Source organism: Herpailurus yagouaroundi, unplaced genomic scaffold (assembly GCF_014898765.1).
Source record: "Herpailurus yagouaroundi ecotype Mexico unplaced genomic scaffold, PumYag 140, whole genome shotgun sequence".
NCBI classification, from domain to species: domain Eukaryota; kingdom Metazoa; phylum Chordata; class Mammalia; order Carnivora; family Felidae; genus Herpailurus; species Herpailurus yagouaroundi.
The window spans coordinates 43,775,810-43,919,988 of NW_024412395.1; the positions used below are offsets into that span (position 1 = coordinate 43,775,810).

The 144,179-nt window shown below is 37.4% G+C and overlaps 2 protein-coding genes across 5 annotated transcripts in view; both read right to left on the reverse strand.

Moving 5' to 3' along the window:
* Window positions 1–14,348: 14,348 nt before the first annotated feature.
* FAP (fibroblast activation protein alpha) lies at window positions 14,349–88,072 on the reverse strand. 2 transcript variants are annotated; one of them, XM_040475198.1, is made up of 26 exons: window positions 87,936–88,072; window positions 87,522–87,606; window positions 70,221–70,319; window positions 69,167–69,261; window positions 68,168–68,242; window positions 66,645–66,697; window positions 62,861–62,933; window positions 62,068–62,188; window positions 60,963–61,117; window positions 58,825–58,928; window positions 56,935–57,070; window positions 52,874–52,918; window positions 46,894–46,998; window positions 46,725–46,795; window positions 43,638–43,691; window positions 41,786–41,910; window positions 37,780–37,827; window positions 32,715–32,813; window positions 32,187–32,256; window positions 31,244–31,438; window positions 26,107–26,161; window positions 18,238–18,337; window positions 17,093–17,157; window positions 16,517–16,589; window positions 16,181–16,254; window positions 14,349–14,747 (listed from the first exon to the last, which is right to left on the reverse strand). In XM_040475198.1, exons 1-26 carry the CDS (start codon window positions 87,939–87,941, stop codon window positions 14,646–14,648), a joined length of 2,283 nt encoding a protein of 760 aa, XP_040331132.1. In that variant the 5' UTR covers window positions 87,942–88,072; the 3' UTR covers window positions 14,349–14,645. The 2 variants fall into 2 exon arrangements, with proteins under 2 accessions (XP_040331132.1, XP_040331133.1); XM_040475199.1 differs by lacking the exons at window positions 69,167–69,261; window positions 87,936–88,072.
* Window positions 88,073–114,103: 26,031 nt separating this feature from the next.
* IFIH1 (interferon induced with helicase C domain 1) overlaps window positions 114,104–144,179 on the reverse strand; it is a 56,727-nt gene continuing 26,651 nt past the window's right edge. Inside the window, exons 4-16 of one of the 3 annotated variants that reach the window (XM_040475200.1) lie at window positions 143,394–143,498; window positions 137,980–138,200; window positions 131,502–131,712; window positions 130,392–130,609; window positions 128,760–128,876; window positions 126,693–126,816; window positions 125,908–126,186; window positions 125,054–125,313; window positions 122,332–122,481; window positions 120,469–120,630; window positions 116,824–117,014; window positions 116,217–116,310; window positions 114,104–116,118 (exon numbers count right to left, since the gene is read on the reverse strand). In XM_040475200.1, the coding sequence (XP_040331134.1) occupies window positions 115,939–116,118; window positions 116,217–116,310; window positions 116,824–117,014; window positions 120,469–120,630; window positions 122,332–122,481; window positions 125,054–125,313; window positions 125,908–126,186; window positions 126,693–126,816; window positions 128,760–128,876; window positions 130,392–130,609; window positions 131,502–131,712; window positions 137,980–138,200; window positions 143,394–143,498 (2,312 nt within the window). In that variant the 3' untranslated portion in view covers window positions 114,104–115,938. The remainder of the gene's footprint in view (window positions 116,119–116,216; window positions 116,311–116,823; window positions 117,015–120,468; window positions 120,631–122,331; window positions 122,482–125,053; window positions 125,314–125,907; window positions 126,187–126,692; window positions 126,817–128,759; window positions 128,877–130,391; window positions 130,610–131,501; window positions 131,713–137,979; window positions 138,201–143,393; window positions 143,499–144,179) is intronic. The other 2 variants (XM_040475201.1, XM_040475202.1) reach the window with 2 other exon arrangements.

Genomic DNA, 144,179 nt, shown 5'->3' on the forward strand with positions numbered 1-144,179 from the left:
TCTAATGTTTATGAGCTATAAGTATAAAAACCTGTTTATGAGTGACCTGATGGGCTCAGGCATCCAGGGACAATAAAGGAAGAACTACCAGGGGATGTTCTGAGTTTGCCAGTGGATGTGAGAAGTACCCTTACTGAGAAACATTTAAGGAACAGTTTGTGACCCATCCATCTGGAATGATTCAGAGGAAGCCTGCTGGGTCAGGAAATATTCAGTAATAAGATCATCAGACATCTTCCTGCCCTGAGGCTCTGAGACCCTGTAGGGGTCTCACAAGCCTGAGGCTCACAAGCGTGAGCAGGGGACTGTGTGGCATCATGGCTTTGCATACATTGATTTTATCTTTTGCTAGATCCCTGGTATAATGAGATGTTAAAAATTGTTCTAAGTTTCAGTTGTTATTTTTATTCATAAAGGGAACAAGAAAGAGAAAGAAAACAAAATTGCATTTGTACAAAATAATCTTATCTCATAATTTATAAGCAGAATATATATTTATATGTATAAATACATATATATCATTGAATACATGTGTTATGCTTCTATTTTTCGCATATTGTAGCTATAAAAAACAAACCATATGTCATTACATTTATCCAACCTCTTGCTCATCTGGAAAGACTTTTTTCTTCAAGCTTCTAAGAGTTTTTAATGTGAACCAATTAAAACATTGCAATTTTTCAAAGGCTTCTGTAAAAGGAAGTAACTTCAGCCATTAGAAAATTAAAATTTGAAATCTGTATGCCAAAAAAAAAAAACCGCAGAAAATGTGAAATGGAGTTATAAACACTTCTTTTCTATACATTATGCCTTATAATCAGACTTGCCCCCTGCCTGAAACTTGCTCAATGCTGCCAATTCACAATTTATCTGATGTATTGTAAAGATATGCCTATTTTTGGTGATATTGAAATAATAAAATCATAGAGTAGAGGATAATTTATAAAGCTCTCCAGACTATTTCCTACTTTACAATAAAATTTTATTTACTTTGTTGTAATTCATTGTTTAGCTATTTTATTTTTCAAACACAGAGAATTAATATCCACAATTTCATTTTGTAAGAAATTACCAAAAATAATTTCTTTCTGCGCCTAGAAACAGTCCTATAGCCCACAAGGCATCAGTACTGTGTTCTAATTCTGACTCTTTTTTGCTAAAAGTCAATCATTTTTTTTGTTGGCTATTATCAGAGGAAGTAAAGACTGATATTTCACTTTTACTTTAATAAATTATTTTTTCTCTTCCTAGAGCCACCAGAGTATTAATAGTGAGCCCCTTATAATGCAGAAAGATGGATTCTCCTCATCTCATAGATCTGGCCCGTGATCACTAGTGTCCTCCATAAACACTGATCGGCTAAAGTCTGGAAGTCAAAGCCTGTGGCTCTTACACCTTTTTTTGACACTTCTTCCTCTCAATACTAGGCACAACGTGTAGCAAAAAAGGTGATTCAATGAATATCTTAACATTTGGTTTGATTTCTTAAGCACCAGTTTAAATCTAATGTTTTCTTGGGCACTTGTTCTACATAAATGTATCATTTAGGACAGTTGATGCTTATGAAAACAATCCAGTATAAATTAATTTCAGGGCTACATTTAACTGAGTGCTTGAACGAAAGTGCGGCAGCCATTCATTCCAGTGGTTAGCGCTTTATTAGGTGATTACTTTTTTATAAATTTTTTTTTCCCAACGTTAATTTATTTTTGGGACAGAGAGAGACAGAGCATGAACGGGGGAGGGGCAGAGAGAGAGGGAGGCACAGAATCGGAAACAGGCTCCAGGCTCTGAGCCATCAGCCCAGAGCCTGACGCGGGGCTCGAACTCACAGACCGCGAGATCGTGACCTGGCTGAAGTCGGACGCTTAACCGACTGCGCCACCCAGGCGCCCCTAGGTGATTACTTTTTTAAAAAACTTCACCTGGAACTCATCTAGAGACTTCATTACAGGCAATCAGTTTCAGAAATAACAATAGATTGAATGAAATAGAAAATATTTCTGTTGTTTCAGGCCAGTTTATTTTATACTTCAGAAATGAGGAGCAAGTCCCCTAAGATAATGGAACATTTACTGACTGCCTACTAAGGGCAAAGCTCTCTGAATATATTATTGTCCAATTTTTACAAGACACAGTAAGTTATTATTATTATTTTTTTGCCTCTGTTTTTACAAATGATGAGATGAGGGCTTAGAACAGTCAAGTTAATTAAAGCCACACTTCTGGGTCTGAATCCAGACCACGCAGCCTTTCTAGAGCAAGACTGCAAAAAAGTGGTGGGATTCCAGGCATAATCTTCTAACCTCCACAGAATCTGCCTTGACTGCTGTCTGAATCCATTCACAGCTGCCAGATGGCTATGATAGCAAGACATCTAAAGATTAAACGATTGGCAATTCCAGCTATCTTATAGTTTAGCTTTTAAAGTGTATGATTCAGTAGTTTTTAGTGAGTTCACGATGTTGTATAACTCTCATCACTGTCTACTTCCAGAACTTTTTCATCACCCCCAAAAGAAACCCTGTGCCCATTAGCAGTTGCTCCCCAGTGCCCCTTTCTCAAACCTCGATGACCACTAATCTGCTTTCTATTTAGATATTTGCATTTTGTGAACATTTTATATGAATAGAATCACTCAGTATGTGGCCTTTTGCATCTGGCTTCCTTAGCATAGTATTTTCACGGTTCATCAATGTTGTAGTATGTATCAATATTTCATTTCTTTTTTTTCCAATATTTTATTTCTTTATAGGACTGAGCGATATTCTATTATATGTATATACTACATTTTGTTTATTTGTCAGTTGATGGCCATTTGAGTTGTTTCCACTTTTGGCTGTTATATATAATGCTGTTGGAAACATTCAATATGAGATTTTGTCTGGACTATGTTTTTTTTTAAAAGTTTATTTATTTTGAGAGAGAGAGAGCATGCAAGTGGTGGAGGGGCAGAGAGACAGGGTGAGAGAGAATCCCAAGCAGGCTACATACTGTCAGTACAGAGACCTCCATGGGGCTCCCTCTCACCAATCACAGGATCCTGACCTGAGCCAAAATCAAGGGTAGGATGCTTAACTTACTGAGCCACCCAGGTGCCCCTGGACTATATTTTTAATTCTCTTAGGTGAAGTAGAATTCTAAAGAAGAATTCTAGAAATAAAATTTGAGTTATATGATAACTCTATGCTTAATATTTTGAGGGCCTTCCAAACTGCTTTCCAAAAAAACTGTGGAGATTTCATTTTTTAAGAATCAGATCCATAGTTTAGAATGTCACACAATAGGGTTTCACCCTTTTAAAGGGCTGCAGATTTCACTTTCTGATGAAAAATTTGGGGGTATTAAAAGAGCAAAGGATTTAGAGCAGAGCATAGATATGGGACAGGTCTTGATAGGGAGAAGAGCCCATTCTTCCTGTTTTCTTGAAAACTGATGAGGAGGCAGGGAGAAGCCAAGAAGGTGGCAGCCTGAGGTTGGGTATTTGAAAATGTTGCTTTGGAAGAGCCATTGTGCCTAACGCAGTTGATCAAGAAGCTGGAAGAACGGAATTTAAAAGTCAGACAAGGGAATTGCTGATATTTGAGAGGTCTGAATGTTTTGATTGCTCATGAGGTGTAAGGTTTGGATCTGTAATGACTGAAGGGGATGAATCCTATGGGTTTCCTCTCTTTTGTACACAGATGTCTGGTATTATGAATGTCAATCGGTTAAAAGAGTTTAACAAATTTTAATTTTCTTTAATTGAGAATGAAAATATTCCTTTCATTAGCAATGAGGATGGATCAAAATAAATATTTATAAAACACCCAAGAGCCTAGTTTCCTGGAATATACTCTTCTATGAAATGCCTGAGTCTACTGATTCTAGAAATGGTACCATAACTTTTATAGATTACTTATACTGAAAACCATTATAAATGAATTTAAAAGAGAGGAAATTCACATAACAAAAATCAAATCTTTTATAGTGAGTAATTTAGTGGCATTTTAGTACATTCACAGTGTGCATCCAACTACCTCCATCTAGTACCCAAACTTTTCCATCACTCCAAAATAAGACTCTCTATTGTTAAGCAGTGACTCCTCATTTCTCTCTTCCTCCAACCTCTGGCAACCACCCGTCTGCATTCTACCTCTGTGGACTTATCCATCGTGGATATTTCACATAAATAGAATCGTACAACAGCCTTTTGTGTCTGGCTTCTGTCATTTAACATGGTTTTGTGGTTCATTCATGCTGTAGCATGTGTTAGTACTTCACTCCTTTTTATAACCGAGTACTATTCCGTGGTATATATCTACCACAATCTGTTCTTGCATTCATTCACTGATGGACACTTGAGTTGTTTTCCCCTTTGACTATTGTGAATAGTGCTGCTGTGGGTATGCTTGTACATCTATTTGTTTGAGAACCTGTTTTCAGTTCTTTTGGGTATACACCTCGGAGTGGAATTGCTGGGTTGTATGGCAGTTCTGTGTTTAATATTTTGAAGAGCTGCTAAACCGTTTTCCACAGCAACTGAACCACCAGCAAAATACAACCTTGCCAATACTTCTTTTCTTTCTTTTTTTTTTTTTAATAGCCATCTTTGTTGGTGTAAAATGGTATTTCATTGTGGTTTTGATTTGCATTTCTCTAATGACTAGGGATATTGAGCATCTTTTCATGTGCTTGTTGGCTGCTTGTATATATTCTTTGGAGAAATGTCTGTTCAAGTCCTTTGCCCATTTTTAAATCGTTACTGAACTTTAAGAGTTCTCAGGGTGCCTGGAAGGCTCAGTCGGTGAAGCATCTGACTCTCGACTTCTGCTCTGCACTGTCAGTGTGGAGTCTGTTTGGGATTCTCTCTCTCTCCCTCTCTCTCTGCCCCTCCCCTGTTCACTCCAGCTCTCTCTCTCTCTCCCCTCTCAAAATAAATAACTAAACTTAAAAAAAAGAATCCTTTATATATTGTAGATACTGTGCCCTATAAATAGTTCTACATGTACACATTAGATATACATATGTAATATATACATATATATGTAAACATGTATAGTATACATATAAAACATATATATAGAAAATGTATAAAATATGCATAAAATTCTTTTTTAAAAATGAGTAAAATTTTAATGAAAAAATTAAACATTTAATAAATTACACATTTTAACAATTGCATCATGATTCCCATGACTTATTTTCTGGGAAATATGGCACGTGGATGACGTGAATATTATTCATAAGGTGTTCCACAATTTTTAAACACTTTGATAATGTTAAATTCCTAACATTTGTTAAGAGGAAATGCCATGCAAAAGAGTCTACGTCAAAGAACTGATAGTAGAGTTTCACTGGGCATGGCTTTTTCACCAAAGATTATGTAAACAATATTTTATGGTTCCTGATACTGTATCTTGAAAAAGCAAATAATAAAAGTACTCCAGATATCCTGACAGTGTTTGGCAACCTGGAGGCACACATGACTTTTTGAAAGCATACACTGATAGCTACTAGCTAAAAACAGGGGAGAGATACAAAATACCTATTTTACCTTGGCTCTTTTAAATTGTACTTTTTGATTTTCTAAAAACCTAATCTGGAGGAATAAAGCCTCAGGTTTACACTTTCATTGTTCTTTATTTCTGGAGCCTCTGCTTTGGCAGCCTCCTTACTGTTGGCAAGACACAACCGATGCCAACTTGGAGACCATTCTTGTGTGATATTTTAGAAGCTTCCCTACCATCCTGCCCCCTTCTGTAGCTCCATGGCCATGATGTAGGAGTTGGTAGGAGAACAGGTGTGGGAAGACACAGAGCAGGGGTAACATTAGAGAAAAGTCATCTAGAAGAAATACTGATGAGTGGAGACGAGGTGATGGGAAGATTGGAAAGCTAACATCATTCTGAGTCCAGACACGAATTAGATTTACATATTGGATGGTTTGCCTGTACATACACAAAACTTCACTAGGGCCAGAAGCAAGATGCGAACCCTGTAGAAGTTACCAAGTTATAGAGTGAGACACAAAACTCCATTTTCAAAGCCACCCTCGGGGCGCCTGGGTGGCGCAGTCGGTTAAGCGTCCGACTTCAGCCAGGTCACGATCTCGCGGTCCGTGAGTTCGAGCCCCGCGTCGGGCTCTGGGCTGATGGCTCAGAGCCTGGAGCCTGTTTCCGATTCTGTGTCTCCCTCTCTCTCTGCCCCTCCCCCGTTCATGCTCTCTCTCTCTGTCCCCAAAAAATAAATAAACGTTAAAAAAAATAAAAAAAAAAAAAAGCCACCCTGGAAATATTTATTTAAACAGTCACTTAATGGCTGCTTCATTAACTGTACCTAAATTCTAATAATGACTGATAAGAGCCTACTTACTACTGGGGTTGTGTTTATTTATACTCTATATTGAGCATTTGATTAATGACAGTAATATAACAAAAGAAAAGGCATTCCACACACTCCTTCTGGAATGGCATTGCCTGTGTTACATGGAGGTATGGTAGTGGTAGGAAGACCATGGTTGAACCCATGGAACCTTAGGCAAGTTCCACAGTTTTACCTCGTTTTCCTAACCAGATGGAGTTTGGAGATTTAAATGGAATAATGTGTATGGAGTACTGGGTGTATAATTTAAATTAAAAAAAAAAAAAAAGGCAATTAAATTATTACTTAAAATAGAAATTGATATCCATAGGCCAAACAGATAAGTTTTCTTTACTTAGAAATTAGTTGTCAAAGGTTCAAAATTGAGAGGGAGTTTCCATTTAAAAATCCGTTTTTCTACTTTCTTTCAATAAAAATCAAGCTAAGAAATAATACACCTGTATTTCCACATGGCAACAGCTTGTGCCAGTGGTTGTTATGCCTTCTAATATACTCACCAGCTCGCCAGAGTCCCACCCTTAGGTCACCGGAGACCTTGCTAACACCCTCCTTGGTTTGTTCCATTCATCTGATGACCTGGCTGGCCTCAAAAGTTGCTTGAGATGGGGAACTCTACTCCAAGCATCCCTTACATTTGTCTCATACAAGATCCTCAACTACTAATTTAATTCATATAACATCAGTCTCATCAAAAAAGATGATGGATAATGATGCTGATGACAATTCCCTTGAGAATGTTTTCATACCAGCATCAAGCAAGCTACCATGGTGGATCCCTGGCCTTGCTTTTACCTTCTGAGTCAGGGGGAATACTTCAGCCACTGTGTTTCTAGGGGGTCTAGCATTGTTGTTCCACCCCATCTCTATAAATAGTGCCTAAGAGACTCATGAGAGAGAGCTCTATATGAAGAGGAAAGAAATCTTCAGTGTATATAACCACTATAATCCCAGAAGATTATGAGATACAGAGGAGAGAAGAGTGAATCAAAACGTGGGATTAGCTCCTATAATCTGACCTATAGGTCTCAGTTTTTGGAAGATGATTTAGGGCTTAGGAATTACCTTGCATTATCACCTACTGGGGCACAGAGGAATTCGTAGGGCTTGCAAAGCCATGAATCTAGTCCAGTAAGTGTGGCACATGGAGGGAGTAATGGAATCTGAGGAACATACAGAGCTTTACAAAATCGCAAGAAATAGAATTCAATTTTCTTGAATTCTGTTTGGCAATCTTGCAGATACAAAGGGCTACACTTGGGTCCATCAGTGAGACCCTAGAAAGTTCAGTTCACCCATGTTGACTTGTCAGCTAGACAAATATCTAAAATGCTCAACTTTTGGAAGATATATTTCATTGCCTTATATTTGATGACTGCAGGTTTGTATTCTGCATTTAAAAGAATCAACCTGTTGGAGGGGAGATGGGTGAGGGATGGGCTAAATAAATGGTGATGGGCATTGAGGAGGACACTTGTTGGGATGAGCACCGAGTATTATGTGTAAGAGATGAATCACTGTGTTGTATTCCCGAAACCAATACTACACTGTATGTTAACTAACTTGAATTTAAATAAATAAATTAAAAAATAAAAGAATCAACCAACAAAGCTTCCAAGGTTTGAACTTAAGACCTATCTAACCAGGAGATAGAAACAGTATAAAGCACCGGGATACTTGTTTATCACATGAAAGAAATTATTAGTACTTGAAACATATTAGGTAAAAAATATTTTAAAAACTACTGTTTTTTTAAATAAAAGCTCCTAGAGTAATCAATAGCGTTCCAGAGAATTATTTGACTTTTTCTAGTCTGAAGATTTTGTGTCAAATTTCCTTAGTCTGCAGTGTCTTGGTGATTGATCTAGAAGCAGTGATATCAGGGGTAGGGCAGTCAGTGGACTGTGCTTCCATTTCCTGACCCACATTATTTTTGTTTCATAGACCACCCTCTTTCAGAATCTCTGGGTAAGGTTCATATTCTTCCTAATCTCATTCTTCTGGACCACTCGATGCTCAGGGATTTTACTTTCTCTTCACTTTGAGGGGGAAACAGCAAGTACCTATCACATGCTAAGTTCCTGAAAGGATGTGATCTGTTTCCACTGTGAGGTCACACAAAAGGATCCTAGTTTCATGGGCCCTCCCATCCACAGAATATGGGGATACGTTCAGCAAATATTTACGAAGCTCCTCCTACCTTATTCTAGGGCTGTCTAGGCCCTGGATACAGAGAGGTAAAAGGACAGGGTCACTGCTCAAAGGAAGCTTATATTCAAATGAGAAAAATACGTACCAGAGGAGAACTTACATAAATAAAATAATTTCTGATGCTAATAAGTGCTATCAAGAAAGCAAATTTAGATAATGTAGTTAGAAGTCTCTGGTTATGGGAGAAGCAACATTAAATCCAGTGATGAGAGAGATTCTCTCTAAGGTGACATTACCTGAGCTGAGACCTAGGTGACAAGGACACAGCCACGTGAAAATTTGAGAAAACCACATTCCAGTCCCTGAAACAGAAATGAGGTTGGATTTAAAAAAAAAAAAAAGGAAGAAAGAAAGAAAAGAAAAAGAAAAAGAAAAAGAAAAAAATAGAAAAGGAGACTCATGGGGCTGGAGTTTGGATGATGATGGGAGCATGGTAGAGATAGGACCAGAGTGGAAGATCTGTGTGGTGCTTTGGGGGCTGTGCCTGAAGCCTGGGTAAACAAACTGTTCATGTCTTTCAACTGCATTTTTCCCAGGCTGTAGGTCTTCTCCAACAGTGTTTCCATCACTGCTGGCAAATATTCAATAGTATTTGCCACTGCTTGCAAATACTCAGATAGGTATTGAGATATGGGGTTGAATGACTCATTCAAGAGAAAGTGCCAAAGTCGATGAACTTCCTTGGACATTCATGATTTCTATATTAGTTATTCCTCATGGGTCACATTGTTTCAGAAAATATAGAGATTCCTTTATCAGGAACTGATGATTCCCACACTTATAATAAATTCACTGATATGGAAAAGAAACTATTGGCTTCTTATTTAGACTATTAATTTAATTAGTTTCAGGCATACAACTGAGTGATTCAACAAATCCATACACTACTCCATGTTCATCATGATAAATGTACTCTTAATCCCCTTCACCTATTTCCTCCGTACCCCCAGCCACCTCCCCTCTGGTAACCATCAGTTTGTTCTCCATATTTAAGAGTCTGTTTTTTGGTTTGTCTCTTTTTCCTTTTTTCTTTTATTTTGTTTCTTAAATTCCACATATGAGTGAAATCATATGGTATTTGTCTATTCCTGACTGACTTACTTCACTTAGGATTATAGCCTCTAGATCCATCCATGGTGTTGCAAATGGCAAGATTTCATCCATTTTTATGGTTGAGTAATATTCCATTACACACACCACATCTTTATCCATTTATCAGTCAGTGAACATTTTGTGTGCTTCCATAATTTGGCTATTACAAATAATGCTGCAATAAAGATCAGACTATTAATTCCTTTAAAATTAATTTATTGAAAATGCCAACTAAAAAGTGGTTTACCTTATGTATCTAGCAAACTCTAACAGAACGCTTACTGTATGTCAAACACTGTTAGCTCTACGAATAACAGCTAAGTTAAACCTCCAAACAACCCTACGGGGTAGGAACTATTATTACCCTGGAACTTCATGTATAAGGATACCAAAGCAGAAAGAACTCGTGAAAACTGAGCAACGTTACACAGCGAATATGTTACTGAGTTGGGATGCAAACCAGGTAACCTACTTTTATATCTGTGCACTTACCTATTAAAGCCCACTATCTCTAAAATAAGTTATAATGAACATATTATATTTCAAAGAACTGACATGTGAGCTACCTTGTGTTTTATTTGATAGGAGGGAATTTGTAACACTGCGAAGTATTACTTTTATCTTCAGACAGCGGCATTACTTCCTTTCACCATATGAAGTGCTTACGTATATTAAAGCATCATTGCTTTTTGTCACCTCTCAAAACTGAAAATTTAGCTTAATGCTGATGTGATATAAGCAAATTCTATGACAGATCTAAAATTTCGATTGTGTTCATGAATATTGGAAAGGATGTTTCAATTAGCAAACTGAATATGTGTGAATCGATAGTAGATTTTAACATATGAATGATTTATATATCATCTTAAATGTTTCATTAAGACATTCATTTCAGAAATTCACCCTCTGTAGCAGTGAGAAAAATTCCTGCCCCCAATAATTAATGGCTAGCAACGATGCTCCTGTCTTTGCTTGCCAATGGACATTACTTATGAAAGAAGGAGGATGAGTTGTCAAACCATGGTGGCATGCCCTTTGGTAGATTGCTGCTCTTTCTTATTCACAGGTTACAGATTCTGTAGAACCATAGAACAAGGTATGTAAGGCTGTACCAACAAATATTTGTTAAAACACAGTCTGTCAAAGCAATTTTTTAAATAAGTAGAGTAAGTAACGGAGTATTAATTGGAGGCCAATAGGGTGAAATTATGCTGCTCTAGCTTGGCAAATATATTACCTGTGTGTCAAAAAGAAGAGTTTGTGACCAGCACGTTAGTATTGCATGCCAATAATCAGAGCAGGTGGCCATTAGAGACTTTTGCTAGGAGACAGAACGTTTTCCCCATGAATAGCTTGGGAAGGTCCAATCACTTACTTCTCCCTGAATTACACTTTCTACTTCAAATTGTCAAGGTGACTGTCCATAATGCCAAGGGGTGTTTTAGCAATTCTTTCACGGCTGAGAATGATTCACCATGATCAGAATTTTTTTAATCTGTTTGATTGGATAAACTCAAAATCTCCGCTTTATTGGATAAATTTAAAATATCTGTTAGGTGTCTTCTTTCTTCTTTACAAACAGCATAATTGAAAGCATTGTTTTGGTAAAATCTTCCCAGAAGACCACATAATCACCATTTAAATTAGTCCTAATTCATTTTACATTTGCTTATTTTATTGTTAACTTTCCCAGAACTGTAATTTTTTTTTTTTTTTACAATTAGAACATCTGAATTTTAATTACATTACCATCAAGAAGCTCATTAAAGTCACTTAATTGGCAACATTTCCAAAAAAACCTTAGCTGGGTTTAATATATTTTAAAGAGTTACTGTCAAAGTATAATTTCACCATTACAAACAGCTTGGCAACAACATTTGCATAAAGATCTGTCAGTTTCTGAAAAATGCTCAAATGTTGGGAAAATCAGATTCGTTAAGTCGCCTTTACTGAAACAGTCTAGAAATGGAGAAATTGTACATACATTCCTCTTTGTAAGCCCTACAGTACCTAGAGTGCTGCCATGCAAAGCATAAGTATTCAAAAAGTGTTTCTGGAAGGAAATAATTCATACATTTTATGCTTTTGGGTAGACTTAATATTTTTTTTTTCTAAACCTCAATGCAAGTTCCCTCATTTATGTTAAATTTAACAAAATACCCATTTTCTTACTAGTTCTTTCTCATTCACGTCAGGATATATGAGATAGTCACCTAGAATTTTGAAACCTTTTAAAATAGCTCTAAGGCTAGCATTGGAGGGCTAACATTTGAGGTCATTTTGAGATGATGAAATTTTTTACGGCTTCCTTCTTACCCATGTTAGAATCCCACCCCTATAGCACTGATATCATTTGAACTTGCATTGTAGTTACATTCATTTTTCACCTTTATAAGGCTTTAGGTTTTGCCCATAAGCCTGCATTTTGTTTAATATGCATGTATTTTGGGGAGGTGGAGGGTCAACTTTAGTACCTAAAACAGTGGCTTGCAATTATATGTGTCAAATGGATGAATGAAAATCTCAAGTTTGTGATCTATGAAGCATGATGATAGTTTGCAGCATTAGTTAGGGTGTCGGGACACCCTCCTCCCCAAATCTCATATATAGGAATAAAATGTGGTCAAAGGATAATTATTACTACAATTCGCTTCCTACAAATAGAAAAGGAAAGATGTTTTTAATTTTCCCTTTTGGTTTGGTATTTCCTATTAAATCTTTCCCTTTGGTAATTTATGTATCTTTTATCTTCTACCTCAAAAGAAGAATCTAGTAAAGCTGTATAAAATGTGAACATTAAAAACAAAACAAAAACAAAACACCTGCCTCGCAAATTACTGCCTTGCTCTTCACTGTATCCTTAAAGTCTTGCACAGTGACTGGTATACAGATAGACTCAACAAATACTTGTTGAATGAATGAATGAATGAATACATAAACATATGCTGAATGTCCTGAGGAGCACCTGGATGACCCTACCTGAGGAGGTCAGGGAAGGCTTTAGCAACAGTGATGGAGAAAAATGAATCTTCCGTGAACACAGAGGCATTCGCTCATTTATCAATCAGTGAGTTTCCACCATATGCTATGTTCCCAGATATGGTCTGTGAAGATTCCGAGGATAGCATCATCCAATAGCACTTTCTGTGATGAGGGAAATATTCTACATTTAATATCTACAATATTATTTTGTAGACCGTGGAGAATCCTGGAGGCTTCCACCTGGAATAATGACACAGTTCGGTTTGTCTTTTAGAAGTGGCCTCTGTGGCAGTGGGGACAAAGGCGTGAGGTGGGAGACCACTTACTGCATGTTGATATTAAATTACAGCTTTGCAAATTCCACAAAGGCAGAAAAGACATTGAAGGAACGAGATTTTCTTATTCTTTGCTCTTGCTCTGTTGTCTCCCTTGATAGGGTATCAGGAAAGAACCGTTGCTTATTCTTTTCTCCCAGTTGGGGAGAATGGATGATGAGAATATTACAAGGAAATCTTGGCTTGCTTCGGAGGCTGTTCCACGCAGAACAAAACGGGGAGGTAATACCTTCTCTCTGCCCCGTAGGGCATCAGCAGTTGCATAGATGTGGGGAGGAGGGGCGATGGCCCATTCTGAATCTGTGTGGGTGTTACCCAAGCCCCGTGACAAAGCACCCCTTCCTGAAAGGTGAGGTGGCTCTATGTGGCCTGCGTGGGAGACATGATTTCAGAAAGCAGTAGTGGAGAGAGAGCTGGACAAAGAAATATGTGACAATTCTAGAAGAGTCTGTGGTCTATGGTCTGAGGCCCCTTCCTGCTGTAATGCTCCATGCCTGGATTGGTTCTTCTGGTTCTAGAACATGAGAGAAGGGACAACGGTCTTCTGCCTGCAATGAGGAAGAATCAAGCTAGAGGTGGGGAGAAATCATCTAGAGCAATCTAGTGCCAGGGAACACATCAATGAAAAGTCCCCTAGGGAGTGGCTTCATGGCCACTTCCAACATTCATTTAAGAAATATCTTCGGTGACCTGGATCTTTTTAACTCTGTGGCAACCACAGTGATGGAAGCCTCCCATAAGTTTCTAATTGATGGGGACTGTTACTGGTGGAGTATCACCTTCGCGATTGCAAGCATTATGGCTTTTTTTTTTCTTTATTCAAAATGAGCTCGATAATGTGGAATTCAAACCCCAGAAAAATCTCATCGATACAACACTTTTCCTTTCTGGCTGTCAATCTCCATTTTATTTAATTTTTTTGCTGTTTTAGTTTTGTGTGGCTCAGTAATCTGCAGGCAGTTAGCATCACTAATTCTTAGAAGAGACACAAAATAGAAATGTTTCCAAATTTGAAGCATTTATTAAAAGGAGCTTGAATTTAAAATTCAGACTTTATCCTTGTCAAATGCTTTTGGCCACATTGAAGAAATTTGGGAGAAATGTAAGAAACATTTCTTGGAGGGACAGCATAGAGTGTAAACATCAGGATGACTCTGCAGAATGCATCGCAAACTTGATTTCTGAACAATGGTTTTGCATACCCTGAGCTACTCATTCCAGCATCTGGAATTCTAATCACAAAAATCCCAAACTCTTGGGTTCTTCTCCTCCATAACCACCTAATATTATTCATGTGCTTGCTTAGTGTAAGCATTTTTTTTCTGTAATAAAACCAGAGTCTGAAATTAATTCACACAGACAAAATAATAGCACTTTAACTTCTGACTTTATTATTTTCCGCAAATAAACAGGTGATGAAACATTGTCTGTGTCCAAAGCAAAAGGCATGGTTGCCTTTCCTCTTGTTTCACAGAGTGCCAGAAAATGTAAACAATCTTTAGGAGGTTGAACTTCTGAGTTTTAATTTTCTGCCAGCCTTTAGAACATCATTCATTTGTTTGGTTGTACCAGGATTTAACAGCAGAAAGAGTAAAACAAGCAAATGGTCAGAGGCTTTTATATGAAGGGTTCAGACTGCGATACAGGCTTGCGTCTGCATCATTTTTAGTCGGACAAAGAAAAACACTGCTTTAGGAAGTGGGTCATGTGGGTGTATAAGTGCTTCGTGGACAGGCCGGAAATGCCATGGTTCTGGTCAGAGTACCACTGAAACACAAAGGACAGAAGCCTCTGTTACAACCACAGGCACATGATGCATCTAGCTTTGACTTACTCATGCTCTCAGGTCCTGGTAATTTTTCTAATATTGTGGTTGAAATTCTACTTAAGCACGCTTAAATAACTAAACTAGCTTACACGTAAGCATTTAGAACAGGAAGGTATGAAAGCCTTCTATTAACCCTCACTATTCTCTCACATTCTTTAAGCTGAGATTTTAGATCTTGGTGGCTGAGCTTTAACAGTGGCCAGCATCCCGGGGGGGATCCGGAGGCAGGCATGGGTTCCAGAGCTGGTGTGTTGGGTCTATTACTTTGCTTCTCTGGAACTTGGTTTCTTCATTTGAAAAATGAGGAGGTTGGATTTGATTTCCTCTGAGGCTCCTTCTAGCTCAAAAATTCCACGAGGCTTTTAGCCTCTGAATCCAATTCCTGTCTGCTGCAGGAAATCCACAACACATATAACTGTAAACACCTTTTATAGGAGTTAAACATAGTATCATTAAAAACACCCAGGGAGACGGCATTATAAATTTAAACTTCATTGTTGGGGAGATGCTGGTAAGATGATTGTTTTCACTGAATAAAGGTAGATCGTGGTCGTGATGGAATGCTCCATATACTCATCAGGTGAATTTAAGGGGGGGGGGTCACAATAAAAAAGACCAGAAAAACCTCACGTCCGCTTTTGTAAATTATTTTTAAAAACCAAATTTCCAAAATGAGGGTTTCCTTTTCTAGGTTCTTATTCAGGAAAAGCAAGTGAGGGGGAACTTATGCTCACCGAAGGGGGGAAACAGCTGTCAGGGGTTGTCTCCCTTGCCGTGGCTTTCACCTTACTTTTCTCTCTGCTGTCATTTCCTATTCCTCATGCAACCTTGATTTTACAGCTAGCTCATTCATTCCTTCGCTCGGAGAAAACACCAGCTCGTGTGCTGGGCCAGGCATGTGTCAGGTGCTGAGAACACACAGACGAAAGGGCTCTCTGAGCGGAGCCGCCTGACTTCCGGGAGCCTTGGAGGCTTCTGGTAACATTCCATGATTGCTTCTTACTGAGTAAACAGAGACTTTTAGCTGCTTTGGGTCTCCCGGCCTTTGTGGGGACTCTAAGTATGTAGCTACACTTATGTAAGCAGGATCGCAGAACTATTGGATTTCGAGCTAGAAGATCAGCTCATCTCACGGATGCCTTTATTTCATATATGACTCAACTAGGATCCCCGGAGGTGACATGGCTTGCTTAGTGTCCTTCAGGGAGTTCATGAAAGATCTGAGACCCATCTGCTAATGTTCTGCCCACTCTACCCTACAGCCAGTTTGCCAGGTTTCAGTAAAAAGTAATAATTATAATAAAAAAATAAGATTCTTCCTTTTAGCTTACGGGTCTAAGGCCGTGAACATGAGTAAAACGAAATTATGTACCATTGCCTGGAAATCCACTTGTGCATTAACCAGAGCTTTAGCAATCTGTGCTGAGTTTTGAAAGTGCACATTATCTGCAACAAAGAGAGAGAGTTAAAGTGCTGTTAAATACCAGAAAGCACAGAGTGACAATGTACCGCCTGGAAATGAACACCGACAATTATCTAGTCATGCAGTTGACATTGTCAGCAGTGAGTAATCACACTCATTTATGGAAATGTCCCTGACTCTTAGGTACTGACCCTGAGCATAGGCATAGGAGGATGCTTAATGTTTCTTAAACAAAGTGATGTTGGCTCAGTATTTTTATGTGTAAGAGTCTTGCTTAAACCTCACCATCTGCTGTTCCGTGGATGAGAAGATAGTCTACATTTCTGAAATATTCTGCTCTTGCCATCACAGTTGAATTCTGGAAAAGAGGAAAAATTAACATTTTAGTTGCTGCAAGTTCTAATAGAAAACTAGCTAAATCATTGTGCGATGGACTTAGCACCAATACTGAAATTATGTATTGCTTTGGTTGATAAATATTTAAGAGTCAGAGCAACACATTTTCATCATCATTTGCATTACTTCCATCTGATTCCTAGTTTGAAAAACGGAAAGTTTATGTGTCATATGTTACATATGAGTGAGACCTTAGGCATAGATGATGCCCGCTCAAGCTGTGTGGGGGTTGGGGGTGGGCAGCACGATGGGGAAAAGGGAGGTGAGGGAAGGGAGGATGGGGAAAGAAAGAAGAGAATCCAAAGAGAGTAAATTTCTCTCTAGGGAGGTGTTTTGCAGCTAACAAAAGATCATCGCATTTGCCTGGGGCCCCAGCAAAAGTGTAAACTCTGAATGACTGCTTCAAAAGTATGTGGCACATACTGGAACTTAGTTAATGACCTAAATTAAACAGAACATGCTTACTTTATAGTGCTCGAGATTATCGTCCTTTGTTGGGAGGCCCATGAATCGCTCCGTGTAGATAGATGCTGTAAAACATGTAAGAACATGTTGTTTGCACGTGAAATGGTTCATTTCACTAACCAGCAAGACCCCTCAGTTTGAGAACTGCTCACCACTTTCCCCTGTGGAGCTGCTGAGGAAGGTTCTTGCTTTCCTTTACTGTAATGCTCCACCCAAGTCATTTGCTCTGCAATTTGCCTCAGTAGGGCTGGCGAAGCAAAGGAGGAAACAGGAACAGCTAACACGAGAAAGGATGCTCTTAAGTTTTTTCTCTTCTACCCAAAGCCCTTCAGTGGGGGCAGGGTGGGGGTGGAAATGTTGAGCTAGGGAGGACCTTATGGGATGACCTCATTATATTTTAAAAGAAATCACAAATGCAGCTGCCTCTAGTACTTTTATTGGTGTCTTAATGTGGGGGTGGAACTGTGTCCCCCAAATCCTCCTCTCCCAACACACACACACACACACACACACACACACACACACACTTTTTTTTTTTCTGAATGAAGATTCCCTCCAAGTTATAGTGGCTGCATTTCTATCCCAGCACAGGGACGAGGATCTGATGAAAGCTAATTTTTGTTCAATTATTAGAGTTAATTCCGACTGATCATCCTGCGTTAATGTTAATCATAAAAATAGGCACACACGGGAGGTGTACTTCTCAACAAATTTTGGTTTGTTTTGTTTTGATTTCTGGAGCAAAGGAACTGGCAGCTGCAAACTGTGGTGTGGAGGTGAATAGCGGTGCCTCTGCCTAACTTTGCATACAATGTGCTTAAAAGCCAGACCTGCTGCACCTGTGTGCCTGCGAAAACAAAGAGCTGGCTCTGGTTCTAAAGGTTTGGTTTAGCAGGAGGCACAAGGTGTTGGGGGAGAGACTAACATACTGGGTTTTAGAAGAGTCCTTCCTCATTCTTAAGATTTCTTTGATTGCTGCAACATGATTATAATGAATCATATAAACAACCTTGTTTATAGATTATATTTTCCCCAGTGAAGCTGGGGTGAATTTTACTGCATAATTTGTTTTCCTAGCAACCTCAAATATAGAGTAATTATGTGTTAAATGTTTTCGCAGCAACATTTATGAAATGTTTCCATACCGTAATATTCCCAGCTGGAGACAGGAGCCACTGCTATCCCACATTTGAAAAGACCGGTTCCTGAAGCAAGGGCCAGTGATGAAACATAGCCTCCGTAGGACTGTGGAGACATCATTGCAAGTCAGTCCCAGATTTGCTTTCAGAAACTCTCCAAGATAGTTTTATAGCAACTCCTCTCACAATAAGTACTCATGGGCGCCGGGGATGTGCATGGGGTAGATTAAATGTCTATCTTGCACTCTTGGCAGTGACTTCCACCTGACACAGCATAATTTCACCCCTAGTAAACTAAAAATACTTGGTGTGCTAATCAGAGCATGGCAGGGGCAGTTTAAGAGATATTTATAATTGTAATTTTTCTGCCAAAATTCTTTCCTCCATATTTTTCCAATGAAGACCTTGCCAGAGCAAAACCAGGATTTTACTTGAAAGAAATGCACAAAGAAAGCAGATTATTGCCCAAATGGAAAAGCGAGATACTTCTCACAGCTTGCAAAAGTCCCCGGAGGCAGAACTCACATCTGTGTATTAACTTATTTGTTTTCATAATAGAACAATAAGGGAAGGACATATGAATCTTCTGGATATTAGAGAAATGGCCAGAATTTGGGTATAATGTAGTGTTATATATTCTGCTCTGAAGATTTCTGGCAAAGCAGTTCAAAGGAGGAAAAGCCATTGTAAAGTCTTACATAGCCCCCCACAAATTTAATGGAAGAACAAAGACATGCAAAGGGGGATACAAATGGCACAGTCAGGAGTAGGGTTAACTCTCATCAAGTTTCTTCCCCAAGGAATCAAATAGATGGTTCACAAATGTGACCCTGACAACAGGAGATGTCTGCCTGTGTCACCTGGATATTGAACCTTTTCCTAAAACTGAAGAAAAGAACACAATAAGGTGGCATCTCTCCCTGGAAGTCAAAGGTAGAAACATGCCTGAGAGAGATGCTTCTCCTGGGAATGTGGACTAAACAGTGCCCTGGGTCCTGAGCCCTCCAAAATGTGTGTGCTAGATTAAGAAGTGATTCTCAGTGCATATTCTTGCCCCAACACAGGAAGGTTCCCACGAGTCACAAGAGAACAGTGGGACTTTCCAACTAGGAATGTAATGTGTCTTGTACTTAGGACCTTATAACCACAAGCCTCTGGGAGCTATTCCCTTAGATCAGCAGATCTTATCACCCTTTGCCACAGAAAAGTCAGTCTTTAGAAAGAGGGTGAAAGAGTGAGTGGGAGAGCTTTATAGAGTGAGAGACAACAGGCAGACAGACAGACCGACATGGTAGTGAGGGCAGGTCAGTAGCAAGGGTCTATTCTCTCTCTCTTTTTTTTTTTTTTAAAGCTTAGTTATTTATTTTGAGAGGGGGGATGGTAGAGAGAGAAGGAGAGAGAGAATCCCAAGCAGGATCCAGACTCTCAGCCCGGAGCCCGACATGGGACTCGAACTCACAAACTGTGAGATCATGACCTGAGTTGAAATCAATATTCAGTTGCTTAACTTGACTGAGCTACCCAGGCGCCCCAGCAAGGGTCTATTCTTAACCTGTGAAATACATGGTAGGGGGGGGGGGGGGGCGGTAAGCCTAACAATCTTGCTGAATTGATGAGTTCAAGGAAGAATTCTTTGACTAGTTTACAGTTGTAGGTTTCCAGTTCTGAAGAATTTTATGGAGGACCCTTGGCTACAAAACACAGAATAGAAGCATCTCCAATTATATCATGGCCTCTTTAAAGAAGACTAAAACATGTTTAATAGGGGAAATATATTTTAAAAATATAACATTGGGTTTAAAAATCTTTTGGGTAAGTGAAAATTTTCACTTATAAAAATGATTTGTTTTAATTAGTAGGTTAGCAATGACTATTACTGAAACGGGAGTTCTTTCCTTCTTTCTTTCAGTTTTAGGTTCAAAGACAGTAAAGTAAGCCTGAGTTAGAAATATTATCATTTGTGGTTTTATTGGAAAACTGTGTTCACTACAAGTAACAACAGTGGGTCCCGCTGAAATAGCATGAAACAAGATTTGAAATCAAAGGCGCTTCTATATAGTGAAAAGGGTTTTGAACATTTCTGTTTGAAATCTTACAAGTTATGAATCTGTATCTACCCAGTGATTAGATAATAATGCTGTATCTAAATAAAATTTCCATGTTTGCAGGATGAATACAAATTGTCTCTAGGAATTTGTAAGAGCAAAACTGGTGTAGCAGCAGCACAACAAAAGTAGGTGTTCTTTAAATTCTCAGGCAGCTTAGAAAAGCTATTCCTATTGTAGAAATGAAGAGGAAATAAAATAAACCCGAGTTGACTTTTTTCTGCTCTCCCATGGGTGGGGCTCCAAGGCAGAGTGGGTGGCTGTCGCAAGAAAGGAACCCACGGAGCAGATTGGCCATGAGAATTCTAGAATTTTGTCCTTTGCACTTAGATGCCTTGCCATTTTGTTTAAATGAAGGATATCTTTAAAAACATTCTTAGAAGGGCACAGAATTTTGAAGGGTTTATAGAACACTCTTATGTGAGCCATAACGTACATTGGAACATTTTACCTACAGGCGATAATAATAGATAGTTAATGTTTGTATGGCCAAGGCTGTTGTGACCTTCTTTGAGGACCCACAACTTTGCTTCCCTTCTCCCACCTCAGATGTCCCTCTGCTTGTTGGCTCTCCTAATGTTTTCTGGAGCCTCCAAGCATGATCTAGTCCCAGGACCTTCACAAATGCTGCTGCCCTCTGCCTAGAACACTCTAGAACTCTGCCTAGAACACTGCCTAGAACATATCTCCGGATATCCCACTTCAAGTCTTAACTCAAAGAGTCTCACCCGTCCTTCTCATCTATAATTGCACCAACCCTGCTTCATGCTCCTTTCTTGTTTTGGCTTGGTTTTCACCAGGGCATTTTATCATTTAACATTCTATTCATTTTACTTATTTATCTTGCTTGCTGTTTTTCTTCCCAACCATTCCTAACTCCACAAAGGTCGACATTTTCATGTGTCTTGTGACCAAAGGTATCCCCAGCCCTGAGAATAGGGCCTGGAACACAGAAGGGAATAGACTAAATATTTGACGAATATATGACTTTCCTATTAACTCAGCTAATCTTCACAGTGACTTGGTGAGGAAATCAGGGCTGCATTTCATGATGAGGAAATTGAGGTTCAGAGTGAACATAGAGTCATGAAACAGCAGAGCTGGGACTCAAAGCGAGGACACCTTCCTCTACAACCCATGACTTTCTGCTCTGTCCTTGCACTAGGGCAAACCTCTTTGGGGAACTTTAAGTTTGGAGTCTAATGTAGTCTCATTAGAGGTGCATTTGTCCTACTTTTACATCGCTGATCGCACATAGCAATTCAAATTGCTTATAATTAGTCACTGGAAGAGAAAGGAACTAAGATTAAATCATGAACTAATGCTTATTCAACACCACCTGGCTAGGCCTATATTAACAAAGCAAGGCCCATAAATGAGGTTGTTATTCTAATAATTTAGGCAAAACCCCTGCTGCTCTTCAATTGTCAGAATAATTACTTCAATTTTTCTTCAAATAAACCAGTGTTTTGCAACCTCAGCACTGCTGACATTTTAGGCTGGGTAATTCTTTTTTGTGGGGAGCTGTCCTGTGCATTGTGAGATATTTAACAGCATCTCTGGCCCCTACTCACTAGATGCCAGTAGCACTCTCCCAGTTGTGACAACCAAAAGTGACTCCAGACATTGCCAAATGTCCCCTGAGGGACAAAATTGCCTAGTTAAGAACCAGTTATAACAGACGCTCCCTAGGCATAGTGTTGGGTGCACAGTGGATATCTAATAAAACTAAAAACAGGGCTCCTGGACTTTGATTTGTGTGAGCCAGAAAAATAAAAGGGTAAGATAAAAATGCCTCTTCTCCCCTTCTTAATCAGGATAATGGAGGGAAATGCAGGATTTTCATCTTATTCACCCACCGACTACCAAAAATTTATGTGGTTAGCTGCAGTATGTTTCTCAGACCACACTGGCGCCTAACACTCCATGCAAACAGATATTTCCTTCCTTGATATGAAACACAATAATAGCTAAGCAATGCTCATGGTCATTCTCAATATCTTCCTCTTTCCAGTCTTCAGTGTCTTGCAGGCTCCTGCTCATTATACTAGAAAAGAGCACTTGAACCTCTTCCCACCTCATACTTCGCTGCCTAAATTCAGGCCGTGGGCATTGGTTGCCCATATTACTGCTCACCTAGCTCCTTGGCTCACTCCCTCTCCTACCTCGTATCTTCCTTCGCTCTGCAGCCAACAGGATCTTCCTAAGACACCAATTCTACTCCCTACTGACTTCAAGAGCGCATCTCAAAAAAGTATCCGTGGAATCAAATACTTTTTGGTAATACCGTTAATTGAAATCTCTCCTTCACAGAGCCAGCACACACTATTATGTAGACTTTATAACTTACCAAATTATTAGACCAGATAAACTTTTCCTGAAAAATCCCTTGGTACTAATAAGATACATGTGGGGGGACACTGACTTCTAGGATTAAATTTAGTTTAAACAACATCATCGATATATGAGATAGCCAGGTATTATGCCAAACGTTTGAGAAACAAATCTAGAAACAGATGAAGTCCGTTCCCTCGATGAGCTTACATTTTCATGGGAGAAACCAATAGACAGACAAGATAAACCATGGTAATTCCCAGAAGAGCAGTAAAAAGAACTATTGGAGGACAAACTATTGGAGTTGGGTTTTAAAGAATAAGTGAGTTTTCCATTTCAGAGGAAGAGGAGGGGGATGGAAGAAGATAGACACATTGCAGGTACAAGGAGCAGGATTCACAAAAACATGGGAGTGAGGAAGCACAGACATGAGTCAAATTATTCATAAGGCATGGGGAAAAGTGGAAAGAGATGAGGCTGGAAAAGGAGGTTTCAGCCAGCTTGTCATGGGCTTTGCATGCTAGGAAATATATTTGGGCACCAGGTCAAGGTTGATGTGTACATTAGAAAATGTACAAGCATATAAGCAGAAAAGCAACATGGTAAATTCCTGTTTTGGAACAATAACTTCATTAGTAACATTGCAGCTTGTGAAGTCAAAGCAGGAAGGCTAGTTCAGAGGCAACTGAACTACCCAACCCATGGTCCTTGGACCAAAGGAGTCAGCATCACTTGTGATCTTGTGGGAAATGCAAATCCTCGGGCCTCCCCAGGGAGTACTGAATCAGAATCTCTGGTGGTAGGGCCCTAGAACCTGTTTCAATAAGTTCTTCAGGTGATGCTTATGTAAGCTAAAGTTTGAGAAGGTCTGATCTAAATTACATATGAAGAAACTTGGACTAAAGCACTGGCTGTGGGGATGACGAGAACAGATTTAAATGTTTGAAGGTAGAACTGATAGATCTTACTAACCACTGGAGTGTTGGAGCTGGGGAGCAGGAGAAGTTGCAAATAGCTCTGAACTTACTATTTGGGTGACTAGGTGTGTGGTGAGGTCCTTTAATAAAGATGAGGACTTGTTTTAAGCAGACTATAACAAGTTTAGCTTGTGTGAGTTAAGCCTGAGCCTCTTGTAAGACATTGATTTGGGATAGATGACCAGTGAGCATTTGAAATTTGGAGCTGAGAAGAGAGGTGGGGCTAGTGGCAGGGATCTGACTGTCATCACCATTTTCGAAATTACCTGGGTGTCACCAAGGAAGTGAAAAACAATAAGAGCCAAGGTCAGATCCTGAAAATCACCAACATTTAAAAAAAAATGGAGTGTAATGATGATGGAGACATAGAAAAATAAGAGAAATGTCTGCAAAGCCACAGAGAGAGCCTATTCTTCTCTATGCAGTCTAAAAGCCCTCCTGTTATCTGGCTACCTATCTATCCAAACTAATTTCCTACACCTTCTTTAGTATGTATGGATTACACTTCTGAAGTTTCAGGCATCCAGACCAACTGTGCCCTACTCATTGCTACCTTCAGACCCTGGCAATGTTGTCTCCATTCTCTGGCATGACCCACTACTAACCTATCTTCACTACCTCATTTCTGAATCTTCCCTTAGCTCTCATAGCCAGAATTAACCAGTCTTCTCCCTGGTATTCTCCGCGGTAAGTTGTGTCTGTCTTAACACTCGGAATGTTGCTGAGCAATTGCTTTTTTGCTCTCTGTTTTATCTAACAGAGGGCCAGGGCTATAACTTATTCATCTTTTCATCTTCTAAAGAACCTAATATAAGACCTAATTGAGATCCAATAAAAATTTACTACATGCATGAAAGAACGCCTGAATCAGTGATCGGATGGATGGGTTAAATAACTCTTAACTAATTGTTAAATAACAGTATAGTATTAAGGTCTTTTTCCTTCAGGATCTTCTGGGCCCTGTTGATTCAGGGGTTGCTCATGCGTTGCATCCGGTGGCCGTTCACGTATTTCCCTCTTCCGCGCATGTTCTCAGGGTTTAGCTTGCAATTACTGCCATGTTGGAAAGTAAGCAATAAAGGGGACCTAATATACTACTTCTTCTAGAAGCATTTGCACAGACATCGTGAGAATCCTTATTGAAGAATTTCAGACTGATATGGATGTATTTTGAGGTGATGAGTGGGTTCTTTAAATCATCCCACATAGATGGTTCTCTACCAAACTAATACCAGGATGTTGTAGAAATGAAATTAAAAATTCCACTTTCTGATTATTTCAGAGCTTGCAGTAAAAGCAAAGTAAAAGTGTAAGAGAAATGGTAATGATTACATGGAAGTGTTCCGCGTGAAATTTGAATCTTTTGAAAATTTACTTTAGGAAATTTCATAAAAATGGATGGAGAGATTTTATCTGAAATATTTCACTATAAAAATATTTCATTTATTTCCACCCATTTGAATTCCATTCTGTTTAGATATTTAACATTTGATAGTTTTAAGAAGGACCAAATGGCTTGAAGTAACAACTTTCCACAAATTCATAACAGCTCTTCATCTGGTCACTGAGCTGAGAGCTGAGTCGGAGCCTGCAGATTCCCTTCAATATTGGGTTTCATTCCCTCCATCTTGTGCAGGCCGCTCTCAGAGAAAACAGCCAAAAAAAACAACCCAAGCACAAACGGCTGCAAATTGACTTGCAAATGTACAAATTCAGACCAAAAAGTGAAACAGGAAATCTTCTTTGAAGGGTAATTATCATAATTTATAATGGGCAAATCTAAACTCTTTCCAATATTTCTCTAAACTTTCCAGTGACTTCATTGCCCATGATTGGGAAGTTTTGCCTCTTCCTTTTAATGTGTATTTTGAGAACCTGCACAGCTCCTCAAACGTGGGCAGTTATCTCCATGACCTATAACTCAGAAACTAAATTATACTCCTCTCCAGTTAGCACAAATTAATGTTAGGTCTGGTAAAATAATTTGATTACAAAAAAAAAAAAAAAGAATCAAAACAGCCAAGATATGACTGGGATAGGCTAGGTACTAAGGAATTTGTATTCTAAAAGTTCCTATAATTGCAAATGTTAGCTTAGTTTTTCATTAAAAAAATGAAATTATGAACTCTAAAAGATCTTTATTAACTCCAAAATAACAAAGGAAATGAAACCTTTGATGAACATAGTTCAATTCAGGGTACTGTAATCTAATAGCAAAAAATTAAGTAAAAATGTATCAATTATGAGTTAATTTGCTACACAAGAAAGAAATTAAATGATTGGGAAAAAGGAACACTTAAAGCCACCACTTTGAAGCCTAGATTACCCAAACTGTTTCCATTGACAGATTAAATTATGTTGCAACATTAACATTTCATGAGAAACCTTATAAGCGAACACTTTAGAAAATTATGATTGCTGAACTGAATAACAGGCATAAAACATATAAAACAACTCACCCAGCCCCATATGGCTATTCTTTTTTCATCAATGAAACCCATTTCTATGAATTTTCTAAAATAAAAGAAACAAATTTTTAGAATTTTAAGTGTGTACACATGACATTTACTTCATTACACAAGCATATTTAATCCAAAGATTTAATAGAAACGCTTCATTTTCTTTGTTTAAACACATGCATAATAATGCTGCACTTACAAATAATTAAAAGAATATGATCATGTTTTCTGCAAAGCATAAAAAGGATCCTTTAGGCTCTACTGTACATCTATTGAGTCGTACTTTCCGGGCTGAAAGTCTAGTATCCTAATTGCGGGAGTGAGTTACTGCAGACTCAGAGAGGTCAAGACCTAGTCTTACAGTAACACAAGAAATACTAGCACCATAACTAGGACCAAATATCCAAATCCTCAGATTTTGGAAAAAAAGATTTTCATTGTTGTTGCCTTAAATTTTATCAGTGTTAAATGCTTAGATGTTAATGATAATGGCCATCTCATTTTCGGTAGCTTTCATCTGCAAAAAAATATCCATCCCTCTCCCATTCCATACTTAGGAACCCTCGGTTTGTCACAGCATGGATATGTATCTTTTAGGATATGGTCATAATTCGTTTGCGTTTCATCACAGAAGAGCCATCGTTTGAAAACTATTTTGAAAATAAATGTCTTCTTAGGAGTAAGAGACCGTGCTGAAGGACAACTTTTAAATAAAAGTCATGGGAAGCCCTCAGAAATATAACTTTGCAAAGTCGGTGCGAAAATGGGAATATTTTAGGCTAATTTATCCCATGCCCCCTTGAGGATTGGTGTTCTAGAGCAATTGTGATTTATTTGGGGGATGGTTTGATAAGAGCTCCAGGAACTCTCAGAGAAGCAGGAGCAGTGGAAGAAAATAGCAAACTGGATGAGCCATTGCAGAGACCCGGATGCAACAGTAATGGGAAGGCGAGGAGAACGAAGTGGCACACGCAGCGCCAGAAAAAGACCATTTTTTTTTTTTTTTGTTCCCTATAGTTATGTTAATGTCCTTTGTCATTTTTCTCTGGAAGTAAGATGTAGTGGTTTCATTAGTTGAATAATGGAGTTTCTTAAGGGGATTTCACAGCAACCATTTTGCTCGTTGCATTGATTCAACATGCACGTTTCCAATGCACAGAGGAGTTGGGCAAATGCCCAGGACAAACAGATGGGAAGAAGCCCCGTCAGTCACAGCTTACCCTACACCGATTCTGAGGGACACTGAGGAGTCTACGGGGAAGAAATGCAGCAGCAAACGGGAAGTTGCTACCTGTGTGGATGCTGTTCATGATAAAACAGAGAAAATGTGCAGCAAACTGTGGCATTTCGGCAATTCTTCCACAAACTTCACAAACCAAATGAAAGAAGAGAAGGTTCGCTCTCTTTCTTAAAAAAAAAAAAAAAAATCTTGCCACTCGTGCTGGAAGACGGTTCTGAGCCATAAAATCAATTTCGATTTTATGATCTCCCGGAAGCTAGCAATCATATTGCCTTGCATCTGGGGTAAAAGCAAATAGCAGGTGATACATGGGAGCAGGAAATTCTTAACAGCTCCCTTCCTCGGTTTATTCCGAAAGGATGACATTTACAGGAAATGATAGTGCAATAGTTAACATGGAAATGAAACATTAACACTTAATGTGGCAGGACTAGGTTAAAGGTTAGCTAGATAACCCGAGCACTTTAAGGCCACCAAAGCTCTATAAAATTTACCTCCAAATTCTGAAGCGCTTCCAAAGACAGTTATCAGAAATACTGTTGATGGTGTGGTTAAATGAAGAAAAATGTTAGGAACAAATGAAAAAGCATTTTGGAGGCTAAACTGAACTTCACAACTTTTCTCTCATAAAAATGACCCTATTCCAAAGGTCAATTTGGAACCCTAGGGATCAATTATTATCCTATTTTGGAAATGTTCTTGTTGATGCCAGGTATAACAGTATGATAGATTTTTCTCACCACTAACCTTCAAGTTGTATAAAAATTTTAAATTGTGGGAATGCCAAAAGTGCCAAATATACCCCAAATTAGTAGAACTGATCCTATAACTAACGAAGTTTTATGGGACCTATGTATGTACCATTTGCAGAGGAGTCTGGGGAAAGCAGGTCTCAGTTTCATGTGTGCTTTGACCTCACAAACATCTCCTTGGAAGCATTCTCTTTTGTGTAGTCAAAGTAGTGAGCTTGTGTGGCTTTTTTTTTTTTTTTTTAACACTGCTTTGCTTTGTTTAAATCTATTTATTGACTTTAGCCTTTACTCTCATTTCCAAATAGGTACACATGATTTTCTTTTGGTATGTAAAAATTTTAGTCAGATTGCATTTAATTTAGTTTTTATTTTTTTTAATATAATTTATTGTCAAACTGGCTAACATACAGTGTGTATAGTGTGCTCTTGGTTTTGGGGGTAGATTCCTGTGGTTCATCGCTTACATACAACACCCAGTGCTCATCCCAACAAGTGCCCTCCTCAATGCCCATCACCCATTTTCCCCTCTCTTCCACTGCCCTCCCCCCATCAATCCTCAGTTTGTTCTCTGTATTTAAGAGTCTCTTACAGTTTGCCCAGATTGCATTCTATATGAGATTGAAGGGGATAAATTTCATTCTTTCGTGGGAAGGTAATTTGAGGGCTACCATAAAGGGATTACAATCCCAATTCCCATGTCAGACATTCAGTGTCTGATTCCTAAAACACTTCTTGGCAGACATGCGGTTGAATTATTCCCAGGATCATCATTATAAATCTATCCTTTTTAGCTTTTGTTTTCTCAAAGCATCCGGTTCCAAGGCTTCCCTTTCACTTTTGCAGAATGGCGCTTTCAAGCAAAGCCAGACCAGCCTCAACTGGCATCTCCACTGTTGCATACGTGCTGTGCACGGGCCACACAGCCTCCCCTTGTTCACTAGGGTGTTTAGTAAAAGTTCCATCTAATGGCAATGCTGTCCCTTCAGAGTGCCAGGGGTTTATCCATCTTACAAAGATTGTAAGTGCACTGAAAGTAGAGATTATAAAAATTGCACAGTTTTATACAGAGTGGATTGCAATGGCATACATTAATATTTGATCTGTTGTTGAATGGCTGAGCAAATGAGTGAACATATGCCTGCTCTATAGCAGGAAGACTTTCTTTAGATTCCATCCTAAAAATGGCTCAGAGAAGGTAAAGGTAGCCAATAACTGCCTCTGGTCTATCTTCAATTCTAAATGCCAAAGACATTTATATTATTGTGAAAATTGGTACAATTTGTGGCTTCATGTCCTATATATTGAACAGCAGAAATAACAATTTTAGCTAAGGCCTGTACATGGGATTCAGGTTTAGATTTTCATTCCATCCAAGAAACACGATAAGAAGCTATCTGCTCTGTTTCTTGAGGTATTCTTAAATACAAATGCTGCAATTTTGGTGGTAAATAAGTGCAAAACACATAATGATGCACTTTGTTGTTATTGGTAGATTGGGATGATGAGCTGCTTCTGTTAAGTTTGGTTTTCAACCAATGCCAGAACAAACCACTGTTTAGCGCTACGAACTTTGGAAAAGATGTAACTGAATTACGAATGAGGTATAATCTACATCTGTCTTTTGATGTGGTCCCAGGATTGCGTACCCTTGATGTTTATTGCATGGTTTAAATAAAAATAGATGTGACCTGCAGTGCCAAAAAAAAATAATGATAATCCTTAAAGAATTAGGTCTATAATACTGACAAATGGTGTTCATATTTCCACAATGGCATTCATATGTGAGAAACTGATCTCGTGGTGGATTTTTCTTTGAGCTATCTCTTCTGTGTCTCTCCATCAGGCAGAAGATTATCCTAAATAGGTTAATAGCAGATAGGCCAAATAATCTGGATTAGCAAGAAAGATGGAGCCTCCTAGAAATGAGGTGTGAATGACACCTAGAGATTTCATAGTATTATTTAATAATCTACTTATTCGTTTGTCAGATTTTATTCAAATAGACTGTTTTTAATTGAATATTTTGTGTTATACAAGTGTGTGTATATTACTGTTCACAGAATGGAAGGAAAATTTGAAAACATATGGGTTATGATTACTTTTCTATTTTTAAAAATAATTACTTGTGAGTCTAAACTCTTCTGCTTTGATTAGAGACAAAAACACAGAAAAGTGTTGTCTGGGCCCACCTCCTTGCTGTTAAATACAATCTTCATTGTGTATGCTATATTGAAATCAGTAACTATCAGTGACATTAAGATGATAAAAGGAATGTGCTAATGAATTTTCTAAATTGCTCTTTGTGGTGCAACAATGTCTGACCTTAAGCCGTTACACACACATATATATCCACGACTAAGGGTGCAATTGGCCTGTGTTGGCTTTTACATTTATAAACTACTGTTCTCTGACTTCACATACTCACAACATAATAACAGAAACCCAACAACTATAGAGAAATATCCTGAAGCATCCTGCACAGTGTTTCCAAATAAACAGCAATTTTGATGCCTATATTCTATTTGTTTCAGAAAAGATGATGGAGACGCAAATTATGGTTGAGAATGTGGTTGGGAAGGACTCAGGTTATGGGTCTGCCTTCCCCATGAATGTTTTCATAATATAATTTGTATTACGTAAAATGCATGTTTTGTCAAATGAAAACAGGAAAACACTTTCATGCTAACACAGCTAAACTTCACAGCTAGCTTAATTACAAAAGAATGCTTAGTATCTGTAAGTGTAGGGTGTTGAGGAAATCTTGAGACATTTCTAAGTCTATGAGATAGAATCCACAATGCTTGAGCAAATTCAGATGTTTGGTTTCCTATAGACCATCCCTAGAGTTACACAATTTTTTTTTCTAGCTGTGAGCCATGTGAATCAACGAAAGGATATCAGAACGACTGAAACACTGAGAGTATTTGTCATTTATCACTATAAATTTTGTTTCTACACATTTATTAGCTCTTGTCTATCATTTTTTTTCTCATATTGGGCAAAAATATCTCTTTAAGATTAATGTTAACTTGAGAGGAAGTTAGGAAAACAGACAAAAAGAATTAAATCATGAAAGATGGAGAAACCCGACAGTGATTGCATGACTTTTGTTGCACGCCAGTTTCTGTTTGAATGAGGTGCTCACCTGACAGCTGTGATCTGGTCCTCAACTTCATAAACACCCAGCTTTCGATACACTGCATACAGGAGTTTGTCACCTTGGAAGGCTGTTCCTCGGCCATCCACCAAGGCAATGACTATCCCTTCCTTACTTGCAAGATAAGAAATCCAACTAATAGCGAATACAGACCTTACGCTCTGACTACAAGGACCACCATACCTAAAGGGAAAAAAAAAAAAAAAAAAAAAGAACCTTGGATTCCTTTGTAAAACTCAACTTCTCATCGTAGCTAAGAATTGCCTTTAGTATTTCCAGTACATTTGTATGATAAAATTTCAATAACAGTGGCATTAGAACTGGCTCAAAATCAAGAGAGGACCAGGCTTTTCCCAGAGGTTTGCTACAAGGAAGTTGTTTTGGGACACAGCCTCTCCTATTCCCCAAAACGGATACATCTAGGGTTGGCATTTCAAGGAATATGTGTGGGTTTTTCGTCATTTCTGCCACCTGCCACTTGCTAAAAGCAGGCATAAGATATACTAAAAAAAATGCATGGTGTTTTAAGCAAATTGTGTGTAGGTCAGCACTGATTTTGGGTGTGATTCCACTAAATGTATTCCATTCCCTTATTTCATTTCTAACTCACTTACATAAGACATTAAGATGATTTACAATATTTTTTGGCTGCAATTTCTCTATCTCAAAGGTATTCTGACACATTCGGCAATTTGCCATACAAAGGAAATTCAAGACAGCAAATGCAAGCCAGTCCATCTAAAATCCCCAAACTTCCTCATTCTATTTTAAATAGCCATATTTTATTTACTCTGATTAGTTGAGGAATATATAAAAACAGCATCAATAGGAACTGTTACCAAGGAGAATGGTTCATTCTATCTCATAAATGTGTATTTAATTTAACATATTTTCAGTAAATAGTTTTTACACCAAAGAAAATATTACATACACTTGAATTAGCAAGGGATACTTCTTTGATCTGTCAAATTGAGGAGGAAGAATCATCTTGTACCATAAAGCTTGGGAAAAAAAGAAAAATCTTTATTCCACTATATGTCATTATTTATTTTCTTTAATTACAACATAACATAAAATAAATTTATAACTAGTTACTTGTGAAGAATAGAGCATATGTTTTAAGTTGATTTTTACTGTGTATTTTTGTCAAATTTATAAATTACTAGAAATCTTGAGTTATTGTTTATCTAGAAGCACACATACTAAAATTAAAATCAGATAAAGTTTTAAAAAATATCAGGGTTGAAGCGGAGCTATAGAAAAGTATCAGATCAACTCTATTTACAAACATATTAAAGACATTCTGTGAAACTCTATTATAGTAGTAAGATTGCTTGAATTAAGTTATTTTAATATTGTAGTGTTTGGACTATAATATTTACCCTGTAATTTTTTTTTTAAAAGCAAGGTAAGTGTTCAGCTTCATATTTGTAAATGAGAAATTTTTATAAGATCTTACTAATTTCATCCACTTCAAGTTTCTTAATTTCTTCTTTAGGCAGCTGGATATTTTTCAAAGCATTTTCCAATTCCTTGTTTTCTTCCAGGATTTTAATTTCTTAAAAAATAAAATGCTCATTTTTAATTAATAGCATTAACACAAGAAAATTCCTTTCTTAAATTTCCTTTGGTTTTAATATGGATAAAACTGAAACGGTATAAGGAACTGTGTAGCAAGTTTCATATTGCCAAGCGTATTTTTAACCCAGCCTTTAAAGCAGGTATGAGTTTATGAAGACATCAATCATTGTCTCCTGTACTGATCCTTATGGCATCGCAACACATTTTGAGCAGAACCACAGAGACAGTAACGTTTATTCCCGTATTTTCCCATCTCCAACTTTTCTAACGTGAAACTATGTATGATCTGAGAAGGTGACTTTTTTATCATCTAAGAAAAAAAACGAGAAATACAATCTATATTGCTGGAATCTCAATTAAAATAATTGATTATGTAGTTACAAAGTTTGTTTTTAAAATTTTCAATGTGTAAAATCAAGTATTAGTTCTGTGATTTTTTAAAATACATGTTTATTTTTAATCTTTCCTGCTCTGCTTAAGTAATACACGATATTCTTCCTTTTTTTGTAATTGAACTATTGCACATTATATTCCTTCAGATCGTTTCCCTCAAGGTGGTTACATACCTTAGTAAAATAACAATATATAACACTATGCTCTCTTTCTGTCTTTCACCTTAAAAGATCTTCTTAAAAACTGCTGTTTATATGTGAAATTAATTCCGTTTCACACTTTAATCTTTGAAACTGAACAATCCATTGATCTCCTGAGGCTGTAGTTTGGTGATCTATGCAAATGGGCTTCTAGCAATAGAGGGCTTTTTGCAAGTTTGATTTTGAACTGGAATTGATACTGGCTATCTTCTAGAGAAAAGTTAGACTTTCATATGGCATGTGGAATTTGTAGATTTATTTTTTAAAAGAAGGTCTGGATGACTTCTGAGATATGGCAGGTTTTACAAAAGACATCCTGTGAACTTCTTGTTTTTGTGCCTTTTTAAAAAGTGGTCCTTGAAGATAGGGAACTGGAGGAGTACTTGTAACTACACTAAGTTTGCCAAACCACTTCCCTTGTAACTCTCAGTTTTCATATACTCATGGCATTTTGTTCCAACATGTTATATTTAATCTTAGAACAAGTATAGATGTTTTGGTATGAGTTGTATAAGATACATAATAAATTTCATTTTAACTTTGGATAATCCATCAGGAAAGAGATACTTGTGGCATCTTAAAAGCTAAAACTAGAAAAAAACCCAAAAAACAAAAAACAAATATACAATTCTAAGTACAATGGAGCCAATTCTTCATTCTCTTTGTGTGGGTTCTGTGTGTGGAGCTATTATGGATAAAGGGAATCCTGTGTGGAGTCACAGAGTGTGTTATAATTGCTTATTATTTCTTTTTATATTTTAGTTATTATTATATTTATTATTTGCTTATTTATTTTTATCATTTTACCAACAGGTACTGGAAGATCATACCCAAGTGTTGGCAGGTTGGTTAGACTTTCACTTCTCCATTTGGCTAGCTGTTGAACTTACTGATTCAAGACTTATTGAATGCCAAGTTTAATTTATAAGCTTATTAATGCTCTATAGTGCAGAGAAGCATTTGTACATACGGTAACTTGGCAATTTTGCCCACCCTTTGGAGCAAAATGGGATTTCATAGGACTGTGGTTGGGGGATGCCGACTGGGCTTCTCTATGTGGCTTTGCATTAAAAGCCAATAATGTGGGAGGAGTGCTGCAGTCTAGGCTGTACCTTTCAAACTTATTTCACTCATCATTGTATACGCAGTACCTAGTACATGATAGGTACGTAGGATGTGCTCTGTATTTTTTGTGGACTATTCATTATGATGAAATAAAAAAAGAAAAAGGATGGACCATGCAAGAAACTTTTGTTTCAATTGCATTAACTACTATATGTTGCGCATTAATTAAATTATGTGAGGAATCTGTGGAAAAGCTGATAAACGGGGTCATTCAATCAGTTGGGTAACCTGCTGTGCCCGAAGCAACTAAGCCTCAACTGGGCTACGTCAAGGGACAACTCTTCTGGGTTTCTAAAGCACATGGTTGAGGTACTATGTTATTTTCAAATGGCCCGACCCCACTTTGCAGATAAAATGAAGCCACTGTACTGTTTTCTGCAACGTCTACAAACTTGCATACATTATATGAAATTGTATTAAATCACATTAGTAATTTCTTCATTCTTGGTCAGCACAATGCCAGGGCTGAATCTCTGCACCTGTCTCTGGACTCCATCCATTTTCCCAACTCCTTGGGGACTCCCCTCCTTTATGTCTTCAACCCCTTTCGTCTCTTCGTTTCTTCCATCAGCATTTAACCACGCTCAAATGTTTATTATCTTTCAAAAACAAAATTGAACTTCTATCAACTGCTTCCAGCCATCATCCACCCCCCTCTCCCTCCTCTCCTCAGTCAGACCTATTGAAAATACTGTCTTTTTATCTACCTCCTCTGCAAGCCTAAACTTGCTTTATTCTGGCTGCCACCTGCACTGTTCTCTGAAAGTGCTCCGACCAAGACAATGCTAATTCCCTCTTGTTAAATTCATTGATTTAGAGCAGGTCTCACTTCACTCTCTGCAGCCCTTGACACAGGTGGGCACTCCCTCTTTGCCCTCTTTGCCCTCCTCCCTGCCTTCTTTGATACCATATCCGCAAGGTTGTCCTCCTTCTGGTCCCTCTGTGTCTCCTTTACAGGGTCATTTTCCTCTTCCCATTTCTCATGTTGGTATTCTGCACAGTTTTATTCTGGGCTCACTTTCTACTACCTCCGCCCACCCTCATTTTTCCTACTCTGCAGTCTCATCCACTTCCATGGCCTCAGTAACCATGTATTTCGTAAAGTAATGACTTCGTGTTCCTCATCTTCAGTCCAAACTGATCCCATGATGTCCAGATTCAAAACTTTGCCACTCCAGTCAGCTCCACTTGGATATCGTCGCAGTGCCTCAAGCTCAACGTTAAAAATAAAACTCATCATCTCCACAAAAATATTCTCTCTGTTGTGAATCCCTCTTCCAGTAAAAAAAAACATCAATATCAATCCACTTGACCAAGCCAGACATCCAAGCAGAATTAATACCTCCTTCATATTTGTGGGTTTCCAGTTTGACGTATCTATCCTTATGAGACATTTCCAAACCCCTGAAACCCAGATGTGGTGCCCTGCTTATGTGCTTTCATGCTCTATTTCCCGTATCTGAAATCTCTACCCCACAGTATTGTCCATTCACATGTCTGCATTCCCCATTGATCTATAATTTCCTTGAGGAAAGGAAATCTACCTAATCTAATCCAGTCATATCTAATCCAGTATCTGTTCATTTTTAAGATCTAGTATCCAGCACAGTGCCTGGGTTATTGTGATAGGTGCTTAATAAATATATGTTGAATAAAGATTTCTGGCATGAAATGCAATGGAAAATGGGTAAAAACAAAACAAAAGAAAACAAAAGCTACAAATGAATAGAAGACACAGCATCAATTCCAAAAAGCAGCTCCAAGACGTATCTGGGAATTTATTAAAGATACAAATTCTCTAGCCCAGTCAAAGAGGTACTGAACTGGAATTTCTGGGGCTCGCCTGAAAGCTCAGGCCTTTATGATAAATATCTCTGGAGAATTTCATCGCTAGGCAAGTTTGCATAACTATGCTCTAAAAAAATTTGTGTTCCGTAGGAGAGTAAGAAAACATATAAATACATATGACAAATGAAAATGACATGAACACTGCACCTGCTTTGTAAGTATTGGGAGAAGTAGTAACACTTTTGTATGCAGTACAGAAATCGATACCTGGCAGGAAGAGGAGAAGGATAATAAGAGAGTGGAAATTCATGCCCTGAGAAAAGGGAAGCTGACCTTTAATAGCCATGATAAAATGGAAATCATACATTTATGGGAATTTCCATTAAAGCAAAAGATTACAGATTTGAATGTAGTATTGCTTTAAAATGTCTCTTACTCAAGGTTGAGTTGAGCCATATTGAGAAATACATTCACTTATTCTTAAAAGTATTTCATTATTAGCCACAAGGTTAAAAAAAAAAAAAAACTTCAAAATGAAACTAAATTCACAGTCCCTGTATTACAATGCCTGTCCTGTCCAGAGCTCCTGAATTGACTCTGTTTTTCCTCATTACCATATTTTCACCTATTATACTTGAGCCATTGTGCTGGCAGCCAAACTAATCCCAAAACAGTCTCCTGACTTGTCATCAAAGCTGTTCAGGGATCAGGATCACAGGCACAAGTGCTCAAGTCCCTCATTGTCCCTTGTCTCCATCAACTTCGACCTAAAATGTCCTTTAACAGTAAATCAGAAGACAACGGGGAATTGCTGGGAGAGCACGGGGCAGTGACACACTTGGATAACTCCGCCGAGGGCAAAGACAGTCATCTTTGGTCTGTGAACCCTTTTTAACCTATATCATAAATACAGGATGGAGGAGGACGATCTTGATCATAGCTGAAGATGGGAAAAGCCTCTGAATTTCAGGGCTTTCATACGTAGCAACACTGTGATGTAGCTGTTAAAACAAAAAGCCAGCGTGATAGTCACTCTCTGCTTTGAACTGGACTTATATCTGGAATTTGTCTCCAGTTTGGGATGTTACAAAAAAAGCAGGAATTCTGATTTGGGAAGGAGGTTGTGCTAAATATCCTAACTGTCCCTCTAGTGCTAAGCTGCTGTGTTTTTTAGGGGGCCGATTGGGGAAGACAGTATGAATCCCTGTGATAACAACCCAACCGTGTTATGCCAGGTTCTTACTGCAAATAATTGTTAAATTTCATAGGGTCCAGTTTGACTCAAAGAATACCCAAATCTACATAACAATAGGCTTTATGATAACAAGACGCCATCACAGTCCCCGTGTTGGTGCGAGGAAAGTGTCTTGCTTCCTCTAGTGTGATGTCACCGACAGTTCAGGGTTTCTTTAGACAGCAGCATGCAAGAGAGCGTACCTTGATCAGTGCGACCGTCATGAAGGGTGGAAATGGGGAGGCCTGGGCCTGTGCACAGGATAAAAACAAACACATGCTTTAGCTTTTAAATAAACCCTGGGTTTCCAATAAGAACTGCTGGTCATCTTTGTGGTTAATGTCAGGCTCAACTTCATCTTTTAATTCTACAGCTATTTTTTTTTCCCCCAGAGAGAAGAAAACATCACCTTGTAAGTTAAGTTTAACCTACACAAGAGATCAGAGCCCAGAGATGAGATGTGAGAGAAGAGTCACCGGTGCACTTTACCAGGAGGGATCCTGAATAGTTCAGGATCTAGTTACAGAAATGGACCCCAGAAACTGCTGTGGCAAATGGCCTTCTGAGAAGACACCATGCTGTATGAGCTACGTTAGCTAAGTCTCTATTATCCAATAACCTTCACCAGTACCCAGATAATACTTTCAGTCTGGCTTCTTGGTTCAATGCTCAGTAGAACTCAACATCTTTTTTCTATGTAATTAATAAATAGAGAAATAAATTTATCTAGAATCTGTTGCCTGTTCAAATTTGCTGTGGCAGGTCACATTCCCTGGGAAACAGACCCAGCAGGAGTTTTGTGGGGGAGCAGTTTTTCTGGGGTAGTATTAGGAGGGATGAGGCAGTGAGGGAAGGTGGGCTTCAGTGCAGTCAAAACACAAAACTCAGCCGACCCCCACAGGGAGCTCCGGAGCTGGATGGCCTGCAGAGTTGCCTTCATGTACCAGCCGGGCTGGCTTTTACACAGAATGGAGTGGCCATTGGCTGTGGCAAGGCACGTCCCAGGGTGGGAGCTCAGCTGTGAGCTGTCAGCCGCTGGCACCCTCAGCAGCTGGCAGAATGAGGGGTTCAGTCCTGAGGTGGGAGGTTCTGGGTGGCACGTCAGTGTCCACTACATATTCCAGCATGGAACTCAGGGCCTCTGTGCAGAAACTGGCCATTTTAACAAGACCTACAAATAATGAAGCACTAATTTTCTCTCACTTGAGAGAGAAAATAATATCCTCTTAAAGGATAAATTTGCTCAGGCAGTCAATGCGTTAAAAGAAACAACATGGAGGTTAGGGGTAGAGCTTCGTTGCACTTCTGATGCTTCTGCCTTCTTTTTGGAACATCATTCGGGTAGCACCCTGGATCCCAGGCAAGCAGAGGAGGGGGTGACCTTTTGATGAATTCTGAGAAGACCTAGATTTAAGTAACTCCTTCTTCTACCTTGTTCCTGGCATTGTTCTCCCTGCTTTTGTCGGGTCCTCAGTGTTCCAAATAGGATAGTGCCGGGCTCCGTGGGGGCAGCCAGTGGCTGTCCAGTCATACCCATATTTGTGTAATTGTAATTCTGAGGTACAATATTAGGAAGCTGTACACATTTAACCACATTTTCCAATTAACATTTACAAGTAATAAAGCTAAATAGTTTAATTTCCTTCTTGACCCTTCAGTCTAACTTGAGAGTGAGGAGAAGGGATACTATTTATTAGACTCCCTCAAAAAAACAACAATTCGTTATTGTGTGGAGTGTCAAAATTGTATAGAACTTAATTTCAGAGATTGTCATTTTGGCCAGCTTTTCTTCAAAGGTATTAGAAGGGACAAACGCATATTATATTTGTGGTCAGAATGTAAGGAAATGAAACATGAATCAGAATTTGTTGACTTTAGTCAACCAGCATCCATCCTATGGAATTTTCACGGGTATGTGGTTCCAGTAGTGACAACTAGCATATCTTTTCTGGCCAAATTATGACACTAAATAATAACTGACTGCCCTAGATACAAAAGACCTGAGCACAAATGACATAAAAGCATCAATTGTCTGGAATCCCCCCTTTGCATTACTTTTGTTCCATCGGCATCACGAAGAGGGTTTTCACCTATTTAATCCTATTCTCTGGGATTTACTCACCATCTCTCTTGGAGAGTTTGAAGTTACATAATGAGGCTTTACTCTTAGTCCTAAAGGGAAAGATTTCAAGGTTTTTCTTATGATGGCTCAGTGACTCATTTTACTGGAGCTTCAAAAACACCAGACGATGTGATGCTTCCCACACAGTATATTTTTTGCTAAATGGGAAATTACCATACTGCCGAGCAAGAGTGAGTGTGGAAAAGTCAGGCGATTCAAGTTCTAGAAAGGACTCTTCCACCAACTTTTGAGGAGAGCTTAGTCTTTGCTTCCTTATCTTTTCAGTGGGCACTCAGACTCGAGCAAACATTAGGAAGACAAACCGCTATAAAAAGTGGCATAGTGCTTTCAAAAAGGGTTGAAGCATTATGCAAATGCAGAACGCACATAAACACAAATGAGTGTATGCAAGTGTAGGGTCACTGATGTCTTTATCAGTAAATATATTGGCATAAGAAAAAGTTTTTTTGTTAGACTTCACAAAAGGCAGTAATGCTTGGATCTTCTTTTGTACCTATGTTCGTTCAACAATTATGCATTATACATTATACATAATTATTATGCATTAGCCATTTTTCTTGGCCTTATGAATGTGAAGATTAAAGGAAAGCATCCTCTGCCTTCAGGAGAGAAAGACAAACAGATTACTCAGTAGAGTTAATTCAATGATACTACATGCCTGGCATGTAAGCTTTCAATATGTTTTGCATGAATACATAGCTTGGGTTGAAAAATGTTGCATATAATTTGACAAGGGCATTTAATATATACCTTTAAGTACCATAACCACATTCAGCACATACGATTATGAACAACAATCTCTTGGCTTTTCAAAGATGTCATTGACCCAACATTTTGTGAAAGAAAATAGTAGTAACAAACCGACATCTTGTGCCATCTTACAGGGGGCATTTGGGGTAAAATGCTTATTCATTTCCGCAGTCAAATGAGTTGGGGCTCTGGTTCAGGGGCCAGATGACCGGAGTGAGGAGAATGGCATGTCAGGGAAGCCTTCCTTCTGGGAAGTAAAGAACCTGGGGTCTTCTGCAACTGCTCAGGGATCTCCATCGGGCAAAGATTCCTTTTGTTCTCTGAGCTGCCTTCCACTGGGAGTTGATACCAGAAAGAGCTGAGTGGTGTGCATTTTGTAATAACATCTTCTGTTTGCTGTTCCCCACCAGAGAAACTCAGGGATTTAATGATGGGGATGGGACAGAGAATGGAAAAGTAGGTATTTCTCAAGTCCATTTTCCAAATCTCCATGACCCCAACATATTTCATTGATCTACTGATGCCCAACCTGACCTGTTTCATTGCTTTTCATATGTTCAAGATATAGCTAAGATGTTATGCATAAAATATTTTGTATAGAAATGATTAGCTAAATGTACACATGACCTAAAAAACCACCAAGTATTTAGTGTATTTAATTACCCATGACTTTTTAACATTTGAATGAATTCTTATGTTTCCCAAATTTAGAAAGGGCATTCTGGGTGACAAACTTTATTTTCCATCCTTGCTGAAACTGTACTTCAAAGAATTATTGGCCTCCAAGGGAAGGAGCTCAGGTTTCTAGGACGTTATTCTTCCTCCTGACTATAAGAGTTTGACATTTTCCAGGCAAATGGGGCCGAAGTCCGGCAGCCATTTTTAACACAGATTTTTAACACAGAATGCTTCTTTTAATACTATTGCTCGAGTCTTGCTGCAATAGCTGCTAGATGGTGTTTGCATATAACTAGATGGTGCTGTGGCAGGTGGCGGGTAAGAGCTTGGGATTTACAGTCAATAGATCCTTGGTCCCATCCTAACTCTGATGCTTGCCAGCAGTGCAGACCTTTTGCAAGCTATTCTATTTCCTCAACTGCAAAAAAAAAAAAAAAAAAAAAAAAAGAGATAATAATGCTCTCCTATCTTCTTTTCATTCTTTTCCGCCGTAAGCAACAGGTCAGATAACATAGGTAAGATCCCCTCCCATAAAGGTACTTGATAACCCGTAGTTAAGATCGGCTAGAGGATAGTGGTGATGAAGGCGACCACACTGGCAGTGATGTGGTAGAGTTCGTGTTGGGTCCATCACCTACCATAGCAGACAAGTGCATAGTACTTGGCGTAGTCACTGAAACTTGCTGTGTAATATTGGCACCTTTCTTTCCTTAGATGGCAAGTAATGCACTTTTTGCTTGGAGGATAGCTTCCAATGCTAATTCTAGAGGAAAATGAAAATAAAACTAAGCTGAAATTTTGAGATTGTATTTATCAAAATGTACTACTCCATGTAAAATGACTAATTTACATATTGACATCAAACCCACTCTATTTTTCTCTTGCCAATATCATTTAAAGTGAAGGGGAATTACAGTATTTTGATGTAGCCTGATTTTCAATCATCTTTGCTTGAAGGGGCACCAGACTTGAGGGAGAAGCCCCCCCAGTTTCTCTGGGGTGGGAGAAATACCTAACACCTTGAATGGAAGTGAGGTAACCACTTCGCATAGCCATTCATCTCTCACATCTCACAAAGTGGTTGGCAATGCATAGTTCTTCATCTTTCCATCTCTCTTTTTGTACTCCCATGTAAAACATGCAAGGGAATCTGGCAGTCTCACCAAGAAAAGGGTCGCTGTTCTTATCATATATCTGGAAGGGGAAATTAGTAATAAGCAAATTGGAAATAAAAAAAAAAAAAGACACAGTTGTTAAGTGCCTCCTGTGCCTTTCATTCTTTTCAGAAGGAAGTTTTGGTTCAGAGAAGCTCTTCCTGGGAATGCTTCCCTACCGGCATTCTTACATAAGCCAACATGGACCTACGCCCTCTCCCCAGTAGAACCTTCTGCGTGGCTCCTGAAGGAGGTGGTTGGTTTTAATATACAGACTCCAAGACCTTACCCCAAACATTCAGAGTCAGAATCTCATTTGGGGCAGACTAGATGGTATGATGCCAACATGGGTCAGGGTCAGAATCTGTGGTGACTGGTAAGATAATCTGTGGCTGCTGCAGTGTTCTTTCTGCTGCTGCCCTCGATCTTGCCTTGGACATGGTAGAGGGGAGCCAGGGACGTTGCTGGCACCACAGAGGGATTCTCCCCAACAGATAAGAAGTCATGATACAGGAAGGATCAGAGGAATGCAGCAGAGGGAATATTTCTTATTTCCTTGGTTACAGTCTGCATTCATGTTCACATTTTGGTGTAATCTTGGAAATATTAAGTAGGCAGTTAACAGTAAGGGGATTAGGTCAGCATGCCCAGGTACAAATTCTGGCTATAACAGTATTGCCTGCCTCCTGAAGTTGTAGGGATTCAACAAAATTGCATATGTAAAGCAGATAAAAACGTGCCTGGCATATAGCAGACTATCAGCCCATGGTAGCTATGCCTTTTACTTCTACATCAGAAAGGGCTGTCGAGGGCACCATTCATTTTTTCTCCCTTTCTAAAAATGTTTAGTGGGGCGAGGCCACCATTCCATTTGCCAAGGGGACAATTGGGCCAACTTAAACACTAATTTGGGAAGAGAGAGGAATTTTCTCCAATCCTAATAGGCTTATGCCAAGGTGAACCATGTTAAAAGAAATCACACAATATGGGAGTCAATGCCATACCTGGTACACAATAGGGACTTAATTAGTGTCTGCTAAGTGAATGAACATCGTCAATTACCTCTAAATTTAGTTGAAGTATTTAGTATCATGTTTTTATCAGCATTAGAATTCCTTGGCTTTTCTTTCTGAAGACATTTTGAGTTAGCTAATATTTGGGGGGTGTATATTTTATACTGATGTGGGGTACAGTATGCTCCAAATGTTTTACCTTAATTCATATATTATTTTTATTGCATTTATGCTTTAAAGATATTCTATGTATCCAAAGGACTCTGACATATTTTCATTCAAATTAATGTATACAAATACTAGAATGAATTGACATAAATTACCTATAGATATTTCTTCTTCCAGGGTAGCCTTCAAATTCATTGCTAGAATAAAACCTGAAATACATTCAGAAGCTATTAGATAAATATTTATAACTAAATGGTGATAGAATTTTTAGTACTAATAAACAATGTAGTCCAATGTTCATCTAATGAAACTATATTAATTGGCACTTATGTAGATAAATCATTGCTGGTTATTAACTTATTTTTAAATGTCTATTTTTGAGACAGAGAGAGAGACAGAGAGAGAGAGAGAGAGAATGAGTGAGGGAGGGGCAGACAGAGGGGGCATAGAGGATCTGAAGTGGGCTTTGTGCTGACAGCAGAGAGCCTGAGGTGGGGCTCGAACTCACGAACGATGAGATCATGACCTGAGCCAAAGTTGGATGCTTAAGTGACTGAGCCACCCAGGTGCCCCAGTCATTGCTGTTTATAACACTGAATTTTATATACTTACTCTGACTTTCAAATCATAGGAGGATTAAAGTGTGCCAAATATTCTTTTTTTATTATAGGTATATTATATTCTGATTCATTATTTATGAGTTATACAAAATAAGCTAGGATATTGATTAATATCACCCCCTTCCTTACCATGATAAAGTTTACTGGTTTCTCTATGTTATATTATTTAATTCTGTTTGTGATTCTGAAGATATTTTGGATTTGTTTTATAGAAGCCCTGACAGAGAAGTTTGTTATAAATCCAGAAATGTATCCACACCACGACACAACACAAAGGGGCATGTTGATTTACCCAGATGCAAAAGAAGTCACAAGAGAACATACTTGTTACTTAAGTATCTGGGTCCCAGTTCTAACCTGTCTTAATATAGCCATGAAGTGGGAAATCCAATTTAGTGGCATGATTTTCACTCCTCTGAGTTCATCTGAATATCACGAAGAAACCGCCTTTTTTTTTTTTCCTTCAAGAAGAGCCTAATAGACTGTAGAAAGTTAGGTTTAATTACCAATTTTTAATTCTTGAGGCTGTTCAGTGGCTCAGGTACTACTATATGTTCACTGTCATAAAAACCTTGTTACCCGCAAGTAAAAAGAAAAGGTAACAGAATGCCAATCACTCCTAGGATTAAACGTATCTTCTGACCCAGCATTTTTCTACATGACTTTACTGATTTCAACGGACTCTGATAGACTGATGGTCACTTGCACTTGCCTTCCCCCACATCATCTCAAACTACTAGTGAATAAAATACTCAGTATCTTTCCCAAACAGCACCACCCTCCCCCCACCCTCCCCTCACCCTCCCACAGCTTTCTTGTTCTGTCAAAGGCTTCACGATTGATTACCTTCATCTGACACTTGCAGCAGAGTCCAGTTTGCCTTGCCTTTCCCTTTTCCTTCACTGCCACGAAGTCACCAGTCTTGTTCAACCTCCATCTGTCTTTATGGTCTATCTACCCTTCCTCTCACTCACTTAACTAATATTTACAGAATTCCAGCTATGTGTCAGGCACTATGTCAAGTGCTAAGGACACACAAAGAAAGGAGGCGTAGCTTTTTCCTCAAAGAGTCCATATTTTATTGCCACTATTCTAATTTAGGTCTCTATCATTGCAGGCCTGGATTATGACCATAGCTGGGTCTCCCTGACTTTGGTTTCCCCTGAAGCCCTAACCCTGTTATGTCTGAAATTTGCCATCCACGTTTATCTTGTCACTCTTCTTACGCTGGTGATTGTAATGACTGCTCCATATAATGTTCAAACTCCTTTGTCAAATGTTCCAAGAGTGCCATAAATCGACAATTGGTTTCCGACATGTTTTTATCCAGTGAGCCTGGACTAATGATTCCCCTTCTTTGCTCTTAGAATTACAGATAATTGGGGCGCCTGGGTGGCACAGTCGGTTAAGCGTCCGACTTCAGCCAGGTCACGATCTCGCGGTCCGTGAGTTCGAGCCCCGCGTCAGGCTCTGGGCTGATGGCTCAGAGCCTGGAGCCTGTTTCCGATTCTGTGCCTCCCTCTCTCTCTGCCCCTCCCCCGTTCATGCTCTGTCTCTCTCTGTCCCAAAAATAAAATAAACGTTGAAAAAAAAAAAAAAAAAAGAATTACAGATAATGACAGGCAGGTTATAAGAAAGCACCCTGGATTTGGACTTTATTAGAAGCAAGGGAAAGAAACTGTACATTCTTGACTAGAGAAGTTTGATCATAAATGATTATTTTAAGATGATTTATTTAGATAGCACACAGGATGGACTGAGGAAAGAACTGGAAGGAAGAAGTCCCGTGTTGAGATCACAATAAGAACCTTAGATTTAATATGTGTTAGGTTTGAATCCTAGTTCTGCTACTAATTAAATATGCAGTCTTGGCCATGTTAATTTCCAAGGATCAGCTTTCTCATCTGTATAACCAGGGTAATTGTTTCTACTTTACAGTATATGGTATGAAGTAATTGCTCAAAAAACGATAGCTGGGGAGCCTGGGTGGCTCAGTTGATTAAGCATCTGACTCCTGACTTTGGCTCAGGTCAGGATCTCATGGTTCATGAGTTCAAGCCCCACGTTGGACTCTGTGTTGAGAGCACAGATCCGGCTTGGGATTCTCCCTCTCTCTCTGTCTCTCCCCCCTGGCGATCTCTCTCCCTCTCTCTCTTTCTCTCTCTCTCTCTCTCTCTCTCAAAAGAAGTAAATAAACTTTTTTTTAAAGATAGCTGTTGTAGATAATAATCTTAAACTTCTATAACAGTGAATCACTACAAAAAACTTTCTGTATCTATGGGCTGCCCTTCATGGACTTTTGAAGCTTGCTCATTTCTTCAAGTGCTAAAGAGTAAAATTTGTGTTTAAAAGTCGTTATTATTTCTAAAATTTTATACTTTTAATGTAATTATCTACCAAGTATCAGAAGAGAAGTGACTGCTGACTAAATATTCTTTCCTAAAAGAAATCATGTTAACTATTAAAGAATACACAATTTTAATGAAACCACAGCTGTCTGAACTACACTACAGAGTAAGTAACAAAAAATGCTTTTAACTAAGAGGTGGTACAGTATCATTTGTGGGTCCATCAGTGCCAATTAAAACCTGAATGGTGCATCATGCTTCATGCAATACTTACAGTGAATCCTGTGTTACTCTGAATATATTTATGGCCTCCCACTTGCCACTTGTAATTTGAATAGCATTTTCCTATAAAAAGACAAACATTATGTTGTGTGAAGCTGAGCGTTATTTGAGCAACCTCAACTGAATGATCTTTGAGGAGATAAATCTTGGAAGGAACATACCACAGTGTCTTTGATATAGTGAATATGTTTGTAGCCATCCTTGTCGCTAAATATTTTGTAGTATGAAATGGCATCATAGCTGAAAACTGGTGTTGAAACAAAGAACTGAAAGAAATGAACAGAGGTTATGTTCAAAAGACAAACCAAACTAAAACTATAGAATTTTTTATAAGCAGTGGATAGTTCATGATTATCAGAACCAGAATGTCCTGCCTCCCCTAGTGTCCATCAACCACATCTGAAATGCCATTCTTTCAGTTAGACAGCTTTTCTAGTAATTCTAACAGGCATTTGCACATTCCAACTGCTGCTTAATTACTACTACATGCCCCTCTGTTTATAATGTTTAATTTGATTGAATGTCTATGCTTGGAGACACTGTGGTTTGGAACAGAGTTAAGAGAATCATAAATGAATGTTGCCATGTAGCCAAGTCTAACTTCAAAATGTGGTATTTGACCAAAGTGTGACTCATGAAGGCTGATAGTTTTTTTGAGTTTTGATTTGTCGGATGCCAGGCACCTAATGCCAATGATTCAATGAAGACATTTTAAAGATGAAAATATCATGCCCTGCTAGTTACAGTTTTTCATGATGGAAAGAAACTTCTAGACCCAGTACAAGCAAGTAGGAGGTTTGCTCCTTGAGCTCAGGGAGCGAAGCAGACCTCATTACCCATCTCTGACCTCTTCCCAGGGTCCCTACTTGTCATTTACTGGGAACTGGTGAATGACCTAAGGAGGCCCTGACACTCAGCAAACCATACTTTCATATCCTTCATGGTATAGATAACTAAAATCCTGCAAAAGTCCTCAGACCAAATTTTAGTTAGTAGTTTCTCCCATAAAAAAAAATAGCCTTGGGGCGCCTGGGTGGCTCAGGTCATGATCTCAAGTTCTTTCATGAGTTCGAGCCCCATGTCCGGCTCCCTGCTGTCAATGTGGAGCCCACCTCGGGTCCTGTGTGTATGTGTCTCTCTCTCTGTGCCCCTCCCTTGCTTGTGTTGTGTGTGTGTGTGTGTGTGTGTGTGTGTGTGTGTCAAAAACAAATAAACATAAACAATTAAAAATATATATCCTTATCTTACATTTGTCAGCTTCTTTTTTCCTGGCCGTTGGGTTATAAAAGGAAGGTAAAATGGTAAAATAGCTATGTGAGGATAGAGCTACTCTACATCACGGCCAGTAGATACTCCCACAAATAATCCCAAGCCAGCTCTCTCTAGCTGGAAGTGTTTCCACACAACAAGGAATCAAGATGTTTAACTCCTTCAGAATTGACCAAGCAACAACAACCAAACTATCAGTATCTTTTAGTTGCTGTAGGCCTTTTGAGTGATGGTTTTTGACCAAATTGATGATTATGATTGCATGCTATTAAAATGTAACTTATTCGATGCAGTGTCTGTAGTGATCTGGGTAGGGTTCTCCAAAATTTACGTGAACCCAGAACCTCAGAATGTGACTATTATGGACTGTTTGTGTCTCCTTAAAACTCATATTTTGAAACCCTAATATGAATTAGGGCTAGTATTAGAAGTGGGACATTGGGCAGGTAATTAGGATTAGATGAGGTCGTAAGGGTAGAGCCTTATGGGATTAGTGCCCTCTACGAATCACCAGAGAGCTTGCTTCCCTTGCTCTGCTCTCCATCACTTGAGGATACAAGAAGTTGGTGGCCTCCAACCCAGAACAGAGCTCTCACGAGAACCCAACCATGCTGGCACCCTGGTCTAAGACCTTCAGCCTCCAGAAGTGTGAGAAATCAATTTCTGTTGTTTTTAAGCCACTCAGCCTATGGCACTTTGTCATAACAGCTCAAATGAAGGAAGATAATGACCTTATTTGCAGATATAATCAAAGTAAGAATTGAGATGTGACCATATTGGATTTGAGTGGGCCCCAAATCCAATGAATGGTGTCCTCATAAAAAGAGGGGGTACAAAGAAACACAGAGGGACACAGGGAAGAAGGCTTCATGGATGGGAGCAGAGATTGGGGAGATGGCTACAAGCCAATGGACTCCTGCCAAGAGCCACCAGGAGGTGGAAGAGGAGAGGGAGTATTCTTCCTTGGAGGCTTCAGAGGGAGCAGGACCATGCTGACACCTTGACTTTGGGCTTACAGCCTCCAGGATGGCGACACAATGGATTTCTATTGTTTTAAGCCACCAAGTTTGTGGTGATTTGTCACATTGATCCCAGGAAACTAATACCCTGTCCTAAGTCTTATCACTTTGGCATAGAATGGATGCCTTTCACAAAATGAAAAAATGGGATAAGGAGAAACTGCTTCTCCTTCCATGGTTCCTTTATGAGTTTCATTAATAATAAGACCAGCCTTGGTAGGATTCTGTGTATTGAGACTTGTGCCTCTAAATAAAATTAAGAGTGAATTGAGTGAAAAAGAGGCCCAGGGAAAAGAAATTCTGGTTTGCAATTTTGTGGATGGAATTTTGTTAGTATACGTCTGACAAGCCATTGTTTCATTTGAGAATGAAGCTTTGCCTTCTCAGACAAATGATGATATCCTTACTTACTAGTAACCACTTTCCAATGCCTCCCTCTCACTCCTTAGGGTGAAGACAAAAAACTGGCTGTGCATTGTTTTTACCACTAAAATGGAACCAGGGTCACAAAATATTTTAAGATGCCAGAGTAAAAACATAGTCTCCTCACACCTCTGGTTAGTAAGGAACTTTAAAAAAGGTTTTGTTCTGGATTAAAACTTAAAACTTTCATTTTCATTGGAAAAAAAAAAAAAAAGGGCAGAGTGTTTGAAGATCTTAGAATCAGGCAAACAGGAAGACTATCTCCGCTAAGCAAAGAATGTTATCTTCTCCCCTTTTATTGCGCACACTGAGGACAGCTGCTTTAGATGAACAGGTAACTTGGGTGAGCTAAAGAGAGTGTGAAATATTTCCGCATTCACTTTCCCAGAGCTAGCTCCATAATGCATCCTGAGTTAAACGCGTCTTGCATCAAGTTACACCCGGACCCTAGAGAGCACAGGTAACTAGGTGGTCCTCAGTTTTAACAAGGCCTCTTCACAGTCTCTTTATCAGCTTAGATTTTCTGATAAATTACTCACCTCTATGTGCAAAGCCATTTAAACTGTTTTACTTGGAAGGTGAGATTATTTACCACCTGATAATTTCTTGCCGTGGTTGGTAAACAACCCAAGGTCCTAGATATCAGAGGCTGATGCCTAAACTGAGTCCACGTTTGATGAAAAGCACAGACTTCCAAGCATCAAGCAGAAAACTCATTTTTCCGGCAACCAATTCAGCCAACTTTATTTGTGAAATAAGGAAATAAAGGCTTACGTAAAAGTCAAAAAAAACCCCACAAGCTCATTTTTCTGAACAAAGGGGTTTTACTGACAGCAAAGGGAGGGGCCGTATTGCTTAATTATTTTAAAATAATTTAAATGCAGCATTGTAGTCTATGCTTTTAGTGTTTGTTCTCCAAATTTTACTGATTCAATACTACATTCTTTGATTAAAGAGTTCTTTTTGTGGGTTCCCTACAGGGCAAAAAGAAATTTGTTTAAAGTGAACTCATGGTTTGTTATTTTTCTGATCAAATACCAAAGGAGATATTAGGCTACATCCCCCAAATTAAGACACTTGACTATCTCATGCTGGAGGAGAGAGAGTGATAGGTAAAGTTCTATTTGCTAGTTCCGTGCCCTGCACCGTAACAGGTCCATTGCTTTTAGCAAGTCCTTCAATCTTTTCTGACTCACAGGTGATTTCCAAAGGTGTTTTTCAGTTCAAATCTCCTTAATAAAATCTAAAGGAACAACTTCTCCAATATCACTCTTTAATTTTATACTGATATGACTAGCCTGTACACTTTCTCTAAAAAGTTCATAGATATTACTTGAACAAATGTCTGAAAGGTTATTTCATACTCCTAGGTTTTTTTCTGGGTAATTTTATTAAGTCACTGATTTGATTATAGGTCAAAGGAAGCTATCCAGCACATTATGACATATGACTTATAAGCATATGAAGCTATGGCCTGACTTTCAAAAGACATGTCAAAGCTTGTAAAATCTAATGACTTCTTCAAAGCAGCTGCCTTGGGAGAGTGTGAACTTACTCCTGAAAGCTATCACTACAAAGAGTTTTTGACAATACCTCTTCGGGTATTTAGAAAGTTTACTGACTATTTTAAATTTTAAGAGATTGAGATGAATACATTAAAAGATGATTTTTTTCCAATAGAATTCCAAAGCTACAGATGTTAAAATGATCTAGCACAAAATCATATGTTGCAGATACATAATACATTATTCACTAGATTTACTTTGGCATCATTTTTTATTTAATGTAGGGATCTCATCTTCCCTCAAAGGATGTGTATGTGCCTCCACTGAGGGTATTTAAAGCAAGGCTCTACAGCTTTAGAAGGCAATTAATCAATTAATTAATTAATCCACTCTGCTCATGTTTGCTGAGATTACAAGGTTGGTGCTATACAGATTATAAAAATTGATAAGATACAAATGTTGACTCCAAGTTGCTTATAAATAAGAGATTTCAAAAGATGCAATCTAAAATATTTCAGAGTGTTTTGAACGCATGCAGCATTTTCAGAATAAATGTGCATGGATTCCAAAGATCACGTCTTTGAGAAGATTGTTGGTATCCTTGTTTATGTATTTGTAAAATCATGTCACTCATAATATTCTGCAGTAACTCTAGCTATATTATCATCACGGAGAATACAAGCAAAGGAAGTCTTAAAGTATTCTTTGCCTCCAATCTTTACTGGAAATTTTATAATGAGAGTGAACTCATGGATTAATTTCCCCTTTCCTCAAGTTTTCAAACAATGATCTAGGCATTGTCTTTTTGGAAGATGAGCTATGGATTGACCAAGATTCCAAAAATTTAGAAAATTCTGTCCTTCCACTGAATACTGCTGATTTTTCTTATGTTATTTAGTACAGTGGCAAAGAGTTCTTATGTTATTTAGAACTGAGATATCTTTAACTAAAGACAGAGTAAATATATGTAAGCTAAAATTGCTAACTCCAGAAAAATGTACAAGGAGTTTTTGACATCTGAAGATTTTTACTTTGCAATTTACCTTCTTTCTACCCATCTTAACTTTGAATTTTTATGAGTTATCATCTTACAATTAACTCTGAAGTCTTTATTGTCCTTGTATCATGGGTTAATGTGTTAAGCCAGGTCCTAAGGGTCTTCTTTTTCTTTGCTTGTGCTACTCAGAGAAACTGTGTTTTGTTTTGTTTTTTTAAATCCAAATGCTAGTTGAATTCAATCATGTATTTGTAATAAATGGCAACATCCATGCAACATTCACTTGGTCTCTGTCCTATTTTATATTCTTCAAATAGAATATTGTACACAATTGATAACTTTGTAAATCATGATTTTTTTTACGCTAAAAATTCTTACAAATCACTGAAGAAGCCTATCCAAAAAACCTAGTGATCACAAACCATAACAAAATATACGATTTCCTATTTGATACCACTTAAACACTGGAAACGGATACATAATTCATTTATTCATTTCAGTTTATATGAAATTGAATAAGAGGCAGATTGTGTTTAAATTACTATGAATACCCAATGTATTTGGTTTTTCTGGATTCAACTGGCTAGTAAGTATTATTTTAAGTCGATCACGAATTGTAATTGCTTTTGAAAAAGAGCCTTTATTTTGTTTAATAAGAATATTAATTATGAATATCAGAGAGTCAGTTGAAAAAGTTAAGGTTGTGACATGAGGACTATGATTTGTTCTCCATAGAATTTTAAATATATAGACATTAATTGTCTGGCACAAAACTGCTGAAAGGATCCCTACCTCTGTGTTTTTTTTACCTTGGTGTTTTTTCTATGACACAAGTAGTGTCAGTTTGGATACATTTAAAAAAGTCCTTTGATGGCTGAGAATCTGTGAAGTGTCATTAAAATATAAGGAAAAGATAGCAAAATCATACTCCACCAGCCCATCCAGTTCTGCTTTCTTCTATATGCTCCTGGGTCTAAAAGAAAGAAAGATCACGTCAAGCACACTATTAGGAGAACAGTTTTTCGTAAACAAAATCTGGGCATTTGAACCTGTTAAGCTGCCCACTCAGAGTGTACCATTGCTAATAGCCTAACTTCATACTTGAATTTAAGATGACCGTATTCAACATCTTATACATCAACACTATTGCATATACATGAGCAATCTAAGGGATGGATCTTACTGAAAACCTTTAATAATTCTGGTTGAATTTTCCATGAGGCAGTGCCTGGAATTATTTCATTTATGGAAGCTGAGCACAACCCAAGCACTTGGTGTCGTATAGTTTAAAAAGCCATTTCGGTGGTGTCTGGGTGGCTCAGTCAGTTAAGTATCTGACTCTTGGTTTCAGCTCAGTTGTGATCCCATGGTTTGTGGGTTCGAGCCCCCCAGGTCTGCTGACAACACAGAACCTGGCTTGGGATTTCTCTCTCTCCCGTTCCCTCTGCCCCTCCCTCCACTCGCATGCCCACTCTCACTCTATCCTATTCCAAAAATAAACAAATAAACATTTTTTTAAAAAAGCATTTCACAGTGGAGTTTAGGTTAAATTTTTTTTCTTTTCTTAATCTTATTAAGTAGGTAGGAATCTTAAAATGTGCACAGAATCTTATTTTGGTGTACATTTTAGGATAGTATAATCATTTGTTGATCAAAATTTAGTGGGCATAAAAGGATGAACAGGCTTTCCTAGACAAATAATTAGAGAAAGATCATTCTAGGTGAAATGGACAGCACAGAGACCAGGCCAGCTTAGTAGACCACAGGGATGGTTCCATATGGCTGAGTGGAAGGTGACTATGGAAAAGAGTTCAAGAGGAAGGAAGATGTTTGGGTATCAGAATGATCTTGGAGAAACTTTTATGCCACCCTAGGAAGTTTAGATTCCCCTTCTAGACGAGCCCTTTGAAGGAGTTCAAAGTCACAATTTGGAAAATATAATTGTGAACATGATACAGAGAATGGATTATAAGTCAGCAAGATAGAAAGAGGCAGAGAGATCAATTGGAAGGCTACTGGAATGTTTGGGAAAAAGGATGATAAAGGCCTTAATCTAGGTATGGATAGCAAATATGGATCAGAGAAGATGTAGCCGGAGATATTTAAAAGTTCAAATCCTCAGAATAAATTTGAGGGCAAATGGTAACCAAAACCTCTGGTACAGATAAAAATTGCCTAAAGAGTAAGTTGAGAGTTATGGTAGAGACTAGAAGATTATTAGCAATCATTTTCTCTGTTTGCTAAGACTATAGCTAGGCTACTTTTCCCAGGCCTGTTTCCAGTAAGATGTGGTCATGTGATAAATTCTAACCAATGGTGTGTGAGCAGAAGTGACTCATTCTACGTCTAGGCCTGACCTATATAAACCTATTATATGTGATCTTCCATTCTCTTTTCCATCCCCCAGTGGGATGTTGGTGATCAGGTTTGAATAACCTTGGACTAGCTTTGGAAGTCACTAGATGAAGACAGCACAAATGCCATCAACCTGGATCCTAGAGTGACTGTGCAGAGCAGAGCATCCCAACAATTAAAATTCCCCACAAACCTGGACTCAGTATTAGGTGGTTACATGAATGTGTAAAAATTTTCTTTCTTCATTTTAAAAAAAATTATTTATTTACTTTTGAGAGAGAGAGAGAGAGAGAGAGAAAACACAAGTGGGGGAGGGGCAGAGAGAGAGGGAGACACAGAATCTGAAGCAGGCCCCAGGCTCTGAGCTGTCAGTGCAGAGCCGGATGTGGGGCTTGAACTCACAAGCCATGATGACATCATGACCTGAGTTGAAGTCAGATGCTTAACAGACTGAGCCACCCAGGTGCCCCCCAAAATTTCTATTGTATTAATTGTATTGTATTGTATTGTATTGTATTGTAGTATTGTATTGTAATAATAAGAAGGGTCTTATTGGTGTTCTAGCAGTTAGCCTACCTTACAAACACATTAATTTGGAGATTAGTAAGATTTATAGAGAAATCATAAAAAGAAGAGCTGAAAACAAAAAGTCAGTGAAGTAGAAAGGGAACCATGAGAGAAGGTACTGTCATAAAAAGCAAGGGAATAATAAATTTTAAGGCACAGCTTTGTTGTCTAACACGACACTTTGTAGTTCTTATCTGAAAATGTGTTCCATGTATTTATCAAATTATTTTGAAACAGAGGTTGCTTTGAAATCCTAAGGTTAATTAAACCTGGTATTCTAAATTTAATCACTGTTTTGGGCCGTAAAGTTAAAGTTTATATCCAAGGAATTCCACATCTCCTTGAATAAGCATCTTTTATATTCTGTCAGTTTAGATCAAAGTTGACCCTGATTTTTATAAATTAGAATTTCAGATTCCAAAGCAATTACTGTTTTTAAATGCCTAGTTTTAAGAACTAAAATCTTAGTCTAAATGACTGATCTTACAGTTTAAAAGTAATAAGTAAAATCAACAATTCTTAATACCTAGATTCAATAAAAACATTGAAGATATATTCATCCCAGGCTGATTTATCAGATGAATGGTTTCTAATTAACTACCACAATCAAGTTTATTCTTTTTTTTCCCCCTATGGTACTGCATTGAAGCCAAAATCTTTCTGTTTTGTATAGCAAAATATAAATAAGATATAAAAAAAAGCTTCTAGCATATTCCATCAAAATTAGTCAAGCTTCTTACAGAGTAGTGATTTAAAAAAATATTTTTAGCCCAAGTAATGTTGACTATAATAGTCCTGATATATTTCCAAATAGATTCATATGACTCTTTTCTTACAAAACATAGTGTCCTAATTTCAAGAAGGAATTTAGTGATTTACTTTGATTCCTCTGTGCTTTTTTTCTTGCTTGATAAAAAAAGGTTTATTCTATATTTGGTTTAATGAAACATGTCTTCATAATTAGAAGTCTTATGAAATGTATCCATCAAATTTCCTATTTAAAGAAAACATTTTGTGTGTCTGAGTCTCTAATAGGAGTACTTATGAACAGGCTCATTTTAAAGCTTTTAGATTGGTGGAGTACTTTTCTAACGCATTAATTTAACAGATTATGTTTGGATTTGAACATTAGAAACAATTAAAACTCAACAATAAATCTGTGCTTAATTTTCAAGTTTTCCCTTCCTAAAATTAGCACAGTATTTCTATTGTATTAACCCACTGAATTACTGCGAGATAACAGGATAGCAGGATAGTTTGACCTGATATTTCATGTCATATTCTCAATTATCTGCTTTTAAATTTTACAATGGGAATGTTTGGCTTTCTTTTGATGACATCAATTTCCTTCAAAATTTCTATTTTTCTATTTTTACATTGAATAGACATAACACTGTTGGCATTTTTCTGTTTTATCTATTTCTTTTTTTTTTTTTTTAATGTTTATTTATTTTTGAGAGAGACAGAGACGTAATGTGAGTGGGTTGGGGCCGTGAGAGAGGGAGACAACAGAATCTGAAACAGGCTCCAGGCTCTGAGCTGTCAGCACAGAGCCCGACGCGGGGCTCAAACTCATGAGCCACGAGATCATGACCGGAGCCGAAGTTGGACACTAAGCCGACTGAGCCACCCAGGCGCCCCTCTGTTTTGTTTTAAGTAGAATATATCCATTTCCCTAAAGAGCCATCTTATCTTCTCATCTTCATTATTTTGGGTTTTCTTGACTACCAATCTTATATTCTCAAAAGGATGGAATTTCATCCTAACTCAGAACCAGATACCTTATTTTTCCAATATTACGTTGTTTCATTTAGTCTTTTTCTCCATTCAGTTTCAATGCTAAAGTCATTCAAGAAAACAAGGAGTCTATTACTTATTTAATAACAATAATGGACTGTGAATAAAGGGTTGTTTTTGTTTTGTTTTGTTTTGTTTTGTTTTGCAAAGCAATCAAGAGTTGAATGCAGTAATTCTGGCTTTATAATACAAAATGTTAGCGATAAATAAGTCCTCCCTCATACAGTTTCATCTTCAGAAATACACCTCTGTGGGTTTAATATGACCTACCTTTGGACAATCCCATGTCTGCCAGCCTTCTCTGAAATCACATATAGACAGAACTGAAACATTCTGGATTCTTTTCAGCCACTGGAAACATATTCGTTCATCAGTAACCCATGTGAGCCAACTGAAATAATAATCACTGCAAATAAACCAAAACAACAGTCACTACCATAAGCCAGTATGATGTCAAATAATTTCTCAAGTTCTGTTTTCTCAAGGATGTATTTTGTTATTATGAAATATCTATTCCATAGATAAAGAAGGTAGAACTTTCCCTTCTCTTCAGAGAAAGTTTAAATATACTTGCTGACCCTTAAACAATATCTATAAGAGAGTTGGTTCATCTAATGGAATTATTTTATATTCGAGCTTTCTCCTCATTTTGGACTTTTATATCTTGGGAAACATTTTAAGACATGAGGCCAAAGCTATTGGTCAATATAGAGGGGGGAAAAGCATTAAACTGGTTATTTTTCATGAGTAGACTCAATTTTTCACTTTTTAAGTGGTTGAGAGAGAGCCAAGTGTGATAAATGCCCATCTTTCTCTCCAGGCAGTTTGTATTAGAGGCCTCGTTTTAACTGTGACCAGGGTCGGGGCTGAAATTCAGGTTTAGTATCATAATCAAAGATGATGTACACTAAGTAACTCTATTAGTGCTTGGCACATAGTTGGTGTCAATGAATGGCAGCAACTATCACTCGGCTCTGAGAATGAACCTATAGATGGAGAACATCAATGTAAATAAACCACAGAATTCTGGACCTTGATATAAAAGAAATCACAGAACTGGAAGGGTCTCTGTCTCAGATTCTGGTTTTACCTCCTAGTAGTTCTACTACGTAAGGCTACTTACTTGACATATCTGTGCCCCTGGTTCTTTATCAAATGGGAATAACAGTATTACCAAATGTAGAGCCTGGGCCTACAGGGATACATTGTGCTGACAGCTTGGAGCCTGGAGCCTGTTTCGGATTCTGTGTCTCCCTCTCTCTCTGCTCCTCCCCTGCTCATGCTCTTTCTCTTTCACACTCTCTCTCTCTCTCAAAAATAAATAAACATTAAAAAACATTTAAATTATCCAAGAGTAGATTCACCCTGGCAAGGCCCCACTGAGGCCTCTGCTGAGGTTCTCTTTCCTGTCAGTGATCAATCATTCTGCCCTGGCCGACTCTCCTGCAAGGGGCAGCATGCCCTGGCCTGTTAGGGTTTGGGAAGTGGTGAGGAGGCCCACCAGGCTGGGTGTGGGCGGCCTCTTACCTTGATCTGCTTCAACCATAATGACCACAGAGGACTGATGGAGGGTTGGAAGGGTTGCTACAATCAGAACTAATCAGACAGGATCTACATATGGCCCCAAGCTGGGGGAGTGAGACTGATTCATGTCCCTGTCTCCTTACAGTGAATCCCAAACAGATAATTGTACAACCAGATAATTGTGAATAGACTGCATCCTAGTAAAAATTGCTAATATTTGGAGAGGGTTGGCCTCTTGTTAGTCATGCATATGTGATCAAACATGATCTATAAACCCTGGGCTTGAGAGAACGTAGACCAGACTTGAAACAAGACAGGCTGAGAACGTATATGAATTTTATTATTTGCCCGCTGATCCCAAGTTTACATTCACACATCTGAGGGGAGTATCACTTAGATTGATCGCTCTGATCATCCTTACATGTGTGAAAGGGGCTGACACTTTAAAATCAATATAAGAAATGTCATTTTTAATTTGGTTACGTATTTAGGTTTTCATGCCAATTTTATTTATTTATTTCTGCTTAGAGTACACATATCATAAACTCACTAGAAAAGAAGTGTAAATCTCAGCTAAGAAATTTAAGTGTTAAAATTCAGGTTAAGGTGGAAAGAGAGCATCTGGGCTTGCCCTACCTTGATGCTATCATTGCTGGAACTGGCACTTCTATGGGACCTATATGCTCAGGGTGAGTGGCATCGATAATAAATAACCGAACAACAGGATTCTTAGCTCCAGCCTGCCGAAAAAATGGAGATTATATGCTCATAAATTTTTAATTATGACTAGCATATTAAAGACACTTTAGGAGTTTAGGCATTTTTTATAAGTTTACAATATTAAGTATATCATTGTTGAAAACATTTGAATTATAACATGACCAGGAATTTCATTTCGATTTTACTTGCAGGGCAATTACAAATATTATGTCAACCAGGGTGAAGACACATATTTTAAGTGATTAATGAGAGAGCTTTGATTCATAGGGGAAAATATTTTGGATATGAAAATGCAGTGCCATAATTGATATTCTCTTTTCTGACTTTCAAGACAGATATTTCTTCTTCTTCTTCTTCTTCTTCTTCTTCTTCTTCTTCTTCTTAAGATAATTATTATAATCACTTCTCCCTGTACTGGAAGGAGTGCAGGGGGGGAAGACAGTATAAACAATAAATAACAGAAGATATTTTTTTCTTTTTGCCCTATAATTTGGTCTAGGACAATCATCAGTCGGTCTCCTAGCTGGTTACATTACTACTGTTATCATCCCCCCCCAAATTAGGGAAATGTCACCTCCAAATAAAGTGACTGTAGAATTTGCACTTTTCTTGTTTTGTACTTTCTGTGCTATTATACACCCTAAATTTACATGACAGTGTAGTTCACACCCAGACAGCTTCTTAGAGTTCCTGTTATTTTAACACAGAAAAAGAGAGTCTTATAATTGTCAAACAATTTAAGTCCACAGAGTTCAGGTTCACAGCCTTAAGTGACTCCATGCCGTTTGGATTTATCTAAAGAACTGTCCAGGCTCTCCTCTGACCTCCTGTTTCACTGTGAAGCTTAGCTGGGACTTCTGGTTTCTTTTGAGTTGCCTCACCTCTCAGCTTGATGTCAGATGTTTCAACAACTCTAGTCTTCAAGGAAAACATGAAAATTTGGGTCCCAACTTCTCTGTCGGTGTCAGTTAGTCCTCAGCTCTGGGTTCCTCCATTTCTTCCTGCTGCCTTACACCCTCTTGAAGATCCAAATTCTTTTACGTCTTGGGTCCCAAGTGCCACTTCTCTTACTTCCAAACATCTTCAGTCTTTCAGACTTTATATACAGCTGTTGAGGGGTCTCCTACCTAAACATGCATCTCCTATCCATTATCTTTTATCACATGACTTTTAACATAAATTTTAGACTATCCGGAATTTCTAGTTCTCTATCTATACCCACTGTGACTCGCATCAGAAACCACTTGCGTGTACACATATCCATAGAGGGACCCACTGGGTCCATCTGTAACAGTGTTCTCTTTGGCAAGTAAACACAACAGGGACCAAAGAACAAAGAACTATTTTCTACAGTCACTTCCATTCCTTGTAAAAGAGGAGAATTTATTATTTGATCCTTTTCCAGAAATTTTGCCTAAGTCAAATTAGGATACGGCGCTTCTCCACTGTGACCTTGCTGTTCTCCTACTATACATACAAGAGCCCTCTCTTCAGACATGGGACTGAATGAAAAGTGTTTCACTCAGAATTCTAGAATGGTTATACAAGAAACATTGGGTTCATTCCATGTCTAATTTCCTCAAGGAAGACATTAGATGCACACGCTTATCCTACCTTATATGTCCAGAAAAGATCACAACTCATGCCTGCTTCTACCTGACAGGAACATCAAGTTCAACATTTGTATTTTCCATTCTAGTTCGCATTTACATGAGAATTCAAGAAGGAATTGCAAAACAGAACTTTACCCTGAATTTGGAGCATGAAAGATGAAAAATTAAAATTAAGTTAAGCTTGTTTTTCCTCCATAATCTAGACCATATGTTTTTCAAAGATTCTGCGATGGATTTTGCAAAGACTACTTCATCCAGCACAACCAGATGTCCAAAGCAACAGATGTCCACATAAATAATAGAGCACAGTACAATGTTTGCCTTACAATGCACAAGGATAAGAAGCTCTCCAAACTTGTTGATCCCACCTCTATTCATGGTGTTGGTTGCTCATTTTGACACCAGAGGAATGGAAGCATCTGTTGAAAGTACTCAACATACCTTGGGGTATGGAATATTTATTGTTCTAGGGTATTGTTCATCACCATAATAGGAATAGGCGATAACTGGTATCTCGGTATCATTAAATTCTGCATATGCCAAAAATTTTCCATTAGGAGACCACCAAAGAGCATATTTTGTAGCAAGCATTTCCTCTGAAAAATAAAATACAAGCATACAAATAACTGTTATGGCTTACTCTTAAAATTATTGCAAATTCTTCAAAATATATTGTATTAGCCATTTACTGACTGCAATAATTTATTTAATGTGGGTGTGACATATGCCAAAATTTGGTTATTAAAAAAGATAAATAATCTGAGTTTAAAGACATAGCCTAACTTATACCTCATTTCAAACATCAATCAGTCTGTGTAGGAATTGATATTAATCAGAAATGTAATTCTTTAAGTAAATTAATTAAGCATTTCAACAATAAATGATTTTTCCCTTGGGGCAGCTTCTGGTTTTTATAGTCACCTAATGTAGCCCAAACAAGGAGAACTGTAATTACACTACAAGAGTGACATAAGTGTTAGATGTTGACTTTTTCTCCTAGGAATATTTAAAAAACCAAAAAAAAAAAAAAAAAAACAACCAAAAAACAAAAAAACACAAAAAAAACAAAAACAGTTCGGTTATATAATTTTTAATAAAGGCAAGAACTATAAGACTTCTTAAAGTCCAGTTAGGTCCTGGATCCTACATGGCCTACAAAGAGGACACAATTCACAAAAGTATCAAAAACTAGGAATATTTCTCTGCAAAATTATGTAGACAGTTTAGTTTTGGAAGAAAGATTTATTCCTCAAGAAAAAAGAAACCTGAGGAAATGTACCAACACAGCATCTAAGGACCATAAACTTCTTGAAATGTAAATTATTACTACCACTTTATAATGCTCATGAAAATCAGCTTTACCAGCCTGATTATTAGATTTTGTTCTTTGAGAACATGTACATCCTGTTCATAACCTGATAACAGCTTTCAGAAATGCCACCATTCATCTCGGTAACATACCACTTGTCTAAACTTTACTAAATATATGCAATTATTTTCAATTAAAAGCCTAAAACAGCAACGGTAGAAAAAGAATATGATTTACCTTCATAAACCCAGTCTGGGATCCCATTGAATATTTTATTTTCTCTTCCATTAAATGTTATTTGAAAAGGTGGGTCTTCTGGTCTTTGTTTCAAATAGATATTGTTTTGATAGACATATGCCTAGAAGTGGTGGTAAGTTAGTTAATAAGGAGAATTCCATAAGAAATACAATAAAGCCTGTAAACTTGTTTTAATTATTTACCTAATACCTTCAAAATGCATGGTAATCCAGATGCAAGAAGGAATCACAACTAAAGTATCATTTTAATAGGTCAAAAAACCAACCAGCTCACATTAACATCAGTTATGATTTTTAAAGTCTATCAAATAAAGCATAAAGTTTACCATATATTTGTTGTTTTATTACTCAAATAAATAATTGTACATATTAACAGAAAGTCAAATAAATCTTTGAATATTAATAGCTAGCCAGATCTAATCTTTATTTAGAGTCCTTAAATAAGAGCTTGGACAAAATTTCATGTTGTCTGAAGCTAGTCTGGGAAACTTGTGAAAACCATATTTTTCCTCAGCTTTCTGGCACAACGCATTCTGGCTGAGTATGAGGATAAAGTTTTTGACTGCGATATTTAAAGAAGTCTATCCATGAGCTTGAGATTTTGCGGAATTCTCAGATGAGTTTCAATTTATCAAAACTCTTCCCGTTTTTAACCACTAAAATAGTCATGAATTTTTTTTTTCCTTTCAGGCAGGGAAATTTAACAAAGGCCAAAATCAAATGGCTCCTCTTTTATTTAAATGATTAAACACTTCTATAATTTAAACACTTACTAATTTACTCCCAACAGGCGACCAGCATAAATACTGAATTGGACGAGGAAGCTCATTTCTTCTTACAAACTGTCTAGAAGGAAAAAAAAAAAAAAAAAAAAAAAAAGGAAGAAAAATAATAATAAACCTTGCTGTTCAAGGGGGAAAAAAAGCATCTTTACAAACAGAAAAAAGTAAATAATAAAAATGAAGGATCGCCCTCGGCTTCCTCAAACCTAACGGAAAGAATGTGACAAAATGGCCCTGGAGGCATCGGGTTCTGGTAGCAGTTCTTTACCAGTTACTTAAGTCACTTAATTTCTCTGGGTCTCAGTTTTCTGACCTTTGTAATGAAGTGAATTAAAGATTTATTAAGGATTTATAGACTGTGAAAGTGGGACTATCTCTAGAAATTATCTGGTGGAACACCCTCATTAAAAAAAATAAATAAACGTGAGGTTAGAGAGATACGACTTTTTAAAATCACATCGCTGGTTCTTGGCCGACCCTAATTAAACTCAAGTCTCCTAACCCTCAGGACTGTAAAATTTGTACACATCAGGCTGAGATGGTCGATGAAGTGCCTTCCAGCTCTAAAATGCTATAGCTGTGCTGAAGTTTAATATGTGCTCTTCCACATTCTCATTTACAACCCCCATCTCTGTGAATGCATATGCATTTCAAATTTTTGAAAATAAGATGCCATTTGACAATCTCCCCAGGGATCTGACTTGAAATCAGAAAAGGAAAGGAACATCTGATCTCAAACTAAACTGAAAAACAGATCATACACTGGGCAGTATGCCTTAAGCTTGCAAAGTTCTCCACCCATGGGGAAATTTCAAATATCTTATTGGCCAAAAATCTCACTTTGGTGCCTAGACTCACCCTGCAAATACTCAATTGACTAACTTGCACTGTGGGGCTTTTGTAGTTCTTCAACGAGAATGTGTTCAGATTTTTGTAAGTGCTAAAGAGTCATAGGATGCCATGCTTAAGTTTTGACTATTATCTTCTTGAAGATTATATTAATAGCTTCATCAAGACTGCTTTTGAAGATAAACGAAACAAGACTTGCCTCCAAGGTATAAATTGAGGAGCCTGAAGAAAGACTCTTTGTCCTCTCCCTCAAAAAACTAACTCCAGCCTGGACCTAACATGCCTGACATTTCTACTTTTCTCATTCTTTTAAAGCTGGAACCTGCAAAGAATTGTAACCCACCTTACTTTGACACAACTTATTAGGTCATGCAGCCTGAGGCCTAGCAAGCTGTGAGGGAACACAGGCAGATCAGCTTTGACTGGGGAAGGAATAATGGCCATGGAAGAGAGAGACCGCTGGTGAAGCAGTGAGAATCCTGCCTGCCAGAGGGCAGTATATGAGCAGCAGGCACTGGGAAGGTCCACAATATATTGAAACACATGTGAAGGCACAGGCAAAGGAATGATCCAGAAGAAAAGGCATTTCTATCTCAGGCCAGCGTTCATGTTACCTTTGACATTGCAACGCTGTCTTAGGTTTCCATATGCTGTGGAATCATCTATGCAAGCATGCAGACAGCGCCAAGCTGAAAATCTCAGCGCAGAGTCTCTTCATGACTGGCAAGTCACCACAGCTGCCATTTTCTGTGTTTTCTAAATAACTAACACTATGAGAGAAAGTGGAGGAGGCTGCTCACAAAGGCTGTCGTCTCCTCTCAGTATTCCTTCCCATGCTTGAAACCAGAACTATCTTCACTTTCTCTGTGGTAGATTTTTATAGACTCTTCAGAAGCATATAGAAAATTTGGAATTAGTGGTATGTGGTCTTGCCTTGAATCTCAACAAATTCGTCATCCCTCACTTCCTAAATTATGCTATATTTACCTGACAAAAGACAAATTTGGCAAATTAGAAAGTTGTGCAGATAAGAAAAGAAAGAGAGAGAGAGAGAGAGAAAGCAAGCAGGCAAGTAGTGGCTTGACTAAGTTCACTGCACAAAAGCTAAATATTTAAAATGATTCGAGGCCATAAAACTTATACAAGCCATAATTAAAATATTAGTATTGTCACTTTCTTTTGGAATGCTGTTTAATTTGCTGAACCTTAAGGTAGGATGTGGAGAATTTCAAAACAATTAAAAGAAAAATAAGGAATTGATTAAAGCCTTAAGAAATTGTGCTGAAAGAGTAAGGATTTTACTTCACCAATTTAAAGTTTTCTTGAGAGTAGGGTCAGTGCCTCGAGTTCATTTGTATCCCCCCATATATGCTTTTCACATAATAGGTGTTCAATAATTTCTTTTTGAGGGGCTCCTGGGTGGCTCAGTCAGTTAAGTGTCTGACTCTTGATTTCAGGTCTGGTCATGATCTCAAGGTTCGTGAGTTCAAGCCCTGTGTTGGGCTCTGAGCTGATAGTGCGGAGCCTCTTTGGGATTCTTTCTCTCCATTTCTCTCTGCCTCTCCCCCGCACACATGCGCACGCGCGCACACACACACACACACACACACACACACTCTCTCTCTCTCTCTCTCTCTTTCTCTCTCTCTCAAAATAATAAAAAAATAAACTTAAAAAAAGAAAAAAACCTATTTTTGAATTTGGTGATGATGTGGATACAGAGAAGAGAAAGACCCAGAGTATATTAGATGAGTTCAGTTTCTACTTTATGTAGTAGTTCATATTTCCTAAATTGACAGTTTAAGATCAGAATCACTCTTTTCTGAACTCTTAAAACAAGTAGATTTTGTTTTGAATTTTTGTGTTCTTACTGGACAAAAGAGGAAATAGACCATAAAATTTTTCAATACCTCTTCAAGCCATATAATTATTTTTCCCTTTTATATAACAGCAAATAGGATATCACATTAAGATGAGTAACTAAACCAATTCATTGTCCATACTGAGTCAGAGTGATTTTTCTAAAGTGCAAATCTGATTACCTATTGTCATCAGAACGACATCTAAACTCTTCTTAATGGTTTCCTCATGATTATTTGGCCCTTGCTTCCTGGCCCCAACTCCTTCCCAACCTTACACCACCTCTCACTAGTCAGCATGCCCTCCTCCAATTTCAAATCAACTGACCTATTTTGAGTTCCCGAAACTCTCTGTGCTCTCCCTTCCCTTGGGGCCTTTACAGGTTATTCCTTCTGTCAGGAATTCCCTCACTAGGTGTTCTGCCTACCTACTCGTTCCTTTTTCTTTCTTCTTTCTTTCTTTCTTTCTTTCTTTCTTTCTTTCTTTCTTTCTTTTTCTTTCTTTTTTTTGATTAAATTGAAATATTTCAAATAGTGAAGCATACAAAGAAAGAAAGAAAATGGTATGACAGATGCCAACTTATCTACAGCCCCAATTTAAAAAATATTAACGTTTTGCAATTTTAGTAACAGTTAATTTAAAATCAATTAATGGAGTCTGTGTTTAGATACAACTGAAGGAGATTTGCATCTCCTGCCCTTCTGCTTCCTTCCGTTGAAACAGCCACTCTCTTGTAAGCAGTGTATCATTCCCATGCACGTGTTTGTGCTTTCAGTATGTAGGTTTATGTCCAGAAATGGTATATTTATAATTTGGTGTTCCAAAGTAGGGAGAATAAAACTGCCTGGTGAATAAAAATACGGAACATTTGTCAAATAAAAAGAGGTAAATGTTTCATAAAAGTATTTCCTTAAATTTCTTAATTTTTATGGGTGCCCATACACGGTAAAGAAGTAAAACACTAAGATCAGTAACAAGATAATGTAATCTTAACTTTAAATCAGAGCGTGGAGTGAAAAATCATAATGGATTTAAGTAGTATCAATACATAGATATGAAATTTTACCCAGTATTTAGGTCATAGATGTGATATGTTGCTGTGTAAGAGTATCTCCAAAGCTGTCGGAAAGAAGAGAGACAGAGACAAATTATGATTCTTAAAAAGCTTCTATCAATAATGTATAATAACAAATGATTCAAGATTCAGAATTATAAAAGGACTATTTTCATAAAGCACTAGGAAGGATATGTTTCAATTCCAAAAGAGTCTTCATTTAAAGAGTTTTACTGTGGACTTTTGTGATGTTTGTCTAAGTTCCAGAACTAATCTCAGCAGTGATTCAACCCTCACTCCATAAAAAGCATATCCGAAGACATTTCTTAATATAAAAAGCTTTTCTTTGACACACTCTATCCTAAGAATTTTTCCTTTATGCTATACCTTGATTTGAAGTAAAACCCCCATGATCTCCCTGGCCATAAGGATTACCCCAAACCTGTGTAGTTCATTACAATGATACTCTCTAAAATTAGATAAAAAGAATTTTATTCAACACAGAGTTTTGTTACAACATGTTTGCCTTTCTTAAAATATAACACTTTTTAAGAATAATAGAAATTGAAAAAGAAATAGAAGCTCCATAGTTTATAATTCCTCCTGAAAAAAACTGCTCTTTTTCTCATTAAGTGTATTTGTTCTGTGGTTAGTGAATAATACAAATATTATTTTGGATTTTGTTTCTTAAAAGAGCTTTCAAACTCTTGGCAAAGAAACTCCAACTGGTTAAAACATGTCTTCCTGAAGACTGGTAGCGACCAGGACCCGCTCTACTGGAAAATAATCAGCAGACTGAACAACTTGGGGAGGGGGGGGGCAAGATTAACTATTCATTCTGTATTATATCTCACATAGGATATGAAAAATGGCAGTAAAAAGGTTCTCTCTCTAAAGGTAATCACTAGAAGTTTCATTTGATAATAAATTCTTTTGCCTTCTTGCACTTCTTATCTCGAAGTTGTGTAAGTAGAAAAAATAAGATCATCAACTTCCCTCTATAACTTCATTCAAGAAGGGGAAACGAAGTAAAGGTAAATGGTCTGATTTGGTGGGATATTCCTACCCCAGTTTTTTGAAGCCACAGATTTAAACCCTAGTGTACCGCTGACCATATATTATCCAACTTGAGCAAGTGAGTTAAATAAGCTACACCTCGATATTTCCATTTTCCATAACAATTAACTTTCACAAGGTTAAAATATGTGAGGATTAACTAATGACTTATGAAGTCAACTAGTTTTAGAAATAGAAGTGTAATTGTCCCATTTCTGATAAATATCAGTGCCCCCAAATGAAGTCCCCTACCCCAGAGGAAAGTAGTTTCTACCGTTGGAGGAGAGCCAGACAAGTGCACCAAATTCTGAATTATGCGTATGTGCTTCAGTTATGTTTTTTAGGCTCATCTAGAACTCACATTAACTTCTTGAATATTTAGAGATAAAAATATACTCTCACTTCCTCTTACTTTTATAAACCAAACTGTGGATTAGTAGCAGATATAAACGGATATACCCAAATTAAATAGTCAATACCTTTGAATAATCACTTTCTAGATAGGCAAATTGCCGATCAGGTGACAAGCCATAATTTGAAGCATTCACACTTTTCTGAAATCATAAATAAGTCAATTAGAATATAGAAGAAAAACCAGAGCCATGTAAATGTGAAGTATTAAAAGGATATCGCATAACTGACATACTCTTACATACATATACTGTCTATGCAATTAAAAAAACGTTTACATGGTACTTACTGTATACAAACAAATTTATTAAACACTATGAGAGGAAGATGTGATACATAGAATATACTTTGTGATTTCAGGAAGCTTAATATGTTAAACTTGAAAATAAGTAGCGTATTGCAAATTAGAAAGTTCTATTGAAGAAATACAAATATAGCATTGCGAAAGCATTTGAAAAAGAGTTGATTAAATCAAATTCAGAGGATCATTGGTTGCATGAGGAAGAGAGTATCATCTGAGCTTGACTTTAAAACATTAGTAGGCTTTTGAGGGTGGAGAAAGTGGGAAGAGCCTAGGAGCATAGAGCAACAGAAGCCTACATTTCATAGTTCTTGTTTGTCGAGCGTGTATTCCAGGTTAGGTGCCGTCCTCCCACATTCAAATGTTACACTACTTACCTCTTCTAGAAACCCAGACTGGTATTATTCTTCCTACTCTTCAGAGAGAGAAAATGAGGCACACAATGGCCGGTGTGGTATGGAACCTTATTGAACTTTCCATAGCTAAGAAGTGACACAACCTGGATTTGAGCCTCAGTTTGCCTGTTATAAGGAATGTTTTCTCAACTCTTATCTCTTACTACACTTTTTTCCCAGAGAAGGAAAGATGCTGGGTGATTGAGAGGAGGCAAAGGCAGTAGTATAGTGTGACTAGAAGAGAGAACTGGAGAATTCAGTGGGGGATGGATCCGAGAAGGCTAGGTCAAGTGCTGAGAGTTTGGATTCTGTTCCTTGGTCATTGAGTAGGTGGCAAAGGTTTGAGGAGGAAGATGATGCTGGATACATACCATGGTGTTATTACTCAAAATGGTATATGATTCTCCTGTTTCAATATTGTAATATACTATATCATTATCTGTAGACTGATGAAGATATTCTTGTCCTTTAAACAAGAAGGAAAACAAACTTGAAATGATCCCCCTTAGTAGGAAATGCATTTATAAGAAAGAGAAACCTCCCTTATTTCACAGATGTGCTTTGCTTTTCTTCCCTGTCCAGGACATTGCTTTGTCAGACTTAAAATAATTAGCTGACAGTGGAAGGGAGGAAAGGATGCTCTTTTCTGTTTTCCACAAAAATGCCACATTTGCTAGTAGGCTGCCCTATTGTGACCAGTTCAGGGTGCTGGGGAATAAAATTGGGTTTTCTCTGTGATACAACAAAGAGGATAAACTGGTGTGTTTAAAAACTGGTGTTAAAATGGTGTATTTGTTTTGAATTAAAAAATACATTATATTTGGGTTTGTTTGATTTAGTTTAAAACTCTTTTGATGTGCATTTTATTTTCTAAAGAGAAAAATGAAAATATTTAAATGTGTTTAGTCCCACTTTAGATACAAACTATAATACCATAAATAATTTAGTTGACCTTACTATTTGTTTGGACTTATTTGACAATATCCTATTCTGAAAACGTATATGCAAATATCAATTTTATGGTCTATGAAGGATTTTTTTTTTTTTTTTTTTGTGGCCAAGATGGGATTTGTCCATTTCTCAGATTATCTAGATTAACAATGGAATTTCTCTTTTGGTAAAATTCTTATGGCCTCTCCTAAATAGGTGCATATTCAGAAGAGTCATACAATATGCTCAGATTGTTCTAGCAGTGTACTCTCAACTTTCACTTTTTTACTGAAAATCCAACTGGCATCATTACTATTCGGCAAATGGTTCTGTCAAAGGTGCTTTGGTGGCCATTTGACTTATCTAAGTAAGTGCTCTTTTTTTCTATTTCAATTGATATGGCCTCTGTTACCATTGAGATGTATTGGCACGAAAAATAAAAACAAAAACACGTATTTTCAAAAACCTCAAAAGGTAAAGAAACAATCCACTTACCTGAAATCCAGTTTGGAAAAAATGTCTTATAGGAAAATGTCCCATTTAAAATATCCTTCAATGTGAGTGTTCTTGTTGTACTTCCTTCAGAGTCATGAACTTTAGGGGAGATGGAAACAGTATTACTAAAAAGATGATTAATAACGCAAATAAATCCTGAGCCTGTCTCTCATCTGTCCTGTCTCCTGTAATGAAAACACTGCCATTGCTAAACTTTTCACCCCTGTTAAGAGTTGTGAGTGTCATGGCCTTGATAGAGAGGTTAATCAAGGCCTAGAGAGACAGTCGGCTTACCAGAAGGAGTATGATGGGAGTAGGAAGGCCATGATGGGTTGTAGGAACCCTCTTCAGGCAGCACAGGGTTGTCAGAGGTCTTTTATAAAAGATAAGATGACAGATGACCTGGGGCACCTGGGTAGCTCAGACGTTAAGCTTCCTAGTTCAGCCCAGGTCATGATCTCGCAGTTTGTGGGTTTGAGCCCCTCCTAGGGCTCTGACAGCTTGAGGCCTGTAGCTTGCTTCAGATTCTGGGTCTCCTTCTTGCTCTCTGCCCCTCCCCCACTCGCGCTCCATCTGTCTCTCTCAAAAATAAACATTAAAAAATATTAAAAAAAATTTTTTTTTAATTCTAGAAGTAGAGGATTTCCATATAAAACCTCACCTAAGGTAGCTGACAAACCACAAGGGCGACAGAGCGTGAGTGGGGGAGGGGCAGAGAGAGAGAAGGAGACACAGAATCCAAAGCAGGCTTCAGGCTCCCAGCTGTCAGCACAGAACCCAATGCGGGGCTTGAACACATGAACTGGGAGATCATGGCCTGAGCTGAAGCCGGATGCTTAACTGACTGTGCCACCCCGGAGGCCCTCCCCCCCCAAAATATATTTTTAAAAGATGAGGTGACCTTCCAACAACCCTAAACCGTGCAAAGCTGGGATTGCAGACCTAGCTTAAAAACTTCGTCCTTTGTGTGCCTGGGTGGGGCTCGATGGGTTAAGCGTCTGACTCTCAGTTTCAGCTCAGGTCATGATCTCACGGTTGGTGGGTTTGAGCCCCCGCATGGGGCTCTGTGCTGACAGTGCAAAATCTGCTTGGGATTCTCTCTTTCCCTCTCTTTCTGCCCCTCCCCTGCTCATGTGAGAAAAGCCCTCTCTCTCTTTCTCAACATAAATAAATAAACTTTAAAAAAAAAAACCACACCTTATCTTTTAAGCAGTTCTTTGTACTTCGTCATAGATGCTTGGCTTGGATTACTACTGGTTTGTCAAGGACATATTTTAGCATCCCATTTGGTCACAAGAGATCAGCCAAAATCCTTACCTTCAGACATCTCAAGAGAGAATGTATCAATGAAAGTAGATAATTTCTTATCCTGACTGGGATTTTTATAAAGAGAAAGTGGGACAGGGAAAAAAAAAAAAGAACTGAAACCACATGATCTATACAAATGATCTTAAAATTTCCAGAAGTAGAGGATTTCCATGTAAAACCTCACCTAAGGTAGCTGACAGACCACAGGCAAGTTTCACCTACATTTGAATCTTCCAAAACAATTGTGTTTTTCAAACACGACTCTATTCTCAGAACACATTCATTACAGAGCTCCTAAACAGTCAGATACGCCAGATGGATAGTATGGCAACCATCTTCCAGTCCTCCTTCATATCCATATTGCCATTCTCCATCCCTCCCACCCTACCCCTTCTCCAGGCCATCACTTACAGAACCAAAACTTAGAAAAATGTCCTCTACCTTGAATAGCATTTGTGAATCTGGTATTTGCCCATGTAAAAATAAAACTGTCGAAGATGAGAGCTATAACTTTATCCTCCTGCTAAACTGTCTCATAGCCTTCCATAACTCTTAGGATAAAGACCAAAAATGTTAGTCTGAACTATAGGTCCTGGATGGTCTGGGATGGCCCTCCAGTCCCTTCTTGCCTCTCTGTCATTTCTTTTTAGATTCCAAACATACTGGGCTTTCTCATTTCTTTCTCTGGGGCTTCTGCACTTCTTTCCACCTTCTCCCCTCCCATATCTTCTAGTCACGCTTGAATGCTTAATATAACGGCTACTTCCTCTGGGAAGCTCCTTCTGACCCTCTGGTTTAGATCTGGTTCCCTTGTTATACATTACCATAGACCATGTTCTTTTGCATGAAAGCATTTGTCTTGATTTGTAATCATGTATGTATTTGAGTATTTTATTATTATTTCTCCACCTTCTACCATATTCTCAGTCACAATAAGTTCAGGGACCATGTGTAGTTTTGCTCACCATCACATCCTTTGTATCTAGAATACAATAGGCATTTCATAAATGCTTGTTCAATGGATGAATACCTTAAATGAAGAATGGATGGATGGACAGATGGATGGATGGATGGATGGAAAGATGGATGGATGGATGAGACCTATGTCCTCTTTTTTTTACAGAATCATTCTACTACTAATTTCCTGTATGGCTTTGGTAAGTCAATCTCTGGCATCATAGCTTACTCACCTGAAATATTATGAAGGACTGTACTAGAAAATGATAATACTTCCAGCACTTCCACACTAGCTTTTGAAATTTGAGAATCAGCATGCTCTATAACCTTGTAATTACATAAATGTACTGCCATGTGATAAGAGTTAATTGACCAACTGGATAATATCATCTTATGTTATTTTAACTGATTCACACTGATGTATGTATGCTCCATATGCTTAATTAGGACACTGAATTCTTTTCTTAATTTACTAAAAATTATTCTGGTGGCTATAAGAACAACAGGTGGCTGGTGAACCCTTTTGCAAGTAGACCCTAAATAATAACACTAAGTTATTCGGTTTTTTAAAATATTCATCTTCTTAAATTCTCCTTGAATTCTAAGCCAGATAGTTATTCATAATAAAAGTTCTTCTATTTAATTAAATGTTCTTGTGTAAGACATACACCACTGATTTTTATAATTCCTATTCAATGAATAAAAGACCATTTTACTACAATAACATTAGAATACTTGCTAAGTATTTTAAATAAATTTTACTTAACTCTTCTAATATAGTCTATATTATATATATATACAGTTTCTAATATAGTCAAGGGGAAATTCTAATACTATTTGCAGTGGAAATTACTTTCCTTTTTGAGATGCGTTTAATTTTGTCTACACAATCCTGAACCTATAGATGAAGAAATTTTCAATTCAGTGAATCCTTTTATTGTGAATACCAAAAAAGGCCCTAGATAATTGCTTTGTAAAAAACTTTTTTTGATATTAATTCAATAAATAAATATAACATTGGTGGTTTATTTATTCACTTTTTTGTCTAGCATAAGTAATGCTTTGACTTTGGCTGATGACTTACATGATAGATTTTCCTATTTAAATATCCTTGCATATAATTTTCCTTACTTGCAATTATGCTTAATCGAGAAATTCATAGCTACAGTTAATTTTCATTTCTGTAGAAGGTTAAATTAAGTGAGCTAATTGAAATGAAACATTGAGCTCTATGCTTGGAACATGGTAATCAGTGAATAAATGTTAGCTTTTGCTATTAACTTATCTGTATTCTTTAAATATTTTTTCCTTTTTTTAAAATTTGGGAATAGTTGACACACAATGTTACATTAGTTTCAGGTGTACAACATAGTGATTCAACAAGTTTATACAGTCATTATGCTATGTTCTCCACAAGCATAGCTACCATCTGTCCTGTTACATCGCTATTACAATATCACTGACTATGTTCCTTATGCTGTGCCTTTTATTCCCGTGACTTATTCATTCTCTAACTGGAAGCCTGTATCTTCCACTCCCTTTCACCCATTTTGCCCAACCAAATAAATATTCTTGATCAGTGTTTTCCAAACTAATTTGACCACTGGCACCGTTTTTGTTTTGTTTTGTTTTTGAATATCTACTAAAACCACAGATGGGAAATGCAGTTTCAGATTAGACCATTAGTATATAATTAATGTTCACTTTTATTTTGATATAACAAAATTCATCAGTTGTGTTTGGAACATTTTGGTCATCTTACAGCTTTACAACTGAAATATCACAATTGTGATCATAAATGCAGTTAGTACTAATATCACATACATGGATAAATAAAGTTTATAAAAAACAAGAATTTCAAGTTATTTTTAAAATACCTACCCATTTTCCTTTTCATATCCTTAACAATCATACTGATCCTTGTCAGATTTTTCAAAAAGATTTTAAGGATCAGTTATTTACTCTTTTAGAACCTCTAATTTAGATTATTCAGGAAAGTTACATGAAAGTGTATTTCATACTACTCCCTAGTTAGTCATTTTTTAAAATGGGTGCATAGTAGCTATAAATGCCAACAATCTATATAGAGAACTTAGCATATGTCCTATTATGACTCAAAATATCTGAAAAGCAATTTTAAACATGTATTAATTAGATTGCTAATTAGTATAGTGATAATAAGCCCCACCAGCACCCAAGAAGTGATGAGTGGATGCACAAAAAACATATCCAGAGGAGCCAGCTATGTTGGTGTGGAAATAAGGTTCATGGCACAGATTTAGGGCAAGCCACTGCTCTTCACCTTACGTGTGGTGTAGCCAGAGCTCAGAAGGTGTGATTATGCCAGAGTCAGGCTGGGCTCAGAGGAGTACCAAATCAAATGGGAAGAATTTAAATTAGGCATTCTTTTCTTTCTGCTGAAAATGGCCACATGTTCATAAATGCAGTGGAGTAATATATCTGTTCTGAGAAGTTGCATTAGGTCACATAATATGAGTTATGAAACATGAAGTTTACTCAGAATTTCCAATCCAAGCTTTGGTTGTTTGTACATCTAGAAAGACCATAAACACAGTTATGTTTTACTACACTACCAGTGTTAAAACCCCTGTATCAGCTACCAGCAAAAATGATCTTCCACTGGGTTCTATGAAACTGTCATTAGCTAACTGCTATCTCAGTACTTACCTAAATTTATTGTACACATACCCTTTTCATCTCTATATTTATGTGAATTGGATAAGGTGTGGGTGTTTACCCATGAGAGTAGGGTCTGTATTTGATTTTTCTCATGCATATATGCCCAATAGCCAGGACTACTTGGCATAGAGTGGGAGCACGATAAATAAATGTTGAATTAAAAAATAAATCAACTAAACAGATTTTGTGTTAACTTATTTTTGTCAATTCTCCCTCAAAGATTTGCATATCCTTACTCTTTACTCTCCTGTCCATGTTGTGAATTTCATGTATACACTCTTCTACCTGGACATATCTTCATTTACAGAATGCATAAAAGTTTAGTCCTTGGAATCCCTGGGAGTGCTTTTTGAAAAACAGATTCCTAGTCCTTGTCTCAAACCTACTGATTTAGAATCTCTAGGCCCTGGGGCCCTGGTAGCTTTTATTTTTACCAAGCACCCCAAGTTGGTGCTTCTTCAAAGAATCCAAATTTAGTGATTTCGTTGAATCTACTTGATTCAATGTACTCCTGGGCCTATCAGTGGACTTGCTCTTTGCCTATAAATTCCTGGTCTGCATCGCAATCCATACCTCATACATAAAGACACTCTACAACTAAGTGTTGATGGTGGATTTCAAAAGGTTGATGGTCTCTCTTAATGTTTACGCCCCTGTGCAATCCTCCTGCTCATTATCTGTTGAGGCTGTGTCTACATGGACTCCTCTTTAGGTACATTCCCTCTGCTGATCCTTGAAGAATGGAGAAAAGGCAAGGGATGTGTGTGTGTGTGCTGATTCTGCCCCAGGTTAGATTAAAGGAAGATTGCAGGGAAAGCATGGGAGTCATTGTTTTCTAGTGGTTTGAGTGTGTGTGTGTGTGTGTGTGTGCACGCGCACGTGTGTGTGTGTGTGTAAATCAGTATAAAGTGCAACTCTGTGGCATCAATCACACTAAACAATTTCTAGTCACTTGAAAAATATTCCACTATAGTTACTGTATGAATAAATAGATTTTCATGCACTTTTCCAAATAACATTTTAATTTTGAAATATAACCTTTTGATTATTTTGGAAGTTTAGTTTTGGCATCCATAATTCTTAAACTTTAAATAGTTGAACAGAAGAACAAATGAATTCTGAAAGCATATCTCTCTTCCATACATAGCTGACACTCACTTGATTAACACCTAATTCCTGATAGTGCCCTTAAATTCAATTTGGCCCGTCTTTAGCACAAGTTACTCATACACCGCTTAAACACTCTAATTAACCATACTTTAATTATCTTCATTTTCAACCTATTAAAGCAAAGCTGAAAATTACTTCAATTACAAATCCAAGAAATTACAATTCATAGAAATGATTCACAAGTAATGATTCACTATTTTCTTAATTCTTTCTTAAAACTTTGTGTATTCTTTATCAGGATTCTGTTTCTATTTCTGCTCTTTAATTTTCCAGTCCTGAAAAACTGAGAGTAAGTGTTGGAGCAGAGACATCTGATGTTAGCTGCAATATTCATCATAAACTAAATGAGAAAATACGGTTTATTAAATGGGAACACAAATGGCTAGTAGGTCATTTTGCTCTCACTTTTGAACTTGACTTGGAAGCAATGCTTATGAGCCACCTCAGGGAAAGTGACCCGAGACCCCACACACACCACACCTGTGCTTCTGTGGGATCTGCAGAGATGCTGTCTGTGAGGCAGCGTCACCTCCAACCATCACACCAGGTCATGCATGTTTCTGGAGTGAACACCGCAAGGGTTAGGGTAGGAAGTATTAGGGTGCGAAGTATACTATTCACAAACTAACATTATATTTGAGCAAAGGCTTACAACTCTGAAAAAAAAATAGGTCTGAGGCAGCCTTAGACGAGTAATAATTTACTAGGTTCTTATAAGTACTAAGTACACTACACGCATTGGTCCCATTAAATATTCACAGCAACTCTCGGGTGTAAGTACTATTATCAACACTATGTTACAGATTAGGAAATGGAAATTAGAGAGATAAAGTAACTTGCCTAACACAGAGCAAAGATGGAGTTTAAATCCAGCTCTATCTGATCTTAGAGGCTCGCATTTTATTACTATACTGTGATTTAAAGTGAAAGCACACGTTAAAACAACCAACCACAGAAAGAAACAAACACAAAAATAAGGTCAAGAAGCAAGCCACACACAAGAGCGTAGAATAATTACACCTCAAAACGTAGGTGAAGAGAAAACGGAGCAATTTGAGCTTCGTCAAAGCAGAGGTCGCAAGAAACCTTTTAATGTCTCACTGAAGAATGTAGTAGTTCGCAGTTCTGAAAGCAATTTTCCACAATTTTCTCTACAAATAACACTAAACAACGTAAGTCAAAGGAATTGTCAGTTTTTCAAGTCCGTTTGTGTATTATGTCATTATTGTGCCATGTTATTATAATTAGGGCATTTTTTTCCCATGATCTCTAAAGCTTTGAAGATCAGAGGACATGGTCAACATAATGCATGAGAACAGGAACAGTATATGCCATTTGGGTGACCTTGAAGGTAAAAGCATACCTTGTTTATTTTTGAAGGCTCACTCAGTCTACGTTGCCAGCTCATCTGCCTCTAATATCTGGTTTAGATTTTGGAGTGGCTTCTATTGGTATTCCTTGGGGTCTGAGGAGAGCCACTTTCCTCAGCCATTTCATTTTAGGATTTCTATTACACATGGTTGGCCTGACTCACCTCCACCACCATTGCCACACCTGACCCCCCCTTGGATTTGTTCTTTAGATTCCAGACCTGTATATTAAACCTTATCCTTGGGGTGCCTGGGTGGCTCAGTCAGTTAAGAATCTGTCTCTTGGTTTTGGCTCAGGTCATGATCTCACGGTTTGTGGGTTCAAGCCCCATGTGGGGCTCTGTGTTGACAGTGAAGAGCCTGCTTGGGATTCTCTCTCTTTCCCTCTGCCTCGGCCCTTTCCCTGTTCATGTGTGTACATGCACTCTCTCTCTCCCTCTCTCTCTCTCTCTCAAAATAAATAAATAAACTTTAAAAAAAAGCCCTCCTTCTTAACATCTCCACTCGCACATCTCTCAGGCATTTCAAAATTAGTATGTTACAAGCTAAGAATAAAAGAATTCCACGCTGTCCCTCCAGACTCCTCCAAGTAATGACACTACCATCCATGTAGTTCCTCAATTCAAATACCTGGGAGTTATCCTTGACTTCTCTCCTCCCCTTCTTCCTTTTTCCAGCACCTAAACCTGACAACCCTGTCTCCAAAATCTCTCTCTACTGTGTCTGCTTTTCTCCATTTCTAGACCAATGGCTTCAAGACCAAGCCATTTCTCACTAGGTAGACTATAATGGACACCTAATTGCTCTACCTGCAACTTCATTCCTGGTATTTCATTCAGATTTTGATTTACGTTTTTCTAATGACTAATGATGTTGAGCATCTCTTCATGTATTTATTGGTCATTTGCATACCTTTTTTTTTTTTTTGGATGGGGGTATGTCTATCTTTTGTCTATGTTTAAATTGGTTTATTTGCCTTTTTATTACTGACTTTTAAGAGTTCTTTATTTGTTCTGGATTCAAATCAGATATATGATTTGCAAATATTTTTCCCCATCTTATGGGTAGTCTTTTCACTTTCTCGATGGTATCCTTTGTAAGCCCAAAGCATTAAATTTCAACGAAGTTCAATTTATGTACTTAGCCTTTTGTTGCTTGTATCTATGAAACCATTGACTAATCCAAGAACATGAAGATTTATTCCTATGTTTTGTTTTAAGACTCACATAGCTTTAGCTTTTACATTTAAGTCTCTTACATTTAAGTCTCTGATCTATTGTGAGTTAAGTTTTACATATAGTGAGAGGTAAGAAGTCCAATATCTGTTTTTAATGTGGACATCCTGTTCTCCCAACACCATTTGTTGAAGCATTTTCCCCATTAAATTGTTATGGCACCCTTGCAAAAAAATCAATGAATCATATATATAAGGCTTTAATTTTGGACTTGAAATTGTATTCCATTGATCTATATGTGCGTCCTTATGCAGGCAGCACACTGTTATGACTATGTAAGTTTTGTACTAAGTTTTGAAATAAGGAAGTGTGATTCCTCCAACTTTGTTCTTTTTCAAGATAACTATTCTGGGTCCTTTGCATTTCCATATGAATTTTAGTTTTCAGCTTGTCAATTTCTGCAAGTTATCTGGGATTTGGATAAGAATTACTTTTAATCTGTAGATAAATTTAGTGAGTATTGCCATCTTAAAAATATTTAGTTTTCTGATCTATATAAAGTTTATGTAGGATGTCTTTCCATTTATTTAGATCTTTTTGTACTGTTTATGGCTAATGTATGTTTACTGCTAATGTACAATTGATTTTTCACACTGATCTTGTGTCTTGCAACTTTTCTAAAGTTGTTATTATTTTCTAAAGTTGCAACTTTTCTAAGTTGTTTGAATAATTTTCTTTTGGTGAATTCCTTGAGATTTTCTATAAACCATATTATATCATCTGCAAATAGAGATAATTTTATTTCTTCCTTTCCAGTCTGGATCCTTTTTATTTCTTTTCCTTACCTAATTGCCCTGGTTACAACCATCAAAAAATATGGAACAGAAATGGTGAGAGAAGACATGCTGTGTTGTTCTTGATCTTAGGGGGGAAGCACTGAATCTTACAGCACTGTGATGTTAGCTGTGAATTTTTGGAGATGACATTGATCAGATAGAGGAAATTCCTCCTATCTTTAGTCTGCTTAGTGCTTTTACAATGAAAGTGTGTTAGATTTCCTTAAATTTTTCCTGTGTCCATTGAGATAATCACGTGGTTTTTGTCTTTTTTTTCCATTAATACAGTTTATTATAGTAATTGATTTTTGGATGTTAAACCTTCTTGGGATAAATTCCTCTTGGTAATGCTATATAATCCTTCAAACATAACTGAATTTGGTTTCCTAGTATTTTGTTGAGGATTTTTTTTAATCTATATTCCTGAGAGATATTAGTCTGTAACTTTTTTTCTTGTGACATCTTTCTATGGGTTTTGGTGTCATGCTAATACCGGCCTGTGGAATGAATTGAGAGGCATTCTTTTCTATTTTTGGAAAAGTTTGTGAAAGATTGGTAATAATTCTTCTTTAAATGTTTGGTAGCATTTGCCAGTGAAGCCATCTGGGCCTGGGGTTTTCTTTGTTGGAAGTTTTAAAATCACTAAGTCAATCTCTTTAGTTCTTATAGTTCTATTCAGATTTGCACTTAATCTTGAGTAAATTTGGGGAGTTTGTATCTTTCTAGAAAATTTTCCATTTTATATATGTTACCTGATTTTTGGGCATACAGTCTTTTCATCCTGTTAAAGATTCTATCACATCAAGGGTGCCTGTGTGGCTCAGTCCGTTGAGTGTCCGACTTCAGCTCAGGTCATGATCTCCCAGTCTGTGGGTTCAGGGCCGCGTCGGGCTCTGTGCTGACAGCTCAGAGCCTGGAGTTGCTTCGGACTCTGTGTGTCCCTCTCTCTCTGCCTCTACCCTGCTTGTGCTCTCTCTCTCACTCTCTCTCTCAAAATAAATAAATAAACAAATAGACATTAATTTTTTTTAATTTTACATATTCTATTACATCAGTTTTTCTACCAAGTATAATATCATAACCTATATGAAAAAATTTAATTTAGATACTAAGCAATCATATTCTTTTTATGATTAATAGGAATACAGGTTAATAAGAGTTGTCAGTTATTCTGTTTTTACTACATAATTTTTGTTAATTCACAAAGATAGTGAAATGAAAAATAAGTTCTTTGCTTTGCATATAATTAGGGAATAAATTTATTTATTTATTTATTTATTTAACATTTATTTATTTTTGAGACAGAGAGAGAGCATGAACGGGGGAGGGTCAGAGAGAGGGAGACACAGAATCTGAAACAGGCTCCAGGCTCTGAGCTGTCAGCACAGAGCCCGTCGCAGGGCTCGAACTCACCGACTGCTAGATCATGACCTGAGCCGAAGTTGGCCGGTTAACTGACTGAGCCACCCAGGCGCCCCGTGGGAATAAATTTTAAACAAAAGATTGGCTCGTGTTTGATTATCCTATGGAAAATCATTTCAATTTGTGCCTACTGTGCTAATTATTACAATATATTTTAAGACTCAGTTTGACTGTCTCTGGTTCTTAAAAACTTTTATCCCCAAATACACAAACCTGATTTGAGCTTTAGAGATTTTTTTTTTCAAGTATATCTGTGACTAGAAGTTCTTGTGTAAGTTGTAACACAATTCCCTTTGGAAATCAGAGACAGGTAAACTCCTCTGCATGATGGGACTCATCCAAACACGGATTATTTTCTATAATATTTAAAATTTGGCAAAACTCATTGAAAGTTTGCCAAGAATCATCTTCTGTGATTTAAAAATCCAAGTGCAAATTACAGAAATATAATCTGCAAAGTTGATTTGTTTATGCTCAACTCAAAAGCTCTTTCATGTCCATGAACTTTCTGAACCTTTTCCTCAATCCTTCAGACTTGCCCATATTTCCTCCAAAAGAACAGTGAAAAAATAAGCTTAAAACTCTTAGATGTTTGAGGGAGTCTGTTTCACAGTTCTGAATGTTGATACTGGGAAAATTTCAAGCCCTAAAAACATATTCACATCTCCTTTGAAGATGATTTCGTCTCACATGTATCTGATTTTACAAACAGTGATGACGGAGGTTATAGTAGTAGTAATAGTAATATTACCAACTGTGGATTTTTGCCTAAAATGCAGACATCCTAAATTATATTTCTTGCAAAATACTGATTTCGGTTCTTTCCAAATTGTCTATGGCTTCAGATATCTTCTGAAATGAATTATATAAGGCATTACCTAGCTAAGGAAGCAATCACTGTAGATTTTATATAGGTGTGTGTATAACTGTAAACATATGTGTATATACATATTTTCCTGTGCTAACTGGTTTACACAATTTGACCTCACAGCTATCATTCTCTTTTTGATTCCTTGAACTTCTTTTTTTTTTTTTTTTTTTTTTTTTTTTTTTTTTTTTTTTTTTTTTAAATTTTTTTTTTTTTCAACGTTTATTTTCGGGACAGAGAGAGACAGAGCATGAACGGGGGAGGGGCAGAGAGAGAGGGAGACACAGAATCAGAAACAGGCTCCAGGCTCCGAGCCATCAGCCCAGAGCCCGACGCGGGGCTCGAACTCACGGACTGCGAGATCGTGACCTGGCTGAAGTCGGACGCTTAACCGACTGCGCCACCCAGGCGCCCCACCTTGAACTTCTTAAACACTTTCCTGCTTCAGGGACTTTGTGCCTGCATTTCCCTCTGCATTGAGGATTTATCCCTGGCTTGAGGATTGTAACCCCCCTGTCCTTAAGGTCGCAGCTCAGTTGTCATCTCAGAGGAGGCTCATTGATGACCTTCTTTACAGACCAGATTGTGTCCCCCAAAATTCAAAGACTGAAGCTCTAACCTTTGATGTGATTGTATTTGGAGACAGGGCCCTTAAAGAGGTACATAATTAAGGTTACATAAAATCATAATGGTGGAGCCCTAATCCGATATAACTGGTGTCCTTATAAGAAGAGGAAGAGGCACCAGGAGTGTGTGTGCATAGAGAAAAGGCCATGTGAGGACACAGCCATCTACAAGCAAAGAAGGGAAGCTTCCAAAAAAACCAAACCTGTCTGCACCTTGATCCTGCACTTCCAGCCGCCAGAACTGTGACAAAATAAAGTTTTGTTTTTTAAGCCACCCAGCCTGTGGTATTTTGTTATGGCAGTCCTAGATGTCAATACAACCCTCACTCTACTTGTTCTAGGTAACATTTTTAAGAAATTGAACTATCTTCGATATTTATTTGCTTATCATCAGACTGCTCTTTCTTAAGGATGGAGATCTTGTCATCCATGCCCTAGACTAGTGGCAGTTATTTGGAAGGTGTTTAACAAACAATCGTTGGACAAATAATTGACATGTCAGGGAGCCACAGTGGACTGGATGTTGTGGATATTGGATAACTCTAGGCTGCTAATCTCAGGTTTTTCATATTTAGTAGACTGTTATTTTTAAAAATTTTTTAGGTTTATTTATTTATTTTGTGAGAGAAACAGGGGACGAGCAGGGGAGGGGCAGAGAGAGAAGGAGAGAGAGAATCCCAAGAAGGCTCTGTATTGTTAGCTCAAAGCGCAATGTGGGGCTCGAACTCAAACCGTGAGATCATGACCTGAGCTGAAACCAAGAGTCAGACACTTAGCTGACTGAGCCACCCAGGAACCCCGTAGATTGCTAGTTTTAATCCTAGGAGGAATCATATGCCTCATTCAGTCCAAGAGTTAAAAATCCAACTGTTTTCAGAAGTCGGGCAGATATTGTAAATGCATATGGTGTCCTGTGCACAATAAAATGGGAAGTTGTACGGTCTGTGGCAGACTGGAGAATGCATTGCCCATCTAAAGAGAGCACCTACTTTTCAACTAACGGTTACCATGGGCCCAATGTTGCCAGATCTAATATTTAAAGTGGAGTAAAAAATCTAAGATTTTTATGTGAAATCTTCTGATTCTTAAAAATTGGCAAGTAATACAAATTTGTATAAAACACTGCCAACCCCAAAACAACAAAAAGGGGCAAAATGTTTAAAGGTAGACAGAGGATTTCAGGGACATCTGAGGCTGCACTTCCAATTGTTCTCCTTCCACTGAGAGGTCCTGGAGGCACTGCCCAAGAGAACTTTCAACTTCTCCACACTGCATTCTCCCTCTCTTTTTCTTTTCTTCAGTTTTATTCTGCACCTCCCTTTCCAATTTCCTTTATCTTCTTCCTTTTTTCTTCTTGCTTTTGCGCCAATGCTGCTAGTGTCCTATGTGAGTGCGTTGTGCACAAAAGTTTCTGAAAAATACTTGTTTTTTGTTCAAGGAGGTGAGGGATAAGAACAGGGATGGTACCCAGGGGTAAAGACTCCCTACTCTCAGAACGGAGAACACTGTTGAAATTGGAATACATCAACGGCCTACTTGCCATGTATGTTAGGATGAAGAACACAATAAAATTCTGGCTGTCACTATTTTAGTAGCTACACTATATTAAATTCATAAACAAAAAATAATAGCTAATACTTGTGGAGAATTTGCTCATTATCATGTGGGGAACTCTACACGCAGTAGAAGTTTAGGGGAGGGGCAGTGCATGCCCTCCTTTCTTTTCACACACAATTTATACAAATCAGGTCCAGGAATTCTGAGAGTGTAAATTATGAGGCAAGGAAGGCCATATAGAATTTATTTTTGAAATTCTAGGGGCGCCTGGGTGGCTCAGTCGGTTAAGCGGCCGACTTCAGCTCAGGTCATGATCTCGCGGTCCCTGAGTTCGGGCCCCGCGTCGGGCTCTGTGCTGACAGCCCAGAGCCTGGAGCCTGTTTCAGATTCTGTGTCTCCCTCTCTCTGACCCTCCCCTGTTCATGCTCTGTCTCTCCCTGTCTCAAAAATAAATAAAACATTAAAAAAAAAAAAAAAGAAATTCTGGAACTTCTATCACTTTCCAGTTCTAGTTTTTTTTGTGGGTTTTTGTTTATCTCTTGAAATCTCTTGTAACAAGATCTGTGCATTTGTCTTTGGGGTTGGCGAAAACAGGGGGGAGGTTAGTTTCATTCTTGGCCTCATTGCATCTTCACAAGAGAAGTGGAGCGATGCTTGGGAAGAAGAGAGAAAAAGAATAGAGTCAGGAGACTAGAAAGGGCATCGCTGAAAGGAGAGTCAGCTGAGGCCAAGTAATGTGAGTAATGTAAATGGATCTTTTCATTTTACTACTACATTTTCTATTTTTCCTAAAATCCTGCCTAATTCCTCCACAGCTCTTTTAGAACTGAGGCTGGTGTTCCTGGGAACTTCTCCCTGTGTGGAAAAGCCCATCTCTCTCCTTCTGTCACTGAGACCTGGTGGGGATTGGCAGAAATCTCCTCTGGTGGTGATGACTGTGCATCCACAGTGGGTTTTAACCTTGCATTTAAGAAGGCAATCTAGACCACTGCATCTTTGTTTCCCCAGTAACTGGCACAATGATGGGCAGGTCATTGGTGGGACTCAATTCGGTAATTAATAAATAAGCAAGCCAATGTTTCTTAAGTGGGTGTTTAAGTTTCTCAAAGGAAGACTGTTCTTATACTGGCACAGAAACCCTGGGCTAAGAATACGAGGGCACTTGAGGCCAATGTGAGGTAATGGTATTTCTGAGGAAGTGTGAGAAGGCTAACTGGAAGCTTACTTGGCATTGAATTCTCTGTCCCTCCTTCCCTTCTCCTCCTGCCTTATTACCTTAGATGCTATTCTGACCAGGCACCAGACAGATGTGAGAGCGAAGTTCTGGATCTGGGATGATTAAGGAGTGAGGTGAGAAGATAGGAGGGAGGTCAGAAGGATGTGCTTAGCATCAGGGCTGCCTATACACTGACTTGAGGGAAGGAAAACTTCAAACCTGTTCCTGCTCAGAAAAGTAAGGCAACGAATAGTCCCATGTACAAGTTATTGAAGTGGCAATTCTGAGAAGTGCTTCAGCCAACTTAGAATAGAAAAAGAATGGTATCATGGATATAAAAGATACAGTTCTCAGCTTTTTTTTTTTGGTGATTTTTCTGTTGCTCGAGGAGTAATAAAATTTTATCTAAAGTTTAATTTGATTATTTCACTCTTTCAAGAAATTACTTTGCTCAGAGACCAATCTTGTTGGTTGAAATGGACAACTATGTTACAAATGATAGGACTTCAATATATATGTAGATTATAACATATATTTATGTGTGTAATATACATATCTAACCTTGGGAAGAAGGTAAGGATTGAGATCGTATACAACTACACAAATGTCTATGTGTTGTATACTTTTTATAAATGTATAACCATAGTATGTTTGTTATTAAAAATTATGGGTTAAACTGAAAAGTGCCAATGAAATCCAATCTTGCTTGTGGACATGGCGGCAAGCTCAGAAGAATATCCACACACTTTTTGTTCTCAGAACATTAATTTTGGGGCGAGCAAAGTGTTGATTTCAAGTACTGGGGAGTTTCTCTCAAAATAAGGAGTTAATTTTGAACGGATTAGCATTCAACAGGTCACTTAGACCTAATCCACCATCTGACAATTAATAGTTTGAGGGAAATATGGCCCAAAACCTTTGAGGTGAGACACTTGTCTGAAAACAATTTTAATTTGAAAAAACATATGAAAAATATGGATGGGCACACACATCTCAGCAGCCTAAGAATAATCAGTGCCAGAAGATAGCAGGAATAAGAACTAAAGATTAACACTGAAGATCTAAGAACACTGCTTTCATCTTGTTGACTAACTTCTTCATTTTATAATTCTGTGAAAATCCCAGTAACATTTTGAATTTTTCAAAATATTTTTCTACATTTTGTTTTTTTAAAGCAACAGATCATTTTTTTTAGCTAAAGGCTTACCGCTGGTCTGCATTTATTGTCAGTTAACCTGTAACCAAAAATGTTTCCCATCTTAGCTATCGTAAGCTTTTAATATTTATTAGTACAAACTTTTCTCCTTTCCTGAGATCCCAACGCTCAAGACCTGTTATTGTTGTGATATTTTTCCTATTTTAGAATTTGAGCTTCTCTTCATCAACTGTTTCATAAAAAATTATTCCCCTAATATCACTGGATTATTTGTAGACAGTCTTAATTTAAATTCAGACTAGTCCCAATATCAGTTCACACTATCTTCCAACTTACAGCAAATTGAGATCAATGTTAATCTTTTAAAAGGATCAATTTATCACTAGACATAATGCTCACTTGATGATAGTCTTCTAATCTGATTTTTCATTGCTACTGCATCCAGAGCAACAATTTCACCTTTTCTATACAGCTATTCCTGCGATATCTATTTTCCAATGCCTTCTTAAATTTTTAGAACGATTCGTAATACAAAACCCCATAGGCTCTGTTTTGACTTTTCCATTCTTACTTTATTTTCCATAAGCGAATCCGATAATGAAAAGCAATGTTAGTTAAAAATATTTTCTCTAAAGGCCTGTCCAAACTTGTAACTTAGCATATATTGTTGGCGGGTGTGTGGGGGGAGTGATACGGAATAGTGCTTAGGCTTTTCTATTGCGAAAGTAATACTGGAAATCCCTTCCTACTTGTGCCTTAAATTCCTCAGTATTTCTGGTTGCTCAACAACATCTCTGTGAGCCTCTATGTCTTCTTAGAAATAACAGACTTACTTTGGGAAATAGACACTTAGGAAATGTTCGATCACTTGCGACCATGCATTAGTGCACTTTCCAAGCTATCCTAAGCAGAGAGAGAGCAAAACAGAGAAAATTCTTACCTCTTGAAGGACGTAAGACAATGCACATCACCAGCAAAGCAAGAACAGCAGAGGTGGCAATTCCAAATACAATTTTTAACCATATCTACATAAAATAAAGAAAATTGACAGATGCACAGTTTCTGCTAGGAAGTAGAAATGGCAAGATTTTGTTTACACCTTAATCCTATTTCTCCCTCCCCACAAAGCTTTTGATTGTTTTCCACTGATCTGGCTATAATTGCTGGAATTCTTCCAGCTCGGCCAGAACAAATGTTTCTGCAATATATTCAGAATAATCTCTCCCTCCCAACCCACTCCAGGAAGTGCATACTTATGTATAAATCTTTACCTTCTAAACAATAGAAAACTCTGATCAAACTCAACCCAGCTAGTCCTCATTCTTTAGCAATACCTGAGGCTGCATATACTAACCTTCATTTTTCCAGATGTTTTTGAAAGTTAGCTGACTTCACAGCGTGGGTCACTGGATCTGTGAAAACCGTTGAAAAGCAGCAAGTCTGTCTTCAGAGTTGGAAGCTGAAGCTAGGACAAGGTTTTTTTTTTTTTTTTTTTTTTCTTTCCACGGACTTTTGAATACCGTGCCAAATTTCAAAAGATTTCTGTAAAATTAGAAACAGATTTTGGGGGCGTTCTTGGCCTTAAAATGAACTGTGAGTGGCTCAAGGGAGGTTTTATAGCCTTCTCATCCTTGTAAATTCTACACCAACATCTGCTTACGTTGACATACAGAGGTTTTAGTTTTATTTTTTTTTTTTTTAACAAGTTTGGGTTTATGTTTCATTTTCTTCTAGAAATCGCTCATGGATCACTTTGGCAAGTATAACCTTTTAATTTGCAACTGACATGATTTAAAAAAGTAGAACTTCCAGGTACATACAATATATATATGTCTATTTTTTTTTTGCAGAGAAAGAAAATTAAAGCCATATAAGATTTTATGAGACATACATCACATAACTGCACATTTTTCTTCCCCTGGGAGATTATGAGGTACTTGCGGACAGAAATGTTTTTCTTTCAGCACAATTTCTTTGTCCATATAGCACCATATGCACTTTCAGTAAATACAGAAGTTTAAAAATTCAACTGTCTAAACCCACGACTGCTTTACTTTAAAGAAATAAAATGCCATCTGGTGAAATTTAGTATGGGTTAGGTGTGTATGCACAGGCCAGAAAGATGGAAAGATCAGTAAGAATAATTTACCAGCAGACCTTTGGAAGAATGGAAATGGCTTTGCAAAAGTGATATTTCTGCTCCTATCTCAGAATATATTCTGAGAGAAAAGACCATTTAGTAATTATAAAGCCTCTAAAACAAATAAAAAAGCATTTGAAAATAGAAGTAAGTCTTAAGTACAATTTCCTTTTGGCTAAATCCATGTAATTCCAAAGCAACTGGTCAATTCAACAGACCAGAAAGATGGTTGACTGAATTTTTAAAAAATGCATGCATACAACAGTTTCTTGGAGTTTTCTGGCTGGCTCAGTGCAGTTCACTTGGATAGATTCTGTGGTTCCACGTAAACACAGTTGTTAACCTACTGTGTCTTTTTTTTTTTTTTTCCACCAACGATTTTGTTTTCTGGAAGTTTATAATATTCTCAACCTGACTCAAACAACCTTCATGGTGACATTTCATGGGTTGTTCATGAAAGATAATGAGGAAACTATACTGAAATCTGTTGCTGTTTGCTTTAGTCAGCTGGCCTGACTACCATGGGAGGCTCTCTCCAGCAAACAGCAGGACAGTGGCTTGTGAACTTCCTTTCAGACATTCTCCAGACATCCCTCCCTGGATTCCAGTCTTATGAAAATTCTGTTGAGGAAAATGAGTCATTCAGCACTTACTGGCAGAGAGATGTAGCCACCCGGATTCTAGATGAGTCGCCCTCTTTTGCAGTTGATGGGGCGAATCCTTTACAAACTGAAGCAATGATTAAGAGTAATATCCTGGTTATGCTCTATAGTTGCAGGCATATCCTTTGTGAGATCCTCAAACCTGAGATAAAAGCCACCAGCTAGGTTCCAAATGAACAGCTCCCGTGTGGGTCCTCTCTGATTGCCTCCTTTGGAAAATTCACACAACATGTTCTCATAAGTTCTGTTACAGCCTGCCAAAGCCCCAGAGTCCACAAGCACTTTTTAGTGTGTTATTTCCAAGACTTTACATTCTGAAGACTGACTGTAATAAATGATTAGGGTGTAATTAAAATGGAAACTATTCGCTTTAGCAATTAAATATACACTGACACTTATCTAGTCTGAGTACCACTTAGGATTGCAGCCAAGTGTGGGTGTCCACAAGAGACCCAACTGGTAGGTTCTATGGAGAAATTGGGGTGCTTTAAGAGGAACAAATTTAAGTTGAAACTGTTAGTGAGTGGGTATTATGAGGCTGAAATATGTTTATTTAGTTTTGTTTATTTTTTCCTTGGAAAGTTGGTGATTCAAACTGCAACTTCTGGAAAATTCTTACTGGTTTAAACCTGTTTTTAGAAAAATAAGACCAACTACAGAAGTAAAGATGTCAAGAGTTTTTCTCATGCGATTCCATGGGTTAGGGACATGTTGCTTTAATAGAAGTATACATGTCCATCCCTTTTGAGATACTGTAAGTGTTCTAGCTTTCATCCAAACAAAATTTGGATCCTGTTAATATTATAACATCTTTACTGGCTTTTTCTTCTTTCAGAGTGAATATTAAAATATTTATGCTAACAATTTTTTAAATATTAGGAAAACTGACCACCATTCTTATTTTATACAGTGAGTTAATATCCAGTCAGCATGTATGTCAGGAAAACAGGTCTGTCCTCAGGGAGCTTACTTTCTAGTATAAGCAGGACTGGCAAGTTCTTACATATTCATTTCTTTTGCCTTTTGGGAGCTCTTGCTGAGAATGAGCCTGAGGCTGGGTTTGTGCTTAGTAAGCAAGAGACCCCTGATGGGTTGTTGACTTCCACATAAAGGCAGGAGGAGTCAGAAAGTCCACACACCATGTTTGATATCCTTAATGTAAGTCTAGTTTTTGTCAGGACTGGATGTTTTTCAGAAAGTCTACTCAAATGCAACAGAAATGGAAAGTATGACTTTGGCTTATATAAAACTAAGAGCAAGAGTTAGGATAATAGAGGCTCAACTGAGCTTTTCCCCAAAGATGGGCCTTCTGAGGGTTAATTTGGAATATGACTACCTTCTGATAGGCCCACTGGGAAAGTTGACTATAATGTAAACCTTTAGCTTACTAAGACAGATTTATAGACCTGTTCAGCAGTAGCCACTGTGCATCTGCCAAAAATGATTTTGATGTAGATGTTTTCCTAGAAAACACAGCCAGTGATACACCTGTAGAAAGTGAATGGCAGTAAGACCATGCTGAAGGCGTGAATAGGGATGCTCTCTCTCGTTATTTGGGGGTAGGAAGATAAAAAGAGAAACATTTATTAACCAAAATCTAAGACAGATTATTTAATGGCAAATTATAAGTAAGGGGTATGAGGACAGGAGTGGAGTCCACATAAGCCTTGATTTTTATAAAATAAGAATTTTCTCTTAAGAAGGCCACACCTGCCCATCTGATTCCTTAGATTCAATAAATATTTCTAGTTCAGTGGTATATGCAAAGAGCTTTAGTACGTTATTTTATTTAACTCATAATCAAAACTCATTTTACTGACTAGAAAATGGAGCCCAGACAAATTAGTTAACTTACCCAAGATTCCAACAGGACCCAATGTTAACATATTACGTTGTTTTTTTGTAATAGCTCCTGAAGTTGGTTCAATAGTAACAAATATTTTTTTAAATTTAATTGACACCTCACTGATTCTCTATTCAGAGATATTTTAAGAGTATGATAGTAGAATCATTATCATTAAAATATGCACAATTCTCACATCTTCAAAGGACATTGTTATGTATGTCTTAAAAGATCAGAGTCTCACCCTACAGGTATAGGGTTCAAAATATAAATTTGGTTAGTTTTATTAAAATGAAGATCTAGTAATCAAAGCAATAATTATTGCCTGGGGCTAAAAGGTCTTCCTTCAGGGACCTGTCAAAATTAAGGGATTCAGCAGAATCCCATCATCAAAGAGATTTTGAGATCCAAGCTGAAAGATTCCTGAGATCTTCAAAGCTCATAATAGCTATCCACAACTGTAGATCTGAAAGAAGTGGCATAACAGCATAACAGTGCCAGAGTTTAAATCACTCTTTGAATCTGGTCTATTTCCTAAAACCACAATCGTTATATAAGGGAGAGTATGAGGCAATATGCCTCCCAGTTTGTAATTGGTAACTACTACCTTGATAGATGTTATAATTAGACATCAGTGGTTCCAGATATAATAATTAGGGCAAGTTCTCCTTGGACATACAGAGAGTTAACTATCAAAGTTAGCTTAGGAAAAAAAATTAGAGAAATAACCCATTTCTTTGGGTGCCTTGATGTAGTTTAAATATGTAAATATGATATCTCCTTAGAAATGCTCAATCAAGAAAGACTGACTAAATTGTATAAATTGAATGAGTAAGCATTTCATATATGTCAATACAACTTATTAAAGCACACTGCGATTTCATTAATATTTTTAAATTAGAGAATATTATTACTCTGTCTAATGTTTATTGAACACTTATATTGAGGCTGACCTCATATATAACTGTCTCATCTTATCCTCAGAACATCAGTAATACCATTATCCTCATTTTAAAGATGAGAACATGGGTGTACAGAAAATTTAAGTAACTTCCCCAAGTCACACAGCTTATAATCTTGTGCTCATAAGCCATGTCGGCGGTAGAGATGGGACATTAACACATCTTATTCCATAACACAATTTGATTGGTTCATGTTTAAGATTCTGACAGGAGAGTATATATAGGTACAGTGATGGGATGTGTAATCAAGCTGGATCTAGGAGGAGGTGAAAGAGAAGGAAGAAATTAAATGGGCCAAAAAGCCACATATCTTGACAAGGCCAAAAGCAGGTATTGAGTGATAGTGTGGGAAATAAAATAAAAGTTGTTACCAGAAAGCAGAATGTTTCAATTTAAGATTTCAGTTCAAGGTGCTGACAAGGACCTGTATTCTTGTGTGGATACAGAGATGGGTGGCCAAGATAGAGGAAAGGAATGACATAACTGGAAAAGTAGTTGGCAAAAGAACGTATGGTGTCACTTGCGATATCTATCTGGGAACATGATTTACCTCAAATTATGGTAATACTTGGGGAGAGGGGAAAAATACCCTGAGTCACATTCTAAACACTTTAGAAAAGGGTTGAAGAAATTTCCAATTCAAGACAGTAGACTTATCATATGCATCAATTTCTTTGCCCTCTGAAACTCCATTAGACTGATTATAAGGGAAAAAAGGATAAGGCATGCTACAGTGGAGGGAACAGAGACAGTATCATCAGTGGATGAAACAGAAAAGAAATAGCAACTCCCTGGACACACCTAGAAAGGAACTTCCATAAACAGTTCAAAAATAGAGATAGCATTTACCCTTGAGTCTGGAGAGAGAAATGGGGCTGCAATAAAGGGTACAAGTTGAACATCCATAGATAGACTCTTCATCTCCGGATGTAGAACAATTCTGAAGCTGAGCATTTAGTCCAGGCAAAAAATATATTTATTTGTTTTAATGTTTATTTGTTTTTGAGAGACAGAGAAAAAGCTCAAGTGGGGGGTGGGCAGAGAGAGGAAGACACAGAATCTGAAGCAGGCTCCAGGCTCTGAGCTGTCAGCACAGAGCCCGACACGGGGCTCAAACTCGTGAACCGCGAGATCATGACCTGAGCTGACCTCAGACACTTAACCAACTGAGTCACCCAGGCTCCCCAATAGGAGATTTAATTTTAAGAGATATTAAACTACTGATGATGAAGGGTACTAGAGGTACTAACTGGGAGTCAGTGCAACAGAGTAGATCCAGTCCTCTCACTTATTGGCTTCCTGACCTCTTTTCTGTAAACAAACCCATCAGCCAATAAGCCCTGCCTGCATAGTAGGGTCTCTCCATTCTTACCCTATTCTTACATCTGCTACAAAAACAAGAATCAGTAGAAAAATATATACTTTTTTTTAAAAAAGAAGAATCAAAACCCTAATACATGCAAGAAAAAGTAAAGACACTAAGAAGAATAAATAGGGAAAAAAAGACAACCAAGGAAAATAGAAAAAGTGACCACAGATATAATTCTGAGAACAAAAGACAGCCATTAAAAAAAGCTTGTATTCAGCAATCACACTTTTGGCTACATATGCAGAGGAAATGAAAACAGGTACCAAAGAGATGTCTGCACTCCCAGTACATTGCATTATTTACAATAGTCAAGATATGAAAACAACCTAAGTGTTCATCAAGGGACCAATGGTTACAGAATTGTGGTATATATGTACAATAGAGTATTATACAACAATAAAAAAGAAGGAATCCTGCCATTTGCAAAAACATGGACGCATCTGGAGGGCGTTATGCTAAGTGAAATAAGCTAGACAGAGAAAGACAAATACTGCATAGTATCATTTAAACGTGAAGGCTCAAAGAAAAAAGATAAGAGGAAAAAAAAGTCAAACTCCTAGAAAAAGAGCAGAAAAGTGGTTGCTGGGGGAAATAGGGAGAGGTTGGTAAAGAGTACAAACTTCCAGCTGCAAAGTAAATGAGGTCTGAGGATCTAACGTAAATCATACTGACTATAGGTGATAACACTGTGTTGTATAACTGAAATCTGCTAAGAGTAGAACTTAAATTTTCTCAAACACAAACAGAGAAATGAGGTGATGGATGAATTAACTAGACAGAAGGACTCCTTCCACAATGTATATGTATATCAAATCACCATGTTGTACACTTTATTTATTTTTATTATTTTTTTATTTTTTAGCAAAATCTGAACTTTGTAGTTTTTTTAATATGAAATTTATTGTTAAATTGGTTTCCATACAACACCCAGTGCTCATTCCAACAGGTGCCCTCCCCAACACCCATCACCCCCCCTCTCCTCCCTCCCATCCCCCATCAACCCTCAGTTTGTTCTCAGTTCTTAAGAATCTCTTATGTTTTGGCTCCCTCCCTCTCTAACCTTTCCTTTCTTTTTTTCCTTTCCCTCCCCCATGGTCTTCTGGTAAGTTTCTCAGGATCCACATAAGAGTGAAAACATATGGTAACTGTCTTTCTCTGTATGACTTATGTCACTTAGGATAACACTCTCCAGTTCCATCCACATTGCTACAAAAGGCCATATTTCATTCTTACTCATTGCCAAGTAGTATTCCATTGTGTATATAAACCACAATTTGATGTACACTTTAAATATCTTATAATTTTACTTGTCAATTATACGTCAATAAAGTGGAAATGGAAAACAAATAAAAAAAATTAAGAAGCTTGAATTAGGGGGCTCCTGGGTGGCTCAGTCAGTTAAACGTCCAACTTCAGCTCAGGTCATGATCTCGCCTTCCCTGAGTTCGGCCCCGCGTTGGGCTCTGTGCTGACAGCTCAGAGCCTGGAGCCTGTTTCAGATTCTGTCTCCCTCTTTCTCTGCCCCTCCCCACTTATGCTCTGTCTCTCTGTCTCTGAAAAATGAATAAACATTAAAAAAAATTAAAAGAAAAAGAAGCTTGAATTAGCATCTTCAGTGAGATTCAGCCAGATATTGCTACAATTCAGAAACCAGTTTATGAAAAAGTAACATTCCAACAAACTCTTACATATTGAAAATATAATATCCAAAAAAAATCATTATAGGGGCGTCTGGTTGGCTCAATAGGTTAAACATCAGACTCTTGGTTTTGGCTCAGGTCATGATCTCACGGTCAGTGAGTTCAGTGCCTGCATCGGGCTCTGTGCTGATGGTCCGGAGCCTGCTTGGGATTCTCTCTCTCCACTCTCTCTCTCTCTCTCAAAATGAATAAATAAATAAGCTTAACCAAAAAAAAATTATTGTAGGTTTAGGAAATAAAATTGAGGAAGTCTCTCAGAACAGAAATACAAAGATGAATAAAATGATGAAGAAGGTAAGAGACATAGAATATAAACTCAACCAGAATGATATCCACTTAGTATGAGTTTGAGGAAGAAAGATCAAAGAAGGCAGAGGAAGAAGGGTTATACAAAATGAATACAAGAGAATTTCCCAATGCTCAAGAATAAAATAAGTCTTTAGGGCCAACAAAATGCCCAGCATAAAACATGAGAAAAGACTCACATCTAGATACATAATTGTGAAAGTCCAGAATATTCAAAGAGAAAATTCTTTTTTCTAATGTTTATTTATTTTTGAGAGAGAGAAAGAGACACAAAGTGTGAGTGAGGGGAGGGAAGAGAGAAAGGGAGACTCAGAATCCGAAGCAGGCTCCAGGCTCCGAACTGTCAGCATGGAGCCTGATGTGGGGCTTGAACTCATGAACTACGAGATCATGACCTGAGCCAAAGCTGGATGCTTAATCAACTGAGCCACCTAGGCCCTTCAAAGAGAAAATTCTTATTTTTTCCAGAGAGAAAAACAAGTCTTCTACAAGAGTAGCAAGATTTAGGCTGACAACAAACAATATCTGCCTAGATGCTGCAAAATGACAGAATATTGTTTTCAGGGTTCTGAGAGAAAATGTTTGTCAAGCTAGCATCTACTTAGGCAGGAAACCAGTAAAACATGAAAATAAGATAAATATATTTTCTGATGAATGGGAACTCAGAAAGTTTACAGCTCAAAGATCCTATCTTAGGAAGAAACTTGAGGGTATATTTCAGCAAAATGAGGGAGTGAAGTCCTATAGTCACCATTTAGAGCAGAACAAAGCTGAACCATGAAATGGAGAATCTGGTCTTTGGAAACCAGACGCTAACAGTGTGTGAGCCCGTCTCTTGCCATTTCTTAAGTCAGATCTACTCTTTTGAGTAACTATTTTTTTTCTAAGTTGGAGCTGTTTTGCATGCCACTTATAAACAAGAGTCCCAATAGTCACATAACAGATGGAGATAGTTGATGGAATATAAAAGTAGAATCTTAAGAACACTCTCTAGTGATGAGCGTAAAAAGTACTATTGGACCCACAGAGGATGAAATGTAATCCTACCAAACTCCTTAGCTCAAAAACAATACCTATATATTCAATAATTTAATGTTTATTGGTTTTAAATTCTTCTAATTCATTGTGGGCAAATCACAAAAGCTTTTTCTGTGGTCAGAAATTATCAATAAAAAGTATTTATTATTTGTATCTGAATAAAATTAAATTTACATAGAGTAGAATTTGGAAAGTAGAAGAGGGTGAAGAAACACAGACAGAAGGGCAGGGAAACTTATGCCCTAATCTCACAAAGTAGGTAGTTGAGAGATCTCATCTGGGATGACCAGAATAAGAGGTGGAGAATGCTCCATGTGTACTAGAAAAGAATGCGTATTCTCCTGCTTTAGGATAAAATGTTCTGAATATATCTGTTAAGTCCATCTGGTCCAATGTGTCACTCAAAGCTATTATTTCCTTGTTGATTCTTTTCTTTTTTCTTTTATTAATTTAGGGAGAGAGAGTGAGAGAGTGCATGAGTGGGGCAGAGGGGCAGAGGGAGAGAGAATCTCAAGCAGGCTCCATGCTTAGTGTAGAGCCTGATGCTGGGCTTGATCACATGACCCTGGGATCATAACCTGAGCGGAAATCTGGATTCAGCCATTCAACCAACTGAGCCACCCAGGTGCCCCTCTTTGTTGATTTTCTGCTCAAATAATCTGCTCATTGTTGAAAGTGGTGTGTTAAAGTCTCCTACTATCATTATATTATTATTGATGAGCTTATTTATGTTTCTTAGTAATTGATTTATATATTTAGATGCTTCTAAGTTGGAGGGGGTATAAATATTTACAATTGTTAGATCTCCTTGATGGATAGACTCCTTAAATATGATATAATGCCCTTCTTTTCTTGTTAAAGTCTTTGTGTTAAAATCTAGTTTGTCTGATATAAGTATGGCTACTCCAGCTTTCTTTTGATGTCCATTAGCATGATAGATAATTCTCCATTCCCTCACTTTGAATCTAAAAATGAGTCTCTTGTAGACAGCATATAAATATGTCTTGTAATTTTTATCCATTCTGATATCCTATGTCTTTTGATTGGAGCATTTAGTCTATTTAAATTCAGATTGATTATTGAAAGATACGAATTTAGTGTAATTGTGTTACCAATGGAATGGGAGAAGGTATTTGCAAATGATATATCTGATAAATGGTTAGTATCCAAATCTATAAAGAGCTTATCAAACTCAAAACCCCAAAAAACAAATAATCTAATTAAGTGGGCAGAAGACATGAATAGACATTTTTCCAAAGAAGACATACAGATGGCTAACAGGCACATGAAAAGATGTTCAACATCACTCATCAGCAGGGAAATACAGATCAAAACCAAGATGATATACAACCTCACAGCTGTCAGAATGGCTAAAATTAACAACACAGGAAACAACAGATGTTGGAAAGGATGCAGAGAAAGGGGAACCCTTTTGCACTGCTGGTGTGAATGCAAACTGGCACAGCCACTCTGGAAAACAGTATGGAGGTTCCTCAAAAAGTTAAAAATAGAACTACCCTATGACTCAGCAATTGCACTACTAGGTATTTACCCAAAGGATACAAAAGTACAGATTTGAAAGGGTACATACACCCCAATATTTATAGCAGCATTGTCAACAATAGCCAAACTATGGAAAGAGCCCAAATGTCTATTGACTAATGAATGAAGAAGATGTGGTATATATGGTGTGTGTGTGTGTACACATACACGTATCGGAATATTACTCATCCATCAAAAAGAATGAAATCTTGCCATTTGCAAAGACATGGATGGAGCTGAAGTGTATTACGCTAAGCAAAATGTTAGTCAGAGAAAGACAAATACCATGTGATTTCACTCATATGTGGACTTTAAGAAACAAAACAGATTAATATATGGGAAAGGGAATAAAAAAAAATACAGTCGAGAAGGAAACAAACCATAAAAGACTCTCAGAGATAGAGAACAAACTGAGGGTTGATGGAGGGAGCTGGGTCGGGGATGAGCTAGATGAGTGATGGGTATTGAGGAGGGCACTTGTTTTGATGAGCACTGGGTATTGTATATAAGGAATGAATCACTGAATTCTACTCCTGAAACCAACATTGCACTGTATATTAACTAACTGGAATTTAAGTAAAAATTTGAAAAGAAAAAAAAAATGGACTGCACATAACAGGTTTTGCCATGCCACCTCCAAATAGTTTTGAGGGCTCATTACGGGAGGGGAATATTTACATTAGTAGAAATATAGAGCCATATGATTTTTCATATAATTTCATATGTTTAAAAAATAAAGCTGCAAATTCATATGATGGATGTAAGTAGTCTGATATAGTAGGTGACATCTGTGCTCATTATCTTTTCCCTCTCTTTTGGAACATTTGCTCCACGGCACAATAGAGAAAAAAAATGGGTAAAGAGAAAAAATAGACAGTTTATCCAGGCACAGCTACAAGTTATAAAAATGTAAAAAAAATTATAAGAAATTAATAAAGTAATGTTAAATGTTGTCAGACTTCAAAGAAATGCAAAGAGTGGCATATTTTTCATTTATTGGATTAGCAGACATTTAAAAACGGCAACAGTCCCTCTCATGATCAGCTGATGGTGGAGGAAAGTACTGCAAACTTTCTGGAGTGCAGTTTAGAAGTAAATATCAAAAATATGCATCCCCTTCAGGATGGCGATTCTATCTCTGGTAATGTATTTTCAGGATGACATTAGATAAGTGTACAAAGTTGCAAATACAAGACTGCTGTTGAAACTCAGCTTACAATATCAAGAAACTGAAAATTTTCTAAAAGCCTATCTAGAGGGAATTAGAGCCGTATGGAACATACAAAAATGAATGATGTAGGTCTAAATTTGTTGACATGGAAAGCATCCACAATCTACCTTTTAGTAGAAAGGTAGTAGAAAGATCCACAATCAACCTTTTCATATGTATAGTATAAACCCACTTTTGTGAAGAGAGACAGGAAATGTTTATGTAGGTATATACATAATAGAAACTCTGGAAATACAGGCCTCAGAGTGGTGGGTTTCAAGGTGGGGTGTGGTGAGCGTAGTCTTTCTCGGAAACAGAAAATAAAAGGGAAGTATTATCTATAACATACTTACAAGCAATAGTGAAAGCCACTAAAATCAGTCTGCTGTTTTATTATCACTGTCCAGTAATTGTAAACAATGTTAGTGATAAAACACTCCTTCCTTCCTGAAGCAAACCACTGCACTCCCAGTATCCCCCACCCTTGGTATACCATTCCATCAGAGGTCAAAAAGTGCTATCCCAGTGAGAAAATAAGATCAGAGTGAAGGGCCAGGTTGGTCAATAAAATTGTATGAGGTTATCTTTATTTGTGAGAGTAAAAAATGTTGCTGTGTGTTTATTATGCAAAGTATATGAGACCAAGTCTAAGACCTTACAATCCTTGGGGCACCTGGCTGGCTCAGTCAGAAGGGCATGCAACTCTTGATCTCGGGGTTGTGAGTTTGAGCCCCCCATTGGGTGCAGAAATTACTAAAAATAAATAAATAAATAAATAAATAAATAAATAAATAAAAATGAAGACCTTCCAATCTTTGTCTTGTCTCCATCTGTACTCTCTCTACTCATCCTGTGCCTCCAGTTTGGCCCCTGGTATACTGGAATAATCCTGGGACTCTGCCTACAGGCTTGCCAGGCCATGCCACCTACACAGATTTTTCCCTTCATGAATGTGCATATTTCTTCTTGAGTCTTACTCCCATTGCATATGAGAATTTTAAAAAAGAATTGCTGATAATGCTATACTTTAATATAATGAATATCTTAATGGTGGTGAATTTAGGCAGCTTGGCTGAGTGATGGGAAAGTTATGTAATTTCTTTAAGAAGTAGATCTTAAAATAGTAAAAGAACTGAGAGAGGAGACAGAACTTTTGGTAGCACATTTCTTGTTATTTCATATAGGAACCTACTTACTGCTCTCATGAGTAAGACCAGGTCTCTTCGGTTTTCAGGAGATAAATCCTATGTTATCATGAAAAAAATCACTGGCCTTGACCTGAGGTCTATGTAGTCTTAAGCCTACACATAAATTTCTTTTTTTTATTTCTTTAGTAGATGGCATCAGGAAAGATAATGATAGCAAACGATTTCTGGATGAGGAAAAAAGACATTACCAACACAGGCTCAAGTCCTCACTCCAATGTTATCTTCTCAATGAAGCTGAACCAGTTCATTGAGCATCCAACTCTTGATTTCAGCTTAGGTCATGATCCCAGAAGGAGTCCTGGGATTGAGCCCTGTGTTGGGCTCTGTGCTGGTCTCCGTGCTGAGCATAGAGCCGACATAAGATTTTTTTCTCTCTCTCTCCCTCCCTCTGCCCCTATCTCCCACTCATGCTCTCTCTCTCTCTCTCTCTCACTCTCTCTCTCTATATATATATTAATTGACCCACTTCAATCTCCAGTTTTTTAGTTTGTCTTTTTTTCCCCATAGATTTTACTACTTCCAAATAAACTATAATATGTATGTATGTATTATTTCTATTGTTTATTCCTCTTTCCCCTACATATAGCTCCATTTCAGCTTGTTTCACTAATTTATCTTAATAGGAGCATCTGGGCGGCTCAATTGGTTGAGTATCGACTTCAGCTCAGGTCATGATCTCAGGGTTTGTGACTCTGAGCCCCACATCGGGCTTGCTGCTGTTAGCCTGTCACCACAGAGCCTGCTTCAGACCCTCTGTCTCCATCTCTCTGCCCACCCCCATGCTTGCACTCTCCCCAAAATAAAGAAGTATAAAAAATAGATGCTAAATATTGCTGTCTGAATGAATGAACAATATAGATGATTTGGAGCTCACCTGCTACTCACTGTGGGTCCAAGCTAGATAAGGCTCAAGGAGAACACCTCCAGGTGTGACCAGTAAAAGGTCAAGCTCATTATTGTTAAACAATCGGATATTAACCATTGTTATCTAACAATGGTCATTTAATCCTTGTGCTAGTGTTTAAGTGTGCCTTTCAATATGAATTGCGGTTTTGTTCATTATAACATGGAGCATTAGTAATAGGACACTTTACTGCAGCTATTCAGTCTTTTTTTTCCCCCTAGAACTGAGGAAAGATTACGAGAACTGAGGAAAGATTACTTTATGAGAAGTGTCTGTTTTATGGATTAGTAAAGTGGAAATTAGCACAATTCCATGTCTGCTTCTTTCTGACATTCTAATTAGCGAAATTTCAATGAACATGTAACCTAATCAATGTTGTGTTCCATTCTGATCATTTTTCCAGTAACTTTTAGTTTAACACACACACACACACACACACACACACACACACGTGCCAGAATTGTGGGTCTGTTTTTTGACAAGTGATTTGCCATGCTCATGGTGGATGGTTTGGCATAATAATCAGTTTGAACGGCAAAGCTCAGCTGATGTAGTCAAGGAGTTCTTTGGGTGCCTGTGGCCTCTCGTCAATGTTCACACTGGTGAACTATCATGGTAGAGGGGCTTGTGAAGAAAGATGAAGGAAGCAGTAGGCAGGAGACAGGAAGCGCAGAAGAGGGCAGATTCTGTGAAGTCACACAATCTACCACGGCATTAATTTATTGTCCTACAATTTGATGCCACAAAACTGGCTAGAGTGAGGCACGACCTCAAACCTACAATTTCTCTCTTGCCAAATACCGAAAGCTAAAGGAACTTTTTATGTGATACCGAGGCATGGTCTTTTATTCCTTAGTAACCTTGTTCCTACTATCACAATTTTTGAAAAAGGAACAACATTCTGTTCCTCTATATAAATCTCCATCTCCTTTTTTTTTTTAAGTAGGCTCCATATCCAGCATGGAGTTTGAACTCACAACCCTGAGATCGAGAGTCAGATGCTTAACCAACTGAGCCACCCAGGCACCCATAAACTTCTACCTCTTGATGGAAAGTAAAAGAAAAGTCCCTATGTTGAATGCAGGAGGGGTAATGCTTGACTGCAGAGGGCTTGTTCTAGTTTGGCTTTTACTCAACTAATAGAAATAGCCAATGTGTATTATTAGATATTCTCAAATATATTTTCAGGGTATTATCATGAGATATTATATTATCAAATATATTTCAGGTATTATCATGAGATATTACTTATGCCAGAATCTCCTTATCACTGTGATCCCCACAATATGTCCTTCACTAATTGTGAGGTCTCTCTTTTGAAAAACCCCTAGTCACTGACCTCTCAGTGCTGTGTATTGAGTATCACCACAGTGTCAAACCTACTTTTTCACAGAAGTGCAGAAACTTCCATGGTTTGGTATTTCTAACACAGTAGTATCTTAGTTATATACACAATAAAAATACTCAGAAAAAACATATTTTCTAGGATTAGGAAAATCAATACTCACCTGCTCTACAATTCTTTTCTACTACTCTTCTGAATTTTACCAAGACCAAAGCATCAGCAAGACGAAGAAAAGAAATACTGTCTTCCTTGTGTAAGATTTTACCCAATCTTCTAACCTGAATGTACAAGTTAAAAAAGCTTTCCCGGAACACAAATCACTTTTAAACATTATATCGCTACAGTTTATATGACAAATAGTAGAATATTTTAGCTATTAAGCCAGTTGTAAAAAACTTCTGTAGGAGACCAAATCAGGTGGAGAATCAAAGTCTCCTAACTCTCAGTTCAGGTCTAAGAACTTACTACCTCATCTTATTTATGGGACTTAAGATGTAGGGAAATGGGAATGATGGCTTCCTTCTTCCACTTCCCCAGGTTGTAATATATAAAAACAATCAATTATTTATGGCTTTGTAAGATCTGGAACAGAGCCATCAGCCATGCTGTGCAGAATTAATTGTCACTAACCTGAATGAGTATGCAGGTATGTGTGTGAGAGACAGAGATATGAAGTCACTGAAGAAAGCTAAAGCAGAAATAGTAAAAGCCAACATCCTCCAGGAGAATAACCTTAGATGTTTGAGAGTCAAAAAACTTTATGTGGCAGACAAGCCCAAGTTTTAAAACGAGGGGAAATCTAGATTTCTCTCTTCAAGGAAACTGATTTCCCCTTCTTATGCTTCAACCCAATGAGGATTAATCCCATTTTTTGGCCAGACCTTTGACTCAGTTGTCCCTTTGGCCTTTGGGGGAAGTGTTATCTAGAAAAAGAAACATAATGCGAGTGAACAGACATGAAAGAGAGGAAGGTTCAGAGAGAGCTCTGGCCTTGTTCACGTGTGGGAAAGTAGAGTTATAATACACAGAAATGAACCAGAGTCTGGCTGCTGCTTTTCCCTCTTCTCACTTCAAACACTGCCTGTAATTTTGCTTTTGCAGAAGTGAGGCTACTTTATATTCTCTCTTGGGGCGCCGGGGTGGCTCGGTCGGTTAAGTGTCCGACTTCGGCTCAAGTCATGATCTCACGGTTCGTGAGTTCAAGCCCCGCGTCGGGCTCTGTGCTGACAGCTCAGAGCCTGGAGCCTGTTTCAGATTCTGTGTCTCCCACTGTTTCTCTCTGACCCTCCCCCGATCATGCTCTGTCTCTCTCTGTCTCAGAAATATATTCTCTCTTAAACTGGGTTCCCTGGAAACTGAGATGGAGAGATGCAAGTAGGGTTTAGTTTATGGGCGGGGTTAGGGGTTGATAGAGGTTGTTCTCAGGACATAATACCTGTAGAGAAAAGAAGGCAGGCCTGAGCAGAGGGAGACACTGACCTGCAGAACAATTGCAAAGGAAGCCTCATTCTACCCTACGGGGACCTCAGGAGTTGGATTGCTCTTCAGGGTTGTTCCAAATGGAGTAAAGGGGGACAGTCTTGTGTTTCCTCATCAGTCTGTCATTTGGTTCAGGCCACTGACAAGAAGACATAATCCTAGGAAAGGCAGTTCCCCATAGCTTAGGGTGATACCCACAGAGGGAGGCAGCTATGAGCTGTCAGCAGCCATATCCCAGGCCCAGGGGGATGGGTGCCTTGGCCCTAAGGAGGGGATCTGGGCAGACAGCCATGGTGTTTATTATGTATTCTCACAAGTCATTGTTTTATCATATATAAATATATGCACAACTTTAGAGATAAGAAGACCTCAGAGAATTAACAGAAAGTAAGAGAATTCGAAGTTAGGTAATAACTTGCAAGAAGAAAATTGGAACTTCACGTTTAAACTGTGTTTTCTCTATATCTATCTTAAAAACTAAAATATCTAGAATTGCACTATTCATCTAGCTACAGGTGTCTATTGACCACTTGGAAACGTGGCCAGTCCTAGGAGCCCGGCTAGCTCAGTCGGTAGAGCATGAGGTTGTGAGTTCGACCACGGTGGGCGTAAAGTTTGCTTTGGGACGCCTGGGCGGCTCAGCCGGTTAAGCGTCTGACTTCAGCTCAGGTCATGATCTCACAGCTTGTGAGTTCAAGCCCCGCATCAGGCTCTGGGCTGACATATCAGATCCTGGAGCCTGCTTCGGATTCTACGTCTCCATCTGTCTCTGCCTCTCCTCCGCTCATTCCCTCTCTCTCTCTCTCCTTTCTCTCACCCTCTCTCAGAAATAAATAAACATGAAAAAAATGAAAACAACAAGAAAATGTGGCAAGTCCAAATTGAGATGTGCTAAAAGTATAAAACACACATCAAATATTGGAGACTTGACAGGAAAGATATGACATATATTATTAATAATTTTTATATCGATAATATGTCAATGTAATATAACTATATTGAGTTAAAATACATTATTAAAATTAATGTCACTTGTTTCTTTTAACTTTTTAAATGTAGCTTTTGGCAAACTTTAAATTAGTTATCTGTTTCAAACTATAGTTTCATTGCACAGAGCTGGTCTAAACTAATCTTAAAGTCTGGAAAAAGGGTCATTATCTCAGGCCACAGCCTAAGACAGAGCATTATTGGAAAGGGCCACAGAATCAGGAGTGCAGAACTCTCCCCATTTTCAGAAACTCACTTCCTTCGCCTACTTAGAATGGCAGCCTCAAAGCACTTTATTTAGTTCTTGAGAGGCCAAGACGGCACCTGAGTCATATAACCAGTTTGCCCCCATTGGTAGACTGGGAATGGATGTAGGAAGTTCTTGGGAACCAGAGCCTCTGGGAAATAAAAATGTTTGATTTATTCACAAATCAAGAGATTCTGACTCATTTTAAACCTTTTCTTCAGGACAAGGGAATTGTATCCACCACAGCTCAGTGATCAGTGTGGGTGGATTAGAAAACAGCTGGGGCCCAGTGAGCGAGTTCTTGGGTGAAATAAAAGAGTTATTCTGTATGCCAGGAATATGACCGCATGTGGAATTAGATGACGACCAAGCAGAATTATGAGTCATATTGAGAGCAAAAAGAAGGTAACCTAAAGAAATTTCTTGTATTTGGTTCTATCACCAACTGTGCTGTACTTTTGTATTTATTTTGTTTATTGCCATCAAGTCCGTATCAGTCACAATTCTTCCAGCTCGTGATTTTATTTCGACATCTTCCAGTATCACTCATTGCTTCCACTCTCACTGCCAATGACCAAGTCCAGATGTTCATCATCTCAGACTCAATGGCTCCAACTTCCTTGATCTTTTTCCTTCCAATTTTTCTCTCTTCAGTATGATTTAGCCTGCTAACTCCTCGCAGATTGTCTTTTCTACCTGCCACTCTACTGCTCAAAAAACTAGAATGACTTCATATTGGTTACCCAGTCAATCCCAGATTCAGTTTGGTATTCCAATAGATATGCAAAACATGTTCCTTTTTCTTCTTCCTTCTTCCTTATTACCTTCATTTAAAGCATTCTTCCTACTCTTCTTCCCTTTAAAATTATTATGAAATATGAACATCTAATATATACAGAGCATTGTTCAAATTTCTTACTCACTCTAATTCAGAAGCTTTTCTCAGTTCTAAAATACCTGTAATTTGTGTACCACGTGATTATTGTATACTCATATTTTTTCTGATTATTTTGTGCCTATAATCATGGAACACTCCGTCAATTTGTTGATGCCCCAAGGTCAGAGATTACATCTTATACTTCAAATTAGAGAAAGAAATTAATATTTATTAAATGTTTTCTTTGTGTCAGTCACCATAAAATGTGTTAAACATTTGTTATCTGGAATTCCCTGTAGCCACTTTTCCTTGTGTGTGTGTGTGTGTGCTTTCTCTTCGCTGTTTCCATATTGCCCTGCCAGACTGTCCTGATGCCAAATAATACCAACTGAAGTATGGAAGTAGCATATTCACTGGTGCTTTGGGACAATGAGGATGGAATTTCCATTGGTAATTTCTACTTGGGCTGTAGCCTCCTGCTTTGCTCCTGAGACTCCCTCTCTCCAACATTTTCTCCCTTCCTCTTTAGTTCCTTCTAACGGATCCTGTTTTATGCAAAAACAGTTTAGCTATTTCTTCGATTCATTGTCAATGGAACTATAAGAAGGTCTCATTTTCAAAAATAAACACACATTAGGGGGTTCTAAAACAAAAGTAGTTCTCTCTCTCTGAGGGTTTTAAATCATTTAAAAAATCTAGTATACAGACATTTTCTCATTTAATCCTCTCAATGTCCATTATGTGGTCTTTCATGTAAGGTGGGAATTTGGGTTCAGCTTTTGGCATTATAGAACTGATGGTTGGGATTTAGAAAATGAAAGTAGCTAATTATAAAATATATTCTGTCTTGTTTCTAAATTGTTTGGTTAGAGAATTGGTCAGATGCATTTGAGTCATTTCCTGTGTAAAATACAATGTCTACACATAAGAGTAACTTGATATTTAAGCACTGTAACTTCTTGTGAACTAATTCCCATATTTCTTTAGACATGATTGCATGAGTGGGTCTAGTCTGGTGACAGAAACCACAGGTAAAATGTAAATAAATAACTATTTAATTATTAGTTAGTTATTATTATTTAATTATTAGTTAAAATTTAATATAAATAGTTATTAACTATAATGGGATTGGAGTAACAGAAAATTAATTAGTAAGAAGTAAAAAGAACTCTAGAGAATACGGAAATAACAGAGACATGAAGCAGCTGCTTCCCTTGTGGCTGAGATAGATAACCAAGCATGAGATTCAGACCTTATTGGAGAAAGCAACTGTAGGTTATTGAAAGCAAAGAATTTGCCAAGGGGCCGCTGGAACTCGCTGAAAGTCTGCCTTTTGGAGCTCGCTGGAAATGTGCCATCTGGGTCCCAAGGAAAGCTATTCATGGGGAGGGATGCATGGGGACACTGTACACAAAGCTCCTAAGGAGATACTGCTGGCCACTGCGTACGGCTGGCTGCCATCAAGACCTGGGTGCCCGAGAAAGCCACGTGTCCTACAGGAACTGTATACTGGAGAAGCTACCCACACTTGCAAAAGCTTGCCAAAAGCAAGTTCACCAGAACCAGGAAGCAAAACCTTTCCTTTCTGCATTGTTTCTCCAGAACCCTCTACAGGCAAAGTTTAATCTCAATGCCAGCTGGCAAAGCAAAAATACTTGAAGGTCCCAGCTGTGTGTTTAGAGACCAGATAAAAAAAAAGTTGAATTTGGAGATGAAAGATAATAAATTGGTAACAGGCATTGTTATTTTCCATTATTTCAGAGACTAAAAACATGCTAATATGAATATTCACAAAAAAATTCATTTCCCAAAGCATAGGGAAGGTGGAAAACACCGTTTGTAGTTCAAGCTTCCATAAAACCAAGGGTAAATGAACAGAGGGAAGAAAAGAAATAAACAAGTAAAATCATGTTGATTTACATTATAAGAGGAGGAATCTGGGAGGAAAGTAGGGGATTTCAGAGGGGATAACAGGATTTCAGGAAGGTAATTTCTGAGGAGTTTTGAAGAGATGTTGATGTTGGGGTTCTTCTAAATACAGTATTGTGCTGAGAGAAGTCACAAACAAGACCAGCTTTATTTGGGTGACCATAACATTTTAAAACTTTTTGAGTCCATCAAACCTTCAAACAGTCTGGTTTTTTTCTTTTACATATCAAAGGATAAATACAAGAAAACTTAGTCCAGTATCCTGCACATTAGTATTTATTAAATGATTAGTTCTATATTTGCTATTTCTAAATCAGCCAGTCCCACTACTGCACGGTAATCTTCTTACTCAGTTTCTGATCAGTCACTTTGCATTCATCGAAGCATGTTAAAAATCTTTATTGCTTTCCTTACTTCCCCATGTCCATCCTCAAATCCAAAACCCAACTCGGTAGGTAGCCCAGTGATTGATGCCAGTAGAAAAACTCCATCAGCCTTCTGCTTTTTTACCTTTACATTAAACTGTATCTTTTTTTCATATTTTCTTTTTTCCCCCTGCTTCAGCAGCAGCAGAGGCAACTATCCTCATCTTTTCCTCTGCTCTTTATTTCATCCACTTCCTTCTTCCGATGCATTTTGTAACACCAGCTATGCCCTCCTCTCTCCCTTTGAGTCTTGAATCTCTCCCTGTTTCACAGCTCTTACTCCTCAGCCCGTAGACAGGTTTGAAACCTTGGATCCCCTTTCAAAAATTTCTCCTCCTCATTTTTTTTCCCCCCACAATACCCGTTTAAGGATCGTCTAGGCTATTACATTCATTTCTTCACCTCCTGAAAATCACTCTTTGTTGAGGACTATCTATCAGGAACACTTGGTCTATGCTTTCCTTAGCCTAACCACATGGTGCAATCAGATTGAGCACTCATTACAAAGCATATTTTAAAACTTTTCTTAAAGTATTCTAATCATTGGATATTGTGAACAAAGATGTACAATGTACCAAACTAGCCATCCTTCCATCTGTTCCAGACAAAACTATGCTTGTCTAGGTATTCTATCCCTCAGATGATTACGAAGTAGTGACCTTACCTGGGCCAGAGAATGACTGCTAGGCCAGTTGCTGAGGCCTTTATCCAGGATAATGTTGGAAAAATAGGATTGGGTCTCAAGGCATCTTTAGAAAAGGATGGATGTGACCAGAGCACAGGCATCTCACAATCTTTCTCCCACTCCTGTCTCCATCTAGAGAAGTCTATTTTTTTAATTTTTTTAAACGTTTATTTATTTTTGAGACAGAGAGAGACAGAGCATGAACAGCGGAGGGGCAGAGAGAGAGGGAGACACAGAATCTGAAACAGGCTCCAGGCTCTGAGCTGTCAGCACAGAACCCGACGTGGGACTCGAACTCAAAGACCGTGAGATCATGACCTGAGCCTGGAGCCTGTTTCAGATTCTGTGGTCGCTTAACTGACCAAGCCACCCAGGCGCCCCTCCATCTAGAGAAGTCTTGACCTCTTCCCATGACTGTTACATCAGAAGCTGGCATCTTTTTTCACTGGTTTCTTTCTTTCTTGAATCCCTTGTTGTGGAGTTGAACCTTATTAAAATTAGTTTAACTGTTTTATGATTACTTGGGTAAACAAAGTTTAGTAATATTTTAAGTCAAATGGCATGTTTATCTACCAGATATTTCAAACTTATTATATGCTTTAAACCAAAAATATTTTATTCTAAATACAGTTAGAGTGAATTTTCTTTTTCTAACCATATTTGATAGTAAAATTTTCTTTTATGGATTATCAGGTGTTCTCCTTTTTCTTATTTCTATGTATGATCCATCTTCAACTCTCCCACTCCCAAGATGGGAAAACTCTAAATAGGACTTGAAAAAAATCTCCTGGACACTCCACAATCCAATGCAGTCTTCTATCTTCCATCCCTGTTGGAAGTAATCTCTCCTTCCCTTCTCTTGTGGCATTGGTCATTGTCTTCTGTACTGATATTTACATACATGACTAATCTCTGTAAGTGAATCCTAAAAGCAAGATCCTCATTTTACTCACTATTGAGTAAAAGATCCTCACCACTGGATAAAAAAAAAAAAATCTCTTGAGCAAGATCCATATTTTACTTTCAGTGCCTAAAATATAGTACCTTACAAATAGGAAGACTTAAAATTATTTGATGAGTAGAAAAGAAACAATTGGTCATTTATTAGATGTATCAATATCCTTCAGTTAAATTTATTTTTTCTTCTTCTGTTCTTATTTCTTTGTCTATGTGTTATCATGTGGCTGTCTTTTTAATTTCTTTGCTTCTATTTCATTTGGCTTCTATCTATTCCCTTTTTACCTTCATTTTCTCTTCTTTTTCTTCTCTTGCATGGAACACAATGTTTTACATGGAATGACAGGTTTTTGTTTGTTTCTTGCAGTTAGTCATTTGAAGATTGCATTTTATCCCAAAATAAATGAGTGATAACAATAAAACACTGAACCAAGTTGTTCATTACAAAATCTAGGGCTTTAAGTGAGCTATCACCATGAGGTTAGTAGCTTTCAATAGAATAAGCCATTTAGTCTAAACATAAGAAACATCACAAGATTTGAGATACACTTGTCAAATGAGATAAATCCTTTGAAAGTTGTGACTGTGAACTCAACAGGTTATCAAAGTTATTGGTATAAATTGTGCAAAGTAAAGTCATGAAATTATAAACCTGGGTAAAATGCAAAGAAAAAAAGTGAATTTAGCAATAGAAACATTGGTGTGGTACTGAAGTGATATTAATCTCAGGTGGGCAACCCTGTCCAGGATAACACTAAATCAGTTGTTTTGGGCATTTTAGTATTATACAAATCCTTACAGCTTGATGAGTTATGATCATTGTTATGACCTGTTAAGTGAATCAAAATGAAGGAACTAACCATGCAACAGTCCATTCATGCTACGTGTTTAAAGTACAAGCTTCGTAAGAGACAGCAGAAGACAGTGTTTGAAGGAAATATTTAAGTTGAAAAAATGCTCATCTTTGGTTCAGTATTATTTTATACATACAACTGAATTAAATACAATTTTTTCGTAAGTGTCAAAATCAAGTCCATTTATGAAATTAGTACGTAAAAACTAATATACTTCATCAAACATATTCAACTTAAATAGTGGCCCAAATGTATTCCAACTGCATGGTTAAATATTACTTCCTATAAAGTCTGTTTCTCTTCCCATAGTCCCACCGAGGATCTGGTCTTTAATTTGGATTTTAAAATTATGAACTAATAGGACTCACAGACAATTTCATCTTCAAATGAGATGCTTCTGGGATGATTAATTTATATAAAGAAGAACTTGATAATACTCTGTGTGGAAAATATCTAAAAATTACAAAAAATATCTGCAGTGCTTTCCATGTGTATTTCATATTTCATATGCTCCAACTAAAAAGTTTAAGGATTTAGAAACAAATAAAAGACAATCATCATTCGTGTTGGACAAAAATTACTGTTGACATGCTACAACCCCTCTCTTGCAATTGTTGGGCAGGTCAATACAGCAACACTATCACATTATTCTTGAAGATAAAGATGGGATCTCATTAAAATTGTACCTACATAATAGACCTAGTGAAGTCCTATAACCACTTAATAAATCAGTGCTGATCTTTGTGTTCACGCTGAAACCTGTTTTTCTGTTGGCCTACAGATATGGACATTAAATCTTCCCTCCACTGACAATGAATAGCACATTCAGAACAATCCTGTTTCATTACCGCTACCACTTAGCTCTTGGATAAGCCCTCTAGGCTAAATGTTGGATGTGGGAACTCTAGTCCTGTAGGTAACCTACTTATTATCAAACATAAATCTAAAATTTACTATTTTTATGCTATACCTACACCTGTTCTATTACAACTATTGTTGCTCTTCTGGCCACTCTCGCTACTATGTTCTATACATTAATTCCTACTAAATGCCAAATGCTAGGTATGTTCCATGCAATATCCAAAGTTTCATGACAGTCCCTCAAGGTTGGTGCTAACTATAGTCTCAGAGAGATCAAGTGACTTGCCCAAGTCACAAAGCTACTGAGGATCCAAACCTAATTATATCTCAGTCCATGCTCTCCCCCACAAAAACAAAGATGTAAAATTCTATATCTAGTATGACAAATTAAGGAGAAATTCACAAACTGAAGGAGACTGAGGAAGCTTATGGTTATTTCATGGTTATTTCAAATTAACTTTATAACTCTTAGAAGGAAATGAAATAATTTTCCTGGTTTTTTGTTTGTTTGTTTTACTTTACTGCTGTGACTAATGTAATTGTTTATCAGGCTTTGGAAACAAGCACTTTGTTATGCTCAGGGTGAGTGAATATTATTCCCCCTGCATGTTCTTTCCATTCTAGTTCTTCTTCTTTTTTTTTTTTCTAATCTGCTTCCTTTTGTTTATTTTTTATTTTTTTAAATATAATTTATTGTCAAGTTGGCTAACATACAGTGTATACAGTGTGCTTTTTGTTTTGGGGATAGAGTCCCGTGATTCATCACTTACATACAACACCCAGTGCTCATCCCAACATTCTAGTTCCGAAAACGCGAACTGTGCTAGATGCTGGGAAGTGCCACATGGGTTTCATCTGTGTGGAACATAAAGGATGTCAGCTGGAGAGATGGCGAAGAAGGGAGAAAGCGTGTAAAGACGCACTGTTGAGAAAGGATCAGGGTGCCCAGAAAAGACTGTAGCAGCATCATTTGTCAGGATTTATCAATAACACCCAACAAGCAATTTACTATTCTCTCACTCTTTATTATTCTTTCCCATCTGCACATAAGTGTGTTCGAATTCTTCACATCTTAAAAGCAACAATGATGGGAAACTTTAAATCCTCTTTGGCTTGATGTTCCACTGAACTGAAAATACCACCAGAAGCCTTCTTTTCCCTAAGGCATAACAAACACTCTGAGATATTAAATTGCAGTGTTTTATGCTTTCAACAACTGCTTGTGACGTGTACTCATGGCCCTTTGAGCAACCATTTCTTATTCACTTACGTGCTGCCTCAATGCCTTACATTCAAATGTTTGTATGAACTGTAAATTATTGTATTTTAATTTCATAGCGTCTCAAGTGATCTCAAACTTTTGGTATAAGACCTTGACATCTCTTACCCACAAAGTTGGTCACTGATCTACTGGCTTGGGAATGCGTGCTCTAAAATCTCCTGACACTTTCAGGCCTTTCCAACCCACTTCGAGATACAGGACTCCAGCCAATGGACCTTTCCTGTGAGACCCCCGCAACTGCCCTTTAGCAGATATGAGTTACTTTCAAATGTGTCATATGCCTGCCAGGTATTTAGCCCACAGCTGATATTACCACAAGTCATGAGACAAGGTCTTAAAATGAAAGCAACCAGGGAGCCAGAAGCATAGAGTATGGTAATGCTAGACTTGTAAGAGACCTTTAATACCATTCAATCCAGTCTCTCATTTTCCAGGAGAGGAAACACAGCACCTGTGAGATGAGGTTGCCCAAAGTGCCCCAAATAACTGAAGGTTTCATGGGGACTAAAACTAGGCCTAGGCCTTCCAACTCCAGGTTGATATCTACATGTCATGAGGCTATCCTGTAAATGATATCCAAATACTCTAAGTATTAAACTGTTCGGTAACGATCAATCAAAATGCTACAATTATTACATGCATCATAATTTGAGTTTTCAGGTACCATCACATATTAAGTTTTACACTATTTGGAACACGTATTTCAAAACTTTGAGGTAAAGATAACACTTCTTTATTGAAAAAAAAATTTACTGGAAAACACAGATGAAAAAACCTGATATTTGTTGACACCTCAAAAACAGTCTACATATGTTACAGTAGTACATTTAGCTATTTTATGCATTTGGTTTCCTGCATAGTTTCCAAAATGTTCTAGAAGACAGCAGTACTTTAAATGGAGTCAGCTGGAGGTTTTAAAAGTATTTTAAGAAAGCCACAATCTTCTTTGTCCCAAGAGCTCTCATTGGTTAATATTCATCTTTGCTTGGTTCTTATTAAGAAAAGCTAATGTTAGACTGAATTTAATTAATCCGTCAAAACCACAGAAGAATTTTCTTTCTCATTCCCTCCAACATTTTGTTTCTCTTTAGTCACAGAAGGTAACACTTTCCATGCAGCAGATCATCTGAGTAAGTGTGGGTTAAAATGGTCAATTGTGAATCAGTCTCAATCATGTGGCTCTTCCATGGCAAAAGAGGTTGTTTGTCTACTGTGAGAATGTTCTGAATGCTGCATCTTGTGCCTATCTCTAAATAATCATACTTACTTCAGAAAAACTGAAAATATCACAGTCATGGAGAGGTTACCCTTCTACCTGGTGTTAGGGACAAGTGGAGGTAGATATTTTCTCTAATAACATCAAGCATCTGCTCCCTGCTAACATCCTTTGTGAACCCTAGACATCTCTACTGACATAGGTAATCTTACAAGTATTAATAAATAGTCTGGACTTAGCCACCATTCCTGTGTTTATGGAGGGAAAGCTGAAAAAATAAGACTTAAGACTTAAGCTACCTGATGCTGCTTCTTCATAGTACCTTGCCTTTTATGGTGCTTTAATATTTTTCAAAGTGCTTTTCATATGAATACATATATCACTTACTCACAAAAGCTGAGCAAGTGGTATGAGAGGCAGAATTCTTAGACGGCCTCCAAGATTTCTGTCTGCTGGTGTATATGCCCTCAAAATCCCTGAACTTTGAGTGTGGGCAGGATCTATGAATATGAGATAGTCACTCCTGTGATTACAGTTCAGATTTTATCTTAGCAGACAAGAGAGAGATTGTCCTGCTGGCTTTGAAGAAGCAAATAGCTGTGCTATAAAAGGTCTATGAGCAAGTCACATGATGAGGGCAGCCCTACCTGTTCAGAGCGATCCCCAGTGGACAGCTAGCAAGAAGACAGGAATCCCCATCTTCATTTTCAAGGAAATGATAGCCAACAACTTGAAAGAGCTTGGAAGTGATTCAATGTTCATCCAGTACACCCAGATGAAAAACATCACTTGTTTCATAACTTGATTTCAGTCTCTGAGACCCTGTGCAGAGGACCCTGTCCAGGCCTCTGACCTACAGAGCATGTGTAATAATAAAGGACTGTTGTTTTAAGCCACTAAGTTTGTGCTAATTTGTTGTGTAGCAGTAGAAAGCTAATGAAAGCAAAGGTAAATAATATTATGACGATTTCACCAATAAGGACACTGGTTCAGAAAGATGAACTGATTTGGTTAATTTCATCGTGAGGATTAGTGTGACAGGACTGATAGCGGTACCTTGGATGCCTCCTTTATATGCTAGCATTCTTTCCACAGTCCCGTAATGCTCCATACTAATGCGTATTACTGCTAGGTGTTCTTTACCCCTGCCCAACAACAAGATAGATACTTGAAAGCATAATACATTATCTTCCTCCATGCAGCTCAACACCAAGTAAGGCAATGACTTTATTAATCCTCACATCAGTTCTGTAGTATAGTAAAAACACTGATCAAAATCAAAGTAAATGTTAAGATGATAATATTTTTTAAGGAGTCTCAAATCGAATGTTAGTCCTCATCACTTAACAAACAATATTCTGAATAGTCAAGATCAGGAAACGTGATCGGTAATTCCACCCACTTTTTGTATTGTTTCTTCGGTGAATTATTTTTGAAAACCACTACAAAATTCTTTATTTTGAGACAAGGAAAATCTAAGCCTTTGTGCACCATCATCGTTCCCCAAGCCTAGAAAACAAAAGAGAGTGAGGGGAAAAATTAAATGCACATCCAATTAAGAATTCCCTGTGGCCAAAGTAAACATAAGCTCACAGCACTTTACTCACTTGGCCACATATTTTGCAGATAATCTCGCCATTTGTTTGATAGTCTACAAACTTCTTTCGTAGAGCTTTGTTTTCTCTCACAATGTAGAGTTCCCTAAAATTATCAAGGAGTAAAAACATACCTGAGAATTTGCAACAGACAAATATGCAAATTATGGGTACATGCTGTTGGACCTGAAGCTCAGCCACCTGCATGCATATCCCACACCTTATCCCCCTCTCCTTCCTGCCCCCACAGATCACCAGGTAGACGCTCCCTTTCCGCATACATCTCTCAAGGGCCATGTTGCTTTTGGTGGCCTCTTTAAGTCTGTAGATTATTTTAACTAGACTGAAGTTGTCCAAAAATTTGAGAACAAATATGACTACACACCAGACTGATGCACCTTGGACCAAAATGGCTCTGGGGCTCTCCCTTCTCCCCCCGTGCCTCAGTGCAATATATTTGAAAAAGTCACATTTGAAATAGGGATAGAATATGGGGGCTAAAGGAGGAGAAGTTCTGAAAAATAATGAACCTCATTTGTACTATTTCGGAAGAACATGCACAGTACAACCTACTTCACTTCTTATACAGAAACTAAAAATTCAGTGTTCCCAGACCTACTTGAATATTGGTGTCATGTTGACATGGTGCATCTTCTCAATTACATGGATGTCTTCCCCAGAGCAGGCTACCACACTGCAGTTTTTGCAGAGGAAATTTATTAACGATGGGTTTTCCTTGTAATACTTTGCGATACTTCTCTTGATTTTCATTTTCTTTTCCATTATACTTTGCATCTGTAATTCCAAAATCTGCATTGAGAAAAAAAATTCAGTGTTTCTTTTTTTTTTTTTCACAGCTTCACTGAAGTAAGTCTCCTGGAATTCAGAGATCTTAAATAGTTACAAAAATGTACACTTGGCCTTAGTATAGAAAGAAAAATAATGAGGCGATAGCCTCCAAAGAATTTTGCATATAATCCTTTCCTGTAATCATGGAAATGTGTTCAGAAAGCAACCTTTTCCATTTTAGACAAGTTCTACTGTGAGAAAGTCCTTAGTAATATTAAAAAAACAAAAACAAAACAACAACAAAATAACACCTCATCCTACCACCTCTCTCCCTTGCCATTAGTTTCAATTCGGTGTCATAAAATAAGTTTAAGCCTTCTTTTACATGGAATCCCTTTGAAGACCTAAACACTATTATGACATTACCAATAGTCTTCTCTTACTTGTGATAAGCCACCCCCCCCCCGCCACCAATTTCTTTAATCTTTTCTAGACCCTTTGCTATCTTAATCTCTTCCTTACACATTTGTGGCAGAAACAGTAGTTTCCCACCCAGAGTCCATTCTTCCTGGGAACAGAACTATAATTTCATCCCAGGTGAAAATATGCCAGCTACATTACAACATTCCAAGCCAGTGGCCAGTGAGACATAAGATGTTGAGTAGAATTTCTAGAAAAGCTCAAGTATCAGATAGTGGCCATTTTGCACTTTCTGTCTTTTCCATCTTCTTCTTTCTTCCATCTAAAATGAGCATGTGACAGTTGAAATTTGAAAAAAAAAAACTCTCTTTGACCTGGATAACAGAAACCAAATACTAAGAGGGCAGATAAGAGAGAGAAAGGTCTTGGCTTCCTTGACATGATGGAGCTATCATATGGATCTAGATTATCCACATTTTTTTTTTATGAGAGAATAAGACCTTAACTGTGTATTCCAGGCCCTGTGGCTAGTGGCAAAATTTATGTCATAACAGAAACAATGTAGAGACACAAAACTTGAGAAAGGCACTGGTCAGGTCTCACACCTACATAACTTCACATTAGGAAAACTTGTTTCTTAAATAATTTATTTAAGATAGCAAATTTATATTAAAATGTGCAGGATGCCATTGTTTTCCTGAAGGCTGAGGGGAAGTTTGTAGTAAAAGTAAATTATCAGTGCTGATGAGCAAAGCTGAATGGCCCATCTCTGGCTCTCACCTCTGTTTTGGGCTTTGATTCAAGACAGCCATATTTACTACAGAAAGGAGAACTAAACCTTGTAAGCAGCCCATGGGCCATATAATAGTTTAAACAGACAAGTACAAAGACTAGTGTCATGTGTAAATTATTATAACAATATAAAAAATTGAAGTATTATGTTCCCTGAAAGTTTAATTAGGTTGTTCCTGCAAGATACTATCATTCACTGAGCTGATAAAAGATGATTTGGCATGGGATCATGTACATGGCAGGCAATTAAGAAACACAGGTGCAACAGAAAAGATAAAAATAAATCCAAAGTTAGTGTATGGGTATGTAACCAGGACACCAGAAACTAAAAGATTAGTTTTAAAATAGTAAAGAATAGGGGCGCCTGGGTGGCTCAGTCAGTTGAGAGCCTGACTCTTGATTTTGGCTCAAGTCATGATCCCAGGGTTGTGGGATCCAGTTCCATGTCGGGCTCCACACTGAGCACAGTCTGCTTAAATTCTCTCTCTCCCTCATATATATATATATATATATATATATATATATATATATATATAAATTAATTAACTGATTAATTAGTTAAAATACTAAAGACTAGTAAGGGATTAGTTCTAAAATAGTGAAAAATAGTAAAGAATGTGAATTGGAGGGGCAACAAATGAAAACAAAGCATCATAAATATATGGGAGGTACAAGCTATAGTCAGTGAACGTCTAAATAAAATGTAACGAGTTGGAAAAGCTGTTGGGTCATTGCCAGGGAAAATGTTTAAAATCTTCACATTGTTTCTAGAAGTTTGATTCACAGGCTATCAGTTATGTACAGATTCTGTTTATGACATGGAAAATAGACCTCACCTTCTGTGTCAAGGCTCACCATTTACTAGTGGCTGTCTGAACATTGTGTTGATACGGATTCTTAACTCAGAAGAAGGGAGTGCTGGGGTCTACCAGCGATGTCTGCTGAGGGAGCTGCACAGAATAGTAGTCAAATGTACCCCCTGCCATCCTTTTCTGAGTTTGTCAGCCTGGAGTAGCTTTAGGAGGGCAGAGCTCTTAGCCAAAGGAAATCTAAAAAGGTAGCCGATTCTGGGGCCCCCAAAGAGACTGTATCTTATTGTAGATATAATCTGGAAAAATTTGCCTCATAAATTCCAGAGATGGCCTAGAGTTTACCCAAAACATCTGGTCTTGAAACATCAATCTTTGAAAATATCCACTTGATTAACTTTCCGGTGGCATTATATGGTCACAGATGTTTGATTTGACATTATCAAATGTTTGGTTTGCCTTGTATGTAAAGGGGTTTTAAAATATAAGTTTGTGTAGAAACCTGGCCAGGAAACCTTGGAGTTGGTTATAGCAATGCACACCAATTTAAAAGCATCCCTTTCGTGAAACTCTATTTAGGGTAGAGCCAATTCCAATGTTAAGAAACTAACATTCACACCCATATGCAAGGGTGTGAATTTTCTTCTAAATGGATTGTTTGCTATTATAGTAGTTACAGTCTTTAATTCAGTGGTATGGGGGATTTCCTGAAATATTGCAGAAATGCATTCTTCCTTCACGGCATTCCTCTTGAAGCTCAAATGACTCTACATTAGTAAACTGAGATGCAGCTAGATAACATATTATGTATTTTCTTATCATTCAAATCTAACCTCAATGTCTCTATTTCTAAGAGACTTTCCCCAAACATCCAATCTAAAAAGTACTCATCTAATGACTCGTTTCATGTTGTCTTATTCTAATTCTCTAGAATTTATCCTTATGTGATATATTTCTTGCTTCATTTTTGTTTCTTGTTTCTCCTCTACAGCTCTCACTACATATACTCTAGAGTATAAGCTTCACGTGGCAGAGATCGGTCCGTGCTGTTTGCTACCATGCTCTCTCTTTCTAGAACATTGCCTGGCACAGAGTAGGCACTTCATAAATGCTTCTACAATGAAAATTTGTGTCTGTACTGATTCAACGAAACCGAAATTACCAGGTTGGCTTGAATGGGTGAACTGCACTAATCTTTCTAAACAAGGGCAGATTAAATTTACATCATCAAAATTTATGGTTGGTTTCATTGGAACGGTGGCCTGACAATTTCTGCTCATGATGGATCTTGATTCTTTTTGTATGTGAATCTGGACTAAGTACAGCTCATCCAACTGGAACTTAAAATTCAAGCACAATTTCTGTCTTGAGACTTAGCCACAAAGCTACCAATGGCAACCACATGCAGCCACTTTAAAGTGAAAAATAAATTCGGAGAGGTCCAAAAACAATACCTTATGAGCATACTCCTCTGGGTTCATATTTTGAACATGGTCTATAGCTTTATACATCATTTTCTCTCGGAAATCATTAACTATCTCACGTTCAATAACTCCTGAACCACTGTGGGCAACCAGGACGTAGGTACTCTCATCAGCTCTGGCTCGACCTCGGGCCTGAGAACATAAAGAAATCAAATAAACGAATGGCTATGCCTTCTGTCCACACTCTCATCTTTGGTCTGGAATGGTATTCATTGCTCAGTGTGCCAGCCTTCAAGTAATTTCTTTATTCTCAGCAAAGTTAGCTGTTAACCATTTTTTGAAAATCAGTTATTTGAAATTCAAAATGTGCTTTAATGCAGACACAATGTTCTAGAGCGATGATGGTTAGGTCACCACACCAACCCTCAAAACCCTCAACTGCACAAGACCATTCTGTCCACTTTTTTTGTTCCCAGGATCCTCCTCTCAACCCTGGGAACCGGCACCATTGACTTAGACTGGAAGGGCATTCTGGCCTGGTAGGAGGGATAGATGGAAAGAAGGGGCATCTCTGACCTTGACAGCAGGACTACTGAAAATGCAGTTTCTGCTCCTGGTATCTATGTTGGATTTTGAGCACATTTCCCCATGAAAACAGACTCAACATGGTGACAAATTTCTGTAGTCCTCTTTAGAAAGTAATATTTATGTACATTTTGAGTAACAGACAATGTTGTGGCCTGGCCCAGGAACCTAACTACCAGCTATAATATCTGTATGAAAAATGCATTCAGTGTTACAAGCCACCAACAAATTAACTCTTGAAATTCAATTACTTGCTAATTTGATGGTTGTCTGGTTATCTTAGTCTTCCTGACTTGTCTCCCATGCAGGGATACAATTCAATGTATTTAAAAAAGATTTTAAGTTAATTTTATGGGAAGAGTATTATATATGCAAATGAAAGGTAACAATTATATTGTTAAAATAGTGTGGGTAAAAGATAAAAGAAAATTAGGACATTTCACTTTTGTTTTGCATGTGTAACTATGCCTCCCTCAACATTTTATGATGAAAAATTCAAAACATACAGAAAAACTGTAAGAATTGGGAGGAGAATGCAGAAATGGTAGGGATCCTTAAGGTTTGTGCATATTGCTTTGTCAGACATTTTTAAGACCACTGCACTTCAGATTCCTAGTCCAGCTGGGAGCTCTCAGACATCCTAGGAATGAAGAGGCCTCTTTTGACTCTTACAGATGGGGCGGGGCCAGTGTCATGTTTCTGAAGAGTCTTGGGACACAGAAATAACAACCAAAGAAGAGTTGTTTAAAAATGCAACAGTTGGGATGCCTGGGTGGCTCAGTCAGTTAAGCGTCCAACTTCAGCTTAGGTTGATCTCAGTCTATGAGTTGGGAGCTCTGAGTCGAGCTCTGTGCTGACAGCTCAGAGCCTGAAGCCTGCTTGGGATCCTGCGTCTCCCTCTCTCTCTGCCTCTCTCCTGCTTGTGCTCCGTGTCTCTCTCTCTCTCTCTCTCTCTCTCTCTCTCTCTCTCTCTCTTTCCCTCCCTCCCTCTCTCTCTCTCTCAAAAAATAAACATTAAAAATAAAATTAAAAATAACAACAAAAATACAACAGTTATCTGATTGTCATACGAATCAAAAACAGGAGTATTCAGCTCTTCAAGATTTCTTTTTTTGAATTGAGGTGTAATTGACATATAACACTGTATTCGTCTCAGGTGTGCAATATAATGAGTTGGTATTTGTATACAATAAGAACCGATTTCTCTTTTAGAAGAATAGATATATTTTAAAACTGTGCTGTTTTGCTAAAACAATTAAAATAATAACATAAAATAAAAATTTAACATATTAGAGGTATTAAGTGTACCTGGACCATGGCTATTTCATTAGTGACGAGACCATAACGGATAACAATATTACATTCTTTAATATCCAGACCTTCTTCTGCCACTGTGGTAGCGATAAGCAGATTTATTTTTCCAGTGCGGAATTTACTAATGACTTCTTTTTGTTCATTCTGTAGAAACATTTTAATAAATTAAATTTTGTGATGCTAAACACATTATAATCTTCTAATTAGCAGAAGAAATAATAAATTGCAACTGGTCAGTGCAAATCAAAGGATTAGCTCATACACGGATTCACTGCCATCTGTTTTTGGCATTGAACAAAGACATGATGGTAAGACAACATTTGATTTCCAATCTGGGATTACCACACAATAATAAAAATATTTCCATCATCCAGTCTGGAAGTGGGAAGACCATCATTTTTGCCAAGGAAATAAATTGATGGGTAACTTGGGAGGGAGGAAAAAGGAGATGCTTTCAGTTGAGGAGAGGATAAGGCAATGAGAAACTAGAGTGGGCTTTGCTCTTTACTATGTTAACTTCAGAATCTTTAGTATTCAGAAAATAAGATGCAGTGACACTTTTAAAGATTGTTGAATTTTGAGTCACAGAGAAAATAATACAGTCTATGCCCCATTTGGTCACTTAAAGAATCACTCGAGCATGAAACCTATAGAATATTTCTGGAAGGATATGTGAAAAATTGAAAATATTGGCTGCCTCCAGCGAGGGAGCCAGAATACCGGAGAGGAGTCGTGTGCCCTGAACCTTATTAATTCTGAAAGATGTGAATATGTTATCTGTTCAAAGAGAAGATTAAATAAAAATGAAATAATAAGTTATTAAAACATAATACTAAAACTATAATTAAATGAAAAAACTCTGAATTTTGAGTTTTTGAGTATATTAATTTCTTAGTACAAGAAATAGGGGCGCCTGGGTTAAGCATCCAACTCTTGATTTCAGTTCAGGTCATGATCTCATGGTCTGTGAGTTCAAGCCTCAGGTCAGGCTCTCTCTCTCTCTCTCTCTCTCTCTCTCTCAGACCCTCCCCCCTCTCAAAAATAGATAAATAAACTTAAAAAGAAAAAAAAAGAAAGAAAACATGCACTCTGGCCCTTGCATAGGAGGGGCAGGTGAACATAAACCCAGCCCCATATGGCCACGGTGGTTTTACTGCCACAACTACTCTTATCAAAGCTGTTGGTCCAGTCTGCCTCTGGTGCATGTTTATGCTGTCTTTTATCCCCAAACATTAAACAAAAATAACATGTCACACCAGCAGTGTGTTTTCCTATCCCCTTCCTTCTCTTCTTAGAGGCAGTGTGTCTTTATTTGACTCCTAAATGCTAAAGCATTGTGCACAAAAAGCCTCTCTCCAGTCTTCACTGAGAATTTCTCCCTCTGGCACTCATGTCCACTGATAAAGGCTTACATGTCTTTGGATTTTAGCAGAAGATATCTCTGCTATTCAAGAGTACTTTAATAATGAGAATTTCAGACACAGCATCAAACCCTGAAACAGTAGATGCCAACTCCCTCTCCCAAGGAGTAAGGCCAACTCTGTTCACAAGGGGAGGATGTAGGATGTAAGGAAGGTAATTTGGTATATAGCCCCCAAATCTGAAAGGACTTAGGACCAAAAAGTAGCTTGATAACATACTTTCCTTTTATACCTCACCTCTTTTCAAAGAGGAGCTGAGGCCACATATACCTGAAGTCATAATACGAAAGCTAATACAATAGAAACTTAAAAACATGAGTAAAAGGATACAGATGTATTACTTGTAAGCATTAACCCAGAGGCTGTGGGACTGAACTTGAGTTTTACCTGTGAGCTTCTGGAAAGGTAAGGCAAACGGGAAACAAATTAAGAAAACTAGTTCTCATCACAAAGGAGGAAGTAAGCTCCTTACCCAAGGAAAACAGTTCTTTCTTTCTCTGGCATAAATTTTAGAGGGAGCTTTAGCTGAGTATATGTAGTGAGTATATTGAGCATTATCATGTAAAATTTCAAGAACTATTTTTTTTTTCAGCAAACAATAAAACAGATAATTTGCTCCATTGGACTGAATGATGATGATGACCATAACAGAATTCAAGTCTCCTCTTGTCCCTCAAGACTCAAAGTCAATATGACTTCAGAAGAACATTTTACTCTAACAATCCATGCTTGTAATGTCTACAAGTGCCTTTTTTTTAATCTCCCATGGGTTTTTACTGTGCACATGATAAGTAGTATAATGAAATGAAAACAAAACAAAACAAATCTTTAAAAGGAAAAGAAAATCGCTCATAGTCCCAAATCTTTTAACACATGAAATGTCTTAATTTTTCCAAGTTGCCTTACAGATCTCATCCTATGCAAACATATTCTACATTTTTCTAATTATAATGTACATACTTTGGTGGGGATTTGATTTTTCCACTCGATATGATATTGTAACCAGTTTTGCATTTTGTTACTAGGTTTAAATGTCAATCATTTTTGCAAAGGAAACTCAATTTCCAAAGTTGCTCCAAGTATGTGAAAAACGTGACTCCTAACACAATGTTCAGCTTATCAAATACCACAGATTAGACTGCTATTAAACTCACATTTTATCTTAAGAACACGTGTTTCACCCCACAAAATTATTTGTGGGGTGTCAAGAGAACAAATGAAAAAAGAAAAAGACTACAATGAATTTGGGAAGAGAAATAACAACATGAGGAAAGAAATACAGGAGATGTTTTCACCTGTGTCATGGGCTTGAACTCACTGCTGTGTCCAGCTCCAATTAGATGATGGGCTTTGACGCCAACTTCAGAAAATTTTTTATTTTCAGTAATCCACTGGGAAAGGGCATATGCACTCTGTCGTGTTTTTGTGAAAATTATTCCTCGGGCTGATTCCTCAGTCCTTGTGTATTGTTCCATTATGGTGTTCCTTAATTTGGTCAGCTTCTCATTTTCATGTTTTGGGTTTTCAGCCAGCTTTTTCAACATTCTATTGTTTTCTTTAAAAAATAATTAGTTTGATTATAAAATATGTGAATAATTACACTGGGAGATTTTATGTAATGAGATATTGAGATACGTAGTTGACCTACAGTTAGTCTTGTGCTATATCTAACAATGAGGCTAGCTTAATAAATAAATGTATTGCAGTCTTGTTGATAATAAAACCAGGTGGCTGAATGACTGATCGTGATTACACAATTAATGGCTAATCTGAACCCATCAATTAGAAGGGGCCCGATATAGGTGGGATTTCTTCTTTCAAAATGAAAGATTATTTTAAGAGGGCCTTTTGGAGGGTGCCTGGCTGGCTTAGTCGGTCAAGCATTGGACTCTTGGTTTCAGCTCAGGTCATGATCTTGAGAATCTCGGGATAGAGCCCCATATCAGGCTCTACACTAGTAGCTCAGAGGTTGCTTGGGATCCCCTCTCTCGCTCTGTATCTCTCTCTTTCTCTCTCTATAAATAAATAAATAAATAAATACACACTTTTTTTAAAAGAGGGCCTTTTGGGGAGCTTTTGAGAAGCAGTGGGCTCATGCCAAAGAGGCACATGCATGAGCATACACCATAAATGTCACATTGATTCTCACCTATAAATAAATCCATGAGAAATCTATCTGTCTTATCCACTCTCAAAGGCTTCTTGTCATCATCCTCATCTTCGTTACCATCATCGTTACCCTCCTCAGCACTCTCATCGCTATCATCTTCTTGGACTGCAAACTTCTTTTCTTTTTCATCATTATAGAAAGCTTCCAGGTGATTATAGGCATCAATCGTTCGAATTGTATCATTAATTTGTAGGGCCTCATTGTACTTCCTCAAATGCTCTGCGCAAACTCGGTCTTTGCGATTTCCTTCTCTTGCAGCTGTGAAAGAACACATTATACATAGTGAAATAATGGTAAAACACACCCCTACAATTGTGCTGAGGACTTGAATATGTCTTTGATACTTGTTTTTGAAATGGGCAAGTTAAGGCCCAAAATGCGCCTTGAGCTCTTAAAGCCTTTCAACCCCTGGACTGGCTATCTGAGTTCTGTTACAGCAAGAACACCTACCTGATTCTTGCTGACTCAGAAGAATAGCATGGAAAACATTTCAGTTCAGTTTGCATTTGGAGACAGAAACGTTAATATTTATCTTAATGTGTTAAACATACAATAAGTGAAAGACTCTGGAAATAAAGACAAAAATGGGTAGATTGGAGCTTCTTTCCATCAGTAGATAAGAGATTAGAACATGTACATCCGTGTACTACTTCAGAGAAATTCCATCTGATATTCCATTTGCTTTCAGCTTGCTTGAGAATATATGATAGATCATGTGAAATCTTAGCATAAACATGGAAGTGTTAAGTCAAAAACCCAGTTACCTTTTTTTTCCATTTGAATGGTCCATTGTTCATAGGGTTGAGTTCCAAAATCTGACATTGGACTCATTTCACAAAAACTTTGAATCCTGGTCATTATTTCTACAAGTTTATCTTTAAATGGATCCTAAAAATAAATTATACACTTATTCTTACATGTTTATGTTGTTAAAGAAATAACATTACCTTTGTTAACATAATTTCCATGTTATAATAAATTTGGTTCATAATCTTTGTTGAGACAAAGAAACAAGTTAATCTCTGACCACTTCCTCGTACATTTCTTTCTTATCCGAAACCCACCCTTAAGCCACATACACACCAACACCATGCACCCCCACTGGAATTCCCATGTTAAAAGTTTTACAAAGATAAAACTAATGAATAATAAGAAATTTGAATGCTAAGAGTAATTTTAAAATATGTAAGTTAAAGCAATACCCCAATTATTTAGAGATTGTGATGTAATTTAAGAAACATTTCCATTTGAAGAACTGGTATGATTTCTAGCAAAATAAAAAGTCAAGAGAGACTTGTGATGAGCACTGGGTGATGCATGGAATTGTTGAGTCACTATATTGTACACTTGAAACTAATATAACACTGTATGTTAACTAACTGGATTATTTTTTATTTTAGAGAGACAGAGAGAAAGAGAGAGAGAGAGAAAAAGAGAGAGAGAGAGAGAGTGGGAGAAAGAATCTTAAGCACGAGCTAGCATGGAGCCTGATGCGGGGCTCGATCCCATGACCTTGGGATCAGGACCTGAGCCAAAATCAAAAGTTGGACACTAACCCACTGAGCCATCCAGGTACCCCTCTAATGAATTTAAGAAAAAGTTAAGAGAGTTTAAAAAACAAAAACAAGAAAACCGGAAGAGTGCATACTAAATGATTTCCTTTAAATAAAGTTAAAAATCTGTCAAAACCCATCTTGGTGTTAGAAGTCAGGATAGTAGTTATCCTTGGGGGATGAGTGACTGGAAGGAGAAATAAGGGCTTTTAGGGTGTTGAAAATGTTGTCTAGATTTTGACTATACAGATGTGTTCATTTTAAAACAATTCAGCAATCTGTATATTTATGAATTTGTACTTTCCTGTACGTCTGTTATACTTCAATAAAAAGCATTCCCAAATTAAGTAAGTTAAAAAGTAAGATGGCAGCTTTTAAAAATTTATCCTAGGGATGTCGTGGGTTTTTTTTTTCAATGATGATGAGTAGAAACATGCATTTAAATTTATCAAGTAAAAGGGAATAAGTAACAAAACTGAAGGAAAATAAAGTATATTCAAATGTTCTAGTTCAGCTGGAATAGATAGTAGTTTTCTTCAGAATTTCCACCAAAATTAATCTACGGAGATTGGTCACTGACACTGGTTTAGCGCCTATGACATTTCAAACACAATATTGTCTATTATACATATTTCATATCATTTAATCCTAACATCCTATGACGTAGCTTTTCAATGACTACACTTATTATCAAGTACATAGAGCTAAAATTTATCATGCTTTTTATATTTTACAAATGAAAGTATTGACATAACATACTGATCATAATATCCAAAACAACTCAGTTGGTTTTTATAATCAGCAAAAATACTCATTTCAAAGGAACCATTAAAGTAAATATTTTACTTCTTTACTACTGAGTGTACCGTGTGTTTTCTTAAGAAAGTAAATGTGCAAATTAGGAATGATTCCCATTATCATTACCAACTGCAATTTGGTAGCAACAAAATTGTTCTGTGAAATGTCAGAAAACTAGTCCTGGAATTCACCAAGAAAGTTAAATGAATAAACTGAACTATAGTAATCTCTCTAGTTTACTTGTATATAACCCTCTCTACTCTCATCCCCATGGCATCTCTTCATATAAACTGGTAAACTAAAGGATGGACAAGAGAATTCACAGCAGTGCTTTATCATCTAATAATACAAAAGAATAAAACTAAGTTATTTTGCTAAAAATTTAAGATAATATTCTTCGGTTTGTATAAAATAACCTCTGCATGTTTCAGTTGAGTATGGTATTATTAATCTAATAAATATAAAACTTTAAGCACATACTTCTCTGGTGTCATCTGCGATTGCAAACTTTTTGCATGGCTCTTTTATTTGGCCTTTGAGTTGATTTATATTTTCTTTCACAGTTTTAATGGTACATGCATCAAGATTGGCACATATCTGGAAAAGAGATTTTTTTCAATATTCAAATATTTTGTTTTCCTTTTCAATTGATTCAATGTAGAATTATTTTTTCATATAATAAATAAGTACCATGACTTGCTAAATATAGCATTTTAGTATTGCTTTACTGTGGATCTGATTAACCAGTACATTTATCTCAACAGACTAAAAAGAAACTTCTAAATCAGTTGGCGGATAATTCCAGAAAAGAAGTGTATTTATTCTCCTTTCTTAAATTCCATTTGCCAGCTGGAAAAACTGATATGGAAACAATATAGTAAATAAAAGAGATCAACAGAGAATGGTTATAAGATAACCATATTATATGAGACATTTTAAAGGCCATCTTGACATCCCTGGATCAGATTACCACCCTCTTATACCCATAAAAAGGACAATGTAAAGCTAGGAGCAGTTGAAGACTAGATGTGCCTGAATCTAGACTGATGTTAGTCCTTAATCCCATAATAAATTGTATTTTGGAACCAATAATTGTGCCTCTGTCTGTTGTACGTGATTTTACTGAGTCCAACTTAAAGTAAGGGACTTAAAATATAAATGCAATTGCTTTAGTACCAACATACTCCTTGGGTTTCTCTGAATTCATTTAACATTTGAAATCAACAATAGTACTTTATGTGGTGTTACCATTTGGGGTCAGCTGACAAGTAGTACAACTTCGAACAGAGATTTTTGTATCCCCCTTTTCCCATTTAATTTGAATTACTCAGAATCTGAGAATCACATAGAACAACAAAGGCACAGAAGAAAATATGCAATTTTTAAACTCATGGAGTATTGTGAAAATTAGAAACTTTCATCACTTATGCATATTTCTAAATGTTTATTTATCTTTTTCAGAGAGAGAGAGAGTGCACGTGTGTGCACAGAAGGAGGGACAGAGAGAATCTGTCAGCACACAGCCTGATGTGGGGCTTGATCTTACCAGTCTCACCGACGGTGAGATCATGACCTGAGCCAAAATCAAGAATCAGATACTTAACCAACTGAGCCACCCAGGTGCCCCTTTTATTTTATTTTTTGTTTTAAAATGTTTATTTATTTATTTTTTGAAAGAGATAGATTGCTTATTTCTATATCAAATGGATCATTAAGTTTAGCAATAAGAGTGGATATTTAAAATTAGGTATTTCATTTGCCCCAATTTTTCATTTATTATATCTGCACTCCATAATTTTTGTGACATTTTTATATGCCATAGTAATCAATTAAGGCATATTACTGTTTTGTAGAAGATTGAATATATTTATTTTAACTAAAACACATTGATTTAACTTAATCAATGATCATGAAATACCTTCTGTTATGTACTCCATGGCATGTGGACCTCAATCTACTCAAAAAGCCCAAGAAGCACTGGCATTTGCTTTAGGTTTTTGTTGTTGTTGCTGTTATTGTTGTTGTTGTTATACATAACATATACATATACATATACATATACATATACATATACATATACATATACATTATGTTATATACATAATGGCTTACTTTTAAAATATGTTCTTTGGCTTCAGCTTGCCTTTTGGCTCCTCCAACACCTGGTGAAGCTGTCAGTCCTAGTATCTGAGGTAGGGGAATCACTGGTTTGCATTCTTTCTTGAGTTTATTGTTTTTCAACTTCTGTTTCAAGTAACGCCTCATGATGTTATTATAGACTGCTTCTTTGTTGGTGTGATGGCATTCATCAATAACGATGAGGGAAAAGTCTTAAAAGAAAATCCAAGTGGTTCATTTGTCCATACCAGCGAGGTATAGTGAAGAAAAGTACCTTTAAGTTAGTAAACTGAGGTGCCATAGTGATGTCTTTTCTCGAGCAGAATTCTGGCACAGACCTCTTTTTAAGAGGGCAATGTGACTATGCCAGTAACCTGTACATCCAGAGGTCCATGTATATTAATCATGAAACTATTCCTGTTAGATATTGCCCCTATTTAATAGATTCGTTTCAGAAAGTTTATAAAGGCACAAAGTGTTATGGGACAGAATTCAATCTCTGCCTATATTCTCCCAAATTAATCAGGATTACACTTAAATTAATCAGGATTACACTTTTGTTCTTTAATAACACATTTAATTTTAAGTGGCTGAAGGCTTTTTTTATGCAAATGAGAACCATACCATTTAAACAGAGATAATTTTGCCTTGTTTTAACATTGAATTTAATTATTATCATTATTATGATGAATATATATACTTCTTTCCCTTTCTCTCACTTTTTCTTCCCATTCCCCCAACATAGAAAGGACTGTATTTTATTCTACGGAAACATGGCAGATTTAACAGTATCCATTAGCATATGAAAATAACTTGTTGGTACATAGAAATAAAAAGTAAATAGAAAGTCCAGTGAGTGCTTGATTTAATAATGTATCCTTATGTATATAAAGGGGTCTAATTAAAAATATACCAAAATCTTTGTACTTTTCCCCAAGAAAGTAGAAGAGTTTAATGAAAACTTAAGCAATGAAAGACAATCTAAATCAGAGATACTCTTTTAAATCAGCATTTTGAAGATTATTTAACAAATACAGCCTCTGTTACTATCATTGATATTACTACTAATTCTTCTTTTACCAAAATACAAACACTTCAACCAACCTGACAACTGGACACCATCATCTTCTCCTATTTCTGAGTTTAAAAGGGAGTTTTCAAGGATTTGGGCTGTACTGATGATAACATCATAGGTTTTGACAACTTCTGGAAATGAGATTTTCAATTGGGTATCACCACTTAATCCAATAGTATGATACCATTTCTTCAAAAATGGTTCAAACTCTTTGCGGAAGAGCTGTTCAACTAGTGGTACCTTTAAAAATGCCAAAATTAAAAAAAAGAGAGAGAGAGAGAGCATGGTCAAAGCAAAAGGAGTATTGATCAAAGGCCTACTATGTGTCAAGCATTATCAGAGGTGTTTACATTATCAGTTAATTAAGCATAAAGACCTATCCAATTTGTCAGTAAGCATTTACTGAACGCCTATTAGGTGTAGGCATTGTATCTGAGACACAAAATGTTTAAGATATGGCTGACAACTTCAAGGAACAGTCTAGCTAAGCACATAGACTAAGACTAACCAACAAAAAAGCACAACTTATTAAAACACAATATAATAATTCTCTCATAGAAATATATACAAAGTGACAGCAAAGAGGCAGAAGCAAATGACTGCTCAAAAGAAAGGTTTAGAAGGAATTCTAATCAAGTAGGCCATGAGTCAATGACGAGATAAATGAAAACCAAGGCTGGATAAGAAATAAATCTTGAATTCATAGATCAGGGCCAAGCTATAAAGGGTTGTGAATACCACACAGAATATTTTAAATTTACTATAGTTCATAGGACCTTATGAGTTGTGTTTAGTGTTGATTTATTCCTGCTGTTTGTTTTGGGATGGGGCCAGAGACAATATGCCTAAAAAATTGAAGACAGCAGAGAACCAAAACTGAGGAGGTAAGACATTGCTTAGGAGAGCAGATGTGCGGTGAAGGGGCAGACCACTAAAATGGCTTTGGTGGCTGAGAAAGAACAAACAAGCAAACAGGCTTGGCAAAATAAGTGGAAATCTTTCAGACTTGACTGACATTGTTGAGTGGGAGTATGCTGGCATTGAGGTTACTCAGTGTAATTGGCAATTCACAGTATCGTTGCATTCACTAGCTGGTCAACATGTCACTCTTTTGAAGACCCTGACCTGGGGGCGCCTGGGTGGCGCAGTCGGTTAAGCGTCCGACTTCAGCCAGGTCACGATCTCGCGGTCCGTGAGTTCGAGCCCCGCGTCAGGCTCTGGGCTGATGGCTCGGAGCCTGGAGCCTGTTTCTGATTCTGTGTCTCCCTCTCTCTCTGCCCCTCCCCCGTTCATGCTCTGTCTCTCTCTGTCCCCCAAAAAATAAATAAACGTTGAAAAAAAAAATTGAAGACCCTGACCTGAAAGACCATCTGGAGATCAGAATATGGAACCCAGTGACAGATACCATAGAGAACATGAATGCCAACATCCAGGACAAAGAAGGCACCCGGATCCCCGCCCCCCAACCCCCCGGCCAGCAAAGATTCATCCTTGCAGGCAAGGAGCTGGAAGATGGCCACATTCTTTCTGACTACAACATACAGAAAGTGTCAACCCTGTATCTGGTCCTCTGTTTAAGGGGTGGCTATTAATTCTTCAGTCTTGCATTCATACTGCCCAATGATGGCATCACTCTGCATTATAGCCATCTGCCCCAATTTAAGTTTAGAAATTACCAGTTTCAGTAACAGCCGAACCTGGTGAAAGTTTTAATAAAAGATTTATTGCATGGTAGTTAAAAAAAAAAAAAGAATCCTTTCAGCTGGCTCTCCATATGTCATAGCATCTGCTGAAGGTGACTGAGTTGATACCTGAATGCTACGCACTGCCCATCATTCAGAATACCTCCTAGATCAAGGGAAAGGAATAACCAGGCCATCTTGAAGGTTATATGCTAGGAGAATTTATACCATGGAAGCCTAGGGATGTACAGTGTGGCAAATAGGGAATTGGCAGGAAGAGTTTCAAGGGCAAGCATCAAAGAATAAGCGTTATATTCCTCATAATGTGATTACCAGATAATGTGATCAATGGTTATCTTTCTATTGGTCTGCAGAACATGTGTTATTCATCTTTTTTTACTTGAGGTGAGTCCTACTTATGTGTAAAATGAGGGCTGGCTGATACCCCTGGCTGAGAACAGTGTAATGACACTGTCTTGTATCATTATTTAGTAGAAATGATGAACTTGTCCAAGAGTCAATGTGGAGGGGGAAGGGGTTAAAATGGAATCTATGAATTTTAAGGAAACAGTGTGGACCTAAAATCAAAAACCAAGTTTGGTTAGTGGAAGAAAATAACACAAGGTGAAAAGACTAAGAAGAGAAACTTTCCGTTAGTATTTGTTTTTGTTTTTGTCAAGGTAAAAGTCTCTGGTCTACCTGCCACAAAATCACCTGAGAGATTTGGAAAATGAAGACTCCTGGGCCCCACCAAAGAACTACTGAATCTAGGCACCATCTCTGGGGACAAAACATTGAAACCTGCGCTTATATGAAGCCTCTCATGTGACAGTAAGGCTTTAAAATTTGAGAACCGCAGCTCTTCTCTCACTTACACAAACACATATGATACATTTTTCTAGAACTATCCTTTTCATTCTACTTATATGAGACAGTGGAAATGATCTGAGGAAGTAAGAGAGATTCTGAAGAAGAGAATGGAAATTAAGCTTAATGGAAGGAGATAGTAAGATCCAGAGGAAAGAAAGTCAGCTCTGATCTGCTTATTATGTGACCTGGGACAAGTTACTGAATCATCTGAATCATCTCAATTTCCACATCAGTAAAATGAGGATAATGTTAGCCCTACGGTAGAGTTGTTGTGAAAATTAAATGAAATAGAGGCTGTCATTTTCTGGGTACTCATAACTCATAAAAATTTCCTGATATTTTGCTAATCCTTTTATTCTAGCTGTAGAGTGAAAAAAGAAGGCCAGTTGGCTTCAGAAGGTAAGGATTCAAGTTTCAGCTCTGCTACTTATTGGCAGGATGATCCCTGATGGACTAATTAAAGCCTCAGAGCCTCAGTTTTCTGATGGATAAAATGAGGATAATTATGGCTACCTCACAGAGTACCTGTGTGGATTTAATGAAGTATGATAAAAATAATTAATATTGTATCACCAAGTGCAATACAATATTAATTATTATATTGTTAATACACATCTCTAATTTCTTAGATTGTAGATTCCTGAGGACAGGATCCGCCTTTGATTTGTCTTTAAACACCCTCATGCTGCTGAGTGATTTAAGAATCTCTGTACCATGGGGTGACAAAGCGACCTGGGGTTCTGCCCGTAAAGGATGAGTCAAGAACTTTCAAAGAAGAAGCATCTTCTGGTCTACAGAACAAAAATAAGTTTTCACAGGAGGTAGCAGGTGTTGGAAGTCCTGATACTCACTCTGGGTGGCATTGACTTCCTACTGAAGGACACAGAGAAAGCCAGATGCAAGTCTGACATGGCTAATTGGGAGGTGTGTGGTCCTCTTGGAGCCTTTTCCTGAGATGTGACAGAGTGCCTGCCAAGACTAATCAAACCCAACTGCTACCCACTTCTGCTGAATCATATGGGGCTGTATTATAGCATCTGAAGGAACCTGGGATTTATCTCTCGTGATGTTGAAGCCCTAGATAGGAAATAGAAAGTCTGGGAACACAGGTGGTGTTTTCATTTCTCCCTGCATTTGAAGGCGATAACTTTGGAAAGCATGGAGGCAGGGAGATGAAAGTAAACGGTGTTAGAGGGGACAGGATTTCTCTTTTCCAGATCAAGGGTGATAATACCATCTATTTGGTCAAATACAGAACTAAGCTTATTTGACATACGGAACTAGCGATTTCCTGACTCGATCAAAAAGAACTGAAGCTCATGTGCCTTTAAAATGGAAAGAAACAGGGTAATAAAGTAAACAATTATGACATATATGGAAGAACCAGTGGAGGGATTTCTGGTAATTCTTAGGGAAAAACAATAGAGAAGCAGATGATGAATTAGACTTATGTCCTTAAATGTCTACATAACAGGGCAGTGAATATGAATAATTAATGAGGATAATTTAACATTCAAACATGGCTGTAAATGTGGATTCATAAGAATCACCTAGTTGCATGAGATGAATGGTTTGTGATGAGCATACAGCACTGAGAGGGAGTCATTAGTCATTATAAGAAGGAGATACATTAGGTGCATACAAAACCCTGAGACCTGCAATGATCAGTCAACATGCAGAAGATGAAGAAACGAATGTTAAGTATTTACATTTAGGCTCAAAAAATTAACTGCACAAAAATAACTTAAAAGGCTTCTAGTCTAACAGATTTTTGGACAAAAAGAAACTGAGGCTTTTAGTTTATGGCAAACTCCAGATGAGTCTGTGGGTGCCGGCACCGGTGATAAAGGCAAACCTGCTCATGGCTTCGTGTCACATGGGCTTACTGTCTACACTGATAAGACCGTATCTGTAGTATTTTGCCCAACTCTGGACACTGTATTTTAAGAAGTCTCAAAAAGGATGGGCACTCAGGATGATGAAAAATCTGGAAACCATGTTATATGAAAAAGAGTTAAAAGGACTAGGAATATTTATCCCAGGGAATCAAAAGAAAAATGACACAGGAACCACATTTCTGCCTTCTCTATGTGAAGGGCAGTCACAAGGCAGGAGAATTAATACTTACTGCGTATAATCACAGAGGAAAGAACTCCAACCAATGAGTGTGGATTCTAGAGAAACAGATTTTGCTAGGGCTTTCCTTCTGAGTCAGTTATTCAAAGAATGGATCAAGCTATCTTATTAAAATGGGGACTTTCTGGATATTCCAGCTTACTCAGCAGAGGTGAGAGAACCACCCTGCAATGGATAAGCACTAGATCTTGAAGTTCTCTTTCAGCTCTAATAGTTTATGACCCTGTGGCCTGATAAGAAAAGGGAATCAAAAATATACCCTAGGTGTTGAGGCTTCATGCTTTGGAGGAGGTGGTGTAACTAACAAAGAGATAGATAGAGAGGGAAGGAGAGACTGTAGGGAGGGTGATGGTGAGGCTGAGGTTGAGGAAATTAAACTGTAGAATATTCAAATGGTATCAAGAACTCCAGCTGAAGTATCTTCAAATCCAGTTAACTCTGTTTTTTTCTCCAAACCTGGCATTAAGACCCTGTTCAACTAGTTAAGAAGTTCCATTTACCAAGTTTTGGAGGTGAGGAAGAGGGAGGGGAAGAAAAACTAATATTCACTGAATCATTCCTAGGCTTTAGACAGATATCTAATTTAAATTTCAGAGCGGCTGTATAGGGTACTATTATTTTGTTCGCTTTACAGATGAGGAAACTAAAGTGAGAGAAGTTAGGAATTTGTCCAAGGTTAAACTACTGGTAGGAAGAAGTAGTAGTCAAAGCTAGATTCCTTTTATTCCAAAAGATAATGTCCTTAATAAAGGCACTACGTGAAAAGCTATGGGCAAATAAATTCTGGTGCATCACTATTGTCACAAAAGAAATAAAAGTATTCTAATAATAGTCATTTAAGCATAAAGATCTTTTGACTTAGTAGATGTATATAGAATGCATTTGGAACCACATGATAGAAATTACTCAGATCATAGATTCTGAGTATGTTACTTCAGTACTGAAAAGCAGGTTGCAACTAAAACTTTAAGCGTAACAGAAATCCAAAAACACAGGAAAGCTGTATAGTCTGTTGCTATATTTTTGGTAAGGGTCATGATGAAAACCGAGTTATTGTAAGTAATAGAGAAAAGACTATTTTGGCCATGGAAATGTATACTCAATTTTACTCCATAAAAGTAAAAATTAATCCACTCAATATGCAAATTAATAAATTAATAAACTCATTTATCTGAATAAAGCTCAAAAAACTAGATTTTGTTTTATCGTAAAGGGGAATTATACCTGTTTACGAAGATTGGTCTTTAAATATCCCAGGACATAAATTACTAGAGGGAAACCTCAGTTACATTTCAAGTAGCATCTTTGTATAATTATTGAAAGTTAGTCATCTATTTTCCTTTTTAACTTGATTTAGATCAGCCAGATATTCACTTAATTTTCTCTTTATCTTCACATAAATTATACATATTCTGGATAAGGAGGATTTACTACCTTTAACTAAGGGCCAACAGTTAAGGAGACTTCAAAAAACAATATTTGATCCTAGATTCCAGTAATATTTTGAGGTCATTCATGTCCACCTACAGTGATAACTTAAATTAGTGCCAGTTAACCTTAAAGAATATCTGGGTAAATGTATTCTTAATACCTAAATAACAGCTATTTGATCTTTGCTCTGGTCTTATGAAGCAAAATCATTTTAAAAGCTAATAACTTAGATATCATTTAACTGTAAAAGCAAAGATATAAAGTAAAATAAAAGATTACTCTTAATTACACTAAATCCGCGCGATCCATTGTTATAGTGTCATTTTACAAATGCGTCAGAATAATAAAGTGAAAATAAACACAGTTGTATTATGTGCGATTTGAATACCTTATTGACAAGGACTATAACCTTTCCAGGTTCAGCTGCTTTTTTCTTCTTGTCCAAGTGATCCTTGGCAATGTAAACGGCCACTCTGGTTTTCCCACTCCCTGTAGGGAGGCATATAATGATATTGTTCCCCTCCAAGGCTGGTTGGGCAACTTCCATTTGGTAGGGCCTGAGATGCAGTTCTGGCTCAGGGGATGCTCTTTCTGCCACATTTTCTTCCTCTGAAGGAAATTAAAAGGTAGAAAAGTAAGGGAATGGGCAATAAAACAACTAACGCTAGGAAGTCTAAAACCGAACATAGGCTTCTTGTGGTTTAAATTCCCTTTCATGTGTGGTCCAGCGCAATCCATTTTTCTATTTTTCCATACCAAATGGGTGTCAGCTCTCTTGGCATTTGCAGGATACAACCAGGCACTCCACCATGGAAGTGGCCTGGGGGTGGAGGTTCCTGGGGAGGGAATGAACAGGATGGTGGGCAGGGAGGGGAGGGAACAGGGGAGAGTCTTTTCAGAGAGTGAGCAGAGCCAGGGGAAATTGCAGAAAGGGCTGTAGCACAGGATTGGCAGTAACAGTTCTTAATGGCTCAGACTTTCCAATTCTTTGTTGAGCCCTTATGCCCTACTTGTTTCTTTTTAGACTTTATACCTATGAATCAAAAGGAATTGGGAAAGCAGGAGTCATTAGTTCTCTTTGTTCTGTATCTGCCCCTCCCCAGCCCTTACCTTTAATTGCAAAGAAGATATTATGGCTAATACTACTTTCCTTCATTTGAAAAACTTTATCTGACAACCAAATATCCCAGAGCTTGTTTGTCTGTCTGCCTGTCTGTCTATCTATCATCTATCTATTCCCAAACTCTAAAATGGCAAAAAAAAAAAAAAAAAAAAAAAATCCTATTTTTGCCATGTGAGGTAGCTAGATTAAACAAGGGTGAAGGGGAAAAACTTTCCATGCAAGCCTTTAGTTGATAGGTTGTCTTTAAAAGATGAAAAATAATTTTGTTGGTTTGAACTGAATTGTGATAAATTTAGTTTTGAATTTTGGTCTTTATCACTTCCTTATATGTATTCTCCACATGTTTGTATTTTCCTGAAACTCACAAGGCAATACATAAAAAAATATGTCCAGTTAATATAGATTTCTGAATTTAAAATTTAAAATTTAAAATTTCTGAACTAATATACATTAATTCTTTGAACATTAGAATAAAATCATTATAACATATCTTGGTTTAAACATGTTTTGTTTAAAAGTGACCAGATTTATCTATATTAGCCAGGGGAAAAAGATCTAAAAATGTATAACCTATCATGTGGAATGCAGTAAAATAAATATTATATCAATTTAAAAGCCTGTCTTATGCTTTATATAGTCATAAGGAAAAAATGAAATGACAGCACTTAGTACTTCATTACACATGAAGTGTTCTTTCTCTTATCAATGATTGCAAAAAAACTAAACCAACATAATCCCATTAACTTCACAAAAATTGCTGATGGTTCCATTTCAGCAACTGGATGATTCTATTTAAATGGGTTTTAACTTGTTGTGATAGTCCTATCTGCATAGGTAGGAAAATTCACACCAAATACCACTTAGTAAGAGTCATCTACTAACCTGGCAGGAAATTTGTCTTCTGTATGGATGAGTAAACAAAGATGCAATACATTTAAGTTATCATTGGATCATCTGCCGATTCATTTAATATGATTTTCAGGAGAAACTCATTTAAGATCACCAGCATTTAAAAATATGCACTTACAAGTTTGCTCTCCATGCTTGTTTTGAACTCTACAGCAATCATAATGATTCATCTTCTAGTACATTTATGTAAGGTTCAGATTTATTTAAGAATATCATTACTTCTCTAAGTGGCTTTTATAGATTATCAAAATCCTACCATTCTACCTACATTACCAGCATTGATTACCTAACTTCCAAAAGAGCAAGAATATTTGCAAAGGAAGATGTATTTTAAATTGCATTTAACACCAAGATCCAGTTATTTACTTTTGCTAAATTGATATTTAATTTAGGAAATTCATTAAAAGATATTAACAGATTCCCTTTGTTTAATTTCACTCCAGGTATATTTTTGCATGGATTTTTAAAAATAATAAAATTCTGGTTCCCTCGTAGTAGTTAAATGTACTTCTTTAATCATTTCCCCTTTTTATTTTTCACACTTCCTACTATATCCTTGGGTGATACAAATTAAAAAGAGAAATTAGAGCAATTTTCTGTCTTTTCCCAAGTAATCTAAAACTTATCAAATGAGCACAACATCAATGCCGCTTATGCGTACTAGCTATTTATTATACTGAAAAATGTAAGATGAGTTAGGAAGCTAAAAGGACTATCATGTTCAAGATTTGATTCTAGAGCCAAAGTTGTGATGTTTCCCTGCTACTTACCTCATCATGCACCACTAATTCATTGTGCAGTAATTATTCACTAGGTGGCTCTTATGTGCCATGTAGCCCCAGGAATGGAGTCCTTGTCTTCAAGGACTTCAGGGTCTAAAGCACTATACGCTGCGGCCACTAACAATGTCTGGCTATTAGACAGATAGCTCTATTAGCTTCCATACTTTTGAGTCAACTCTAGGAAACTTGATGGGTAGCCCCAAGTTTAAAAGAGAAACACAGAGTGAATATGGAAAAAATCAGAGTTGGATTCATTGTGAGAACAGCATCCAAAGAAGAGCTGGTGAGTGCTAAATATTCAGCCTGATTCTTGCCTTATCACATCCTCTGACATAGGGATGGAAGAATTTATCCACATAAGCAATGAAAAGAGAATTTTCTCTTCTCTGTCACCAGAAGGAGAGAACTGGGCGGGTGTCAAGGAGCCAGGAGCCAATTTCCTTTATAAAAGAAATGTTTGGGTTTTTGTTTGTTTGTTTTTTTGTTTCTTTTTGGCTTGCTTTGAAAAGCAAAATCAATTAAATGCAATAATGAATGTGGTATTTAAAATATGCACAAGCTTTGAATAACACTGTGCCCTTCCTCTACAACAAATATTGATTGAAGACCTTGAAATTATACTATGCCATATAAATGGTCAAAAAATAAAATCAAATAGGACTTAAATAATAACATTTTATTGGAACTACACCATGTGGCACATTTCATTCTCACATTGATTTTGACAGCTGAGTTATTCTTGGAGAGAAAAGGTCTGTCACTGCATGTGTTTGAAATCGACAAAGTATTCCTTTACCTATAGTATGTAACCACGGAAAAATACGCCATTCCAGCTGGACAAATATTAATAGGTATTACCTCGAAATAGTAAGGAAATACTTTCTACATATCAGGCCAATGCGTATTGCCAAAAACATTGCCACTTTGTGAGATGCAGTGTATCTCTCTAAAAATGAGAAACAGAAAAACAAAAAAGCTTTCCCTAGCATAATTAGAATACTTAAACTTTAGGAGCCTTATTAATCGTGTTTTCCTATGATGAAATACTTCCACAAAGGAACACAATGTTATGGTATTGGGTCACATCCATGAGCCTTATGTCCCATTATGTAACTGTTGAAGGTGGACAAAGGACATATGAAATAGAGTCCCTTTGCTGTCAGCCTGAAAGGTTAAGATATAATCGCAAACACTGTGATGCTTTTTAGAAATTAAATGTATGTTTACCAATTTGCAATTTATCTAAACCTTTTTTGAACTGATTTCTAATTCACTCTACACGATACACCTGAGGGAAAGAAATCTCATAATTTTATAAATTCAGAATTTTACTACCCACTATGCGAAGTAATTCTTCATTTCTAAGCACTGACCCCATCTAGAACTTCAATGGGTGCCCTTTGAAAATGAGTTTGTCTTCAAATGTATTTGCCTTTGAAAATGTATTTGCTTTTTAAAAGTAGGTTGCGTTCAGATTTATCACGTCTTTCATGCCACATTGAGGACTGAAAATCAGTAAATAGTTACATTTGCTAACAGCTCTAAATAGACAAAATGGCCAACACATAGGGGATGCCCATTAAATATTTATTGAATGAATGAATATTGTTGAAAAGCCCTTACTTAGACAAACAAAAATTAGGATGAGGTCCAGAAGCTTAAAACAACCATAAAGATGTTAAATATTAGCTAGAGCACAGTTTGAGTTCTAACAGCAATAACATTTAATAGAAATGTTAATTATTAAATCTAACAGTTGTTTGCATAGCAAGTATAGAAAATTCAAATACAATCCACAGAACTAAGCATAGGGCAATAACTTAATAAACACTGCCTGCAGTGAACAGAAAATGAATTAACCCTTTAAAAGCTTGGAAAGCTTTTAGAGCAGATGACCATTTTCATGTAAATGATTTTGTCCCTTCAGGACTATTCTAGCTAAATTTCTATAATTCTTCAGACAATGCAGGGTAATCTGAAATACACAACATTTTCCAAGTGTTTTCTACAACTCAATCACAAAACAAATGAATACAAAAGTAATTTGTGTTTCTGAATTTGCCAATTTCCTACCGATTCTTAGCTGGCCACATTGCAAAGCATTTTTTGTTTGTTTATAATTTGTTAATTTAATTGTGAGATACTTCAAACACCAGACGAATATAGAGAGGTGTATAACAAATCTCTGAGGATCTATCACCTATTCTTAGAAAATGTTAACATTTTAGTTCAGTAGTAATCATTGGAACTGCACATTCAATCAACAGAAAGAAGCGATATGAATTTGACCAGACTGACAACATTTAGGCAATCTGATAACAGGAAGTATTGCTAAAGTGTGGCATTGAGAAGAGGCGCTCTCGTTCATTGCTGGTGTGCTACCAGCTAATAGAGGGAGCAATTAGGGAAACACCTAATAAAGTTCTCATTTAGTGACAAAAGTGTTTTTGCAAACTCCACTCCTATGCAAGAGATATTAAGGGAAACTGAAACTCTCTTAACTATACGTGTCATTTTTAGTTTTTCATTTTAAAAGGACTCTTGTTATCTGCAGCTAATCTACAGAGTCACCATCATCTTATTGACAGTATTAATGGATTTATTTTAAAAGTATTTTAATTAAAAAAAATAAGGTTTGGAACACATGTACCAAACTGAATACATCATTTAAATGCAGTCAAATTAACTGAAACAGACAGCATAAATAAAATAGATGACATAATTCTATGGAAGGTGGCATATGCATATTCTTATCGACACCAAAAAGATAAGTACTGGATCAAAAATTAGAGAGCTTGATTCTAAGACTTTTATAAGTTGTACTTTTGAAGAAAGTGAATGGCAAAGTTCCAAAACTACTTCAACTGGAGAAAAGAATTGCTTTAATTGCATAAATACATTAGGGAGGGTATGAACAGCCCCCATGCTTTCCACTATATGGCGTCTTATTTCACACTTTTTAAGGTTTACACAACAGTTAGGCAGTACCTGAATCACTTCCCATGGTGCCTGAATCACTGCCCATGTTGCTGTTATGTCCAAGACTTTCATCTAAGCAGCTGACACTTCCTTCTGCCAAACTTGTGTCTGATTCTGCAAAGGAAAACATTTTAAAATATTTTAAAAATATTTCTGAGAATAAACGTATTTTAACTGCACACCTCTACAGCACACAGTACATACAGTTCAATGCAAGTGGAAAAGGCACACCCAGACAATTATGAATAAAAGGTAAGAGTTCCTGGCACGCAACATTTAAAAAGTCTACTATGGATGAGCAGCTGTCGGGTAGTGAATCAAACACATATACCTACTTGAAGTATCATACATCCGATTCGAGAGCAAATACGAATTTGTAAACACGTGTGACTTTTGATGTCCCCCCACCATGTAAGTTTTGTGCAAGAAGAGAAGATCTAGGCTTGATGGTGGCATTGAGACAAAAAGTACTACACAGAAACCACCGAGTTATTTTAACATAATATGGCAGGGAATTAATAAAGGATAAAGAATTGATAAACCACATGGTTCTATTGATTGGTTCTGAAAAGAACAGTTCAGCGATAAACATTACTTCAAAATCTCACAAAGAATTTGCTCAAAAAGAATATCATTAAAGCCTGGCACTGCAGTTGTAATGGAAGCTTCTGTGAGGCTGGAAATAAATGTTTTCCTTTACTACAATTAAACTAAGCTTCCATCAAAAAGTCACCATGAGGATGAATGTCAAGAGCGTTCCCTTAACTTGTTAATCCCGATTTTTGGTTTTCAGTA

Excerpts from the sequence above, each read along its gene's own strand:
- FAP (XM_040475198.1), bottom strand. Across the intron at positions 32,814-37,779 it reads TGACGGTCGCACTGATCAAG|AAATTAAAATCCTGGAAGAA; the intron begins GTACGCTCTCTT and ends TTATTTTTTAAG. Across the intron at positions 26,162-31,243 it reads GACCAGATCACAGCTGTCAG|AAAATTCATAGAAATGGGTT; the intron begins GTGAGCACCTCA and ends CTTTTATTTTAG.